Here is a 144179-nt window from a genome sequence, read left to right on the forward strand (position 1 = left end):
TTATAATCTATTTCATAAGATCCGAGGAACTGGAGAGCAAATTTTGTAAATGAAAGTGAGTTTCTTCTTTCTACCCCAAACATTTTTGAATTTTGTATCTGCCAGATTTTCTATTCTCCCATTTAAATTTGGAAATTGATGAAAACTGTTCCCCACCAGGCGCATTTCTGGAGCCCTGCTCCGGGTCTCACGTTGCCTGACAGCCTGTGAGTCTACATTCCAGAATGCCCTGCGGGAAAAAGAAATTGTGTCCAGACGCAGCCATGGGAATGGAATTTCCCATACCTTGAGGGTGACCTCCAATTTGACCTTAAAATTAAAAACTTGTTTGTGAACTCCTGAGAGGGGAAAAAAAAAGTATATAACAGTAGCTGCTGTTTAAAAATATAATTGGCAAGTATAGGAACAACACATGAGTCAGGCATGGGCTCCCTTAGATCCTAACTACTCACAGCCCAGATTTCCTGTGTTTTGCTGCTCATGAATGGACCAACCACCAGTGTAAACATCCAGGAGGGAAAAGAACTATTCCTTTCTAATCCCAATTTGCACTGGTAACTTTTCCCCAGTGTTGGTTTAAGGCCTGGCATCTCTCACTCATTCAGTCACAGTCTAAGAATTTCTCATCAAACTTGTTTGTGCTAAAGTACACAGATTGGAGCTTTGGCACACACTAGAGAAAGGCTTGGGTCCTACCCTGATCACTTGCCAGCTGTGTGACCTCAGTTTCCTGATCTGTAAAATGGTGATAAACAATGGTACGTATTTGAAATAATTGTTATGAGAAGGAAAGGGCACAGGCTAGACTTAGCTTTTCAATAATATTCTATATCATACATTTTTTCCCCTTCTGAAAATTGCTAAGTGATCGTTCCTCATAATCAAGAGAGCTTCGAGATGGCAGCATACATTGCTGCCTATGAGTAAAAGATAAACACAATTATATGTTACTGATGTTGTCAATGGTATATCACATTTCACACTTTACAAATTTAGTCACATTATGTTATTTAATCCTCACAACTATCCTGATATTAATCTTTGAATGATTACTATAGCTTATATTGTCAGGTGATACATTATTACTTCTGCTTATATTGGAGAAGTAAGGTATACATGTTGTAAGTGACACGTTTAAGATCAGATGCCATTTGGGCCACTGGACCACAGATCTGAGCATGGACTTGCCTCAGGAAGTTCTCCGCCAATCTAGTACAGCAGGTAAATAAAGCAACTGTCCTTGCTGGGAATTCTAAATTGATTCTCTATCACTGATAATCAAATAAAAGACCTGTGTCATGCAGGGTCTATCCTGCTGATGGTTGGTAGACATTTCCATGACAACCAAGAAAACACATTTAGTGTCAGTGTGCTTTTGCTTGTTTGCAGTTCTTATAAGCTGCCACAATTTAAGAGATGGTATGTTAGATGACAAAGAGACACCCACAAGCCCGTGCTTATTGCTGCACTCTTCTCATTAGCCAAGATGTGAAATCAATCTACATGCCCATCAACTGGTGAGTAAAGAAGATGTGCTACACACACACACACACACACACACACACACACACACACACACACACACACCATGGAATATTATTCAGCCATTAAAAAGAATGCTATCCTTTTTTTCCCATTTTTTCAGCAAAATGGATAGAACTAGAGAATATTCTGTTCAGTGAAATATGTCAGGCATGGAAAGACAAATAACCTCATGTTCTCTCTCATATGTAATGCTAAAAAGCAATCAATCTGAATGTAGAATAGGGATGACAAGAGGCTGGGAAGAGTGGTGGGAGGGAGCTGAGGGAGGCTGAATGAGGGGTACCAAAACAGAGAGATGTTAATAAGTTCTAGTGCTCTATAGTGCAGCGGGGTGACTATGGTTCACAATAACTTATTATACATTTTATTAATAACTAAAAGAAATGCAAAGGTTCCAAACACCAAGTAATGTTAAGGAGATGGTGACGAAATTACCCTGATTTGGTCAGTATGTGCGTATACTGAGATGCCATACTGTACCCCTTAGATTTGTACACTTATTACATGTTAATAAATCTTTTGAGTGTTTGAAGAGATGGAAATGCCAACTACTCTGATGTGACCATCACATGCTGTGTGCATGTATTGAATTTTCACACTCTGCCCCATAAATAGGCACCATTGAAATAATAGCAATCATGATAAAAGAGATGGCATGCTAGAAATTGAGTTTACTTTTTTGTTATTTTCATTTGCTTTGGGTTTTTTCCCCTAAATAAAGAACCACTGGTGGACTCAACTCTTCACAAGTTGATATATTACCACATAGCAAAAGGCCAAGTTGTCCTGGGTTGTCTAAGTTATGAAAAAAAAAAAAATTTGTTTGGCATACAAAGTGACAGACATAAGAGTTTTCAGAAGGTTGAAAGAGACGTTTTTATGCATATTTCATGCTGCTTAATAACTGCTTTAACCTGCTGATGGAGAGCTGAATTTCCCTAATATCCTATTTAATTGAGGACCAGCTCTGCGTTCAGAACTCGGCAAGAAACCATGGAGCATATTTTCTTCTTTAAATGACACGACATGGTTTCTGCTACAAGGTGCTAAAAACTCACAGACATTAAATGTCTCCCAGACACTTTCAAGAACAATACAAGACAAAATATAATTAAATGTTATATTGTGTTTTGTAACTGTCAAACACTGCAGTAGCTGAGGGAGATGAATCGGCCGCAGCAGCCAGGGAGGGAGGGAAGAAGCCTCCCCTGGTTTAACAGGTCCCCTCCACACTCCGTCCAGAGAGGGAACTCCCTGTTGCTAGGAAGGGACCCTTAGGAAAATCCCCCCAAGGGACTTCAGGGTCTCCAAAAATACTGGTAGGGAACGAAGTTTTCTTCTTCTAAGAATACCCAGGTGATCATTGTTCTTTGACAGTTCAAGGTGGCTGCCTTCCTTCCTGATGCACATCTACTGTTCTGTTCTAAGGGACAAAGAGTAACATATGAAAATCCCTTCTCCCAGCCTGTTTTTCTTTTCTTTCTTTCTTTTTGTCTATGATTCTTTAATGTGATTAGAGAGAAACTCGTCCCTTTACATTCCAAATAAAGAAAAAGAATATTGTAGTGGGATTTCACCATGAGGGGAGATTGTAATTAAATTTTACACCATCCAAGAATCTGGCCCTTACGAGGATAATATAAAGAATAACACCATTCTCCTTCTTTTTAGTGGAATGGGAGTAGCCCCGTGTGAATGCAGAAACTCGCCTCTAATGCTGAAGTCACATTGGAGGCTTTCTCCCAATCATTGAGCAAGCTAGAGTGCCCAGGTCCAAGGACCAGTGAACATTTGCACCGGGGACAGAGTGAAGCTCAGTAGGGGATATCTAGATAGCACTTGCAGGTTGTAATTCATAGAGAACACAGGGACATGTGATTACTGGACTTGTTTGTTGCTGTACTGAAATTTCCATCTTATTGGGATTATAGGAATCTAAGTCTCCAGTGGGAGTGGGCTTCCCTAATTTATCAGATCCCCAAACACCTATTTCTTAAATCCCATCTGGCCAACCATAGCTGATGGGCCAGGTTGGATACCCCATTGCATGATGCTTTCCAGAACTTAAACTAATAATGCAGGCACTAAAAAGTTGGATGCTGGACCAAGTAATCAAGGAGAAGAAATGAAAGTCCCAAGGACTCCTGCCCACGCGAACCTAGAACCAGACCTGCCTCTTAAGTATCTTATAATAAATGTCTTTTACTTAAACTAGCTGGTTTGCAATAAAACCACCTCTGAATCAAGGCTTGGGGCAGTTGCTAAAGGAATTCAGATGGGAGAGACACCGTGGACAGTGCAGAGTACATTTCATAAGGGGCAAAACAGGGTTCCAATCAAAGATTCCTACTGTGTTATTTTTTCATTTAATCACGTTTTCATTTTGTATTAAAATGGTAATATATGTTCACTATAGAATCCATAAAAGCACGGAGAAGAAAATAAAGTCTATTCCAAGTACTAAGCACCATTAATATTTTGCTATAAATACACCTAGATACATTGCTTTTCATGAAAGTGTGATTATGATATACATTCTAGTTTACTTTTTACCCCACTTAATTTCACTTGAGTAAATAATAAATAGTTGTATGGTATTTTATTGTATTTCTTAGTTTCCCTTTTGTTGGGCATTTAGACTGTCTAAATATTTTATTATTAGAAGATATCCTAGAATGAACATTCTTGTAACATTATGAAAACATTTAGGTACACCTCTGATTATTTATTCCATAGAATAACGTATTAAAGTACATTTCCTATTAGATCAAAGGTAGACTTTAAGGCAATTCTAAATATAAAGCTAAGAAGGAAAGCATAATAAAAATTATCAATGGGTTTGGGCTTACAAAAATGAAAACTCGGCTCTTCATCTCCATTTTTGCCTATAGCTAAGAACACCTTCGGTCCAGTTACAGATTTGGTAAGTGGATAGGAAACTTGGTCACTCTTGCATTTATTTTGCAGTAGTGTGGGGAGTGAAGGGCTTATTTGTCATCAAATTCCAAAGGTACCAACCAATATGGAAGCCACCTATACAAATTCGGCTACAACGACCTAGAAGGTTCACACAGTTCTCCTCAGAGGTCTGCTTTGGATTTGGGCTCCCTCTTCATGTTACCAACATGCTCAACTCCAACCCAGAGGTGGAATTAGGCTTCAAAAGAATAAGAGAGAATAAGAGAGATGATCAAATATGCCTTTAAAAGAGTCTCTCAATCTTTTCATTTTATTTAGGTAAGAAAAATTTTAAAGACTGAATGCCATTTAAGTCTATTAAGAAGCTTATTTGTTCTAACATAACACACAAAAACACATTGGTGAATTATCAAGCTGACGATGCACTTAGTAATGAGTGAGGATTAATGTCTTTGCAGAAATGTGATTCATGAATAGAAACTGGTACAAAATTAAACTCTGGATATACACAGTCATTTGTAATCTTTAAAAAGATGACTGTGCTGAGTTGTGAATTATTTTGCATGGGACTGAGGTAAGAGTTGTGGGAATCTGAGGTGAGATGAGGTGTTAGGGGTTAGTCTCATCTGCCTTTTGGGCCACATTTAAAGTTTCTCAGCCGGCTGCTCTCTGCCCTGTCCCTAGCCTCTGAGTCAAACCAACACAACCACATAGAGGTCAACAACAAGTCCTCCAGATCATCGGCACCTAGACCTTTCTTCCATACATCCAACTTACTTCTCCAACACTGTTTGCACCAGATTCCACATTTTAGTAATTGTTATGAGTTGCTTCTGTCCTCTTCAAAAGACGTTAATGTCCTAACCCTTACTGCTTATGCATGGGAACTTATTTAGAAACAGGGTGTTTGCAGATGATCAAGTTGAGATGAAGTTATTAGAGGGGGGTCCTAATCTAACAGGGTTGGGCATTTACTCCTTAGCCACAGGCAGAATTTGGAAGGATGCACCTACAAGTCAAGAAATGCCAAAGCAACTTTTCAGATTCTCAGAAAGGAAGCACATGCAACAGAGTGTCCCTCAGAGTCCTCGGATGGAACCAACCCTGGCCAATACCTTGATCTTGGATCTCTATCCTCCTAAGACAGTACATCTCTGGAGATTTCATTAGTTTGGTTTTTGACTTGGGTTTTTATTATTTGTTTTGTTTTTGTTTTTTAAGTACTGGGATTAAAACCAGGACCTTATACATGGTAAGCAAGGTAGGCAAGAATGCCACCACCAAGCTATACCCTGCCCTTTTACTTTTTCTTTTTTAATAATTTTGAGGCAGGTTCTCACTAAATTGCCTAGGTTGGTCTAGAACTTGGGATCCTCCTCCCTCAGTCTCTGGAGTAGTTGGGATTTCAGGTGTCTAAGACACTGATTATGGTACCTTGTTATGACAGTCCTTGAAAAATAACAGAGTGATCTTCCTGACCCTGTGCCTGATTTTGTCTTTATACTTGTTCTCTCCAGGGTTTAATCCCTGCTGCTAAGAGACTCTGCTTTCCAAGGTACCACTCCTCTGTCCTGGTTCTGCTCCCAGACACCCATTCCCAGCCTGGTCACTCGTCCTTGTACTTTGGCCCAACCATATCTTACTCTCATGTACTTTCCTTTCCCATCCTGAGCATGTATTTGTGGGTAAGGGGCAGGGAATGGGACTGTCAGAAGAGCTGGAGTCAGCCTAAACTTAGCTGATGAGTCTTTACTGCCTCCACAGGCTGCAGGAAAGAGAGGAGATAAGAGCTGATTCTGCTACTAGAAGATTCCAGGAGGCAGTTGTTCCTATACTTTCCCCAGCGAAACCCCATGTCCAGCACAGGCTTGGGGCAAAGAACATGGACTCTCTAGTCAGATGGCCTAAATTTAAAGTCAAATACAGGCCTGGGGGTGTAGGGGTAACTTAGTGGTAGAGTGCTTATACATGAAGTTCTGGGGTTTATACTCAGAACTGGAAAAAAAAAAAGTGAAATATGTGTAATTTGTATGAGACAATGCCTGTGCATGATAAATGGCATGCAAATATTTTCTTTCATGTTTTTGTTTTTTTTTTAATATCTTAGGAGAATATATATCCCAGTTTTATAGAAAGACCAGTTTATACTTGTAGTTTGGGTTTAATTATAGCACCACCACCAAGTTCCCCTTACCTGTTCCACCTTTACTGTCCAACAGCTCAGGAAGCTGAGTCAGGAGGCTCACAAGTTGAGGCCAGCTTGGACAATTTGGTGAGACCCTGTCTCAAAATTATAAAGAGGGCTGGGCATGTAGCTCAGTGGTAATGTGTTTACTTCTCATGTGGGAAACCCTGGGTTTGCCCTAGTACTGTCTGAAAAAAGTGATCCATGGTCATTGTAAAAGTCAACACCTTACATGATCCTGAAAGATGAGGTTTATTTCCATGGCTACCCCAAACCCTGCTTCAGTATCTGGAAAAATTTTTGCTTAAAGTAGGCATATCCTGAGATGGCTTGATTTGTGGGTCTCCCCATCCCAATGCCAGAGAAACCTGTGCCCTCTCCTCCTTTCCAGTCACCACAACTACAGTTCAGTCTCAGGAAAGTTCTCTTAAGCAGTAACTGCTCTGCTATCAACTACTGGGAATTAGGACCTCCCAAACTCCATACAGGTTGGTGATTATATAGAAACGTTGTTCAGTTTAATGAACACGATTTCCATTCCTTACTAGAAGACACTCGCTTAAATCCACTTTCTTCCCAGGGGTTTCTTTGATGGCTCCTCAAAAATCCTGTATTTTGGGGGGCCAGGGTTGTGGCTCAGTGGTAGAGTGCTTGCCTGGCATGTCTGAGGCACTGAGTTTAAGTCTTGGCACCACATATAAATAAATAAAATAAAGGTCCATTGACAAAAAAGAAAAAAAAAACTTGTATTTTCTTTCATTTCCAATCTGCTTTTATTTTGAGTTGAGGCCTTGCTCAATTAGCTACACATTCTATGCTGGTCCCTTCTGATTCTTCTTCCTTCCCGCCCTGCCTCCTTTTTCCTTCCTTCCTTTCTCACTTCTTTCTTTCTTTGCATCTTTCCTTCCTTCCAGTAAGTGTTTATCAGTCTATCTATTATGTGGCAGGCATAGTTCTAAGCACTGGAGACACTGTGGTGAACAAGACAGAAAAAGTCTGTGCCTTATGGAATTTATATTCTCATGGGGAGAAAGAGACATTAGACACACCAACAAGATTTTTAAATAGCATACTCAGAAGTTGGCAAAATTTTTCTTTAAAGAGGCAGAAAGCAAATATTTCTGGCACCATGGGACCCTATAATAATTCAACTCTGTCATTGTGGTGGGAGATCAGCTATAGACAGTACAATGGGCATGGCTATTATGGTTTGGATCTAGAATATCCACCCTAAAGCTCATGTGTTGAAGACTTGATCCCCAATGCAGCAATGTCCAGAGGTGGAGCTTTTGGAAAGTGAGTGAATCATGAAGGATGTAACCCCACAAATGGGTTCATCCATTTGATGGATTAGTAATTTGAATGGACTAGGGAGAAGGTGGTAACTACAGGCAGGTGGGGCATGGTTGGAGGAAGTAGGTCACTGGATGGCATGCCAGTGGGGACTATATTTTGCCCCCGCCATCCCCACTTCATGGTTGCCAAGAGCTGAGCAGCTTCCCCGCCGCCCCCTGTATCTTTCCTCCATGATGTTCTGCCTTAACCCCAGGCTCAGAGGAATAGAACTGACTAACTATGGACTCGAACTTTTAAAACCATGAGCCAAAATAAAATTTTCCTCCTTTAAGTTGCTCGTGTCAGGTATTTTGGTCACAGTGACAAAAAGCTGAGTAATAAAACTGTGTTCCAATAAAGCTTTATTTATAAAAATGGGCAACAGGGTGAGATAGATCTCTGGTTCATAGTGTGACATCTATGTTTTAAAAAGTGATAAGTTCCATAAAGAAAATAAATTGGGGTAAATTGTAACTGATAGAAAGAATACCTTAGATAGGATGGGTCATTGGAAGCTCCTCTACAGAGCAGATTTTATAGTATACCCTGAAAAATAAGGAGGGAGCTCAGAGTAGTCCAGGGAAATTGGTTTGTTGGAATAAAAACATTAACAGAAAAATGAGTTTAGAATAACCTAGAAGGTGAAAGGAAGCAAGTAGGGTTTGAGCCTATTAAGGAGAGAGACTGGAAAGGTTTAAAGAGTGAAAGCCAGAGCCAAGATAAGGCCTTTGGATTTCATTCTAAACAAAATGGGCAGCTTTCAAGAATTTTAAGCAAAAGCAATATAATCTCATTTATGTTTTTAAACATTCACTCTGGTTGTTATGCAAAGGAGAAATGATAGAAATGACCAGAGAGACCTGTTAGTAGCCAGTTAAGAGTATTCCCAATGGGAGATCCAGTTTTTATTATGAGTCTAAAATGAAAATCCAGCAGAACTTGCTCAGAACCCCCCAACACACACACACACACACACACACACACACACACACACACACACACACACACCCTCCTTTACTGAGGGTTTTTGAATGCAAGCAACACAAACCAGTTCTGAATGACTTCAGTGAAAAAGGGTAGGGAAGGGAAAAGATGGGGAATAGGTATCTACATATCAACCTGTGAAAGAACTGGGGTCTTAGAAGAAGAAATGTCCCAATAGTCGTGAAAGGGCCCCATAAATAAGAGTGAGCTCCAGGCTTGAAGAAACAAATCCTTGTATCTGCTTAGAATTGCTCTGAGTCCAGCCTGCCGAGCTTTTGCCACAAGCCCATCTTGGTGAGGGAAGGACATGGCATCTCAGCTGGAGAGCACGCCATGCGCCAGGTGTGATTTTCCCCACTAGGAAGCATGTGCTCTTGCCAACAAGGACAGGGGACACTGGGGTGGCCCCAACAAGCAAAGATCCTCAAGACACTTTCTGCTGGTGCTCAGTCTCTACCCAGGGGAAACCTCCTTTCTTCCTTCAATTGTTCTCATCATTAAGTTCAGTTTCCCTTTAAAAAATAAAAATAAAAAGACATGTGCTGGGCCAGAAAAGCACGTCCTGTTTGTCCACTCCCACTGCACACCACCTAGAGGCCCACGTTCCTGAAAGTGCTGCTTTGATCTAATCCAAGTAGTTTAGAATGCTGTCATCTAGAAGTCAAGCTCACCCTGACCCTTCTGCAGCTCACACACCCGGATGGATACTGTGGACGGGCTGAGTGGCTGGCTTGCTGCTTCCCGAATACAGAAACCTGCTCCTCTGCACCTCTGGGATTTTGCTCAGGCTTTTCTCCCTTCCTAAAACTCATTCAAATATCCTTACACTGTTTATTGAGTGCCACTATGTGCAAGGTACTACACTCAGCACAGAATAATCTGCCACTTTAAAGGACTGCTTCCCCAATTTTAATGTGTATTCAAACCACCCAGGGATCTTGTTAAAATGAAGATCCTTATTCCCTGTGTCAGGGGTGAGGCCCGATACTCTGCATTTCCCCCGAGCTCCCCATATTTGCTGATGCTTCAGCTCTGCTGGCGGTGCTTTCTGTAGCAATTCTTTAAAGTAGAGGTTCTTGATGATGACAATCTCACATAATAATAATTTACCATTTGCATAATGTTTCAAATTTTAAAAAGTGGTTCTCAAACATTAATTATCTTATTTAACTCAGAACAGTTCTAAATAGAAGTTAGTACATCCATTCTTTAAAACATTCCACCCCAACTCTTGACACATCACATAGAGAGAGACATACAGACATTCATCTGCACATGCATTATGTCTCTGAATCATTTTAAAGTAAGTTGCAGACACCTTTATCCCTAAATATCCCAACACTTTATTCCTAAATATTCTAACAAATATCTCTTGAGAAAAAATATTCTCCGACTTAATCTCAACACCATCATCAGCCCCAGGAAATTTTAACATTGACATTCTAAGAACTAAGCTTTAGCCCTAGTCAGTTTCCTCTGATCCTGAGATGTCCTTTACAGTTGGGATTTTCTTTTTTGGATTCAGGATCTAATCAACCATCACCTTGCATTTCACCAGTAGGTGCTTTAGTCTTCCATGATTTTTAATGTTATATGATAATGATATATTTGAAGCTCTCAAAAAACTTGTCATTTGAAGCTCTCAGAAAAGTTGTCATGCAAGGTGTCTTATAATCTAGATTTCTCTGATTATTATCTCAAGTTAGACACAGGTTAAACATTTTTGACAAAGGTGCCTCAGAGATGATGCTCTATATCTCCACTGCAGTCTATCAGGGGACTAATAACATCTGCTTGCTTCACAATGAGTGGGGCTAAGTTTCAAATCACTTGGTTAAGGTGGCATCGAGTACACCTTTCAATTGTGAAGATGCTTTATCTCCTTTGTGATCAATAAATAGTATGTTGGTGATACTTTAATTTTGAGGTTTTTTTTTTCCATCAGATTTCACATCCTTGTAAAAACTGCTTGCTTTTAATTAATTATAGATACATAATATTTCACAGGATAAAGTGTACAGGGAGTTCCTGCACACCCTTTGCCCACCTACCCCAGAGTTAGCATCCTGGATGACTACAGTGTAACACCCAAACCACAAACTTGACATTGGTTCCATCTCATATCTTATTCAGCTTTCATCTGTTTTGTAAGAACTCATTGGTGTGAATGTGTGTGTGTGTGTGTGTCTGTAGTTCTATGCAATTGTATCAATGCATAGCTTTATGTAACCTCCACTATAATGAAGAACCAGAACTGTTCCATCATAACAGGACTCGTTTGTACTTCTCCTTTGTAACAACCATCACCACCCACCACCTTTAACCCGTGGTGACAAAAATGTGTTCTTCATTCTACAACTTTATTATTTCAACAGTGTAATATAAATTAAATCATATGGTATATAACACTTGAAATTCACTTTTTTTTTTTTTTTACTCAGTACAATTCACTTTCAATCCATTCAAGTTGTGTGCATGGTTTTTTGCATTTCATGGCTGACTAGGATTCCATGTTAGAAATGTACCACCAATGAATCGTTTTTATCAAGCAATAATAATCTTTGCCAAAACCAATTGTTACCTTGGAATTTGCAAATTTGTATCTACCAATACATATGAAAAAGAATACATCATGACCAAGCGACTTTTATTCTAGGAATTCAAGGTTGGTTTGCAATTTAAACATCAATCAACATAATGTAACATATTAGTAGCCCAAAAGTGAAAAATATTTTTACCACTCCTATAGATGCTAAAAGTATTTTAAAAATCATATACCTATTTAGGATAAAAAATTATATCAAAGTAGTAGGAATAGAAAGGAAGTTCCTGAAGTTGATATGAAACCTCTGAAAATATACCTGCAGCTAACATCTTTAGTAATGGCAGAGATTGAAATGTTTCCCCTACAATTAGGCATAAAGTAAGATGTCCATTCATACCATTTCTATTTAACATTGTACTGCCCTTAACCTCCGAAAGAAGACATGGAAAAGAAATAAAAGGAATACTAAGTGGAAAGGAGGAAATAAGGAAATAAAACTCTTTATTAACAGAAAATATGTTCTTCTATGTAGAAAATCCTGAGGAAACTATCACGAAACTACAGTATTAGAATTAATAAGTGAGTTTATCATGCTCTCAGGACATGGAGTTAAGTATACAAGAATATATAAGGCATATTTACAACTCGATACTAATAAAAAAAAAACAACCTAACAAAGAAACAGGAGGGACTGGAGTTGTGGCTCAGTGGTAGAGAACTTGCCTGGCATGTTTGAGGCCCTGGGTTTGAATCTCAGCAGTGCATATCAATAAATAAATAAATAAAAAGATCCATTGACAACTAAAATTTATTTTTAAAAAAAAGGTAAAAAATTTGATTAATACATTGATTAAAAAATGACATATGTTGGTAAACAAGCCCATGGAAACATGTTTAACATAATTAACCAACAGGGAAATGCATATTAAAACCTCAAAGACACAGTACCACACATCCCTACTATAATGGTGAAAATAGAAAACCCTGACAATACCTCATGTTGATCAGATGTCAGAGAAACCAGAAGTCTCCTACAGTGTTCAGGGGATTGCAAAATGACATAGTTACCTTGGGAAACTAGCAAATTTCTTATAATACCAAACCCACAGCATTTGCCTGAGAAGTTCTACTCTCGGGTATTTAGTTACCTAAAAGAAAAGAAAACATGCCCAAAGACATGTATACAGATGTTCATAACAACTTTATTTATAATAGCAAAAAACCTAAGTAACTCAAATGTCCATTAACTAGTATATGAATAAATATTTCATCAATAAAACGAAGGGGACCTAATTGTAACAATTATACAACTGCCTACATTTTTCCAAAGTCATCAAAGAATGCACTTAAAATTGGTGATTTAGGGGTAATATTTACCTCAATAAAGCCAAGGTATGTAAATGTAGATATATAAAATATATATGTAATAATGTAAATGTAAATATATTTGGTACTAAGGAATGAATTCAAAGCAAACGTTGTGGATTTGTAAGTCCAAAGCAAGGGCAATATTTGAAACTCTGAGTTCTGCAGGTATCCTGAAAGGAAGTCAAGGCCTGGAACACCATCGCCTCTTACAGATAAGGAGACAAGCCCACATGTATTAGTAATTTAAAAGGGCAAAATAAGAATCCCATTATCCTATGATGAAGATGATGATGATGATGATAACGATGATGTGCGTGTGTGTGCATGTGTATGATCTGTACATACAATGGAATTGTAATGGGATTATTGAGCTCCATCTATTAAAAAGTTGAACCTGCAACCACTTACTTTTGTAACCCATTCAACCCTTTTATAGGCAGGAAGTATTTAATAAAAATCATTTTTCTCCTTCAATGTTCATTTCCTATAGATACCCTTCTCACCCATGCAGACCTATGCAAAACATAGAAACAATACCCATATGCTTGCCATCCTTAAGTGAATAACTTATTAGATAGATGTGAGTACTGATTGGTGGATAGGGACAGGGAGATGAGTGGATAAATGAAGTAATAATCAAAGAGAGAATCCAGAGGCACAAGAAAGATTGAGGGTGAGCAATATGACCAAGACAACCCAGAATCTCTGTGATCCTTAATCGTCTATTATTTTGTCTTTTGATAGAGTTAAATTTGCAGTCTCAAAGCCATTTTAATTATTAACTTTGGGAGCTACATTTGCATTTACAGATATTAATAAATTCCTTGTGCTAATTATCCAAAAATTAACACAGATTAAAAATATAAACATTAACTCTCTTTGACCAAAACAATTATCAGAGCTCAGGAAAAGAACCTACTTAAAAGCATCAGCTTAGCAAGACAAAAGCGTTTCTGCTGCTGCAGATTTAGAAGAAGCATTCAGCATGGATTAAAATGAGGCAAAAGGAACACACACTAAGAATGTGACAAATTTTTATGTAAGTATAATTTTATTCCAGATAGGCAACAATTCTTTTTGAAAATGAAATGACTTTAAAAATCTAGCAAAGGAGCTAGTAATGACTACAGAGTTTCTCATATTTCTTTTAAGAAATTAAATTAAACCATTTTTCATTTTGATGGGGGAAAAAGTAAAATACTCTGAAAACAAGAGTTTTTTGAGTTTTGAGACAGTAAGCAAGGTCCCTCTCATTTTCCACAAAGATTCCCTTCCCCAGGGATGCTTTGTCATTAGGGAACACACTTTATTTTTATGTCTGTTATAAACCCATGAATTCTAGGACTTATGACAGAGAGTCTAAACTGCCTTTAACGATGGTGGCATGAACAGTAACTTGTGCTAGTATATGCAACACTACCCAGAATAGAACATAATATTGTCAAATTGGATATTAGAACTGAAATCTCTGCATATGTAAATGTTAACAAAAATGTAGGCTTTTGAACAAAGCATAATGATTGCTGAAAAAAATCAACTTAGGAACAATATTACGATTTTAAGCACAGATGATCACAAGGCTTTAAATCCTCATGGGATTTGGGGTAGGGTATGGGTGGGGGAGAAGAGGGAGGCTGGATAAGAAAGGGCAGCCACATAACTGACTTCATGAAAGATACCTGTATCTTCTTGTGGTTCCTGTTGTTCTGGTCTGGTATATATCATTCTATAGAAGCAACTCAGGCAATCAGCTTGTTTGGAGTGCAGAGACTGCAGAGACGTATTTATGAAATCCTAACTGAAACATACAAGTGATTCTCCTGGAGAAAAATTTAAAATATATATATATATATATATATATATATGTCTCTATGTATGTATGTATATATGTATATATACATATGTGTATATATGTATATGTATGTGTGTGTGTGTGTGTGTGTATATATATATATATATATATCAGGGCTGGGGAGGCAGGGTGGGGAACAAAATGGAAGACTGAGGAGCAGACCGAAGGGGAAAAATTTCAAGATTTCCTACTTCATGCGGCGGCTGTCTTGCTCCATTACTTCCTATGATGAGCAAGAGTGTTTTAGGGGCTATTTTTTTCTGCATCAGGTCAATGTTCTCTGTAAAGAGAAGCAACAGGAAGAGGGCAATGGTTTTGTGCTATGAAGGAAAAATACGGACACCAGTTAAAGGGAAAGGCACTGAGAATAATATTCCTCAGGATCTCTTCCCCCCTGTAGCTTTTTTGTACTTGCCAAACATTATTTCAAGGACAAATAGTTGTCATTTTTTGTGGCAGGTAACTAGCACAGCATGGTATTTGGGGTGGAGGGATGGGGGAGAGGTTTAATTTATTTTACTCTTGTAGATATAAAAAGTGCATTTGGTTTAACAAATAATTACTTGTTGCTTATTATTTTTATATGGGACACAAATCATTCAAATATTTTCTCACAAGGGTTTAGAGACAAAGCTATTGAAGAACAACCTGTGACTAGTTACTAGGATGGGCATAGGAGAAAGCAAAATAGAAATTCAATCTCAGGGAAGATTCAATGCAATGAAATAAACTTGGTTGGTAAACAGAAACATTGAAAGGAGGGAAGAGTTGACTGATGTATCCAGAGTCTGGAAGAGCTGAATAATACTAACAGGTTTGAACTTGGAGAAAAATCTCTAAGATAGTAAAAGCATTGGTCTTCACATTGCAAGATTCCTCTCATGATCTCAAAACACCTCACATATACATTGAAAGATAGGAAGTTCCTAAAAAGTGTAACTGCTAAATATCTGAACCAGTTGTCAATTGAACTTGAAGCATATGTTTTGGAAGCCCTTAAAATATTGTGTCTAGTTAGTGGGCATTTGAGTTACTTTAGTTTTTTGCTATTATCAATAAAGTTGTTATGAATATTTGTATATATGCCTTTGGGCATGCTTTTTTTTTTTTTTTTTTTTTTTTCTTGTAGGTAACAAAAGTCCTGGGAGTAGGACTTCTCAGTCAAATGCTAAGTATATGCTTGATTTTTTAAGAAATTGTCCAAGAGTTTTCGAGAGTAACAATGCCATTTTACATTCCCAGAAGCATTGGTTTTCAACCTTTGCTTATGTCAGAATCACCTGGAGACCTCAGTTAAAACATGGATTCCTGGGTGCAATCAGAGTTTCTGATTCAGAACATCTGGGTGGTGGGGTTGGCTGGAGAGTTTGCATTCCTAACAAGTTTTGAATGAGACTGATGTTGTAGATCTGGGGACTATACATTGAGGGTCACTGGCTTAGGCACAGCTCTATCTAATAAGAACCACCATTATATTGAGTTCCAACTATAAGCAGTACACATGTACTTTGCTAGGTGGGTACCACCTTCGTCTTCGTCATCCCAAGGATCAAACTGAAAGTGAGAGATAACAAACTATTACTTAATCCCAAGCAAGCAAGGGGAAACACTGGTGTTCCAACATAAGTTGCTGGAATTTGAGTCCCTCAGTGTACTACATTATGTTGCTTAGGGATGCAAGGATGCATAGCCTGTTAAAAATTGTGAGTTTCAGACTGAAAATCACACAGATGCAAGCAAAAAAAGTACAAGTTCAAAACTTAAAGAAAGTAAATGATTCTCAGAGGAGCTGTAATTTTTAGGTCGCATCGTTTTGATCTGTAAGGCTACACCTCTACTCTGGTATTAGTGATGACTGTATCAAAGATATTGTAGTTATTGGAATATCAACTATGACAGGTTTCTCCTTTCCAAACTTCTCCCTGTTCTTGGCATCTTCAGAATTAAAAACCACTTGATACAAAGTCATGTTGGAGTGCTGTATGTTTCATAAAGGATGGAGGGAAGGGTTCATCAATCACACCCTGACCTTGCTCCACGGTATGCTCAGTTCTACTTACTCGTCTCTTCTAGATTCATTCTTTTTTCTTCCCTCCAGTACACAAATTTCCCCCTTTTAATATGCAGAGTTTCTTTGCTTCCTGAAAACTGCACACCACCCAAGTATCCCCAGGTACAGGATACTGCTTTTATTTCATGCCAAGACTGTGAAAACGTTCTCTTCCATAATGGTCTCCCTTCAGAGAAATTTTCAGATCAGCTCTTTGAGATCAAATGTTTCCATGTTATTACATAGAGAACTTAAAATTTGTTCCTAGTGATTTCATATGGAGGGTTTAAACATCCTAAATCTGCACTATCTACATGCAGCTATTGAGTACTTAAAAAGCACTCAACTAGAGATGTGTTGGAATTAGAAAATGCATACTAGCTTTTGAAGATTTAGTATGACAAAAGGAATAGAAAATATCTCATTAATTTTTTATATTGATTATATATTGAAACCATAATATTTTGTATATACTGGTTTAAATAAGATATGTTATTGAAATAAATTTCACCTCTTTCTATTTCATTATTGCAACTACTAGTAAATTTAAAATTACATGCGTGGCTAGCAGTATATTTTTATGGACCCGTGTTGTTGTAGATCCTAAAAAGAACTAAGCAAACTGACAACTGGACGGTGTAAAAGATTGACTTTTGTTGAAAGTTAGTGGATTGAAAAGTCATTCTTCACCTACTTAAGAATCAGAGAAGATCTGCTATGTGCTTATCTCTACGCGACAAACGTCAGGAACTTGGGTCTTGAATACCTAAGTCTTTTACAAACCAGGAGCCCTTGATACCAGGGCCAACAGACAAAACTGTAACTTTCAGAGAATTTTTGATACATCTGATATTGTACTTATGCTGTCTTACACTGTATAGCATTTGATGAATGACAGGATGAATGAATGAATGAATGAATGAATGAAAATGTATGAATGTAGACTATCTTCCTTAGATCATTTGCATTTTGGCGATAAGATTTACATTTTTTTTTTTCATTGTTCAGTGTCTCAGCACAGCAAGGGCTCAGTAAGGATTTGTTGAAGGAAGGGAAGCAGAGAATATCAAGGAGAAAGAGAGTGTGCGAAGAGGAAAAGGTCCATACCCCCTGGGAATATTTGGTTAGACAAAACAAAGAGAACAGATCAACCAACCAACTAAAGAGGGCCCAGCCTTATCATTAAAGCCACAAGTTGGGGCTTTGGTTATATCTTAATTATGAAATATGTGCTTCAGCTTTTTAATGCCTGTGGCTCATTCTCCAGGTTTCAATTGGCATAATGAGAAATGAATCCAAGGTGCATGTTTTCATGAGGGATTTCAGCAACAGAAGAGACCCGAAACCTAGAATATCTGTGATTCCCTTGTGGCTAACGGCAAAGAAAGAAAATCCAGGCATTTAGGAATTTAATGAACATCTACCAGTGAAGTGGACAATCTAGTCCAGGTGAAACGGAGGGTCTCCATAGATGTTTAAATGCTTCACACTTTTTTCACCTGTTTTATCTTCACCCTACCCAGACTTAAAAAATAAACTCCATTCGAAAATAGTAAAGAGACAGGTTAAAAAAAAAAAAAAAAAACTCAGATTTTTATTCAGCAAAGCAAAAACATAAGCATTTTACAAGAATAGGAAACTCAGGAAGAAAAAAAAAATAGTTCCAGTTTCTAGAGCAGGCAGGTCAGAGATGTGCTTTCACTATCAGCAAATGCATGACAAGAGCAAACTGGCATTGGTTGGTTTGTTTGTTTTGAAGGGTATTGGTTTCAGATAGGAAAAGGAAAATTATTCAGGTAATTATCGAGGGACAAATTGAAAAACTGATCAGACATCATTCTACAGCTTAGTTTGAATTTTGAATTAAATATGGGGATGGACTTAATAGCATTTAGATCTTAATGTGGCCCTGAGAGGGTTCAATTATCATCTGATTTATTAGCCACGCTTGAAAATACTGGGGGTCAATTCAGACTCTCCATGCTTTAACTTTTTGCACCAAAATTGAACAGAACATGGTTATCATAACACAAAATCCCCTAAAATGTGTTCTAGGCATGTTAAGCCTAGACCCACGGTCAGGGAGGCCCTTAAAAATCATGGTTAGCTTTGTTACACACGTGCCTTGTTACCAGCGTTTCTGAACTTCTTACTTTGATATAGCTGTGGAAAAGAGATCTGTTAAGTCAGTTCTTGAGACTATTAAAAAAATCTGTACTGGGGATTTTTAGGGCATTGAATCTGCTCTGTATGACACTGTAATGGCACCCACACACACACACACACACACATAATTTTGGTTGGTAATGATGAGTGAATATTTGTTCATTGATTATAGCAAACATATTATGCTAAAGAGAACTGTCGACGGTGAGGGGAGGCTGTGTGTGTGATGGGTGCAGAGTGAGCATTCAGGAACGCTGTACTTATCACTTGATTTTCCTGTGAACATAAAAAATGAAGTCTATTAATTAAATATATCATATGCATTCATAATACTACTCATACTACACATATCCATCCATGCTTGTGCATATATATACATATATACTCAGCCCCCACTACACACACACCCCAGGTCAAAAGACACTTTCTGCTTAGTGGGAGTTTTCTGTACTAAAAGTGGTGACTGAAACTCGGGGATAGCAATATTGATAGCCTGTCCATCAACCCAAGAAGGGAAGAAAGAAATCTCACCTTACAGACTAGGGCATTTAAAAAAAAACCTAAAAATGGAAAAAAGGAGAAAGAGAGACAGGGAAGACAGGAAGGAGGGAGGAGAGTCCTCTTGAAATAATTTCTTGGGAAGCAGCCGTCCTGGGGTTCTGCCTGCTCAGTCAGCATATATGGCAGGGGATCCAGGAGTGGGAGGCAGGGATTGCTAGCAAGTGTGAGATCCAGGGTAACAAGCTTAATCATAGTGTGGTCACTCAGAGGATATCCTCAGACTAGCAGAACATGACATAATAAACAAGACATTTAAAAATCATTAAAAAATCAAAGGCATCTAGAACTGTTTACCCCTGGGGGGAGAGGACAGAGTAAAAGTGCAAACAAATAAAATAATAATATTAATAATAGTATTAATTAGTATTAATGAGGAGTGGGATCCCAGACACCAATAACAAAAATCTTTATGAATCCATTATTAAGAAAAAAAAGTGCTGAAATACTACTGCAGGGGATAATTGTTTTAACCAGCTGCTGCTGGGTTTTGTGTTTTGGTTTTTTTTTGTTTTATGTGGCTTTTAAAAAATTGTTGTTGTTTCTTTTTTTCTTTTTGGCATAATGAGGTGATCTCAGGTAAGGGGAAATTTGAGGCTGAATGTCAAGCAAAAAGTTCCTGACTGAGGACTATTAGATGATAAAGTGGTCTCTCAAGGGAAGGCGTAGAGACTCCATCTGCGCTGCTCTGGGAATAGGTTTGTTAGTTAAATTGTACTCCTTTTCTTAGTTGACTGCCTGACATTTCAGCAACAGAGTCAAATAATTCATGGGTCAACTAAGAAGAGTGCTTATTATAATCATCTTTAAAATCTCCACCAACAGCAGTAAATTAGAAAAAATATAGTTATTATTTTATTCTATGTGATAAAGCCTGTCGAGTTTTCAGAGTATGAAATCTCTTCTTCAATACCCTTAGATTGCATTTTAAATGATTGTTGATATCCATGAAAAGAATGCCCCGGCAGTGCTCAGAAAAATAGCATTTGAGAATTGACTAGAAATAATGAAGAGAGATGGTGTCCACTATTTGTACAAAAACTGCTGGTGGAATCTTAGCATCCCTTAGACTTCAAATAATAATCTTGCTAATAAGAAACCATATTAAAGCCAACAACACACCAAATGACTTTTAATTCTCATGGAAGCAGAAAGGGAGAAACAACAGTTAAAGTAAAAGAAGGCTTGCAGAGAATCAATAAATTAAGAACTGCGGATTGTGACATTATTATCCTGTAAATACTCCTTAGTGATTCTTCCAGGATCTCTTCAAACAAAGAAATAGAAAATTAACACCATTCCATCCAATATTAGCACAGAACGAATGTAATAAAGGTGAGATACTAGTGCGCTCAGGGCCTGGGGTAAATCACTATGTGTTCCCATCCCCTAATATTTTTAATAGAGTTATAAATGGTCATGGAGGACAGCCTTAAAAAGTAAAAGAAGGCAAAGAGAGTCCAGAATGGACAGTGTAATTTGAACACTGTAAAGACAAGACAGTCCCAACTCTCCCACAGATAACCCCTTCACCACTGCCTTACATTGTCTGGGCACCTTCTTTGCCTTACCTGCCTCCTATCTGTAACTCAGCCTTTGGAATTTCAGATTCTCAGTGATGTACAGGGTATTGAAAACATTTCTTCACCAGGCATGATGGCACACACCTGTAAACCCAGTGCCTTGGGAGGCTGAGGCAGGAGGATCTCAAGTTCAAAGCCAGTCTCAGCAAAAGCAAGGCACTAAGCAACTCAGTGAAACGCTGTCTCCTCAATAAAATACAAAATAGGGTGGGGATGTGGCTCAGTGGTTGAATGCCCCTGAGTTCAATTCCTGGTATGCACCCCCCTCAAAAAAAAATTTCTTCCTGGGAAAAGAAGAGAATTAGCCAATTTTTTTTCCACTTGAGGTAGTAACGCCCATCTAAAAGAACACACCAGCTTGGATTTTAGATACCCATAATTCTGACTCCCTTGGATGAAGGCAGAGGTGGAGTTGAATCCATGTGTGCATGGAGGTGGCTGCTAAGATTGTGTTCCACACTGACTGCTGGAATCCCAAGGTTGGGCACCTAAGAAGAGTTTGATGCTTCACTTTGCTTCCTATTGGAGAGATCATATCATGAGAGAAGGAAAATATTAACTTACTTGTCAATCATCCACTCTCTCATTCATTCATTCTTTTAGTAATTATTTATAGGGACTTCAGAGGTAACCAAAAGCCAAATAGTCTTTGCTCTTTGGGGGCCTAGAGTCTAGTTCCATGAACTTTAGAATCCCTGCTTTATTATCCACTACATAGGAAGGTATGACCAAATTATCTTTCTGAAAGTCAGTTTTCTCACCAAGAAAATGGGGATGTTAACACCTATCTTAGAGTGCGACTTTGAGAATAAGTTAAGAAAATACATGCATAGATAATACCAGAGCACACAATAAGTATTCAGTAAATGTTTTCACACTAGCATCTATGAAATAAGTTACTATCTGTATCACCATGCTCTTTAGATTCCAGCAGTATCTGTGTTCAGTATTGTGTAAAGGGTGCACACCTTCCAGAAAAAACTAGTAGCAGATACATCACAATTAATGGGAAAAAAGATACTCAAGAAGGAACACGGCTGACAATTGCAGATGTCAATACACTTATAGGCTAACTGTAAGAACAAATCTTCATATTAGTGTGATGTCCTTCAACACTGAGCAACTTTAGAACAGGGAGCAGAGACACAATCTGTATGAATGTGTCTAAAATTAAATTATGGCTAACTATCTTCTAAAAAGTCAAATGGACAGAGATGAGAGTCAGTTAAAACAAAAGGTATCCATGACATAGAAACCATAATGAAATAATTATTCAGACATATTGCTATTGGATTCTATAGACCATATCCGAAAGTATAAAGGCATATAAAAGCACTAATAAAGCTAGAGCTGAAAGAGATACCTGGCATCATCAAAGTCAACTTCTTGACAGATGAAACCTTAGCTGTATTGACTAAGTAAGGGTAGCACTGGTTGAAGGGACTGAGACTGGACCAGAAACGTCCTCTTACAATTTCTTATAATGCTCTTTCTCTTTAAAATATATACAAATATATCTGAATCCTTCTAGCTAGTCAATTATATTCTCAGACACTATTTTAGGGATGGGGAATAGAGTGATAAAGCAAGATACAATTGTTTTTACAGAGTCTGTATTTTGGCTGAGAAGACATAAATAAAAATGAAATGTGTCATTACAGCATGAGGCTGAAACATAACATAGAAAGGATCCCTGGTTTAACTTGCAGATCATAGAAGAACCCAGGGGAATGACAAGTTGAAGCCTCAAGTATAAGGTAGACAAATGAAATAAGAGCATGGAGACAGGGCAGGTGTCCTACATGGCAGCAAAGGATTGTGGGCAAGAGAGATGGGCTGCCCAGTTGGAAGACAGAGGACTGTGAGTGAAGCATGGGGGAAAGAAAGTCAGAGTTGGGGGTGGTGAGAAATGACTCCAAAGAGGTGAGTAGGAAGGGCTGGGAAATCCAGGTTGGGACTTGAATGATTCCCAAAGGGAAGTGGGAAGCCGTTGAAAAGTTTCAGTAGGGGAATAAAAATGATTCTACGTGCATTTTGGTGACTGGTCTGGCTGTCTGGTGGAGAAGGAGTTGAAGGGAGAAAAGATCTGAGGCAAGAGGCCTGTTAGGAATGAGAAGAGGTTGTGGAAGCAAAGGTGAGCACGGTGGAAGATACCAGAGGCTTCGGCGGTGAACCCAGGGGAAAGGGCTTGTTGACTGACGAGATGGGACAGCGAGCAAATGGGGAAAAGCAAGATTTTATTCTGATTGACACATGGGAAAAAGATCAACAGAAGATAAGACTCCCAAGGACTGAGTATGGTCATGGTGTGTATGCACTGAATTCAAGATGCTAGAAGATAAATGATAATCTTGTCCCCAAAATGACAAGGGATTTTCAACCCAGAGCCCATTAAACAATACTATCATCATGTGGGAAAAATAATAGAAAATGAAGACTGAAAACATTTTACCAGACTTTTGAAGGAAATGCAAATTTCCTAGAAAGATATTTGCATTCTGAAGCAAATTCTTGGGCCCATAGAACTAGGAGAACTGGAAGAACATTCCCCAAGCAAAACTTCTGTAGTAGTAAACACTCTACTCTGGTGTGCAAGGACTATGTCTGAAGGTCGTGAATGATGTGCTTGCAGTTGCACCCAGAGAGTGGAGAGAACCCAAAGTGGAACTAGGCACATCCGTGCAATGCATAAAGTGTTTCAAACAAAAAGGTGATGTCTCCTGTCAACAGAAGGGAAACACATGACAAATGAAAGCTTCAAATTTGTCCCAAAGCCTGAACATTTGCACAAAGACTGGTATGAATGGCACAAATAACTTTTTCCTTTCTCCAGCTTCTGGTCACATACCATCTGTTGCTGAGATCAACCTCATTAGTCATTTTTGCTGACTAGGTTTGTGCTTCTAACTCCCATGTCACCACTGTTTCCTTAGATGAGAAACCTTAAACTCTGCTCTACCAACTCTTTTTTTTTTTAATGTAAACAAATGGGATACATGTTGTTTCTCTGTTTGTACATGGCGTAAAGGCATACCATTTGTGTAATCATAAATTTACATAGAGTAATGTTGTTTGATTCATTCTGTTATTTTTTCCCTTCCCCCCAACCCTCCCACCCCTCTTTACCCTCTATACAGTACTTCCTTCCTCCATACTTGCCCCCCTCCCTAACCCTAACTCTAACCCTAACACTAACCCTTCCCTCCCCCCCCATTATGTGTCATCCTCCACTTATTAGCGATATCATTCGTCCTTTGGCTTTTTGAGATTGGCTTATCTCACTTAGCATGATATTCTCCAATTTCATCCATTTGCCTGCAAATGCCATAATTTTATCATTCTTTATGGCTGAGTAATATTCCATTGTATATATATACCACAGTTTCTTTATCCACTCATCAATTGAAGGGCATCTAGGTTGGTTCCACAGTCTGGCTATTGTGAATTGAGCAGCTATGAACATTGATGTGGCTGTATCTCTGTAGTATGCTGATTTTAAGTCCTTTGGGTATAGGCCAAGGAGTGGGATAGCTGGGTCAAATGGAGGGTCCATTCCAAGTTTTCTAAGGAATCTCCACACTGCTTTCCAGAGTGGCTGCACTAATTTGCAGCCCCACCAGCAATGTATGAGTGTACCTTTCTCCCCACATCCTCGCCAACACCTGTTGTTGCTTGTATTCTTGATAAAATGTATTCTTGATAATCGCCATTCTAATTGGGGTGAGATGGAATCTTAGGGTGGTTTTGATTTGCATTTCTCTTATTACTAGAGATGTTGAACATTTTTCCATATGTTTGTTGATTGCTTGTAGATCTTCTTCTGTGAACTGTCTATTCATTTCCTTAACCCATTTGTCGATTGGATTATTTGCATTCGTGGTGTAGAGTTTTTTGAGTTCTTTATAGATTCTGAGATTAATGCTCTATCTGAAGTATGATTGGCAAAGATTTTCTCCCACTCTGTAGGCTCTTTCTTCGCATTGATGATAGTTTCCTTTGCTGAGAGAAAGCTTTTTAGTTTGAATCTATCCCACTTATTGATTCTTGCTTTTATTTCTTGTGCTATGGGAGTCCTGTTAAGGAAGTCTGGTCCTAAGCCGACATGTTGAAGATCTAGACCTACTTTTTCTTCTATAATCTGCAGGGTCTCTGGTCTGATTCCAAGGTCCTTAATCCATTTTGAGTTTAGTTTCATGCATGGTGAGAGATATGGGTTTAGTTTCATTCTGTTGCATATGGATTTCCAATTCTCCCAGCACCATTTGTTGAAGAGGCTATCTTTTCTCCATTGCATATTTTTGGCACCTTTGTCTAGTATGAGAAAATTGTATTTATTTGGGTTTGTGTCTGTGTCCTCTATTCTGTACCATTGATCTACCTTTCTATTTTGGTACCAATACCATGCCGTTTTTGTTACTATTGCTTTGTAGTAGAGTTGAAGATCTGGTATTGCAATACCCCCTGTTTCACTCTTCCTGCTAAGGATTGCTTTAGCTATTCTGGGTTTCTTATTCTTCCAGATGAATTTCATAATTGCTTGCTCTATTTCTGTAAGGTACATCATTGGGATTTTAATTGGAATTGCATTGAATTTGTATAGCACTTTAGGTAGTATGGCCATTTTGACAATATTAATTCTTCCTATCCAAGAACATGGAAGATCTTTCCATCTTCTAAGGTGTTCTTTAATTTCTTTCTTTAGTGTTGTATACTTCTCATTGTAGAGGTCTTTCACCTCTTTTGTGAGATTGATTCCCAAGTATTTTATTTTTTTCGAGGCTATTGTGAATGGGGTAGTTTTCCTAATTTCTCTTTCTGAAGATTCATCACTTATGTATAAAAATGAGTTGGATTTATGGGCATTGACCTTGTAAACTGCTACTTTACTGAATTCACTTATGAGTTGTAAGAGTTTTCTGGTGGAATTTCCAGGTTCCTCTAAATATATAATCATGTCATCTGCGAACAGGGATAGTTTGAGTTCTTCTTTTCCAATTTGTATCCCTTTAATTTCTTTGGTTTGTCTAATTGCTCTGGCCAGAGTCTCAAGAACGATGTTGAATAGAAGTGGTGAAAGAGGGCATCCCTGCCTTGTTCCAGTTTTTAGGGGGAATGCTTTCAGTTTTTCACCATTTAGAATGATATTAGCCATGGGCTTAGCATAAATGGCCTTTACAATGTTAAGGAATGTTCCCACTATCCCTATTTTTTCTAGTGTTTTGAGCATGAAGGGGTGCTGTATTTTATCAAATGCTTTTTCTGCATCTATTGAAATAATCATGTGATTCTTGACTTTAAGTCTATTAATATGGTGAATTACGTTTATTGATTTCCTGATGTTGAACCAACCTTGCATCCCTGGGATGAAACCCACTTGATCATGGTGCACTATCTTTTTAATATGTTTTTGTATGCGATTTGCTAAAATTTTGTTGAGAATTTTGGCGTCGATGTTCATTAAGGATATTGGTCTGAAATTTTCTTTCCTTGATGAGTCTCTGTCTGGTTTAGGTATCAGTGTGATATTGGCTTCATAGAATGAGTTTGGGAGGGTTCCCGCCTCTTCTATTTTATGGAATACTTTGAGAAGTATTGGAATGAGCTCTTCTTTAAAGGTTTTGTAGAACTCGGCTGAGAACCCATCTGGTCCCGGACTTTTCTTTGTTGATAGGCTTTTGATGACTTCTTCTATTTCAGTACTTGAAATTGGTCTATTTAAATTGTTTATGTCCTCCTCGTTCAGTTTAGGCAATTCATATGTCTCTAGAAACCTGTTGATGTCTTCGAAATTTTCTATTTTGTTGGAGTATAGATTTTCAATATAGCTTCTAATTATGTTTTGTATTTCAATCGTGTCTGTTGTGATATTTCCTTGTTCATTCTGAATTTTAGTGATTTGGGTTTTCTCTCATCTTCTCTTTGTTAGTGTGGCTAAAGGTTTATCAATTTTGTTTATTTTTTCGAAGAACCAACTATTTATTTTGTCAATTTTTTGTATTGTTTTTTTTGTTTCAATTTCATTGATTTCAGCTCTGAGTTTAACTATTTCCTGTCTTCTACTACTTTTGGTGCTGTTCCGTTCTTCTTTTTCTATGGCTTTGAGCTGTAGTGTTAGGTCGTTTATTTGTTGAGTTTTACTTCTTTTATTAAATGCGCTCCATGAAATAAATTTCCCTCTAAGTACTGCTTTCATAGTGTCCCAGAGATTTTGATATGATGTTTCTTTGTTCTCATTTACCTCTAAGAATTTTTTAATTTCCTTCCTAATATCTTCTGTTATCCATTCATCATATAATAGCATATTGTTTAATCTCCAGATGTTGGAATAGTTTCTGTGTTTTACTCTTTCATTTATTTCTAACTTCAATCCATTATGATCTGATAGAATACATGCTAGTGTCTCTATCTTCTTGTATTTGCTAACATTAGCTTTGTGGCATAATATATGGTCTATTTTAGAGAAGGATCCATGTGCTGCTGAGAAGAAAGTATATTCGCTCTTGATTGGATGGTATATTCTATAAATGTCCGTTAAGTCTAAATTATTGATTGTGTTATTGAGATCTATGGTTTCTTTGTTCAATTTTTGTCTGGAAGATCTGTCCAGTGGTGAGAGAGGCGTGTTAAAATCACCTAGTATTATTGTGTTATGGTCTATTTGGTTTCTGAAATTGAGAAGAATTTGTTTGACAAACATGGATGAGCCACTGTTTGGGGCATAGATGTTTATGATTGTTATATCTTGCTGATTTATGCTTCCCTTAAGCAGTATGAAATGACCTTCTTTATCCCTTCTGACTAACTTTGGCTTGAAGTCCACATTATCGGAAATGAGGATGGATACTCCAGCTTTTTTGCTGAGTCCATGTGCATGGTATGTTTTTCCCCATTCTTTCACCTTTAGTCTATGGGTATCTTTTTCTATGAGGTGAGTCTCTTGCAGGCAACATATTGTTGGATCTTTCTTTTTAATCCAGTCTGCCAGTCTATGTCTTTTGATTGATGAATTCAGGCCATTAACGTTCAGGGTTATTATAGAGAAATGATTTGGTTTCCCGGTCATTTGATTCATTTTTTAAATTTTATTTATTTATTTGTTTGACACAACTTGTTTCCTCCTTTATTTGACAATTCCTTTAGGATAATTCCTCCCTTTGCTGATTTGTTTCTTTGTTTTTCATCTCTTCCTCGTGGAATATTTTGCTGAGAATGTTCTCTAATGCTGGCTTTCTTTTTGTAAATTCTTTTAGCTTTTGTTTATCATGGAAGGATGTTATTTCATCGTCAAATTTGAAGGTAAGTTTTGCTGGGTATAAGATTCTTGGTTGGCATCCATTTTCTTTCAGGGCTTGAAAAATGTTGTTCCAGGCCCTTCTAGCTTTTAGGGTCTGGATTGAAAAATCTGCTGATATCCGTATTGGTTTCCCCCTGAATGTAATTTGGTTCTTTTCTCTCACAGCCTTTAAAATTCTGTCTTTATTTTGTATGTTAGGTATTTTCATTATAATGTGCCTTGGTGTGGGTCTGTTGTAATTTTGTGTATTTGGAGTCCTATAAGCCTCTTGAACTTGATTTTCCATTTCATTCTTCAGATTTCGGAAATTTTCTGATATTATTTCATTGAATAAATTGTTCATTCCTTTGGCTTGTTTCTCTAGTCCTTCCTCAATCCCAATAATTCTTAAATTTGGCCTTTTCATGATATCCCATAGTTCTTGGAGATTCTGTTCATGATTTCTTACCATCTTCTCTGTTTGTTCAACTTTGTTTTCAAGGTTAAATATTTTGTCTTCAGTGTCTGAGGTTCTGTCTTCCAGGTGTTCTATCCTATTGGATATGCTTTCTATGGAGTTCTTAATTTGGTTTATTGTTTCCTTCATGTCAAGGATTTCTGTTTGGTTTTTTTTCAATATCTCTAACTCTTTATTGAAATGATCTTTTGCTTCCTGTATTTGCTCTTTTAACTGTCGATTGGTGCGATCATTCAATGCTTGCATTTGCTCTTTCATCTCATCATTTGCTTCTCTGATCATTTTAATTATGTACATTCTGAACTCCTTTTCTGTCATTTCTTCTGCCATGCTGTCATTGGGTTTTATTGATGTAACATCTAGATTTGTTTGCAGCATTTTCTTTCCTTGCTTTCTCATATTGTTCAGGTATCAGAGGACCGCTGAGATATTGCAGATTTCCTCTATTGACTTACAATGTCCCTGAAGATTTCTATATATATCCCCCCTTAGCCTTCAGTAGGCTGAAGTCTTGGAGGAAGTTGTTAATGCGGTGCTGCACAAGGAAGCTGCCTCTCTAGGAGTGGTGGCCTTCAGGTGGGGTATAATCCCTGCTAGTGGGCAGAGGTGCCTCCACTTGTTGACCAATGGTCATCCAAAGGGGACCTAGGCTGCGGGCTGAGGCAAGGCCTGTTTGGGCCTGAGTCTCTGGTTTTACCGTCCTTGTGGGGAAACCTCACCCAGCAGGGAAGACTCACTCGGTGGGGAGGTCTCGCTGGTCAGTTCCCTCCTAGAGGTTCCCCTCAATTTAAAGCTACTGCCTGGGCTGGGCCGCCTTCCTCTGCAAAGTTCCCAGGGGCCCGGCCCTACCTCCTGGGCCTGGGAGCCTCACCCTCCGCAGATGAATCTCCTTAGTCTGCCCCTCCTCAGAGAATCTGCCCGCAGGCCTGGAACCTTCGCTCCACCCTAAGCCTGTCTCTGTTGGCTGTTCCACCAAGAAGCCTCCTAGATCCTGGGACCCTGCTCTGCACCTAATCGCCTGGCTATGCGGCCCCTCCTCTGAGCAGCCACCTGGGGCCCTGTACAATCGCTCTGAGTCCCAGAGACCCGCCACAGGCCTCTTCCTCCAGACAGCCGCCCAGTATTCCGGTGCGGTCACTAGGAGTCCAAGAAACTCACTTCGTGCCTCCACCTCCCACTAACCACCCGTAGCCCTGGGCAATCAATCACTCCGAGTCGAAGTGACCCTCCCCATTCCTCCTCCTTCTCCAGATAACCCCCTGTGTGTTCAGGAGCTGTCGCTCTGACTGGCTCTGAATCCACGTGACCCGCTGCACGGGTCCTCTGGGCAACCGCCCGGAGCTCTGGTGCGGTCACTCAAGACCAAGCGACCCACCACGCTTCTCCTCCAGGCAGCCCCCCTGTGTTCAGGCACTGTCACTTTAAGTCCAAACAACTCACCACTCGCCTTCTCCTCTGAGCAGCCGCCTGGAGCACTAATGCAGTCACTGCGAGTCCAAAGGACCCGCCGCGCTCCTCCTCCTCCTCCTTCTACTCCTCCGGGCAGGCCCCGGGGTTCAGAAGTGGTCTGAGTCCAAACAGCTCGCCACACAGCCCCTCCTCTGGCACCCGCCTGTAGCTCTGGTGTAGTCACTCCGAATCCAAGTGGCCGCGCTCCTCTTCCTCCTCCTCGTCCTCAGGGCAGGCCCCGGTGTTCAGAAGCAGTCGCCCTGAGTCCAAACAGATCGCCGCGGAGCTTCTCCTCTGGCAACTGCCTGTAGCTCTGGTGCAGTCACTCCGAATCCAAGTGGCCACGTTCCTCCTCCTCCTCCTCAGGGCAGGCCCCGGTGTCCTGAGTCCACACAGCTCTCCTCGCCACTCCTCCCCTGGGCAGCCGCCGGAGCCCCAGTGGTTGCTCCGAGTCCCAGCGCTGTGCTGAGCAGCCTCCTTTACGGGGCTCCCAGTTGTCCGAGTTCACTGCTCCAGCGGGGGGAGGGGCGTCTCGCTGGCAGCTCTACTTCACAAAGTTTCCTGCGTTCCGGGACCACCGTCCCATCCGGGACGCCTTCCCAACGAGTGAGAGTCACCCGGCTGCTTTGAGTTGGTCCCAAGTGTCTCAATATCTCCTCTTTTGAATCCTGAGTCCTGGAGCAACATGAAATGCAGCCACCCTCTAGGCCGCCATCTTGAAACTCCAACTCTTTCAAATACAAATCTTGGACAGAATTTCCCAGTACCAACTTGTCAGCTCATGTGTTTGACTGGTGTCTTCGGGTTCTTCCAAGAGCAGACCCCCAGAGAAGGAGGGAGCAAGCAGTACGTTGGGGAGACTAAGGGACACATCCAGGAGAAAGGAAGTGAGAGGAGGAAAGGCAGGGAGCCAGTAAAAGGGTGTAGCTGACTGCAAATTAACTAACCAGTTACCTCACTCAAGAGGTGAAGGAACCAGGTGGGGTGAGTGTTGGATTATATGAAGGTTATTACTTGGCCCTGTGACTCACTTTGGCCAATGAAATATGAATGCAAAAAAAAAAAAAATCCACATCCCTTTTTTGGGGGGAAGCTTCAAAAGCCATTGAATATTCTGCTCTCACTCTTTTTCTCTCTGCTGTTGCAACTGGCGATATTTCCATTAGCAGCTATGCTATTGCTTCTCCATTGATCCCAGAGAAAAGATAGTGGCCCAACTCATCCATGATGGGCATTAGAAAAAATGAAACTTTGTTACCTTTGCCAGTGAGATTTGGGGATTGCTGTTCCTATAGCATAACTTAGCCCATCCTGGTTGATGTGACTGGTTTTTGTGTTAGTGCTGCTTCTCTGAAATGTTGATTTTGACATGAAGGAAATGTTTATTTCAATGTCACATTCTGGTCTCTGCCTCTCCCTTTGCAATTGAATCATTATTTCTACAAGGAAATTATTGCATAAGATACTTGGGGATTATCCTCATTAACAATTAACTAAATGCTTAATTTGTGCCAAAAGATAGAGAGCAACTCAGTGGCTTTCTTATGACTTTGCAACAATGTAGGTTTTCATTTTAGAAGTTTGACTACAGCTTTTCTTTGTTGTCAAATTCATTAATAGTCCTAAAATTTACACACGGAACAGATGGTAGATGCTTTTTTTGTGCTGCATCTAGTATCATCCTGTAGGATGCCCATTACTAAGCAGATGAATATGAATGCACTCCGGTTAAAGGACGTGCCAGTCAACTATGCCGTATTTTAAACCTTCTTTTTATATTCATCTGAAGGTACAAATTTCTTGTCACAAGGAATTCAAGCCAGGTCTTAATCTAGAATATGGGAACACTGCATTCGGACAAAGCACCCGTGTTTGAATTGCTGTAAAATACCTGCTACTAAATTGACAGGAACTCCCAGTCCCTTCACCTGGACTCCATATCCCATCTTTTTATACATGTATGCAATGCAGGTGGAATATCTTAGCATTTCTAGTTCAGACTCAGCGATTGATTTCAGTTCCTTGATGGATGGAAAAGAAGGAAAAAGAAAGGAACCTAAGATGCATCGAGCAGCTAGAGATGTTTGGACAAACGGCTGGCACAGCAGGTGCCGTGGCGCACGGGACAGCCTGGCTCCTCCACCCAGAGACAGGCAACAGAGCGATCCAGACAGACTCGCGTCGCACCAAGGCAACAAGAACCTCTCATAGGACATTCCTAAATAAATGAGACACTTTCAGACTGCCATAAGAGCAAATGGAAGGCACCAACAAGGCATTTAGATTAGGACCAAAGCCAATTAAAGCCATCAAAGAGAGTAAAGTGATCCGATGCAGGTTTGTATAACCATGTAACAACTACCCCTAAAACCAGTAGGACCTTCCCCTTCCGCCGCAGGCTCCCTGCCCCCCATAGCCAACACCGGCCCCTTTCATCTCGCCTCACATTGATCCCAGTTCTATCATCATGGCTATTCCTGGACTTACATAAATAGAACCATGCACTGTGTACTTCTTCAGTCTGGCTTCTTTTAATCCGCACAGCATTTCGGGGACCCACCCATGTCGTTGTACGTGTCCATAGGCCAGTCCTTGTTAGTGCGGAGGAAGATTCTGTTGCATGCATCTGTCCCAACAGGACAATCCATTCAACTATCGATGGGCATTGGTATTGCTTCCAGTCTGTCTGCTATAAATAAAGTTGCTGGCAACATTCTCATGCACGTGTTTGGCCTTTGCCTTCTCTTCTCTTGGGTAACCATAAAGTAGACACGTTGGGCCACAGGAAAAGCATATATGTGACTTTATGAGGAACTTCTAGTTCCCCCCCAAATAGTTTTAATATTTTACATTCCTACAAACCAAGTATGAAAGTCTTTCTTAGCTACACATCTTCTTTAGCAAGGTCAGTCTTTACATTTTAGCCGTTCTAGTGAAAGGGAAATAGTATCTCGTGCCTCTACTTTGCATTTTTTAAAAAAATTTCTAGCATTTTTAATTTTTTTATTTGTTCTCATCTATTTTTAATTTGACAATAGATTTTTAATTTGTTCTTTTCGGTTATACATGACAGAAAGGTATGTTTTAACATATTTATACAAACATGAAGTACATCTTATTTTAATTAGGATCCCAGTCTTGTGGTTGTACATGATATGTGGAAATTCACTGTGGTGTATTCATATATGTGTATAGGAAAGTTTGTCAGATTCATTTCATTGTCTTTCCTGTTCCTGTTCCTCTTTCCTTTGTTCCCTTTTGTCTAATCTACTAAACTTCTATTTTCCTCTCCCTGCATTGTTGTGTGTAAGCAGCCACATATCAGAGAGAACATTTAACCTTTGGTTTTGGGGGTAATTGGTTTGTTTCGCTTAGCATAATAGTCTCCAGATGCATCCATTTACTGGCAAAAGTCATATAGTCTTTCTTCTTTATGGCTGAGTAATATTCCATTGTGTGTATATACCACATTTTCTTTATCCATTCATCTGTTGAAGGGCAACCATGTTGGAATCCAATTTAATTTTTATTATGACCAATGATGCTGAACTTCTTTTCCTGTGCATTTTGGACATTGCTATATCCTTTTCTTTCTAAGTATTTTGCTAATGTTTGTATTAGGTTGATGAATATTAGAGTTGTTTACATGTATGGAAGTGAAAACTTTATCAGATAAATATTTTACAAATATGTTTTCCCAGATTCCCTGTACTGCATTACAGAGCACTCTTCCATGTTTTCATTATTTTTCCAGCTTTAACTTTTTAAATTACATATTCCTGTACATACGAAAACATAAATTTTATGTGTGTGTAGAGGTTAGTTTTTTCTTTTTTCTTTATATGGATATCAAATTGTTCCAGTAATATTTGTAAAGTCTTTCCTTTCCTTATTGAATTGACTTCAGGCCTTGGAAAAATCAATCAACCATATTTTGTGGTCTATTTCTAGACTCTGTATTCTGCTCCATTGATCTATTTGTCTATCCTTATGCCAGCACTACACTATCTTGATTATAGTGGCTTTAGTTTAAGTCTAAAACAGGTATTATAAATTTCCAAATTTGTTCTTCTTTTTCAAACTCATTAAAGCTATCAAGAGTCTTTGCACTTTCACAAAAATTGTAAATCAACCTCTTGGGATTTTGATTGGGATTGTGTTGAATCTCAAGGTCAACATGGAGAGAACAGACATCTTGATAATATTGAGTTTTTCAATCCAACCACCAGGTACTTCTTTATTTTTCTTAGCACTATGTTCTTGTTTTCAGTGCAAAGGTTTTGTACTGTCTCTGACACTTGCTATCTTGTTAGATTTGTTCCCAGATTCCCTGTATTAGATTTTTTGCTGTTATAAATGTTTTTATTTTATTTTACTTTTTTTGCTAGTTATATATTAACCATGCATTCTGTAACCACACTTAATCTACTTATTAGTTTTAGTAGTTTTTTGTTTTCTAATTCCCAGAAGGCTTTCTCTGTACACAGTCATGTCATCTGCAAACAATGAAGTTTTACTTCTTCCTTGCCACAACACAGATGTCTTTTTCTTATATATTTTCCTTGTCTTGTTTTACTGGACAAGAGTTCCAATAAAGTTTAAAAAATGGCATGCCAGTTATTTTTGCTGCATATAAACCAAAATGGTATCTTAGTATAATAATAATTTTGTTTCTCATGAATTCAAGGTTTAGGAATTCATACAGAGCTCAATAAGATGGCTTCATTGTGCCACTGTCTTGCATGTAGGAGATTAGCCGTGCTTCTTGGGGACTATGGTTCTTGAAAGGTCTCTTACCCTGTCCCCAGCCATCAGCATATTACCCTTGTGCATCAACCAAAGGCTCATGGGGAAGAGCTGGCAAACTGGTGCAGATTGGTTCTGTTCTGGACTCTTCCAAACTGTAATTCTTTGTATCAGTCCATATGTGACTATAAATCATTTGTTTAAAGTTTGCTTTCAAACAGATAACCATTTAAAATAAAACAAACAAAATTTTATTAAGGATTTCTTTGAAATAGCAAATAATTGGGTTAAACAGACTGACTTATCTGTAGAAATACAGTATACATAAATGTTGTAGCCCATGAAATTTTTATGTCTAAATATTGCTTGCTTGCTTTCTTGCTTCCTCCCTCCCTCCCTCCCTTCCTTCCTGCTTTCCTTTCCTTTCCTTTCCCCTCCCTCCCTCCCTCCCTCTCTTCCTTCCTTCCTTCCTTCCTTCCTTCCTTCCTTCCTTCCTTCCTCCTCCTCCCTCCCTCCCTCCCTCCCTCCCTCCCTCCCTCCCTCCCTCCCTCCTTCCTTCCTTCCTTCCTTCCTTCCTTCCTTCCTTCCTTCCTTCCTTCCTTCTTTCTTTCCTTCCTTCTTCTTTCCTTCCTATCTTCTTTTTGGTAGTGGGGATTGAATCTGGAGGTTCTTAACCACTGAGTCACATCCCTAGCTCTATTAATCTTCTATTTCAAGGCGGGGTCTCATTAAGTTACTTAGGACCTTGCTAAGTTGCTGAGACTGGCTTTGAACTTGGAATCCTCCTGCATCAGCCTCCCGAACTGCTGGGATTATAGGTGTGCAGCACCTGTTTTCTTCATTCTTAACAGTGTTGAGACCATGGGATATCTCCTTAGAAAAAGTAAGATGAGATCCATTCCTTATAGAAACACAAAATAAACTCCAAACCAATCAGAGATCTAAATGTAAAAATAAAACTATGAAAGTACTAGAAGAAAACACGGGCAATTCCTCTCCATCTGAATGTAGGGAAGATTTCAAACCATGAATTAAAGTCCATATATAATATATAAGAAAGTAGTGATAAATTTACTACCAAAAATTAAACAATCTTCAATATGAATAACATTCTGAGAGAAAATATTTGCAATACATCTCACAGGTAAAGGGCTAGTATCATTAATATACAAATACTATTTAAATATTGAAGAATGAAAGACAAAAAAATCATGTGGAAAAATAGACATAAAACATGAACAGAAAATTGACCAGAAAAAAAGTGGTCTTAAATGTAATATGTGCAACTTTATATATGAAAGCAAAGTAAGTTAAACCACACTCATTCTTTAGATTGGCAAAATTCAAAAGCTTGACAACACGTTTTGCTGGTGACGTTGTGAGGAACAGGCATCCTCGCACAGTGTTGAATGGAATGGAAAATGGCACACGTATGGAGGGACAAGTCCTCATGTCTCACCAAACCACAGTTGCATGTATTCTTTGACCCAGCAAGCCTGCTTCTGGGAACTTCCACTGAAGATACACTTCCAATAATATGTGCAAATTTATCCAAGGCAGCCTCATGTGTGGTTGAAAATATTGTGAGCTCCCTAAGTGGCCAAACTATAAACTACGTATAGAACCAATGGTGTCAAACATACTATGGGATGTGGAAGAGCCCTAGGAGAGGGTTTGGAGTGATTTCCAGGAGATACTCTTCTTCAGTGGAAAAAAATCAAAGTACAAAGAGCATGAATAATATGCTGCCTTTTGTGTAAGAAAGAAGGGAGAGTAATAAATCAAAGATCTACTTATCTTTCCATAAGGAACACAGGAAAAACAAATCAGAAACATGAAGTTTGTTCCTCACGAGGTGGGAGAAACAAAAGAGATGGGGGTGGGGAACATTTCTTCCAGTATAATTTTGGCCTTTGGAATTATGCTAAAGTTCTAAATATTCAAAATATAAAATTAATCCAATAAAGTTGGAAAAGGGAGATCTTAAAGAGGAAAGTAAAATAAAACAAATGTACTGAATGTTATTTCAAAAAACACCATAGTCACACCAGAGAAGGAAAAAAAAGAAAGAACAATCAGATAACTTAGAAACACATGATTTGACCACAAAGCCCTGAATGTTGGGCAGGGTGAATGTGGTGAGAGAACTACAAACAAAGTTTGAATTTCCTTTGGTTGGTTTGGATTTTTGAAGAGGTATGAATGAAACAATTCTGGGAAAAAAAAGTTTTAAATGTACTGAAGGATTGAGCAAATAAGTACATGGATTGGTACTGTCAGAGGCCAGGGTTCTCACTCTGTAAGAAAGGACTTGCCAATATTAAATAGAAATGAGTGAACCCTGTAGGGATAAACTAAATTGGAGGCATAATATGAATTCACTATATCTAAAGTATGAATGTGCATGTGTTCATACATGGAAATGTGCACATGTGTGTGTGTGCGTGTATGTTTGTATGAGTATATTCATATGTGTAATGCATATGTATATATGCATGTGCCTGCATCTTTACTAGCCCTGCCCTCTCAAAAGACCCAGAAGCAATGCTACTTTAGGGGTAATGAGCACACCTGGCACCCAGATCTTTCCTGTAATTCTATTGCTCAATGAAAGGAAGCAGGAGAAGAGTCGATTCCAGACTTAGGGTGGGTAGAACAGAGAGCCTGGGGAGTCTCATTAGGGCCAGAGAGAGGAAGTGCTTAAAAAGTAGTGGGGCAAGTCACTAAGAGGTAAGAGTCAGAGGGCAATGCTGTCCATGGTCAAATATGGGGTAATTTGAGTTCCAAGACAATCAGGCAAAACAATAAATTGTAAACCACTGAAAAATAGGAATTCATGAATTTTTACATCTTATTCAGAACTGAAGTTCCCAGCATCCCAGCAGGATGTAAAAGTACTGTCACTACTGAGTGGAGGGTGGAGGAGGGTTAAGAGTCAGAGTGGTGAAAGCAGTCAGGAGTGGTCACCGTTTTCTAGTTGAGAGTTGTCTAAATTATGGGTGGAGGCGATGAAGACGCAGAAAAACAGCTCCATTGGAGATGGATTTTCAGAACAAGACCAACAGGAGTTGCTGTTGAATTATATGAAAAAGAAGGATCTTGAGTGGGACAGTGATGCCGTTTATTGAGAGAGAGAAGTTGCATGCAACTTGTGTGTAGCCAGGACCTCAGCAGAGGTGGACAGGACAAGGATGAAGCCTGTGGGCACATCTGGTTTGTAATCCTATTAGATTGTATCTGAGCCGCCATAGCAAGTAGACTGTTGAATAGACAGGTTTAGAGCCCAGAGAGGAGACCTGAGCTGGAAATTCCAACCCTGCAAGACAGTCACTTTTAACCTCATTTAATAGTAAGTTCCCAGAACGTAACTGCCTTTGTTCAAGGTCAACAACCTAGTAAGTTGATGAGCTGGGATTCAGACCCAGGTCCGTTGGGCTTCAAGTCATCTCCTTGTACTTTGTAGGAGGACTCGAACTCCATTTCAGATGTCTCCCATCTCCCAGAGCACTTAGCAGAAGACGGAAAGCACAGCAGAGACTCAGTAAGTATTTGTTGATTGATTAATACGCCTCAGGGTATTAGGAAACTCACCAAACTCCAAACCTTGTATTCTATTTACACAGCTACATTTGAAGTGCAGACTTGATTAATTGCTTGCTGGCAGCCAGTAGCATACCAACTTGGGCAGAAAGTGAGCAGAAATAGGGAAAGCCAACCAGCCTATTTGAATCCTAGTCAATATTGGTCTTGAATGATTAGACCTGGCCATTTGAAGTCTCTGTTTAATCAAATGAAGGCATAACATGCTCTTTCACCGTAGATACCTTGGCCTACTGTCACCTGCCCATGAGTTCTAAAAAGGTTCTGGCTGCCATGTTAAGACCATCAAAACTCAGGGTCTTCTTACATCATTGCAGGACCCAGGACTACTGTACCTGTGACCCCATTTCTACCAAGAAAAGAAAAAATAAATAAATAAAAAGACTAGCATGCTCTGCTTGAATGACACAATGAATCATCCAAGGTATCTTTTCTTGCTAGTTTTTATCCACTTTTCCCCTACAAGTCTCTCTCATTTGGCTTTTTGTTATATATTTAGCATCCTTGGTGAACCTATCAGCTGGGACATAAGAGGCAAGTAAGGCAAGAGCAAAAGTTTATCTTAGCATTTTAAAGGTAGCAGTTCACTGTGTTTGGAAAGAGCTATATTTTCCACCAAACATGATTACCACAGAAAGAGTTGTATTAAACTGCTGATATGTCACAAGTCCCTCGCTTCGGAACAGTATTAGGATTAGCAACCCTGAGGTTGTCATGCGGTAATTAAGGGACTGTGAAATGTTATATAAAGGCTCACAGCTGGCTGTTCGAGACAGCAAAATTGAAAGGCAGATTGCTATCACCAGGGGAGATCAACTCGTCTAGGTCTGAAATATTAAGCCCTGATGCTTGCTGGAAAAGCTGCAAGTATGTCAAGAGTTAATTTCTGGCCATTGTGTGACCCTCCTGGTTTTCCTGTGGTGGGTCACAGTTCTGAAAGAATACCATTATCACCTTGGACGGGGATGGTGCGCACGTTTCTGCCAAGATATGAAATAAATTTGTACTGCTGGTTCGAGTTCTTTTGTACTCACACCTTCTCAATCACTGGCTCTTATGGAGGAAATAAGACAGCATTCAGAAGACAAAAGTTCTCTGTCCCCCAGTCCACTGGCTTACCGCAGCCCTTGGAGAAATGGGAAGTCGCGCTGCTTAGGAAGCTATTACCATTCTACTTGGGGTTTCCTGCTGTTCTCATTGTCATTGAATCCCTGATAGTGTTATTCAGAAATAAGGGATAATCACTATCGGTATATTGTGTATGAGGCAGAAAACGGTTTCTGAGATAGACTAATAGTCAAAGCAAAACGAAATCGTTTAATCCATCTCCAAAGCTGTTTGTTGAGAGTCTACTACAATGCTATAAAGATCATTACTATTATAGAGCACATCATAAACGAGAAGTTTCTTCCCTGGAGAGGGCACGAACTTATTCCATTATGCTAACTCCATCTAGCACTTTCTGGGTATACGGCAACAGGCATCAGAATAAGATGAATATTGGTTAGCTTACGAGTAAATATGATCATTTTCACTGAGTAACACTTCCCTGCCAGAAAACCTCTAAAGTGTAGAATTTTCCTGACTTTTGATCATTAGTTTTCCCAGCAGCCAAACACCAACCCAACACTTTTTCTGAAATGGTGGAGGTCTAGGGTGCAATTGGGCAGTTGATTGAAAGGCTTGACTTCTAAGTCCTACAGTATCTGGAGCAAAGGAAGGGATATGTATCCAAGATGATAAAAAAAAAAAAAAAAAAAAAAAAAAAAAAAAAAATTTAAAAGCAAAAAAAAAAAAAAAAAAAACAGAAAAGACTTCATTGGAGAAGCATAAACTTAACCACTGAAAATCACTTTTCTGTTTGAATTCTTGACATATACATCTTAAAATAATGACAACTTATAAACAATGTTTTGAGTTCTAAATAAGCCTTCATAAATTCTGTAGACATAGGAGTAAAATTCATTATGTCTATGAACTCCAAAACCAACTCAAAACAATCCACCTTATGCAATGTTTAGTGTAGAACTTTCGACAATTAGGCACCCAGTCAGTGCTTTTTAAGGAGAAAAAGGGTAAAAATCCATTGCTATTATGAATTCCACCAGCATATCAGAAACCACCTTAAAACTACTGTGTCTAAACCAGTAGCTTTTGTTCAAATATATTTTTAAGCTATTAGAGAATATTTGTGTTTTAACCCCTTTTTCAAAGTCTATCTAAAAATATGAGTTTAGTTATGAAAGACTAAACTCAATTCTTTCCCTAAAATCAATTCCATTCCATTCTAATGTCTTTAGCATTGTGAGGAAGAGTTAGATGATGATATATAATGGAGGTGGGGGGGTGGGGATAAGAGAAGAATGGAGGAACTTTAGATTACGTAGAGGGAAATGAGAGGGAGGGAGGGGCAGGGGTATGAAAAGTGATGGACTGAGACAGACATCATTACCTCATATACATGTGTGGTTACATGAGTAGTATGAATCTACATCATGCACAGCCTTAGAAATGAAAAGATGTACCCCATTTGTGTACAATGAATCAAAATGAGTCTGTAAAAATAAAAAAAATTAGAAAAAGAAAAAGTATAACAATATACTGTACTAAAAGTTATGTGAATGCAAAAATTAAAAAAAAAGAAGAAGAAAGCATTAGCATAAAAGAGGGGTGGCAGATAAGCTTCTTCTCACATGTCAGGTCTGTTTCGTCAACAATATCTGCAGGCTGGGGTGAAGAAACAGCCTCAGTGTCTGGATTATTTAATGATGTCTACTTATGGGTATAGGAAGGAGCAAGGGGGTCTATTTATATGAGGTTTCACAGAAAGTATTCAGTTTGGGGAATCCTTGCCAAAATGGAAGGAGATGATGTGATCTAGTCATTCAGAAACATGTTTATTTTTATTTATTTATCATAAGAAAGAGATCAACATAGGCACTCCAAGGGTTAAGTTTGACTCAATCTAGTTTACAGAATGTAATGAAAGATCTAGCATCTCCTAAAAAACACCTCATAGACAGTTTTCTGGGAACCAAGTTTACACGTATTTGTATGGGCGTGCACACACACCAGCACACACAGCTTTAATTTAGTAATGTGATTAAAGACTCTGATATGCCATTGATTGAGGGATAGGATCTGCGTGTACTGCTCTTAAATCTGGGTGTGTCCTTGAAGTTCAAAACAGAGATACAGAAAACTGCAGTAGTATGATAGTTAAGGCTTCAGGTTCTGGATTCCGGTCTCTGATCTGACACTAGCTGTTTTACTTTGGGCAAGTTTTTAAACATCTCAGTGCTTCTATTTTCTCACCTGTAACGTGAGTATCTTGATAGCATTGACATAAGACTTTACTGGGAGATTTAAATGAGATACTATGTGTGTAGTGCTTAAAATAGGATCTGGCACTTAGCAAATGCTCAATATACCCATTCATACTATTATCACAAAAGGATTAAGCACAGGTGCTTTGGAAGGAGCAAAGGGAGGGATATGTATCCAAGATGATAAAAAGAAAGAAAAAAAACAGAAACGACTTCATGGGAGAAGCAACTTTTAATCTGAGACAAACAAGAGAAGGAGGAGTTCTTAGGAAGCACTCCTTTGGGGAGAAGGGAGCGTGAAGGAGAGGTCAAGGATTTCCAAGAAGAGGGAACAGTTTGCCCTGAGTCCCTGGAGGCAAGAGAGAGCCTGGTACCGTGCTGGACTTGACTGCAAAGCTTATGGTGTCATTTAGTCATTATTCAATTCCTCGTGCATCAAGATGTCATTGACTTTCTAAATTCTAGTTCCTACGTCCCAGGCTTTCAATCATTTTTCATCATTTACTCTAACTCTTCTCCAAATGTCAACTACTCCCTTCCCTAGACAAGAGACTCAGCTGTTCCCAGCATCCTAATACAAGTCCAGCGAGTCTCCTCTTACCTCGTGGTCTGCTCTGGCCTCTGGAACTTCAGGACCTGGCTCACTCTCTGGGCTTTTGCATTAGTATTTTGAAGTCATTTAACCTTGCTAGCCTGGTAGGGGTCAGTCCTTGGCAAGTGATGACCTCATCTTGACACTATGCAAACATTTGGGAATAGAAACAGAATAGTTCATTTAATAGCTTAAAAGTCCTGCCGAGGCCTGCATGCATGAAAACAGCTCAAAACAAGGTAATATTCAGCCTGAGGGGCTGGATCACTTCCTCAAATCAACAAATGCTTTTTATAGAATGGCTACCAGCCAGATTCTCTGATACTGCTCCTAAGAGGACCAAAGATGAGGAGGAGGGAATTGCAAGTGATAGGGATGCTGTGAGGGCAAAAGCCACACATTTCGGCCCGAATCACCAAACATGAGCTTTCAGAAATAAATCTTTCCTCAGCATGCAGAAGGAGGTAAGAGACTTTGCAATGATGTGCAATGAGGACTTTTGGTCCGCTTACCACACCCATGGCACAAAAGGGTGAGCTCTGGGGTGAGGTCCCAAGGCCTTCCTAGTGCACGGGGAATAGAACCCAGGCAAGAATTTCACATCTGAGCCAAATGGGTGGAGCCAGTGCTGGAATGCCCCACATAGGGAAAAAGCTTCTCAAGACAGAATTAAATGCAGGTCACCCAGGGAGTCTGGAGCTGTGCAGACTTGAGTGAATCACAATCAGAAACAAGGATTAAGTTGTTTAATTTTGAATAGTTCTCTCCTAATTTTCTCAAATAAATGTCATTTTTAGTGATCCCTGCTCTGAACGTTAATATAATAAGCATGCTGGCTAATAGAATTCAGAGTAGTAATGGAATATTTCAGCAGCAAGTGTATCTAAATATCCATTTCAGAAAATAACATTTGTTAAAATGTAAAAATGGATAAGAAGAACAAAAGAAAAATATTGCTTTTTGGTTCTATGTGATGGGTTTTTTCATTAAGCCTGCTACTTATAATGATAAAATGGTCCTTGGGAATTAACAGTCTCAGAATTTGTGAAGCGTTCTTCCAGAGTCTAAAATCTGCCACCTTCCTGGTGTTTCCTCAGGAAGTAGGGCAGCTACAGGGCTTTTTACAAGGGGAATGACTCTCCGATGTCCTAAAGTAGACAGGTTCCAAGGTACCTAGGGGGAATGAATGGAATGTAGGAGCAGGACCCACTTCCTTGCTTGTGACAAAATTCATTTTATTCAGTGATTGCAGGCAAGTGCATATTGCTGCCCGTTTCCCTGTTGAGAGAGGAGACATGTGAGACCAGCACAGCATTCTAAACCTGCACCATTTATTAAAAGGGCATCACTATGAAATTTCTGTTTTTCTTTTCAAAAATATTTATTCTTAAGACCAGTAACAGAAATGAGGTGAAAAATCATAAAGAAAATACTATCCACATGAACATAATGAATCATCAGAGATTGATAAATTCTTTAGTGCCCATTGCATGCAAGCTCTTGTGCAGGTTTAGGAGAAGTAAAAATTAATAAGACAAGAGCCCTGCCCTGTTTTATTCAATGCAAAGGTTTAGTTTGTGTGCTGGTGGTATACAGTGCGGGTGGGGGTCTGGAATAGGATGACTGACCATCTCCGGGTGCTCAGGACTGGGAGATTCCCATTGCCCAACTCTTTATGATCAAGACACATAGGCAATCTTGCCTGATTCCATCACGGATTTTTCCCACAATCCATTAGTGCAGAGGGGACAGACTTCCTTCCCCAGGCATATCAGGATGAGTTGGTCAACCTCGGGGAAGAAGTTAAACTAAGATCAGGATGAGGTAAATAAAGGTTTTGTATGCTGTGCAAGGGAGCTTGGGTTGTGACACCCAAAGTTTTAAAACGGTAACTAGGTCCTGGAGTTCAGCCAAACATCATTTCAGAACATCATTTCAGTCTCACTGCAGAGAGGGGGGCTTGTAGTAGAAGGTGGCAAGACAGGAGATCTCATGTCCTCCCACCTGACATCTCACCCCACTCTGAGTGATCAAGACACCTGGGCAATCTTTCCCCGATTCCGTAACTTTGGTTTTTCCCATGATCCATTAGTACAGAAAGGATAGGCTTCCATCCCATTCCTCTTCCTTTCTGTCTGGGAGAGCATCCAGCCACCTTCTCTTTCCCAAAGCGGCATTCATGATTTGTCCTTCTCTGGATATGAGCTTAGGGTGGCTGCTCAGAATCATGTTTCATAGAGAACTGGAAACTTAAAGAAATCCTACATTTAATATTGTCACAATGGTATCTCTTACAAGCAAAATTGAACTACAAAGATCATCAGAACAGTGGTTGCTTCTGGGGGAGATGACTGGGAAGGGGTACTAATGAATGTTCTGGGGTGATAAAAATATGCTATATCTTATAGGCATGTGGGTTACATGGGGTGTGTTCATTCATTATAGCCCACTGAACTGTACACTTAGGATTTGTGCTTTTTACTATAAATAAATTATACCCTACTAAGAAATATTTATAAAAAAGGGGAAAATTAACTCTGTCACCCTTATAAACTTTCTTTAATGAAACCATTGAAATATATTCATGATAATTGTGTTAGGGTATATTATTAGAGTAGAATTTGTACATCACACACACACACACACACACACACACACACACACACACACACACACATTTTTAAGGATTTTGATCCATTTTAAAAGTTGTCTTCCAAAAAGGTAACCTTCCCCTTTTATACTTCAACTAAAATTATTTGAAAATAAATGTTAAGATCTTACCTCATAGTTTCGTCTGCTGTTTATACAAATACAAAGGGGACAACTAACAATCCTCAGAAATACATAAAGATAACAGATTATTTGTGAATGGCTAATCCTTTGTTTTTTTTTTTGTTTGTTTTAGTTTTGTTTTTTTTTTTTTTTGGTTTGGGGAGATTGTGTATTTATTAAATAACTAATACAAGGGTAGTAAAGATGAATTTGAGCCATAAAATCAGGTGTACAGGAAAGAATCTTTCTGTGCCTGAGTCCCTGTTCTTGCCCACTGACAGGCTTCCTTGGCGAGGAGTGCTGGGTGTCCTCCTTACTTCTCTGCGTGCGTTCTTCACAGCTGGCGTCCATCCCAACACACATGGCTTGCTTGAGGTCCAGTTGCCCTAGTTCTTCAGCGCCATGCTTGGGGCTTATGTTCTCTTGCCAAGACTCACGGCACAGCCACTTCCTCAGGGATCCCACAATGTCTTGAGTGTAGGTCCTTCACTGTTTTTCTTATCCGCCATGCCCACAAATCTTCTCAGAGGTGAGGCTTTGAATCTCATAAGCCAAAAAGAAACTTTGAGATTTTTTTTTTCCATCCATCCCAATCGTGGGTCCACCACCAAAGTAGGAATGAGTGCTGAGCTGGCAGAAGTCACAGACAGCCTCAAGACGTAAGGACCAGAGTTCTAATGGCCAGGAAGTAGTGGGTGTGAATTTTAACGCAGGTCTGCATCCTCACATTGGAGCGATGGTGTCTGTGAATTTCCACAGGTGACCACCTTCTTTCTGGCAGCAGCTTAGACCCCAAAAGACTCAGGACTGATCCAAGGAGAGATGGAACCCACGCCACTCCACCAGGCACAGCACATGGTGGGTAGATGGGACATGAAGATTCTGCTCATGTGAATCCCAGTTATTTCTGCAAATGGTGTCAGGAGAACTCTGGCACTAGGGTGAGCATGAACCTGAAGACTCTAATCTTTTCTGTCCAGGAACCTATACACAGAGCTGCTAAACTAAGAGGGGCTGATTGGAGCATGGCCTCCTCTGCTGTCCCTTCCCCAGTCTCTGGTGGAAGTGCTAATGACAGGGAAATGGACAGCAGCAGGAGGGACAGGGGGAAGGCAAGAAAAAGCCAGGGATGGTGTGAAAGGCAATAATTAACTCCTGGATAATCACAAATCGAAATAACTCGAATCTGAGTAATTTTAAGAGGTGGCTCTCTTGCGGGGTAGTTTTCTGAACAGGAAGCAGGGAGACGACAGCAACCAGGGCTGAAAGTCAATGTGGGGACCACCTGCAGCCAGGATCCCACATCAGTTGTTATCACTGAGTTCATCTTTCTTTTCCCTCCTCTCCTGAGCATTAGCGACACTGTGGATCCTGCAGTCACATAATTACTGGATATTATTTCTCTAAAACCAGGGAGAGATCAGTGTCATCTTGTACCTCTGATTTCTTTAGGAGAAGCTGGCATGGAGCAGCACCCCCAGTAGGCAGCAGCCTACATCTTGGCATAAAGCTGCAGTCCAATGCTCCTGCTTCTCCCTGACCGGTTCACACCGCTTCTCTCGTTCCAGCAGGAATTAGCCCTGCTCTGGCTAGGTGCTATGCTGTTCCATATGGACCACCTCACAAAGGATACAAAAAAATGTCACGCTCAGCATTAAAGCGGGGGCTCACACTGCTATCTCGTGACCTTGGCAACCTCAATCTGAAATGAAGCTTCCTTATTCTGTATACAGTGCTGTTGGCGTATTGCGAAAGCCGGTAGATCAGATTTTCCTCCTCTGTCCGTCTCTTTTTAGTTTCAAAACCCTTCCTAAATAGAATTGAGTTAAAAGAAAATGCTGGTTTGCTCTTTTTCTTGGAGGGGAGAGGATGAAGGTCTTTGGGAACCAGTTCAGACAAGTTTGAATACAATTAAACAGGTGCCTTCTATCTGCCTGACAGCCACAATTTTCAGATTTTCTTTCTAAGCCTAATGTTGCTTTGTGCCTACCAATGTGAATAGAGTGGAAGAGAGATGGAAAGCCAGTAAGATCCCTTACTTTCTGGTAATGCCCAGGCAATTCTAAGAAAAACCACTCTACAGGAGTACAGTACTCTCAATTAATATGTATTGACTTTGAAAACCATTTTAAAAATCTATACTTACCAGCAATAATATTGATGCCTGCATCTATTTAAAAAAAATTTTATCTGATTAGCTATAGAAAAAGTATGTGACTTTAAATTCTTTCTCCGACTTCACAAGGTCAAGCTCACAAGGTACAGGGAATAGAAAGAAGCCTGATGCTAAAGCTCACTGACCCATGTAGGGATTAGCTTCCAGAAAGTCCCCTGGCACTGTTGCTTCCCTGAATAGAGCAAGCAAATTAAGGCGCCTGCCTTCACCAATATGACGGGGTCCTACCATCGAACAGATTTTAAAAATCTATCGGATACCAACTGTGTTCAAGTGGCTAGACTGACCATTCCACAGGTATAGACTGATTATTTTGTGTCTAAAGGTGGCGTTTCCAGGTATTATTTATTCATATCATGTGACAGTTTATGCAAACAGAATGATCATTTGTCCAAAAATGTGATAAAAGCACAAACACCATTGAAACCCGCCTAGGTTTGAGCACCAATCTATTCTCTGATTAGCACCACAGGCCTGGGTCAGAGCCTTAGTTTCCCTGCCTGTGACTGGAGAGTAAAACCCATTTATAGGTGGATCCTAAAATTGGAGTAATAAAAATTGTCAGAAATCATTTTTCACTGGCTTTATCTTCCCACTTTAAAAAGCTGGCTTCCTCAATTTTCTCCAGACACAGTTCTGAATCCCCTCAGGCAAAGGGACTCATATGGGTCTTGGTCTCTTGGATTCTCCATGACACACACCACCATCTGCCTCTTCTGTTGCTGCCACTTCAAAGGCAAAATGCTGTGCTGCTGATTCTTACCAGTTCCTGCTGGAGACATCAGCACGGCTGTCCCCACCACCACCCCACCATGGTGCTGGAGTATCATGGTGCTCATTAAAATGGTACCAACATGCTTGATGTCAAGGGTTCTGACACTGGGTCAAGGACAAAGTTTCTGCTACTGTCAAAACTTTGGGGACCAATGCTGAAGACCTCCTGTACCGGAGCTGTCTTTGGTTTGCCTGCCTTCATTGACTAAGCAGGAAGATGACTGCCCTCGGGCTTGGCTCTCCATATTGTGTTTGACCTCAGTATGGACCTCCATTCTCTCCTCCTCTACAGGAAGAGGAGACTCCATTCTATAGACCAACCCATCCACCCTGGGATCCGTGTCAGCTGAGCCTTGTCTTTTCCATTTGCTTCTGTTTCCCAAGGGCTTGGAACAAATGGCAGGCCCATAGTAGGTGTCCTATAAATATCTGTGGAAGAGATTCTTATCCTTGCATCATAAAGTGCAAGGATAAGAATGGAATATTGAGGGCCTTGCTGAACTCACCCCATGTTGTTGGGTTCAAGTCACAACCAAGCCATACCCGGATTTTAGGAAAGCTTCTCATGTCTTACTTTGTTCTTGAGGTTAAAAAGCAATAGAAATGGTAAGGTTCGGGCGTGTTTGTTGGTTTGCCTTTTGCTCTCCTAGATCCTTGCTTCATTTCTGATCCTTGTTACTTTTGGATCTGACCTCCTGACCCAACCCTTCCCACCTCCTGACAACTACCCCAGAACAGAAAGCCACAGGTCTCCACGTGTGTGGCAAAGTGGCCACTTCAGAGTGACACCTGAGTTTCGCCTCATCTTTACAAAGCAACTTTGTCCCACTTTTATCCCAAGTGAAATCTCATTCATCTTTCAAATGCCCACCTCAGTGGAAGGTTCTCCAACACCCTTTTGCAGTCCACTCCCGTTAGGACAATCAGCTGTTCCCTCTGTGTGCCCAGAGTTGTTAGTTCACTTGGCCACTGTACTGCTAGTTATGTTAATTATTTATGGGTTTGTCTCATTTGCCAGAGTGTAAGTTCCTCAAGGGGCATGGAGACATTTTTTGCACTACGCTCGCCTGACTTAACCCTGGTACTTTCTATAGCTAAGTGTCATAAGGATATTTTTGAAAAAAGGAAAATTAAGAAGCAATATGAACATATCTGATTCATGCTCATCCCCTCCTCCCGCCCTCCAGCTTGTACACTCACTCACACCCAAGCCGCACTCACATACTAGTGAGCATTCCTTTAAAAGCCTAATGTGTTTATGGGTTTACTCTGGCCATTGCACGTACCCAGAATGATACAGTTCCAGTGGGAAAATCCTTCCCTCTACTCTCAGGTGAGCATTTTGCATCTCCTTATTGTGGAGTGGCTCTGTTTTTATCTCTGCTTTTACAATTAGAACAGCTGCATCTTCATTTCTCGAAATCCCATTTCTCCCTTTTCAAATTTGTTGTAGAAGAAATCGACAAAGAGTAGTGCAAATTAAGGGAATGCATTTGGCACCTGCTATAGATTGAATGCCTGTGTCTCCCCAGGATTCATAGGCTGAAATGCCAATTCCCAATGTGATGTTTTTAGGAGGTGGGGCCTTTGGCAGAGTCCTCATGAATGGGATTGTGCCCTTATAAAAGGGACCTGTGCAAGCTCCCCTACCCTTTCTGCCATGTAAGAGGGACAGTGAGAAGATGGCTGTCTATGATCCAGAAAGGGACACTCAGCAGACTTAAATCTCCTGTCACCATAATATCCCAGCTTCCAGAACTGCAAGAAATATATTTCTGTTGTTTAAAAGTCACCCTTCTGTTATTGCAGTTCAAAAGGACTTGGTACCATATAGGGAATAAATGAAAAGATTTCAGAAGTTCAGACCAATCAATGTCCAACTATCAGAGTAGATCACTCTAGGTAATCCAGAGATAAAAGAGAAAGTTGGAGGCTACTGACTTTTCACAGGTGAGCTCCAAGTTCTCTAACACAGGTGTTTCTGTAGCAATGACATCTTCATGTGCATATTCAGTGGCCTTAAACACCTCCCTTGTCACTGTGCATTCATATGTTGGGTTTTAATACAAAGCTGAGTGGTGTTTTGGCTGCAATAAAAATTATTTTTATTGTGATTGTTTTTTCACCCTCATGACACACAAGTCATTATCCTTCAGGTAAATTACCTACTGTTCTTAATCATGGTTGACAAATTATTTTACCATTCAAGAACAATGAACTTTTGCTAGGAGTCTTAATACACCGCTAAGAATATGTTCTCTTATTCAAGGTTCATCTGATTATACCTAATTCTAGCTCAAGAAGAGGAGAGTTCTTAAAATAAGAAAAATAAATAAATAAAGAATCTGACACACAATTGCATATAAGAAGTGAAGTGTAACCCTGACTTCAAAGGGACAAAACCAAAGAACTACAAAAGCAAGAACCCGGTCTTCTCTTCCTTTCAGACCTCATGTGGCCTTTCACACTGCAAATGGTTTCTATCTGGGCTATACTTAGGATGTTTTTTTTCCCTTTGTCTTCTAGCTAACTGCCTCTATAAATTCAGTCTGCACACAACTTAAGCCTGAAATTGCTGTTTGGTTATAGCTGTAGTGTCCACAATCCATTTCAACAGTTTGCTGGTTTCCCAACACAAAGTTCCCCCAGGAGGAATCTGACTGCTACCTAAGTTGTAGAACACAAACTAGCTTGTGGATGACCAGTCCTAGGACTAAGTTTCCTCCTTGCATCCAATCAGTCATGACCTAAGGAAAGGAAACAGAACCTGGGTAAACCTACTCAGAAGGGGCCGTGGATGAAAACAGATTCCTCAAGAAGCTGGTAGAAGCAGGGCTGTGCAGGCAGCCCAAGTAAAAGTAGCCACAAGCAATATGGGAAGAAATGAGCAAGACTGTGTTCAAATAAAACTTTATTTAAAAAAAAAAAAAAACAGGTGGCAACTAGATCTGGTCCATAGTTCATCTAGTAAGGATTTGTAGAAGGATTCTTATCAGGATATTTGAGCACAGCAAAACAAAACAAACAAACAAAAAACCAGTCAAGAACATCAATTGTTCCTTCAAACAAAATCTTTTTCTTATAAAGATATCATGTGTCCCAAGTAGAATATTTAAATATGTTCAAGTAAGAAAATAAATCTATTTGATCTAGCCAATCAGAAAATAAAACATAGCTCATAGTTGAGTCTTTTCTCTGTATTTTTAGAGTAATTGGAGTTATGGATAAGGTTTTAGATGCTGCAATCACCACATAGCAAAAAAAAAAAAATCGTAAACATTGTCTCTCGTCACTTAATATTATACAAATACCATTAATAATAGATGTAAGAGAGTAATGTTTGTAGATGTTTATCAACCAGCTCTCTGAGGGATAAAACCAGCCTGGATTTATAGCATTTTCTGATTTCCATGGTGTAAACATTCCCACCATGGTTGATTTCAAGCTACCAATAGCTCAACAAATGCCTTGTAAAATTCAGATTTTAACAACGACAATTGCAAGCCAGTATGAGCCAGCTCCAGCAAATCACTGAACATATTCCGTGTGTGCACAATAAATTATTCAACCATCCTACCTTTTCTGAGCATGTAGGTTATTTCTACATTTTTGCTTCTAGTAACAATAATGTAATGAATTTAGGGAAGTCTTTCCTCAGATTTTTTTTTTTTTCCTCTCGATAGTTTCCTAAAACTCGAGTTTCCGGGTCAAAATTATGCAGCATTTAAGGCTTTAAAATTGCATTTGCAAGTGCTCAACTTTTACCAAGTTTTGCTGTCTCTGTAGAGGAATGAGGATGCTATTTTGCCAGAGTCCTTGCCACATTTAGGTCTTTGATATTGTTATTCGCCAACTTGGTAAGCTACAAAGGGCATTTGTGATTTCTAAATTTTCATTTATTGGATGGTTTTATTTCAAGGCAATCTTTTCATGTGCTGATTGGTGGATTAGAGTCTTTTGTGAAAATTTTGCTCTGGGATCTTTTTCCATTTTTTTTTTTTTCTTACTGAGTGGTTTATTGTCTTGTTGGACACTTTTCTATTAACTTAGGAAAGTTTTATTTACAGCAGTTTTATGTTTTACATGTTGTTGATATTATTGATTTTTTTTTTCTTTTCAATTCAGCCTTTGATGTCCTACTTAGGCCTTCTCATTTCCAGAGGCTACATATGTTTATACTTTTATTTTATAATATATCATAAATATACTTATCAATAATTTTTCTAGCCCCTTTTTGGGATAGTTGGATATTTAACTTTTTTTTTTTTGAAGTTATTTGATATGTGAGGTAGTGATCAAACTGGTCAGAATAAACACAGAACAATTACTTTTTCACAGAGTATTTGGGAAAATTGCCTTTATTAAATTTTAATTTCTTACATATTATAAAGTATTATTTTTCATTCAAGATTACAGTACTTTTATTTATGTACTTGAGGGTGTGAGATACATATTAAATTTTATGCTCAGAAGTTCTCTTTAATTAAAAGTAGTATAAAATGATTGAATACCAGGTATTTATTAGAATAGTTTCACAAAAATGAGAAAATATGGATAACACTTCAGCCTCATGAAATCAATTTTAATTAAGCATTTCTAACTTTCCCTATTTTGACATTGAGTTCTCTCTTCCTTTTGTAAGAAAATGATGCTTCTTTCCTTGATGTGCCTTTTTAATGCTAGTCTAGAATTGCCAAAAAAAAAAAAAAAAAAGACATTTCTAAACATCCAAACACTCCCAAGAGCAAATCATGAGGGATAAACTTTGTAACTCTTGCAAATCCTAATCCAACACTACTTTTTTTCACTTATGAATATGTAAGTGAAAATTTTTAAAAAGTTAATAAATGATATTTAATGTCAAGTATAAAGAGCAATAATCAATCAGTAAATAAAATAAAATTAAAGTCATCAAGGAAAAATAAACAAGACTTATGGATACTAAGTATTCCTACATGCCATGTATTCCATGTATTCAATATTTAAATTTTCACATCTTTCTAAAAATTATTTGTAAGTGTTTTGGTTTTGATATTATTGTCACTAGAATTAGTTCCTTATTTTCAAGCTTGGATTGTTGTTTTCTTGTGTATATAAACACAACTGTTCAATTGAAACACAAAAAAAGGAGCAACATACAATAGAATTCCTATTGCCTACAATCTTCCATTTTGGAAATGCTTGACCCAGCGCAGATTCTACAACTCCCTGAGAAAGGAAAAATGACAGCAGACAAGAGCAACATCTGGTTTTCTTCATTCCATTTATATGTATGCAGCAGTGGTACCAACTAATAAAGGAAGAAAGGTACGACAATCTTCATGAGAAATCCGTATTCTGCTTGCTAGTGGTGGAACTTCAAATAAATGATTCAACCTCTCTCTGCCTTAGTTTCTTTTAGGTTCATGGTGAGAAATGAATCAGTAAACCTATATTTTTTAAGTGTCTAGCAAAATGCTTGATATTTTAAAAAAAAACTGAATAATGTCATTTCTTTTCCCTTGAGCTTTCTCCTCAGATATAGCTATGCATGTTGTTGAGTTATTAGGGTAAGTTACCCCTTTTCTTTCTTTTTCTTAGGGGGAGTGTGGGGGGTTGAACTCAAGGCCACTCAACCACTGAGCCATATCCCCAGCCCAATTTTGTATTTTATTTAGAGACAGGGTCTCACTGAGTTGCTTAGGGCCTCACTTTTGCTGAGGCTGGAATTGAACTCTCGATCCTCCTGCCTTAGCCTCCTGAGTTGCTGGGATTACAGATGTGCCCTACTGTACCCAGCCTCCTTTTATTATCAGAACATTGAAGGGTAAATTGTTCCCCTCTTCCCTTGATAATTCTATTTAATATCCTGCCATTGCAAAAGTTGCTAAAGCAAATTTATGCACTCTAGATACAGTCATGCACTTATTAGGAGGTTTATCACAATTCATTTTTTAAAAAATTTACACCATCTTTGAAACCACTGATTTGCTCTCTGTCCCTACAGTTTTTCTTTTTCCACACTGTCATATAAATGGAAACGTAAGTTATCTAAACATTTAGGTCTGGCTTCTCTCATGTGACTAGTTATTTAAGATCTTCAATGCAGTCATGCATATCAATATTTTAGTCTTTTTATTAGTAGAGTAGTATTCCATTGTATGGATGTACTGTGGTTTATCCACTCACCATATGAAGGATGTCAGCATTTTCTCCTGTTTTCACTGATTGGTTGTGAATAAAATCGCTGTAAACATTTAAATACAGGTTTTTGTGAGGCCACATGTTTTCATTTCCAATGGGTAAATACCTAAAAGTAGCATTACGTATCACAAACCAATTACAAGTATATTTTACTTTATAAGAAAATACCAATTTATTTTCCAAAATGATATACACTTCTGCATTCATGTTAGCCTTATGTGAGAGTTCTACTTGTTCTTTATCTTTGCCAGGACTTGGTGTTATATCTATCAGAATTTTGCTTGGTTTATTTTGTTTACCATTCTAATACATATATTAATAATTTATAGTAATTAATAATATTAGTATTAATTATTAATGTTTGTTTATTATTAATTAATTGTAATATATAAGTAATATTAATATAATAGTATCTCCCAGTGATTTTAATTTGCCTTTACCTAGTGGTTAATAATGTTGAATTTTACTATGTGCTTATTTGTCATCTTTGGGGGGCGAGTGTCATTCAAATCTTTTGTCCATTGTTATTGGGTTGTGTAACTTCTTGAGTTTTAAAAATACATTCTGGACACATCTTTTTGTAAGGGAGACATGATCTGCAAAAAGAAAAGAAAACCTAGTATGTCATTTTCATTTTCTTTTTTAAGAAATATTTACCAGCGTATTCAAATTATATGTAATTGTGGGTTTTGTTTTCTTAACATGGTTCTTTGTAGAGCAGCAAATTTTAAACTTGATAAAATCCAATCCGTCACCTTTTTGCTTCTGGATCAGGCTTTTGCCATCTTATCTAAGAACTTTTTGTTTAAACAAAGGTCACAGAGATAGTTTTATGTTTTATTTCAGAATTTGAGAATTTTTAAATGATATGATAAATTTTCAATTAATTTTTCCTGATCAAGCACCATTTATTGAAATTCTTTTTCCATTGAATTGCCTTTTATCTTTGTCCAAACTCAGTTGATTTGAGAATTTTTTTATTTTCTAATATAATCACTTAATGTTATAAATTGTGATTTAAAACTGCTATAGCTGATTGCCACAAATTTTGATGTCACATTGTTTTAGTCAGCTTTTTCACTGCTGTGACTAAAAAATCTGACAACAATTATAGAGGAGGAAAAGTATATTTGGGGGCTCACGGTTTCAGAGGTCTTAGTCTGTAGAAGGCTGGCTCCATTCCTCAGGGCTTGAGGTGAGGCTGAACATCATGGAGGAAGAGGGTGCAGAGGGAAGCAGCTCATAATGTTGATCAGGAAGAAAGACTCCACTTGCCAGATACAAATATATACCCAAAGCCACTCCCCACTCCTACAGCCCTACTACCTTAATTACCACTCAGTTAATCCCTACCAGGGGATTAAATCACTGGATTGGATTAAGACTTTTACAACCTAATCATTTTTCCTCTCGACTTTCTTGCATTGTCTCACACATGAGTTTTGGGGGGACACCTCACATCCAAACCATAACACCCATTTTTCTTTCACTCAAAAATGTACATATATTTTGTTTTGACCTTTAAGTCACTTAAAAGCTTAAAAGAATTCTATTAATTTTTTTCTTTCTTTCTTTTTTTTTTTTTTTTTTTTTTTTTTGTTGTACCAGGGACACTTAACCTCTGAGTCACATCCCCAATCCTTTTTTAACTATTTTATTTAGAGACAGGCAGGGTCTTGCTGAGTTGCTTAGGGCCTCACTAAGGTGATCCTCCTGCCTCAACCTCCTAAGCTGCTGGGATTACAGGTGTGCACCCCTGTTCCCAGCAATTCTGTTTAACTTTGAAATAGTTAGATATTTAACGTGCCTTTCTGTCATTCGTTTCTAATTTAGCACGGTTATAATCATAAAATGTGATTTGCATGATTTCTATTCTTTTCACTTTGCTAATGTTTGTTTTATAACCTAAAGTGTAGTTTATCTTGGTGAATGTTCCAAGTGCAATTGAAGTAAATGTGAATTTTCCTGTTATTGGTGGCCTGGTCTATAAATGTCGTTTAGGTCAAGGTGTTTGAATTATTTGATAATCTTGTTGTGGTCTTCTGTATTCTTACTAATTTTCAGTCTAGTTTTTATTATTTTTCAACAATTAATGAGAAAGGAGTCTTGAAGTTTCTAATAGTGAATTTGTCTATTTTTTCTTATAGATTAATCAGTTTTTCATTATGTATTTTGAAGTTCTGCTGTGAGGTATGTGTAGCGTTAGGAATTTTATGACTTCTTGGAAAATGTGCCCTTTTATTTTAAAAATAATAATGTAAATTATTATTTAAAATATAAATAATGTTATGATAATTTCATTAATTTATCCTAATGTTTCTTAATATGAAGTCCACTATATTTGACACTAATTGGCAGATACATCTTTTGGTAAGAGTTGGCATGGTACACTTTTTGCATTCTTTCACTGTTTAGTCAATGTCTTTTACATTCGAAGTAAATTTCTTACAGATAGCGTATAGTTGGGTCTTGCTTTTTAAAGCAATCTGGCAGACTCAGTTGGTGTATTTCGACTGTTAACATTTAATGTAATTACCAACATGATGGATTACAATCTACCAACTTGATACCTGTTTTTGATTTGTTTCATTTGATCTTCCTTTTTTCCCTCCTTTTCTACCTCATTTTTGCTTAATTGATCATTTTATGATTCTATTTTATTTCTACCATTGACTTCCTATTGCTCTAGAGTTCACAATTTACATGTTCAACTTATCAGTTTATTTTCAAATATCATAATAATGCTTCACATTTGTGTATGAACCTTAAAATAATATATTTCAAATTCCTCCCAAACTTTGTGCTATTTTATCATGTTTTGCTTTTAAATATACTATAAACACAAAATGCATTATTATGAGAAATTATAATTCATTTAAGTACAAAATATATTACAATGTTTAGAGTGCTTTAAAGAAGTAAAATTAATTTTATTCTTATCTTCATTTAATCTATTTATAGCATTATTTCCTTGTGTAGATTCAAATTTCTGCCTCACATCACTCTTTTTCCCTAAAATTTTTGTTTGTTTTTGTTTTCCTGAGAAAATCTTTATTTCTGCTGTACTTTTGAGAGATACTTTTTCTGAGTATAGAATTGTAGATTGGTATTTTTCCTTTCAGAATTTCAAGATGCAACTCTATTCCCAGATGATTTGAACACTCTGATAAGAAGTCTGCTGTAATTTGTATTCTTAATTCCTCTCTAAGAAATGTTTCTTGTTGTGTTTTGAAGTTTTAATATGAAATATTAGATTGTGATTGTGATTTTTTTTTTTTTTTACTCTGCTTTGGGATTTTTCACATTGATGGTTTGATGTCTGATATTAATTTTGAAAAATCCTCAGTCACTACCTTTTTTTTCTCTTTGTTTTTCAGTAATTTCTGTTGGCCTATCCTCAAATTCCCTGGTACTTTCTTTGTCTGTGTCTACTAATGAACTCATCAAAAGCAATCTTCATCTCTGCTGCTGTATTTTTTTTTTTATTTCCAACATTTCTCTTTGACTCTTCCTCAGTTTCCAGCTCCCTGCTTAACTTCCCTTCTGATCTTGTACTTTTCCTGCTTTCTCCATTATGACCTTTAACATATTCATCATAATTATTTAAAATTTCTGGCCTTATAGTTGCAATTTTTATATCACACCTGAGCCTGGTTTGAATGATTGCTTTGTATAATGGTAATGTGTTGTTTTCTCTCTGCCTTTTCATATGCAAGAGTTTTCATTGAAAGCCTTGTATCTTCTGAGGGCAGTAAATATTGAAGAGAGATAAATAGCACCTTTTGCATGGAGATGAGCACATCTTTTTCCCCTATGAGTCTCTTAGTGTGGTAGTTTGAATCCGTCTAGTTAGTATTTGAGCTTATTTGGGCGTTGATGATAGTTGTGGTTACTCTCAGTGTACCATATGCTTCAAATTTCTGTCTTGGTACTTTGCATTTATGGTGGGGACAGGTTTCTCAGAGGTTCTGCAGGTATCTACTCCATCCTCTGTTTTGGGTCTTTGTGTTGTTTCAGAGAGGATCTCTCCCAGCAGTGCTCCACTGGGACTTGTACTCAAAGTGTGTTAGCCTGTTGGTGGAGCAGGCCTGTGTTAGTCAGGGCTCTCTAGAGGAATGGAACCAACAGGAGGGATGATTATAAAAGGGGATTTATTAGATTGGTTTACACGACCAGAAGCTGGATAGTTCACAATGACCGTCTGCAACTGGAGAGCTGGAAGAACCAGCAGCTGCACAGTCCAAGAGTCAGAAGCCCCAGAACAAGAGGATCAACAGTGCTACCCTAGTCCAAGACCAAGGCTTCTAGAAACTACCTGGAGAATCACTGGCAGAGTCTGCTTTGGAAGAGTGAAGAAGCAAGAGTCCAATATCCTCAGATGATCAAAGTAGCGATCAAGAACCCATTCAAGAAGATTGAGCTTGCATCTGCATCTGCTTCCTTGTTCTTCCAGCTTTTATTCTACCCAAGCTACCATCCTATTGGGTGGTGCTGTCCATGCTTAGGGAGAGTTGCACTTCCATTCACTATCCCACATTCCAAGCATTCCTAGACAGGCCCTGGGTGTGGGACACACCCAGAAGCCTCTTGATCATCGGCATCTCTTAATCCAATCAAGTTGAGAATTCAAATTAACTATTACAAGGCCTCAGGGAGTACTCTGTTGTGCTAACTAAGCTGCAGTTGTAGGTAGGTATTGTGCCTCTGGGTCTCAGGAGTGTGGCTTCTCAGTGCCCTGCCCCCGCCAGGAGAAGCTGGAGGTTTTCTATTTCCCTGCATTGGCCCCGTGCTCTAGGTGCTGCAGTGTTCCTGTCCTTTCTCCCTATAGTTCTGGGCTTTGTTTTGTGCCTGTCAAGTAGAGGCTGCTATCCTCCTCCCTCAGACTTGTCTCACAGGGATGGTTTCCTGGAACTTTTTCCAATCTATTTTTGTAGTATTCATAGAGAAGAGCCTAAAAATTGGTGCAAACTTCCCTGATCTTATCTGTGGCCCCAAAGAATTACCTATTCCCTCACCAGCCCACCTCCTCCACACTCAGTCTCTACCAATTCATTAACAATTTAGAAGAAATTTCTTATTTGTTTCTGGTTGTATCTGTCTCTGGTAAACTAATGTTCAGGTTCCACCTTTCTCAAAGGCACTTATATCCCCTTAACTTTGGAGCTAGTTGGTTACCAAATGACCTCAGCTCTCTGACAATATTTTTATTAAATTGTGGACTTGAAAATTGTCCAGACTTTGTATTTTTGTTACAGGTACAAGTGATACCCTTTCTAACTCTCTGAATGCTAAGCAAAAACTGGGTGTAAAAGGTTTTTAATTTTGTCTTTTCCCCAGTGAAAAAAATTTTAGCTTCTGACTACAAATATTTTAGAATTATTTCCCTATTATCTTTCTAGTAGTAGTATGCTCCTTTATCTTTTTCCACCAATGTTTTTCTTGCCATAGGTAGAATTGTATTGCCATTAGTCAGAATTTTCTATCACTGAGCACTTGAAAATACGTTAGAATCATTTAAATAGTTTTCTCTGTAATAATCGCATGGGGCAAATGAGCAGCATCTGCCCTTCTTTGGATGAGGGAATTGAAGCACAGAGAGATAAAGTCATTTATCTAGGATCAGGGCAAAGCCATCTTAAAACTTTGAAAGCTAATGTGTTAGTTATTTTAGGCACCTGCTCTAACATTTCATTGGGGCAAAACTGCTAGAACATTCCTCCCCAGAACCACAGGGAGAAATCATGCCTCATTAGAGTAGTTGCAATAGTAAATTTTTATGTATTTTGAACATTAAATTTAAACTCAGCCTAGATAAATGACCTTTGTGATTTCTGAAGAACTTTGCCAAGTCTTTACTATGCTATCGTCCTGAGAGCAGGCCGGGCTGTGATAGAGAAAGAATAGCTTTAATTCCCTTATTACTTTAGATCCTAGTAGGTAACAGATAAAGCAAGAATGCCAGGAGGGGCCAGAATGGAAGAAATATCGTTTCTTACTGGATCAACAACTACTTCATTTTACCTGGGGGAGTCTCTTGCTTCAAAGAGTACCCCTCCCTACAATCAGGGTACCTGTGTTCTTGCAGTCCTCTTGTAACCACCTTTAGGTTCCAAGCCCTGAAATTACCAACTGTTGGTCTTACTTTGAGCTTCTTTATCTCCCATTTATCAGTGTCCTCTGACAGCACATTCAGACCAATCAGGTTCATCACAGAACTAGTACTGGCTCTTAGAGCTTGATAAAAACAGAACTAGGAAAAAATATTTTTCAGCAAACCAAGATTAACCATTGTCCTGTCTTCCATTAAACAGAAGAAAAAGAACACTGAAACAGAGTCAAGTCCACACTCCCTTTCCAGTAAACTTGTAGTGCCTATGCTATAAGCCAATCAGTAATGATTGTTGAGCACATAAATCTGAGCAAAACACACAGTAGGAGATACAACATCAATGGTCACAGGTAGGGGCGGGGACACAGGTGACACAGAGCTGAATCTGAGCCCAGATGTTGGAAGCCACACTTCCTTATGTCAAAATGCCTGTAAGAGCAAAGAGGACTGTTGGGCCACCAGAGTAGTCCATATGAAACCATCTTTATTTTAAATAAACAGATTTGAGTTGCCATAAAGAGAAAAAGAACAAGGTACAAAGAAATGAATATGATTTTCCCATAGGAAATAATGCTCAGTGTAATAAGTGTACATTCCAGACTCAGATTGATGACATCCTAACTTTGATGAAACTTTTGGGAAATTGTTTACTAAAATGTAAGGGTTCCATGCTTACAAGTTGACTTTTGTTGACCTACTGTGCTTCTTTATCCTGTAGTTGCCTTGGGACTTGCAATAATGTCTAATCGTTATTTTATTTACCGGTCATTATTTTATGGATGGGTCAAAGACCATGAATCAAATAATGGGTCAAAGGACCTCATCTATCATAAGGAAATATCAACATGTCAGAAAACTAAACAACTGGAAGAACCCAATCTGAGTTTGTAATGATAAGTTTTGAGGGTAGCCAGGTGAGGAAGCGGGTGGGAAATGCAGTAGAGGGGCCAGGCAGGAAGACAGGGCAGTTCCAGATGAGAGGGAGCAAACACTAACCCAGCTTTCCCACTGAATTCAACTATAACACCCAAACCAAAGGCATGAAGCTTGTATGTGAGGTCCCTGGGAAGTAAGTGGAAGCAGGCTAATCAGGGAAGAATACCAGATTGAAGTAGCATTGGACCAGTGGTAAGTTTCCTATTTATTCCTCTCAAGATGCCCTCATCCTGAACCAAATGCAGATGAAATTCAGGAAGGAGCACTTGACACCAAGGGAGGTCTTTCAGGAACCCTCTCGTTCTGACACAAGGAGTCAAAAAGGGACTCCTGAAACTCAGCATTTTTTCCCTCTTCTCTTTTTCCTCCATTCTCTCATGCACTATCTCCAAAACAAGCCACCGAGGTGGTGGTTGTGGCCAATCATGCCCTGTAATCATGCCTCCATATGAAAAAAATAAACCTCCCCCCAAACCTCAGCTCTTACAAAAACACGAACTCAAAATGGATCATGTCTCTAAATGTAAACGAACTGTGCATTCCTGGGAGAAAATACAGAAGGAAATCTTCCTGAGTTGGAATTAGGCAACAAGATATGAGACATCACCAAAACACAATTCTTATTCAAAACTTTCATAATTTAGAAACTTTGATCTGAGAAGATCAATGTTAAGAGAATGAAATGACACCCTACACTTGTGAACCATGGACCCAAAAGAGAACGTGTTTCCAGAATATAGAAAGTACTCTCAAAACAACAAATAAGAAAAAATACATTAAAAATGGACAAAAGACTTGAGCAGACCCTTCACAAAGGAGGAAATAAGAATAGCAAATAAGCATGTAAAAAGATGTTCAATATCATCAGCCAATAGGGAAATAGAAATTAATATCATGATGAGATACTACTACACATACTAGGACTCAAATAAAAAAAAATACAGTGTGAAGCAATGAAGTTCTGCATTGCCACAGGAATGCAAAATGGATCCTTTAAACTTTTTTTTTTAACCTATGATCCAGCAATACCATTCTGGAATATCTACTCTAGAAAAATGAGCAGACACATTTGTAAAACAACTTATTCATGTATGTTTATAGTAGCACTATTTATCATTGCAAAAAAACTAGAAACAACACCAGATCCTTCAATAGTTGAATCAACTGTGGTATATCCATATAAAGGAATACTAGTCAACAATAAAAAGAAACAAACTTTTGATAAATGTAGAAACATGTATGATTGGCAAAGCTTTATTCTACATAAAAGGAGCCAGTTTCAAAAGGTTGTATGCCATTTAATTATATTTATATGACATTCTCAATAAGAATAAACTGTAGCAATGGAGAACATATCAACAGTTGCTAGGGGATGGTAGTGAGGGATATAAAAGAGAATATAAGGAGATTTTTGTTGGGAAGGGATATTCTGCATTATGATTGTCATGGAATTTTGCCAATGTGCTAAAATTCTAAAACTGTACACCTGAAAAAATAAAATTTAGTCGGCTTGTTTTTGGAGTGATTTTTAAAAGAAATGTGAACTCAAACCCAAAGAGGGGAATAAAAGGAAGTTTTAGCTTCAACCTCATTTGGCAGTATTCATTTCAAGTCCAGGAACTAGAGGGATGTAATGACCGCAGACTGGTGTCTTCATTTGCTAAATTGTGGCACCAGGAAAAAAGTTTCCTGGACCTTAGAGAGCAGCATTAAGTAAGGCACTTGCAGTTCTTTAGGTGAGTGGCCAGCAGTCAATGGCCAGTCTATAAAGTCTTGGTGCCCCAGAGATACTTGTCTCTTTATTATTCAAACTGGCCCTAAAATTCCCAGGGAAAGGCCAGGGCATCAACATTTCTTAGTATTATGGAGATTGATTATTGGCCAATGTGTTCTCTTCTCTACCTTAAGAAGTTCATGCTTTTCTTGGTCTCTCTTACCCATGCACACCTCCTAAAACTGGAAACATACATTTTATGTCACCTTCCTTAACTTTCTTATCCTTCCTGAGATCTCTTGCAGACCATGCTCTCTGAGTGGGTGAGTGTCATGTAAGATGGTTGGTTACCTGGTGTTGGCTTAGGTCAAGAGAGGATGGTGCTCTATTTCCTGATGAAATTCTCCCATCACCAAGGTTAGATAAATCCACTCAATGCCAGAATGTTCCAGCAACCCATCCCCTTTCCCCTGGCTCCAAGAGCAGGTGGTTAGATCACATGGGCCACCACAACCCTCCCCCACCTTCATATCATTTCCTGCTGTCTCCTAATTTCTAATAACATGACTGTTAGCCAGAACTGCCTAGAATAAATCAATGAATACCCTATCAGAAGTATTTTATAGGACAGCACCCTTTACACCCTTTACCCAGCTTGCTACTTATAATCAGAGTTTCTGGACAAAGTATTCCTGTCTTGTGGATTCAGATTCCAATTTAGCTGGCTTTGTAAGTAAATGCCTTTTACATGACAGGTGCATTCATAGTACATCATCTCACTTAACCTCCTGAATTTCCATCGTTTTGAAAGCGTTTATTAAGCATGAATTTGCATTAGGTGATATTTTAAACTCAGGACAAAGGCCATTTAAGATCCTCCTAGGGACTTGCAACACAATGGCACATCATATCTATGTAAGCGCACACATTTTTTAGAGTATTTGGTAGAAGGATTTCAAGTTCAAAGCCAACCTCAGCAACTTAGTGAGACCCTAAGCAACTTAGTAAGACCCTGTCTCTAAATAAAATTTTAAATTTTACTGGGGATGAAGCTCAGTGGTTAAGTACCCCTAGATTCCATCCCCAGTACCAAAATAATAATAATAATAATAATAAAGTATTTACTTAAGTGTTAGCATAGTGTGTATTTAAGAGGGAACATCCTCAAATGTGGACACCATGACAGTTAGCAGGGAAATGGAACTGATCCACCTCAGAGGGTGGCATGGATTACTACATACACAAGCAAGCCCTTCTTAATCATTAAAAAGTAAAGCAATACCCACGGGAACATAATTCTTGGTGGCTACTTGGTGACTGTTGTCTTCCACAAATATAAACTAATCAGTGATGATGATGGATATTTTGGAGTATGATGTGCAAATCCATCTCCATCCGGAAGCTTTGAACAAGTTTGTACCACAGTCTTTGGCTAAGCAAAGTTTGAGCACTTGGCTGGAAGACTAAGCTATATCTAGTCTTTTTCCCTTGTCATGTTAAAGCATAACAATAGCTAAGCAAAAGCAAAAGAGGGAGTCATGGTTGCTAATTCTTTCACTTAAACCAGTGCCAAAATCAATTTTGAAGCATTATCTCCAAGTTGCTTTCAACTCTATCTGGATGTTTCCCTTCAGCTAGAATATCACCCCCCACACTGGAATCTTTATTACATCACACTAATCTAATTTAAATGCATTTTTACTGTACTTGGTTTAATGAATGTGGAATGTGTCACTATGAAATTGCACCATTAATTTGATAAATAGGACTTGAAGGTATAATTTTTTCCAGCATTGCAGACTAATGAAGCTAAAATACATATATAATAAGAAGTGTAAATAATAAATTATTCTTAGGAGCAAAAAAATTAATTAGATCTTACCACAAATTGCATCTCAAAGTCAATTTTTTTCTCAAAACAACTGACTTTCAAACTATTTGGAACACCATTGTAAACCTCGGAAAGTTTCTCAAGTGGTTACCTTCCATCCTGGGAATCTGCTTTAAGAAACTGCTATTGTTCAAAAAGTCCTTTCAAGATGCCAGTACAGATCCCCTGTTGTCATTTCTACTGGGCATTTAGAGAATCTAGATGAATTAATCTTCTTCTTTAAGTTGTACAGTTTTATTTATTCATAAAGACTTTTGAAATCCTTTCAGACCGTATGCTGTGGAAATCGAAAAAAAGAAAGAGAGAGACCTTATATGCAAATATGCATGTAAAGGTGACAGTACTCCATTTCTAGTGCTTTGGGGGAAGTGGCTCTTGCAAACTTGCTTGTTACCAGGAGCTAGGTCTGGTTCATCCGGAGGCTGACGGACATGATAACAGAGTCATGGATCACACCCCAATTACTGTTCAGATGCACATTCTGTGGGTAGATAAGCTGGAAATTAGCTGGTTAATATGCACACTAAAACCAGAGACCAGATAATGCTCCAAATGAGATTCTATTCCTTGGGTGGAGAAGAAATTGTGGTTATGACTGGTGTAAGTGCGTTTGGGTTCGGGTTCAACCTAGGAGCAGTTGCCTTTGTGTTTGTACATATTAGCTGGTAATTCCTAGAACTCTCATTAATGAAATCTTTGCAGAGGACATTAGCTACTGCTTGTCCTTCTGCTTAGAAATACAAAGACTACAAAAGCCAAAATGCCCAGCAAGAGGTTGCCCATTTGGAGACTTGGGGCTTTGTTTTCAGTCTCTAGATTAATTTTAAAAGCCAAGCATTCATCATACACAATAATCAAGTTTAAAATTTTTACTTCTCAGACATGAGGATATTTTTAAACCTCCCTGTCAAGATGAGACTCGATTTGTCCTCATAGAAAGGTTCCAAGGAAAAGGGGAAAGAGGCTGTTGGAATTGGAATGAGCTGAGTGGGGTCTGGCCAGCCCTCCTGATTGTCTCCAAGCCACAGGTCCATGTAATTACAGACTACTTAACCTTACTCTGTCCTTCCTGGACTGAAGCAGGACCCTGGGTCAAACGCTGTCCTTTGCCTTATTTTCCATTCTTCATGTGTAGTTTAACAAACAACGTTTTCATTCCTTGTTATTTGATTCGAAGCCAAAATTCTGATGTGGCATCAGTTTTGTTGCCAGATAATGCATTAAACCTTACTGAGGGGTAAACATAATGATCTTCATTAAACCCTTTCAATGAACCCACCTCCTGCTTCTGCAGGTTGAGAAAAGCGTTGACAAGGAACATTGTGGAAGCGTCTCAGAGCTATTTTCTTCTTGGAACAGGGGGAGGGAGAGATGAGTGGCAGCTTTTAGGAGGCGAAAGAAAGTTAGGTAAACATAAAAGGTTTTGTAGGATTTCCTTTCCTAATGGCAAAGTTTTAGAGCAATAAATCACAATTCAGTCAATACCATTAGTTTTGGGGCATTATATACCCTCATTAAAGTGCATAAACAATTATATTTATTGAAGGTAATGTACTGTGCAGTGCATTATAACGACACTCATTAACATATGTAATCATCATTTGAATGGGCTTTACTACAATGTAAACTGATAATGGCATGATTACACACTGGGTTATTAACTTTTCAGTTTTAAGATAATAAAAGGTGATGCAAGAAACCAAAAGCACATATGCACTGCCCTTCATTTGTGAGTTATGAATTTCATACCGAATTCTAAACGCAGGTATTCGTGCTCAGGAGCTGCCTCTTTATTGTCTCTTGTCTTGACAGAATACTAAATTCCATGTACTGCTTTCAGGACTGGGGAGGGGATGTGGCAGGAACCATCTCAGACCCAATTATGAAGTGAATTCTGTAGGTGATCCTTTTTCTATTGAGGTTTGATCTGTCCGCATTCTGTATTCGATCCCTCTCTACACTAGACCCAGACAATACCATGTGCTCTAAGAAAATGAGAATTTCCTCCAAAGCTTTCTTTTGCAAATTTAAGAGGCATTTGGCTAATGGAGAAATATTGGGGAAACCCAGATTAAGAGACATTGTACAAGTGACAAGGCCATGAATGGAAGAATAAGGAACTGTTCTAAAAAAAACTAAAGAGACAAAATAACTAAGTGCAACATGTGGTCTCAGACCAGATCCTGGAACAGAATTTTTTTTTTTTTTTTTTTGTCCTTTGTGCTAAAGATATTTTTATTAGGACAATTGGAAAAATTTGAGTAAGGTCTATAAGGCAAATAATAGCACTGTATAAATGTTAATTTCTTGATTTTGATCATCTTACCATGTTTACATGAGAGTGTGTTCCTTATGCACATAGGAGTATTTAGAGTAAAGGCTCTTTCCATCTACAATTCACTCTCAAATAAATAAAAAATAGCATGAGATAAGCCTAAAATAACAATACATTTGCAAAGAGATAATTATATAAAATGTGGTGCAATGTTGACATAATCTGGATGAAGGATATTCAAGAATTCTTTTTTTTTAACTGTTTTTAATTTTTATAAGACTGCATTTTGATTCATTGTACACAAATGGCATACAACATTTTCATTTCTATGATTGTACACAATGTAGATTCACACCATTCATGTCATCATGTATGTAGATAGGGAAATAATGTCTGTCTCAGTTCACTATCTTCCTTTCCCCCACCCCTCACCCATTTTCCTCTACACAATTCAAAGTTCCTTCATTCTTCTCTTGCCCACCCATCCCACCCCCTCATTATGTATCATCATCCACTTATCAAAAAAATATTCAGCCTTTGGTTTTTGGGCTTGGCTTATTTCACTTAGCATGATATTCTCCAACTCCATCCATTTACCAGCAAATGCCATGATTTTAAACTTCTTTATGACTCAGTAATGTTTCATTGTTTATATATACCACAGTTTCTTTATCCATTCATCAATTGAAGGGCATGTAGGTTGGTTCCACAATCTAGCTATTGTGAATTGAGCAGCTATGAACACTGATGTGGCTGCATCACTGTAGTATGCTGATTTTAAGTCCTTTGGGTATAAACTGAAGACTGGAATGACTGGGTCAAAAGGTGACCCAGTTCCCAGTTTTCTGAGGAATCTCCATACTGCTTTCCAATTGTACCAATTTGCAACTCCACCAGTAATGTACCAGTGTGCCTTTTTTATTCAGGAATTCTTTGCACTAGCCTTACAACATTCTCTAAATCTAAAATTATTTGAAATAAGAAGAGAGACATTTAGAACGTAAGAGCTGACCACTGAAGGCCATAACTTTCATGATGCCCTCTCCCAACTAGCTTGCCCATATGCACCTTCAACGCTCCTCTTTCTGAGCCTGGCTCTCTTTGCTTAGCACAATGCTCTCCAGTTCCATCTTTTGTCGGCAAATGACAATTTCATTCTTCTTTATGGCTGGATAGAACCTGATGTATGTAGACCACATTTTCTTTATCCATTTACCTGTTGATGGATACCTAGGCTAAGGGAGAAAGAGACCAAGAGATTAGAAGAATGGGAAGAGGGAGAGGGAGGAGAAGAAGGCCAAGGGAGGTATTGGGGAATGAATCTGATCAAGTTTTGTTATATGCATATGCCAATATGTCACAATGAAACTCATCATTTTGTATAATTAATATTCACCAAAAAGCAAGGCTGGGGTGGGGGTCTGATTGTAACTGAGAAGGTCTGCTGACTGGTGTGGTCAGCCACGTGTTAGAATGATGATCAGAAGCTTGGTACTTGTTCACATCCTTTATCTGCCCTACCAGTGAAAGCCCCAGATTTGAGGGGACAGTTCTCAATTCCTTTCCTCCCAGTCAATATTTATTCTCCATACTTCAGAGTCAGGATGACAAAACATTGGTGTTGTGGAAGGTGAAAATTTTCTCTAATCACCTACGTTAAAGTCATAGCAGTAACCACTTAAAACTCCTTCCTCACCAGGACTTCACAACCAAGTCTGGATCAGTCCAAGAGCTGATCTCGAAAGGAGGATTGACTTGCATCTCCTGCTTTCTTCTGCAGCATGCAGCTGCTTTTCACCCTTAAATATCACTGGAACTTTAACCAGTGGTTCGTGTTTACCAACCAGCCATACTTCTCTACGGAGAGAAGGAAGTAAATAGAAGCAAAAGGAATTATTTTTAACTCTTAAGGAAGAACAAAGATAAAACTAATCTCAAAATAGTTTCTGGTGTTAGTCCTCTAGATGACAATTCAATGAAAGCCGGAATATTAACGTATTTTAAAATTTGCCTTAGAACATATTCTCTTGGTTGTCCAGTATTCACAGAATATCACAGAAATTAAATTAAGGGGTTCCATAGCTGAAAGCTACTCATTTTAAAATATAGCTATAAAAGCAGAGTTTCCTGTCTTCCCAAACTACTAAGCAAAATTAATCAATAGTTCTCTAAAAATAAAAGGAAATGCAAAGGACATATATACTTCTATAGAGGTAAGTAGACTTGAAGACTACATCTACTGGGTTAATGTTTTTATTAAATCATATTCATGTTGGCACAATCGTCTTTTGTCATTATAAACACCGAGCACTTTTATTTGCTACAGGGTGTAGCTTTAAGAAATTTTCAATTGACTGACAGCTGCCTGTCAACTTCTGACTCTGGAGAAATCCAGGAACTCAGCTTGCAAAGCCCAAGGGAATTCTAGGGAGCTCCAAGATGGTTAATGGCTGTCCATTAGTGTAAGGCCCAGTGGAGCCCTGGAATCTGTTAAGTGGGAAGTTCTTGCTGTAGAAGGTCATATAATTCCCTAATGCCATCTCAGAGAACTGGGAAAATTCAACCTGAAGCAAAGACTGGGGTGCTATAAGTTTATGTACTAAGGGAAATCATTTCATGCAGTTTGGTATTACCGTACACCATGTTTTATTTATACTCTATACTGGATGAGGAATTGAATACTCTGCTCTTTTCTGGCAATGGAAACCTGCCTTATTCTCCTGAACTGGGCACAGCATCAATATAGCAGCTTGAGCCTTTTTGACTATGTATTATAGAGTGGCTTCTGTGCATTATATATTAAATCCGATATGCACTGTGAGTTTATATGCCACACACACTACATTTTTCTACATTACGTCCTGCAATGTATCATATTAAGTGAAAGGGGTGATGGAGTGGGCCTCAGGTGATGTAAAGAAGATTGCTAACAGCTTGCCTGCTGCGTTGAGAGTAGGTAGGTATTTCTGCAGTGTACTCTGTATATATTTTGAGTGAACACCCGGCAAACTGACCGTTGATAGTTCGACATACCTGGCAATGGAATTAACCATCCATATACTACTAAAATTACCTACTAGCTCCAAACAACATGCCTGCTCCCTTAACAAAGCCCAGTAAAATTGCATGTAAGCCAAATAGTCCTTCCCAGAAATGGGAACAAAAAGAGGTCTGACCCATTAGAAGAAAAGCAGACCACCTCCACAATCAGTCGATTTAGGCTAACAAAAGGTCTCTTAATCTGGAAAGACTCAGAATTTTGTTACCTGCCTCATCACTGTCCCTAAATTTGTCTTTTGTGGAAATTTCCAGAATGAGGAAAGACCCTGTAAATGGAACCGCTGTCTTTTTAGCATTATATCTATGACATATTAGGAGTTTTGATGGTCATTTTTTTTCTCCTGTGAAAATTTCTTGGTTCTGCCTCTTCCTGACTTAAAGGTAACCCGTTTTCCCGTTACCTGAGAGCCTGGTATGTGACTGTCCAATTAAGTCCTTGACCTTGTATTCAGCCACTATGAGTTCCCCTGATCCTCACTGTCTGAGATTCTGCAGTTACTTTAATCTATAGTTACTAATCTTGGAATTACACTTAGAAAAGAAGATAAAGCCTGCTATTAGACACTCATGACTGGCCGCAGGGCAGTCCTGTCTTCTCATTGTCACCGAAGAGTCAGTGTCTGAGATCATTGCAAGCAGTCACGAGGATGACGAATCTTGGCTACCAGTATTAGTGAAAAGAGGCATCATTTAAGGTGCTGGATGATCACTCATTATTTCTATTCTTCTAAGGCTGATACTCTGAGCTTGATGAAGGGATTGTAGCTTTTGTGGAAAGAGACACTCGGCCTTGAGTATCAAACTTTACAATACTTCTCTGGTGCAATATTATCAGGTGACACCAATTCATCCCAGAGCATTTTACAGCTTAACAGAAGGTTTTGATTTCCTGGTGGAGTCTTAATTGATTCTGAATCCTTTAGCATTCAACTTTCCTCGTGATGACTATTATAAGATTTAATACAGGAAATATTAAGTTTAAACAAAGGTGGCCCAGAAGGGATACTTTTGTGGACTGTCAAAGATATTTTTTCATTATTAAGTGGAAATGGCAAGCTAACCAAGCAGACTTGGGTTTTGTGTTAGACCTTATTTCTCTAGCAATCCCTAAGGCACAGAATCCAAACTGCTCTGTGATCCTCCATCTCAACAGCTAGATGATGTGCAGAGTGACAAGGACAACCAGCAGGAACTACTTCCAGCTTTCTTCCATCAAAGAAAAGGCTGCCAAGATTCAAACCTGCAAAGAGGCTGGGAAACAGGGAAGTAGCATCAGGATAGTGCTCTACCAGGAGAAGCCCCCAGGCTGCACGTGGAGGAAAGTGGATACGTTGTTCTGCTGCAAAATTTGCTCCAAGTTTCTTGTCTGTGCTACTTGGCAGTCTGTGGCTAACATTTCCTCATAATTTTTAGGAGGGCCACATCTAATTAGGGAAACCATGAGTATTTAATATCAATAACAAAACGCCAATGACAGCAAGGTGGGGGAGGAACTGACAACCACTGGGCAGATTAAAGCCTGTAGGGTGTCCCTGTGAGCCATGTCTGGACTGTAAAGATGGTGGGTTCCCTGCCCCTCCTCTTGAGCAGGATTCACATGGTTTCCCACCCGAACATGAGGGTAGGTGAAAACAGTCTTCCAGTCACTCGGAGGAAGAAATTGCCTGAATGAATGTTCTTCATTCATTTGTTAGTTATTAAAATAAAAGATTCTTGAGGACCTACTATGTGCTGCCACTCTACCGTATTTCCAGAATATGTTGGTGGGAGGATCTTCATCCTACCCTGGAAACCCGGAAGTGATGACAGGAGGCAGGGTGGGCACGAAGGTGGTCTTCCAGGCACGGGCTCAGCTGACCCTCATTTCATGTTCCCTACGCTATGCACATGCAGTTTCCTGGTGCACAACCTGACCGTCGTACGTACATGTATAGCATCATTCTGCAGCTGTCGGAAGTGCCTGGAGAAGCCCAAGAGTTCAGTATGAAAGGTGCCATCAGGCTGGGGGAACACCGCAGCTGCCACAGATGGCTCATTTTCACAATAGGCCTGAGGTTTTTATTTTTTTTAAACGTAGTTGTTTTGCCTGCAGCATAAACAAGACATGTTCTCCTTGAGCAAGTGGCACTAGCTCTGCAGAGAGGAGGCTCCAATCTGTCTTGCTAAATTCTGACTCTAAACATACACACACATGCACATCTGCAAATGCACCCATGACAAAGTGCGAGTTGGAGGTAGTGTCCTCCAAAGTTTGACTTCCCAACATTGTTTCTTGTGGTAGTGCGAGTAGTGCTTTAAAAATTAATGATAGAATTTTACTGTATAACATAGTGAACATAGTGATTCCTTTTTTTTACTTATTTTTTATTTTTTTATTTGTTCTAATTAGTTGTACATGACAGTAGAATGCATTTATACATGGTGATAGATCATACATAAATGGAGTAATCTCATTTTTCTGATTACATATTGTAGGATCCCTTTGGTCATGCAATCATATATGTACATGAGGTAATAATGTCTGTTTCACTCTACTATCATTCCTTCCCCCATACCCCTTCCCCTCCCTTCTCTCCCTTCTACCCAATATAAAGTAACTCTATTCTTCCCTATCCCCCCATTCCTGAAATTTTGAAAAAAATACACCCACAACTTCTTCATCCAAGGTTATTTACATATTTAGAAATGATACTCGACATCATACTGTATTTATAAACTAAATTATTCAAAATAAAATATTTATTAATAAAATAAATCATATTGCTATAAATATAGTAATATGAGGAGTAAGCTATTTATTGCATATATATATCTTTACATAGACACATATATTCTGTGAATGCACTTACATTATAATTGTGTGTGTCACTTGTATATATCTATTATAAACATATTTTTACAAAATTGAGCAGTACTATATAACCTTATACATTTATATATGTGTATGTGCACACTTCTGTGTCTTTTTAAAACCTGATAGAATAATTATATACCAGGGACAATTTCTCATGTCTTTAATCATTTATTTTACTCACAAAACATTTTTAATGACTACATACTATTCCATCATGTGCATGTATAATAAGTTTTTCAACAAGTCATCTACTGTTACAAATCTCAATAAAAATGTTTACAGGGTTAACAGGGTTATTTTTTTCCCTGTAGACAATGTTCCATCAGACATCCTTGTATTCAAATATTGGCCACATCTCCAATTACTTAAAAGATTGGTTACAGAGTGTAAACATTTTTAAGATCTGTAATACGTATTGTCAAATTCTCTCCCTCAAAACAACCTTGGTTCATAGAAGGTAAGAAATGTTCCTGATTAGATGTCAAGGCTCACTGCAATGGGGCCAATTTGGTACAAAGAGTATAATTTTTTAACTTCATAACTTGCTGGGGTATGTCTGGCCTCTAAAGATCAACAAAACAGAGCTATTTTCTTTTCTTTTTCCTATTTTTTTTATTAGAGCTTTATGGCAATACATAGTAGTGGGTTCATCCCGACAAACTCATACATGCATGGAAATCAATTTAAGTTCATGGCCCCCCTTTTCCTTCCCGTCCCCTCCCTCCCCTCTCCCATTCTCCTTCCTCTACTCTACTAGACTTCCTTTCTATTAATTTGTATTTGATTGGGTTCTTATGTAAATCCTATCCTTCCCTCCCCCACCTTCATTTTACTCTAGCTTCCACGTATGAATTTCTGAATTTGGCCAATTTCATTTAGTGTGATATTCTCCATTTCCATCCATTTACTGGTAAATACCATAATTTCATTCTTCTGAATGGCTGAATAGAACTCCGGTGTGTGTGTGTGTGTGTGTGTGTGTGTGTGTGTGTGTACATAGATCCCATTTTCTTCATTCATCTATTATGGAGCATCTGGGTTGATTCCATGATTTAGCTCTTGTGAATTGTGCTGCTGTATATCTTGATGTAGCTATGTCACTGTAATATGACAATTTTAGATCTTTGGGGAAAATATCCAGGAGTAGGATCAAGTGGAGGTTCCATCCCTAGTTCTTGGAGGAATCTCCACACTGCTTTTCAGAGTGGTTGTACTAGTCTGTAGCCTCACCAACAATGTACAAAGGTTCCTTTCTCCCCACAACCTCACCAGCATTAATGGTTGTTTGTGTTCTTGATCATTGCCATTCTGACTGGAGGGAGCTGAAAGGCATAGTACAAACACAGAACGATTTTCATGCTGATAATTATTAATTCTACTATGAGCACCCACCTTACCTAGATGACTGCTCAATCACAACCTCAACCCCTCAAAAATGTCATTAGTATTTGACATTACATTTGTAGTCATTATCTGTCCCTTAGAAATACATCTCTGCTAATGCCCTCTGAGTGCTGTAATGTCCTGAATTTCCTCTGTCAGGACCTTCCACAAGGGCGAGCAGTTTTATTAGAAGGTCATGGGAAAGCTTCTTCATCTTGGTGTATGAAGTATTCTGGTCCGACCTGAAGAATCCATGGCTTACCCACTGGCCCTCAAGCCTTCTTTGAGATGCAAAGTAATCTGAAAATCAGGAAAAACTATTTGCATGTGTGTGTGTGTGTTTAATGACTGTAGTGGGGTGTCATTTTGTCCCTTGCTTTTAATTCCTTAAGAATCCATCTTTGGTGTAAATACTCTGCTGGGCATTCCCTCTGTGATCAATAATATCTTTATCAAGGACACTAAAGCAGTGGCCAGATGGCTGCTTGAGGCCCCACGTGGACCTGCGTGGCAGTGGACAGGAACCCACAGTCCCCACATTCGACTCCAGCGCCCGGCAGTGGATCCGCTGTCCCCCTCCAGGATGGTCTATGCCCTTTTGTGGAAAGTTTGATGGATAGAGACAGCTCAAGCACTAAACTGGAACCCAAATCAATAAACGTATTAGGACTGGGTGCTCACAGATTGGTAGCCATTTAATTCCCCTGCTATTAATTTTTTTTCCCTCCCAGACATGAGCTGGGGTGCCGTGTGTGAACTTGTTAAACCACAGCTGCCGTTTGCCCTTGAAGGTGCCCTAGCAGGCTGAGGGAGCCACCTTCCTCAGGTAGAGCTTTGAGCAATCTGCTTAGCAGGTATTTACTTCAAAGATCAAGAAGAGGCTCTGTTTCCCTCATTGGTCTGTAATGTCTGAAAGAAAGACGTCATGCCATTTTATTTTTTAAAGTGAAACTTTTATTATGGAGATTTTCAAATATTTACAAATACTGAGATAAGAATATAATACATGTCCCTATGTCTGTCCCCCTTGGTTGATTTTTTTTTTTTTCCACCTATTTGGAACATTGTGGGTTGTTGTTGTTTTTATGTGGTTTTTGGTTTCTGTGAAGGCCTTCGGTTTTGAGAATCCTGGTTGGTCTTCTGGAAACAATGGGCCTTTCTTGGCAGTAGTGGGTGGTACCAGAGGCCACAACCTTAAGCGCGGTCACCATGGGGTTTTCTTCATTTTAGTGTGAGACACAACCAGCTGATAGTTGGCTGAAATAAAACACTCTGGAGTCCCCACTGACTTCCGATGCCCAGTCCTTCAGTGGAGCCACCTGTGGGGCACTCCCCACCATCCCCACATCTGTCCACCTCACCCCCCATTTGCTTTGTCTCTCCACAGTGTAAATCTTCATCTTTCTGGCTCTGTGTTTTAGTCGGCTTTTTCACTGCTGTGACTAAAAGACCCAACCAGAACAACTGTAGAAAAGGGAAGGTTTATTGGGGGACTCATGGTTTCAGAGGTCTCAGTCCATATACAGCCAGCTCCATTCCCCAGGGGCCAGAGGTGAGTCTGAACATCATGGCGGAAGAGTGTGGCAGAGGGAATTGGCTCATATGATGATCAGAAAGCAGAGAGAGAGAGAGAGAGAGAGAGAGAGAGAGAGCGCACTCCACTTGCCAAACACAATATATACCCCAATGCCTCACCTCCTCCATTTAACACTCCGTTAATCCCACCAGGAGATTAATTCACTGCCTGAGTTGGGGCTCTCACCACCCAATCATTTCTCCTCTGAACTTTCTTGCATTGTGTCACATGTGAGCTTTTGGAGGACACCTCACATCCAGACCCTAACACCCTGGTTATTATCGTTTCTTCCTAACTGTCCTCCCTGCTTCTGCTCTGGTTTCCCAGCTCCTCCACAATCCAGTCCCACCATGTCATCCCCTGCTGACAAGATTCTAGCAACTTCCACATCTGTCACTCACCACCGCACTCCGTGGTGGCCAGCATCATCTTTTACAAACACAAATAGGCCACATTGCTTCTTTTCTGAAAACGCTCCAGTGTCTTCTGACTGTACCTCAGGTTCAGGCTCCCTGGCTTGCTATCCTTGACTACCTATCAGGAGCAGATGTCCTGAGTCTTGTCTTGCTCCTAGACTCCAGACAAGTGGCTTTCCCTCAGCTCCTTGAGCAGGTTGGGCTACACTCCTTCCCACTTGCTGGCTTTTGTTCTTACTGCCTACTCCACACAGCCTCCTCCCTCAAATACAATTTCTTTGAGAACCCTTCCCTTTCTACCTGAATGGAGCCTGTTCCGCAGCTTCCAAACCTCGTTACTGAGGAGTATACCTTATATTGCCTGCTTATTATCTTTCCATCCCATTATACCAACAACTCTGTGACAGAAGAGACCTTTTCTGTCTTGTTCACTTCTTTATCCTGAGTTTCTGGGACAGGGTATGTAAGGGGAACTCTATAAAAAAATTGTCAAAAGAAAGAATGAATGAATATATAACAAAAGGAACTTTAGAGTCTTATTTTAAGAATCTTGCAAGTAGCAGTTCTTTTTCAGAATGGTAAAGGTAAATCTAATAATAGAGAAAGCAAATTATAAAAGCTCCTGGGGGCTTAGGTGGGTTGTGGAGAACCCTGAAAAATTCTAGGAAGGGACTACCTCATGCAGAGACAAAGTCAATGGCAAAGTTAGCACAGACTGTGGAAAGTAAAAAAAAAAAAAAAAAAAAAAAACCAATACCCAGAAGATGTCCTCTCTGTCTGTTGCTCTGCCTAATATCCCGACCATCAGGTTAATAATTTGAAACATGAGCCACTGAGTATAGAGGTCCTGTCTACTCCCTTCTAGAAACTTCCTAAGTTCTGAAGGCAATGCTATTCTCTCATCCCCTTCTCGGTCCCTAACACCTGGCAATATTACCTCTACTCCCCATTGTCTGCCGGCATTGAACTCTATATTCACACTGGTGTCCTCATCTTCAATCCCACTTCCAATGCTCAGTCTTCACTCTCTCTGGCCTCTGAGCATCGTTCCCTATTGTCTAACCCATTCTTCTTGCAGAAACTCTTTGCTCCTGAGGGCTTTCATGGCCCTGAACTTCTGGCTCTCTTTCTGCTGTTATAGATAAATTGCTTTTGTGTGCTGAATCTGTGTCCTTGACATTCTCCAAGGCTTACATCTTAGCCCTCTGCCTAATTCTGTATATTCTATTTTATGCACTTGCTAATTACAGTGTGGAGTCATTTGTCTGGGTAGCCTCCTATCAAGTCCAAATCTTCAAATCAAAATCGAGTCCACCTTTTCTTCAGAACCAGTGTCTCTTCCAGATTTACCTATCGCCATCATTAAATTTATTCTTTTACTTAAAAACAAAACCAACCATAAAAATCATCTTAGATTTCTCCCTCTTTGACTTCTACCACCAGAAATATTCCATTTTTATTTTCTTGTATGTTTCACTTTAGTCCCTTTCTATTATGCTTTCCATTTTTTTAACCTATTCCAGTATATCCAAATAAGTTAATCTTATAACAGTGCTTTCTTCACATCAATGCATTCATGGACACCATCTTTGATTCCCATTGGTAATTCAATAAAATCTGAACTTGTTTTGGAATAATGGCTGCCTAAAATTTGAACTTGTACCCTTCCCAAGTGTCCTTTCCTATGGCTCCTATTGTAAAATTTCCTCTTCAACTGGACTCTTTGCCTTCCAACTACTATTCCTCCTGAATACAACTTTCCTTCTTTCTAAAATGACACAATAAAAGTAAAAAGCTTTTTATTACTCTAAAGTATTGACAATCCAAATCTGTGCTGTCCAATATGGTAGCCAGTGACCATTGTGTCTACTGAGCACTGGAAATGTGGATAGTGAGACTATGGAATTAAATTCTTAATTTTATTTAAATTTAATTTCATTTAAATAATCCCATTATTAGGAGACTTTTAAGCATTTTAGAAAAAGTTGGATTTGAATCTACCTTTCTAACTAGAGATCAAATATTTCTGATAAGATTTTAGCATTTTATTGAACTATGCTGTAAGTGCAAAATACACACCAGAGTCTGAAGACTTAATTTGAAAAAAGGAATGTAGAACATCTCATTGAATTTTTTAAATATTAATTACACACTGAAATCGTACTATACTGAATATATTGGATTAAATAAAGTGCATTATTGATATTAATTTACCTATTTTGTTTTACATCTAAAAATATGTCTACTAGAAAAATTTAAATGATGCATGTGGCTCACATTGTATATTTTGGGGACAGCGCTCTTCTGAATATCACCTGCATAAAAATGTCCTCATAGCCATAAAGATGTTGATTATAGTTCCCATGGCCTGGACCCAGATTGAGTAAATCATCGTCTCAAGGAGAAGATTCTGGAGTTGCTGTTTTTATTAAGGGTCCCAAGAGATTCCATTCTGGAGATCAGTTTGGGAAACCAGCCCTTATTAATGATCCCTTCCTCCAACCTAGCATTTACAGTCTTCATCTCTCCTTGATTACATTCATTTAAGACAAACTTTCCCACATGCTATCATTCTATGTTGTACACGTATAGTTCCAACTAGCCTGAAAGCACCCAGAAAGGAATAGTTTGAATCATTACACCTAACATGGATTGAGTGTCATATGCTAATAAAGTGCCAAGCACCCTGCAGGTCCTCTCTGTTTACTGTCTCACTTAGTTGAAAGTAGCCCCTACAGACCACTGAGGCCAGTGCTACTCTACTGCCATTTCACAGAGGAAATGGGGATTGGGGTCAGACTGATGGACGGGGGCCAGACCTGCTCCATCCTCACCTGAGCAGCTCCTATGTGACACTGCCTAGGTGCCCGAGGCACTCCCTGCCTATCTGTACACAGTGTTTAATAAATGCAAATTTATTTTCACCTACCAAAGAAAGACAGCAAGTGGGCACTATGTGCTGGTGGCGATTTCAGGAGCAGGGCAGCGTGTGGAGACAGGACTGTATGTGCCTTATTTGTGCTGGAGTCCAACGCACGTCCTGTCAGCCGAGCAACTGCTGTGGCTTCAAAGGCACTGGTTTCTGAGGAAGAATTCCCGCCTCCAGAACTCTGCAATAGGAGCACCTGTTCCGGACCCCCGAGGGGATGGCTGGAGCTCTCTGCATTCAGGGGATTGTTTGGGGGAGTGTGGTATTAGAGCTGAGCAGAGCAGTTGTCAGCAGGCCAAGGAGCAGACCAGCTGAAGCCACCATGCCAAGGAACATTCTGTTCAGGCTGCATGGATGTTAAGATTCCCAGAAAGAGAAAGAAACATTGGATTGGAAGCCGAAGCAAGATTCACTAGGCTTGTACAAGGCATTTAGCTTTTAGTTGTTATAAAAATGAAAATAATTGTGAAAGCAGAGAGAGAGATCTGCAGCTGCTCGGGGCTATTCATACCGTAAGAGATCCCACCAGGCCCTCTTTATTGTTGCAGTTTTGGCAAATTATTTTCTTATCACACACAACCTCCTCACTTCTGTTCCTGGATAAGCACTTAGGCCCATAAAGCTGTGGGTCAGCCACAGTTGAGCATCCAGCACACGGAACAGGCAGCCATGGGGAGCTCTGGAGCCCGCCCCTTCAAAATGCAGCAACTGGAGTCCATAAAAAGCTGGCCTGGCCTGTCCATTAGTTGACCAGGGTCTGGGACTCTGGCTTGGATCACCTGCCCCCTCTACAGAGCCTCACCTGCTGGAATGTCCACCTTGCAAGGACTACCTGGTGGGTTGGAGCCCACCTTCCCTGGGTGCTGAGCCCCCTGGTGGCCTCAAGGGCAAGGGGCAGGTGCAGAAGCTACATTCCACTGCCAGGCACTGGCCCCACCATGGACAGAAGGGGCTGGGTGCCCGCCACACATGTGCGCTGGACAAATGCGCTGGCATCTCCAGCGTGGGCAGAGAGCATGCCGCTCCCATTATCCCGGCCCATTAGGGAAGCAATTGGAAAAAAAACATTTAGCAATTTGGACAGGAGCGAGGCTGCAGAATGGCTCGTTTCTCTGTGACAGCCTGCCACATACAGATGAAAGGGAAGGCTTATAACAAATTTTCATTACCCCCAAATAAAAAAGCAACAGCAGGCAAAGCAAGGGCTTTGAGGCTGAGAGGTGGGGCCAGAAATCCACCCAGAAGCCCACAAAGGAGCCTCAGCAAAACAAATCAATCAATCTCTCAGTCACTTCCACTTGCCTAGCGCTGTGCATGCAAATGGCAATCAGGCCTGTCAGCCTGTCAGGCTTTGGCCTTCAGCTCCCGGCCTCACGTTATTCATGAAGTGCACCAAAACACAAGCCACGGGCTCTGCTCTGGTTCAACTCTCTCGCTCACCTCTCTGCTCACTTTCCCTCAACAACCTATGCTCTGCAGGAAAACCCACCCCAACCTGGGAGACAGCCACAGCAGGATTTTGGTGAGGGGAACGCAGAGCTTTGCAAATAGCACTAAGGGTTTTTGCATTTTGCTTTGTTTCCAGCTTTAGTGAGCGCAGGGTGGAAATCAAACCTTAGATTCAGAAGGGCAAAGGGGCCCTGCAGGGCTCTCAGATGCTCTGGGCTGTGCTTCTTCAGTGCTCTTCCCACCTCCAGTTCCTGTTCTGCTGGAAGAGTCCAGGACACCCACTAGGCACAGACCCCAAATGAAACCCCGCTTCTGAATCTCCCACGCAGGTCCCACAACCCACTCCCGCTCTAATGAGCCTGGCTGCCCGCAGAGCTGCATAATGCATTGTGCCTTTGACCTTATTAGAAGACAACTGCACAAACACTGCCTTTTCCTGGCCTGGGTGTCTGTCCACAGGTATCCTCAGCACGTTTACTGTTGTAGATAGAAAGGAACCGTGGCAGGGGCTGCAGGCAGGATGTGGAATAAGACCAGGGCTGGAATAGAAAGGGTTTCCCTTCCGTGGTTTCTCAAAAGCCCCATCTCTCATAAGGAAGGGTTTCAAAAACAGAAGTTATCAAACATCAGGGTTTTCGTGGCATCCAAGGAGATTTGTGGGATCTCAGTATGCTTCCCCTTTGAGACGGTCTGATCAGGAATCCCAAAGCAGGGACTATTGTTCCCATTTTCTCTCTGTGTGAGATTCCATGAAATGGTTTGCAAAGTAGCAACATGCACTATATGGAAATGTATAAAGGAGTTGTAGGCTTCGTAATACCACGTGTTAAAGACCAGGGTTTGTGATGCTTGTGGTGCGCACACACAGGTGACTACTGAAAACTAGGAGAGGTCAGAGAAGGAGCGCCCCTTCACAGCTGGTGATCAGAAAAGCATTCGCTAAGGACAGGGATGGGGTTTGCTGAGCCCCTTCTTGGGTGCCAAGCCCCTTAGATAAATTATCTTTTCACATGGTAAACTGAGACCCTCAACAGGAGGTACAGAGCCAGGGAGCAGTCCAGTTTGACTAGGAGGGTTGACTCAGGACAACCAGAAGCTCAAGGCACCAAAACAGGAAATCCAAATCCACAATGAAGCATCTATTCTGTCCTGGGCACTGCCCCAGACGCAAGGGGAAACCCAGATACACGAGGTATGAAGTTTTCCTTCAGGGGATTCAGACTAAGGCACCTTCAGGAGTCTCACTGCCCTAAAGCAACATGACAAACTATTGGGGGTGTCATGGAACCCTGGGACCATAACCTGGATGATTTTGTTTGGGAGGCACAGCAGGCTGGCTTGGCAGAGACGCTTCTCAGAAATTTCTCTCTTTACACCCAAGGACCTCAAGCTAGTGTCAAGGGAATTAAATATGAAACTTTTTAGTTTCCTTTAATTTTCCTGTTTCTCCAAAATACAGGCACAGGTCATGAGAGGAAGGAAATGGGAGGTAGGGTTAGGGTAAGAATCGCTTTCCAGCTGGTGCTACATCTTCTCTAGGGACAGTGTACCACTTCCTGCTTGTTTTTCCAGAGGTTTATGCTTTCCAAGGACAAATGAGAAGTCACTAGGACGTCTGTGGGCACATAAGTGAAGCGTTAGGAGTTTGCATTTTGCAGGGTGTTTATTACATGATGGGAAATTTCAGAACTAAAGACACCTTTGATACATTCACATAGACCTAGTTTGCTTTTTTCATGAGCCCTGGCTTTGGCCATCAGGGAGGGGAGATAGGGGCTGGTATTAATGATACATTTTGTTCATCCAGAAACATACCCTGACTTTCTTACAGATAATCTGTAGGCTGTTGATTTTAGAATAAACCATTCACTCAGTCTGTTTTTGTGACACATACCTTCCTATTTTGAAGAATGCTGAAGAGATTAAAAAATTCCAGTTCACTTTAAAGAACCTAAAGGAAGAGAGCCCAGGAATACTCTATGGCTAAAATTATGTACAAAAGAATGAATTGTCTATAATCTAATTTTTAATTTCTTAGATATATTTGTAAGTAATTATAAAGGGCAAGTAATAGCACTCTTTTTTTTAAATAGCGAGGACTTTACTATTCACAGAAAGAGAATCAATCCGAGTGACTGTTATTTTAGATTTATCTACGAATCACAAGGTTCTGGTTTCTTTTCTTTTCCCTGATTATGGAATATAAAATGCTTAATCAGATGGTTTGTAAAGCACCTCCACACATATTATCTCATTGGCTCTTCTTTACTACTGAACTAGATGAGCACTGTTATCTACATATCAGGGTGACATGACTTGTCAATGGCCATATAAGTTGATGATTTTTTATGAATTTAAAAATAATTGCCTGTGCAGATAAATATAAGGATGAAAGGAAATAGATATGCAATACTTAGTGAATACTAGACATTCAGAAAACAGAATAATTATTTTATTTTTTAGACTTTCAGGTTTGGATTCACCCACAAGAGTTGAAAAATTATGTTCACATGAAAACTCATACGTGTGGTGTTCTTCAGCAGGTGAATGGATAAACTGATACATACCAACCGTGTAATATCACTCAGTGCTGGAAAGAAATGAGCAAGCAAGGCATGAAATGCATGGAGGATCTTAAATGCATACCACTAAGTAAAAGAAGCCAGTTTGAAAAGTTTACATGATAAATTACTCAACCGTACTTCATTCCAGAAAAGGCAAAACTACAAAGACAGTGAAAAGATCAGTGGTTGCCAGAGATTGGAATGGTGAAGAGATGAATAGGCAGAGCCCAGAGGATGTGGGGGGCAGGGAAAATATTCTGTATGATATTTCATGTCACTATGCATTTCTCCAAACCCATCGAACATATAATATCAAAAGTGAACCCTAAAATAAACTATGGACTCTGTGTGATTAAACTATCAATGTGGGTTCCTCAATTGCAACTAATGTACCCTCTGGTGGGGATGTTGATAAGGGTGGAAGTCATGTATTAGTGGAGACACAGGATATTTTGGGAAAGCTTTGTACCATGACTGCTATAAAAAAATAAAGAATTTTTTAAAAATGATATGGTATTGGTGAAGAAAGAAAGAAAGAAAGAAAGAAAGAAAGAAAGAATATATAAACCAATAGAATAGAGAACCCAGAAGTAAATCCAGATGTATAGTCAAATGATCGTCAACAAAGCTGACAAGAACACACAATGGAAAAAGGGTTGCCCCTTCAATAGGTGCTGTAGGAAAACTGGATATCCACATGCAAAAAAATGGAATTGTACATTTATCTTATGTCCCACATAATGGAAAAAATCCATTCACATTGGATTAAATGCTCAATGTAAGACTTGAAACCAAAAGAAATTCTTGAATAAAACACGGGGAAAAGCTCACTGATGTTGGCCTTAGCAATTTTTCATATATGAAACTCAAAACACAAGCAACAAAAGCAAGAATACACCAATAGAATACTTCCAATTTTAAAACTTCTACATGTTAAAGGGAAAATAAATCAACACCATGAAAAGACAACCTATAGCATCAACATAAATGCTTCTAAATCTAGGAGTTAATAAAGGAGTTAATATCCAAAAAATACAAGGAACTCCTACAGCTAAACAGACAAATAGCCCAACTTAAAAATAAGCCAGGGACCTGAATAGATATTTCTCCAAAGAGAAATGCTAAGTGAAATAAAACTCAAAGGCCAAATGTTCTTTCTGATATGCAGATGATAACACACAACAAGAGGGGGAGGGAAGAATAGAAGTTCAGTGGATTAGACAAGGGGGAATGAGGGGTGGGGGGAGGAAAGACAGTGAATCTTTCCTTTGTGCACACATGAATGTATAAACTCCACAGTGTGTGCAATCACAAGAATGGGTCCTAATTAGAATAAGTTATACTCCATACATGTATTATAGGCCAAAATACACTCTACTGTCATGTATATCTAAAACGAACGAACCAAAAAAAAAAAAAAAGAATCTAACAGAATTTTCCTTAAAAAGTAAAATAAAAATGTCTTCTGTTCCAAAAATATGTCTAAAATTATATAGATATATATAATATATATAATATATAATATATAATATAATATATAATATAATCTATTATATAATAAATATAATATATATTATATAATAATATATAATATATATAATATAATTATATGTATATCTATCTATATATATATATATTTAGAAAAAGGAAAAGATGCTCAAGTCACTAATCATCAGGGGAATACAAACCAAAACCACAATGAGACATCACCTCGTACCTGTTAAGATTTCCATTGTCAAAAACCCAAACCCAAAAACCCAAAAGATAGCAAATGTCAGCAACGATAATGGAGAATAAAACCCTCTTGTACCTTATCGGTAAAAGTGGAAATTGCTGCAGTCACTACTGAAAAAATAGATTGAGGTTCCTCAAAAAAAATTGTTAAAGAACACCATATGATCCAGCAATTACACTTCTGGGTATATATTCAAAGGAACTGAGATCAGAATCTCCAAGTAATAACTGTATTCTTGTGTTCATTGCAGATTTAGTCACAATATTCAGCATATAGAAACAACCTGACAACCACTGACAGACGAATGGGTAAAGAAAACATGGTTTATATATATATATATATATATATATTTATATATATATATATATATACACATACATACACACAGTAGAATATTATTCACTCTTAAGAAAGAAGGAAATAATGTCATTTGCTAAAACATGAGTGAACTCAGAGAACATTATGAAAAAAGACAGGAGGTTAGACACTACATGATACCACTTATATAATGAATCTAAAAAGGTCAAAGTCATAGAAACAGAGAGTAAAATGGTGTTTGCAGGGATTGGGGCGGGGAAAGAGATGAGGTATAAATCAGAGAGTACAAATTTTTGGTGATATGACATAAATAAATCCTAGAGATCTACTGTAGAGAGAATAGTGTCTATGGTTAAAAAAACTGTATTGTTCACTTAAAATTTTGCTAAGCAAGTAGAGCTTAAATATTCTTAATCACCAAGAATCATAGTAACAATAATGATAAAAAGGTGAGAATAACATTAATAATAATGATAAAAGATAAATTTGAACATAATAGATGGGTTTATAACAGACTATAGTCAGCATTTCATTAATTCTCCAAACTCATCAATTGCATGCATTAAATATGTAATGTTTTTGTATGTCAATTATATCTCAAAAGTAGTTGTTCGTCAATGCTATCTTCTAGATTTTTTTAAAAAAAGAAATCCCTTTCTCTACTAAAACATTTGCAAGCATTCTGATTTATTTTACCTGTGTGTAACAATTAAACAGAATTTCAATATCAAAGAAACAAGAAGAGAGAAGACTATCACTTGAGTAATTTGGATCAAAAAACAAAGAAAAAAGAAAAAGAATCACATCCAGTAATGGGGGGGAAACCATTCTAAATCTTTCAAGATATCACTCCACATTTCTTCTTGCCATTGCTGAGGGACCTCATGTTGGAAAAGAGGTCACATGCCAGGAAAAAAACCTACATCTGAGCTGAAGGCTTCAATGGCCAGATAAGTTGCTGGAACATTCTGACTTCGGGGTGAGAGAAGGGGCGGGGGTACCCGCAGACTCAACACTTACTTGTTTTCATTGCAATGTTATACAGCATTTCCCTGTGACATCTCTCAGTAAGGGCTGTACTGAGAACACCATCGTTCTGCCAGCTTACACTAGGGAGTAGCGAGAAAAATTTAACTCTATAAATGGATTTCTGGTCAGAAGAGTAGTCTTTCTTCCCCAAGATCATCCTGATTTATAATTCACAAACCAGAGTTTTCTCAAGTATGTTCTGTACATCATTTGACAGGCATCACTTGGGCCATCAGCGAAAAACACAGATCCCCTGGAACCATTTTGGTTCAACCAAAATCAGAACCTGTACACTGGGGTTCCAGAATCTGCATTGGAGCAAACTCTCCAGGAGACCCGGATGCACACTGAAGTCTGTGAGCCACCAGCCTAAACAAAACAAACCACTCCTGTAGTCGCAATGCCCCCTTTAAACAAGGGCTCTGGCCAGCTAAAATAATAAAATAAAATTTGTACTTATCCCGGGACACAGAATTGCTCCCCAAGGAAAGCAGTTGGCAGATATTCCTGCTGACGGGTGGCGGCTGTGGCTACAGCAGTTATTTCCAGGCATTGGACAATTCTTCCAGCCCAAATAAAACTTAAGCTTAACATAACAACGATGGTTTTTGTGCAACAACAGGGATGAACCTTTCAATTTATCATTCCCCAAAATCAGATGGACTGCTAATGCCATCAGACCTAACAGTGCTATCTATCCATGAGCAGTCTGGACTTCGATTCAACCTCAAATACCAGGTCTATGCAAGTCAAAATACTGCCACATGGCTGGCTTCCTGTTTGCTCCTTCTGAGAACTTTCCAGGGCTCACTTTATTTCTAAGCGTAGATGCTATGCAGCTGATCTCCACTTTTTTTTTTTTTTTTTTTTCTTTTTCTAGGTCCTTCTCCATTAAGTGCTTTTCCGAATTTATTCCTGATGAGTGTGCAAGGATCTGAAAACCTGCATCCCCTCAGAGCCTAATGGGAGATGCCTAACACAACTAAGAAAAAAACAATAATTCATGTTTCCAAATTCCAGAGGAGGGAAAAGCAGCAAAGTAAACAGATTTGTAAATAAGCATAATGAAGATGTCAACATTTATCAATGTGATTCAGAACAAAGCAGGATATTAAGTATTTCTATTGATTGCCGGGCTTTGGTGGATTCTGGCTTCTCCTGAGTTAGGACATGGGGGAGACCCTGTCCCGTCAGTTCACCCTTCATTTTCTGCCTGACCCACAAAGGGCCAGAAGCACATTTCTCCACATAGGAGGAAGACCTACTGGGGTATTTCTTCTTTACAACCAAATGCAGAGCTGCCTGCTGTGTAAATAGATGGAACTAAGAGACTAAGTGACACCATTCTCAATGCAAAAGACGTTAACCCTAAGTTTTCACAGCAATGCACTGGAATTCTCAGAGGCTACAAAGAGGCCCTCAAAGCCCTCTGCAAAAGTAGAACAACCTTTTCTATCAGTGAGCTCCAATTCCGTACCCTTCAGTTCAACCACTGACTCGGAGAGCTCTTGGTGTCAGCGGGAAAGCAAGGCTCCAGGTGGAAAAAGCCCTAATGGTGTTGGGTCAGGTGAATTTGATTTACCAAGAGAAATTGGTCAAATATGCTTGTGGTTCTAATTGTGATGCTCTTCTTCCTTGTCGAATGTTAATAGCAAGAGACTCCCCCCTTCAAGGTAATTGCTACAGTTTGTCACTTGTTCATGTGGCTTGCACAGTTTGATATGGATGACTCTCCCATTTTTCATACAAACTGAAGTCTGCTCTCAGAGGCTTCTCCTATCAGCCCTTCCTACATTTTCTTCCTCAATGACTGTTTACTGCCTTTGCAATAAAAAAAAATGGTCTCAATTATCTGGAAAAGATCAAGCTATAACCTGTTGTTTTCCAGTTTTTCTAACTGTATTGACCCTACCAACAACCTTTGCATTTTTTTCTGCTGAAAAAAAGAAAGCTTGATAAATATTAAGGGAGCAAGAAAAATAGTGGGTTCTATCCTCTTAGCAGAGAGGAGCATTCCAGCAAAGCCTGAAGATGAGGAGGCTGAGGGAATCCATTTCTCTCTGTATTTCTCCCTCCAGGAAAGCTTCCCAAGTATATTTACATAGGTTCTCTTCTGACAGCCTGCTCACCTCAAACACTGGGCAGAATTGGGTTCAGTGTACAAAAATGCTAATGAATCCACTGAGGTGTTATACAGAATGGTCCCCAAGTGGCAGGAAAGAGTTAATGTGTCTCCCAAAGTGCCCAATCTGGGAAGGACTTTACCCTGGGGAAACTGGGCTCCACAAACCCAAACTTTGATAAGAGATGTCAGCAAGACAGAAAAGTAGAAAAAAGGAGGGTAATTATTTTTTTAATCATGCATGACTACTTCACTCTGGTGGGTATTAACTCAGTCATTTCTAGTAAGGCCAGAAGATAAAAAAGGCAGAGGATGAAAGAAGAGAGACCCAAAGAAGAGAAAAGAGACACAGAGGAAAAGACCCTAAAAGAAGAAAGTGCAAGTGACATGTATAGTATTTTTTTATTTGTCCTGACTGCATTTGAAATTTCTGAGTTGCAAAAATTGAATCCCCTATGTCTCAAAGCCCCTCCAGGTAGTTGAAAACAGTCACCATCTACCTCCCAGAGGAAGCTGATTCCTGGCTTTTATCAGCTACAGTAAACTCTATTTTAGAATGTATTTGTTACAGGTATCAGAATTCCCTCCCTGGATTTATATTTTAAGGATCTATATATCTCTATCTTGTGTAAAGATACAATAAAAGACCATGTTAAAAAAAAAAAAAAAACTTGTAGATTAAACTTTTTTACCTCCTAAATTTGACTGCCTAGGTCCACCTAAGGTTGTTAAAAACTGGAAGCTCTTTGAGGGCAATCGTTTTCAGTGACAGCACAGTAATCGTCTTTTTTGAAGAAATTTATTACAATATTTGCTTGATGATAGATGTTACATTTTATAAATAGTAAATAAAAAGGAATAAAATATTGTTTGATAAGAATCTGTATCCTTTTTTTTTTTTACATCTATAGTATAATTAAATGACCATTTCTATTCTAAATTTTTTTGAAAATTCTTACATAATTCCATCCAACAGACATAATAACTATTTTTAACATTTTAAGTCTATACACTTCATATGTATGTGTGTGTGTGTGTGTGTGTGTGTGTGTGTGTGTGTGTTATGATCAGCTTTTTTGCTCCTGTGTCTGACTGAAATATCCAACAAGAGCAATTTTAGGAGAGGAAAAGTTTGAGGGCTCAGAGTTTCAGAGATCTCAATCCACAGACAGCAGGCTCCATCCCTCCAGGCTTTCCCGAAAACCATTTCAATATACTGCAGACTTTAAACAATTTATGACAACGTAGTTGTCAATGGATCTAATTCCATTACATGAAATCCCAAGAATCACTTTTAATGGATGCTTTATTATGTGGGACATCAAGTTAGTTATCTGATTTAGCCAATTTACAATCAAACATATATATTTGTTAGACTTATTTGTGTTTGAAATAATGCTGAGATGAACATTCTCAGAGTTAAATGTTTGCATACATTCATGATAATTTTCTAATTGTATGAAATAGAATTATAAAATCAAAGAATTCAGCCTTTTAAAATTGGCTATTTTATATGGGCTATTTTTGTATTGTCAACTAATATCTCAAAAGCTTTTTCACCAGTAGCAGGCATATATATGTATCTTTAAAGCAAGAGGGAGTCTCAGTAAATCCTATCCAAAAAGGTAATTTGATTTTTCTGATCCTAACACAAATTTGTGGTGGATAGCAATAATCCTAACAATAAAATTGCAAAGATTTTCATTAGGTTGTGATGGAGATAGATTTAACATCCTTCATTAACCAAAAAGGTTTCCTTTTAAAATACAGGTTAATTGACACGTAGAAATTGTACATATTTATGGGACACAATGTGACATTCCAGTGTGTATATACAAGGAGTAATGATCAGATCTGAGTGATTAGCCTATCTATCACCAAAGACACAGGAAATTTCTTTGTGTTGTGAACATCCAGAATCCTCCTACCCTCCTGCACCCATTACCCATTATCCATCCTGTTTCCATCTCTCCCCCCTCAGACTCCTCCCAAACTCTGGTAACTACTATTCTACTCTCTGCTTCTTTGAGATCAACTTTTAAGTTTCTACATCTAAGTGACACCACACAGTATTTGTCTTTATACATCTGACTTATTTCACTTAAAGAAATCAATTTTTTTTCCTGTACACACAAATTTTGGTTCTGGATCTGAGAGTAGCTATAATTACAAAATTAAAACAGAAGGAAAAAATTATATCATTTTTAGATTTTTTTTTTTAAATTTTGGTACTGGGAATTGAACCCAGAGGGGCTAAACCACCAAGCCACATCCTCAGCCCTTTTTAAAAAAATATTTTATTTAGAGCCAGGGTCTCACTGAGTCACTTAGGACCTCACTAAGTTGCTGAGGCTGGCTTTGAACTCGCAATCCTCCTGTCTCAGCCTCCCAAGCCACTGGAATTACAGGTGTGCACCACCACACCCTGCTTAGATGGATTTTTGAGCCTATAACAAAGAGGTCTTACATATAAGATGACCTAAGGAGCAGACCAAAAATGAAAAACCAAACTGTTTCAAATTCACTCACTTACTAGACTTTCTTTTAACATTGATTGACTGTCCAGTTTCACCATACTGTACAAGGTTCTATGGAAGCTCAAAACTAAATGGAACTTAAAATCTCATTCTTGAAATAGACCACAGATTTCACAGAAAGCTCTTCAAAAGTTTTGAAGCTTCTAATAGTCCAGAAGGATAAATTGATTGCTTTACAAAAACAAATCAGCAAAGCATACAATTGATCAATGAATCCACAGATTTATTGAGTACCCCTATATTTGAGACCTACCAAATCCTGAGCGTTGTTCTCCACCCTTTGCAGCTTCAAGTCTCATTGCAAAAGACTTGACAATAAACACACATAAAAATTTCGATGGTCATCGATGGCCTAGAAAGCAAGTGTCACTGAGAGATTCAGGTGGGTGCAAAGTTTGGTTTTGTTCTGGTTGCAAGACTCTCTCCAGCCTGAACAGCAGATGCAGAACTCGGGCTCAGCCTTGTGGGATGGTGGAAATGTATGTGAATGAAGCGAGCACACAAGAAGGAAGTCTGCACCGGAAGCCAGAGTGTGCGAAGCGAGGCAATTTGGGGTTTTGTTTTGTTTTGGATGGTGGGTGGAAGGCTTAATGGCAACCCACAGAAAACCTGGCTGGAGTGGAGAAGTCAGTCTGAAGAAAAAGGAGGAAAAGGCCAGGAGAGCTGTAAAACCCAGATTGCCACACCCGAGGAAAACCGAGACTGGGGAATTAGAATTTCCTTCTAAGCCAATGGGTCATCAGAAAGGACTTTGGAAGAAGGAGGGGCAGGATGAGGACAGAATTTCAGGAAGATCAGACTCCAGGGAGAGCAAGTTGGGTTGGTGGTAGAGAAGGGGGAAGATTAACATCGAGAGGCCAAGTTTGGAAACTTGTGACAATCAGGGTATGAGGGGATTCGGAGGTGGGGCCAGGTATTCACAGCGAGAGGGGAAACAGGAGGAATTCCAAAGATTAGAACAGCAGTTTGGGGGATTCTTGAGGGTCCTTGTCCTCCACCCTATCTTCATACGATCAATTTAAAATGCATTAATTAACAGGTGCAGATTGCCTCTCTGGTTCTCCCAGTATTTCAACTCTGGCTGTGCCCTGACTTGGGGGCGACACTTAAATTAGCACCTATAAAACCAAATGTGGATTTCAGTAACCATTGTTGGAGAGATTCTTAACATAACTATGCAAGCTACGCAAAGACTTCCGTATCTTTTAAGGCCATTCTTTGCCTTCATGAATGCATGCATTCCATATAAATTTACACATCACACATTTTGTTATTATGATTCACATGTTATACATCTAACTTTAGGGGAAGGAAAGATCTTATTAAATAGCCCATGCCTGAAAATGTTAGGATAATTTACAGAAAATATTTCAAATCTTCCCTAAATGGCTCAGAAGCATTTACAACAAGAAAAACTACATCTTGCTGAAAAGCATGAATTGTCTACTGCCTTTTTTTTTTATAATGAGAATTTAAGAATGTTTATTAAAAAAGAAATAAATTTTCCATTTCAGCTCATTTGGCTTCATCTGCTATTAAGTCCTACATATACCCAGGAGTTGCACTGATGTACTTAAATATTGTTTCTGCGTTGAGATTGCCTAATGAGGCAATTAGCGGAACTCCTCAGATAGCTGGACCAAACACTTTTCGGCAAATAGAAGAGGTCTACTCAAGCAACAAGACAAAGTGCTTAAGTTCCCCGCACACTCCTATTTCACAGTGCGTCTCAGATGAGACGAGCGGTGATTTTGGAAGGCAGACAAAACCATGCACTTTGCCCAGATGGATGAAGGAGGAGCGTGAGGCTGTTGTCTCCGAAAACCAGGCAAAAGCCACAACATCCAAGAGTAGAACATTCTCCTCCTTTGCTCTCTGAATTACTAGCTTTGTGCCTTTGTTCTAATCCACCACTTTCCAAATTTCAGTCTTTCAAGAAATCACCTCTTTTGGTATTGAAATCTATTTGCTCATTTGCTGTCTTTATAAATAAGCCTTTAAGTCAATTTTTCAAAACTTCTGCTAAAATTGATTTTAAAAGACACTAAATATAACTACCATTTGTGGAATACCAGGGTCGTTGGATACAACTGGAAGGTAACTATAAAATACTAAAATGACAGTGAAACTGTGTTCTTGGTGCCGTTTCAATATGACCTTCTATCAAAACCTGAAGCCCAAAAGTTCTCCTTTTCTTTCAGGGGAGGCTGAGGAAGCCATACAGGCATTAACGTCATGCTAACATCAGAGACTCTCTCCTCCACTTCATCACAGGCACTGAAAAGGAACTGAGAAGTAAACTGTGTGCTCCCATTTATTCTTTTTTAATTTTTAATTTCTTCTTTTTACATGTACATGACATAGAATGTATTTTGACATATCATACATACCTGGAGTAAAGCTTCCCATTCTTGTGGTTATACATGATGTGGCGTTACGCTGGTCGGCTATTCTTACATGAACACAGGAAAGTCATGTTTAATTCATTCTACTGACTTTCGCATTCCTATCCCACTCCCTTCCCTTCATTTTCCTTGTCTAATCCAGCAAACTTCTATTCTTCTCTAGCTACCCCGCTCATTGTGAGTCAGCATCCACATATCAGAGAGAACATTCAACCTTTGGTTTGGGGGGATTGGCTTATTTCTCTTAGCATAATATTCTCCTGTTCCATCCTTTTAACCAGCAAATGCCATAATCCCATTCTTCTTTATGGCTGAGTAATTTTCCATTGTGTATATATACCACATTTTATTTATCCATTCATCTGTTGAAGGGCACCTAAATTGGTTTCATAGCTTAGTTATTGTGAATTGAGCTGCTATAAGCATTGGTGTTAGCCATCTATTTTTATTTAACAAACACATGCATAGTGTTCCTCAGGGCCTAGCTTGTGCTAAGTAATGTACAGCTATTAACTTATCTAATTCTCATCATGATCTCATGAAGTAATACGACTATTATCTTCCCCACTTTACAGATGAGAAAAATAAAGCACAAAGAATTTAAGTCATTTGTTTAAAGACACGCAGCTAAATGTGACAGAACCAGAATTCAAACACAGGTGTTGTCACTGGAGTCTGTTCTCTTTGCACCACTGGACACTGCTTCTGTGGGAGGAAACTGAGTGCTCTGTAAAGTCACATTACCGAAGATCATTGCACCTCATGCCTAAAGCCATAAGCCACATGTGGGACAGCTGCCTCTTGGAATCTTTGGGGCACATGTTCCAGAACCCCTAAGAAGTACCAAAATCCACGAATGCTTAAGTCCTTTAGGTAAAATGGCAACATATTTGCATATAGCCTGGCACAGACTTCAGATCACCTCTAGATGACTTATAAAACCTAACAAAATGCAAATGCCATGACGATAGTTGTCATGCTTTATTGCTTAGGGAACAATGACAAGAACATCATTCCCACGTGTTCAGAACAGATGCAACTTTGTTTTGAAATTACAGTGCGTTAGTGGTTGAATCTGAGGATGTGTAACTGAGGATATGGGGGTGACACTGGATGTCCTGCATGGTAAGGAACACCACTCATCTGCTGCCTTTTCAAATCCCAGGTCTGCGGCCAATCCTGAGACTCATCTTGTGACCCAGCCTCAATGACTGCTTTGTCCCCAGACCCACTGACCTACCTACTGTCTGTGGCTCTCCTTAGATTGTTAGCATTGATGAACTTGAATGGTTTCTTGAATTTTTAATATTAATATGGTAATATTGGATAATAATATTTGTAAATAATATTAATATAGTCTTCTGGCTGATTTTTAAGCTCTTTTTAAAAAGAAAGAAAATGCTTTGGAAGTCTTTAAATCAATCATCAAACATATTAGGTGTTTTATAGATGATTTAATGATAATAATTGCACCCATCTATAGACCAGTGTTTCCAAAGAAGTAATAATACACACACATACTCACACATATGCAAAAAGTAGGAATAAATTCTCACACACATGTTAAAAATTTCAGTTTCCAGAGGCGGAGTTGGTAAAGGCAAAGGGTCATGCAGTACCTGCAGATGTTGGCTCTTACATGTAACTTGGTAATGAGATAAAGTTATAAACCAGCTGCTGTCGAGAACTGCCTGCAGGGCAAGTGCCATTATGTAATTTTATAAAAGATATAGCTGAACATTAGAAAAGCTAATTTGTTCAACATTTCATCGTCCCAGATTTGAGATCCACCTGAATCTGGGGCCTATGTTTCTTAAGTACACCATCACACAAGTGGCAAATTGTGAATTTACCTGTGAGAAAAATCTAAAAGTGGCATTGCGTGTGCTTTTCTCATAAAATGTGTGTGTGTGTGTGTGTGTGTGTGTGTGTGTGTGTGTGTGTGTATAGTGGTTGAAAACACATTACTTGCAAACTATCTGCTCAATACAATTTTAAGTTTATGATACAATGTTATCAACTATAAGTGCAGCGTGGTATAGTAGAACTTTTTAGATACCATGCAACTGAAACTCTGTATCCACTGCTTAGCAGCTCCCCATTTTGACTCCCCCAGCCCCTGACCAATGACATTCCACTGCTGTTTCTATGAGTCTGACCACTTTAGGTACCTATGAAAACACAATCATGAACTATTTGTCCTTATGTGACCAGATGATTTGACTTACAAAATGTCCTCAAGACATTGTACTGTAGTATATGACAGGATTTCTTTTCTGTGGTTGAATGATAGTCCTTGATATGCGTGTGTGAATGTGTGTGTGCATGCGCGTGTATACTGTATTTTCTTTATTCACCCATCCATGAACATTGAGGTTGTTTTTACCTCTTGACTCTTATGAATAATGCTGCAACATATGTGGAAGTGCGTCTCTTCAGTATCTTGATTTTGCTTTATTGGAATAAGATTTAGATTCCTTTGACTAAATAGACATAAGTGAGATCACATGATCATACAGCAATTCTATTTTTAATTTTTGAAGAAACCTCTATTATATCATTGTCAATAAAAGTTCCACCATTTTACCTTCCTTCTGATAGTTGTGCAAATGTTCCCTTTTCTCTACAGTCTAGCCACAAGACTTCGTCTTTTTCCTATTTTTTTTATGATGCTTAGTCTACTAGGGGTGAGGTAAAAGCTCATTACAGTTTTGATTTGTATTTCTATGATGAATACTTTTTCACATATCTGTTGACTATTTGTATGTCTTCATTGGAGAAATATCTTTTCAGATCCTTTGCCCATTTTTTAATCAAGTCCTTTACTGTATTGCTATTTAGTTACAGGAGTTCCTTACATATTCAGATATCAACTTTTTTATTATTTTTCCATCTATCTATTTTTGGTACCAGGGATTGAACCCAGGGATGCTTAACCACTGAACTATATCCCTGACCCCCCCCCCCTTTTTTTTAATTGAGATAGTCTTACTAAGTTGCTTAGGGACTTGCTATGTTGTTGAGGCTGGCTTTGAACTTGTGATCCTCCTGCCTCAGCCTCCCACGCCACTAGAATTACAGGCATGTGCCACCATGCCTGGCAGAATGGCATTACTTCTCATTAATTTTTTGATGGAATTCATCACTATTGACATTTCACCCAAGTCTTTTTGTTTTTGGGAGGCCTTTGAATAGTGATTCATTTTCCTACTAGATACAGCTCAGGTCAAGTTCTCTATTTCTTTGTGATTCAGTCTTGGTCAGTTGTGTGTTTCTAGGAACTTATCCAATTCTCCTAGGTTAGCTAGTCTGTTAGTGTAAAATTGTTTATAGTAGTCTGATGAGTCTCTTTATTTCTGTGATATCAATTATAATATTTCCTCTTTCAATTACAATTTTTGTTATTTAGGTCTTCTCTTTTTTCTTCTTACATAGGATAGCTAAAAATGTGTTGATTTTGTACCAACTCTTAGTGTCATTAATTTTTTCCATTGTTTTTCCATTCTCTATTTCATCTATTTCTCCTCTAATTATTTCCTTCCTTCTGTTAACCTTGGGCTCAGTTTGTTCTTTTTCTAATTCCCAAGATGCAATTAAATTGTTCATTGGAGGTGGTTCTTATTTTTCAATGTGGGAATTTATTATTGTAAGCATTCCTCTTAGCACTGCTTTTGTTGAATCCTAGAAGTTTTGGTACATTATGTTTTCATTTTAATTTGTCTCAAGATATATTTTCATTTACCTTTTGATTAATTCTTTGGCTTATTGGTGCTTTGAGGTATGCTCATGAATTGACACATTTTTGTGAACTTTCTAGTTTGCCTGCCATTAGCTTTTAGTTTTATACCATTGTAGTCAGAAAATACACTTAATTTTAATCACTTCAAATTTATTAGAAGTTATTTTGTGACCTCACATGTGCTCTGTCACTAGGAACAGTATGGATGCACTTAAGAAGGATATATATTCTGCTGCTGCTCAGTAGAATGTTCTACATGTCTTTTAGGTCTATTTGGTTTACAGTTTTATTCAAGTCTTCTGTTTTCTTGTTGATATTCTTCTTGGATGTTCTACTCACTAGGGAAAGTGGAGAATTGGAGTCTACCGTGATTGTATTACTGCCTATTTCTTCTTTCAGTTCCATCAATGTTAACTTCTTGTGTTTAGGTATTCTAATATTGACTGAATACATATTTAGAATTATTATATCTTCCTGCTGAATTGGCACTTTTATTATGAAATAATGTCCATCTTTGTCTCTTTGGACAGTTTTTGACTAAAAGTCTGTTTTGTCTGACATCTATATGGCTACCTCTGCTCTCTTTTGGTTACCATTTCATGGAATATCTTTTTCTTCCCTTCACTTTCAACCTATGTGTATCCTTAGATCTAAATTGGGTGTCCTATGGATATTCCATAGTCAAATCCTACTACTTTATCCATTGATCTACTCTGTGTCTTTTGATTAAGGAGTTTAGTCCATTTACATTTAAAATAATTATTGCTTGAGGAAAACCTATTCTTGCCATTTTGCACTTGTTTTCTATCTGCTTGTAGCTTTGGTCACTCTTTCCTTGCTGTCCTACTTTGTGTTTCAACAAATTTTTGTAGTGATGTGCTTTCATTCTTTTCTTAGTTTATTCTATATATCTTCTATAGACATTTGCTTTGCAATTACCGTGAGGAGTTACATAAAGCATCTTACAATCTATCTAAAACTGATAACAACTTAGTTTAAGTCACATACAAACACTCTTCTTTTCCTTATTCACATTTTGTTGTTTCTTTCACAAGTTACATTTTTTATGTCGTGTATGCATTAACATATTTTTATGGTTTGTAGTTATATTTTTTACTCTCGTCTTTTGGTTCTATACCTGAATTAAAAGTGATTTGATGCCACCATTACACTATTATAATACAAACTGTCCTCAACTTATAATGGCTCAACCTAAGATTTTTTTTGAATTTATAATGATGCAAAGATATGATATGCATTATTTAGAAACCATACTTTGATTTTGAATTTTGATCTTTTCCTGGACTAACTATATGCAGTTCAATACCTTATCATGATATTGGGGAGATCCCAATGGACCATGTGATGCAGGGGTCAACAATCCATACACCACAGCATGAACTGGAAGAAGAGCAAGGATGATTTCACCCTGTTGCCATTTTCTAACCTGGCTTTCCCATTGATTCCCCTTTAATTATTTTGTCTCAAAATTAGACCAGTGGGCAAGAGAAAGGTAAGAGGTACTAGAAGGTAAGAAGCACTAAAAGGTTTTACCTTCAGAATTTGGAGTTGGTGAGGTGCTTTGGGGATTCTCTGACAACCTTCCACCATCCCTAGGATCACCCACTTCAGTTCTCTTTGTAAAGTCAGTACCTCTTTCAGGAGTCTGCTCTGATCCCCTTTCCACCTCTGACTGCCAGTAGTTGCACAGGTACCCCACTGCTGTTGGGGGTTAACGGCCCTCTAAATTCCTACTTATGTGCTCTATGACACCACTCATAAAATATCCTCAAAGAGAAAATCATAATGATGAAGACAAGATTAGAGGTTTCCAAGGTTAGAAATGGTAGAAGAGTGTGACTATCAAGAGAAAATACCAAGGAGCAATTCTATATCCTGATTGTGATATTGGTTCCTCAAACCTACTGTTCATCTAAAAACCAGTGAAATCTAAATCACTAAGGTCTATTCCCAAGCTAATTATTTTATACCGATGACAATTTCCTAGTTTTTTTTTTTTTTTTTTTTTTTTTTTTAATTGTAAACAAATGGGATACATGTTGTTTCTCTGTTTGTACATGGCACAAAGGCATACCATTTGTGTAATCATAAATTTACATAGAGTAATGTTGTTTGATTCATTCTGTTATTTTTTCCCTTCCCCCCACCCCTCCCACCCCTCTTTACCCTCTATACAGTCCTTCCTTCCTCCATACTTGCCCCCCTCCCTAACCCTAACTCTAACCCTAACACTAACCCTTCCCTCCCCCCCATTATGTGTCATCCTCCACTTATTAGCGATATCATTCTTCCTTTGGCTTTTTGAGATTGGCTTATCTCACTTAGCATGATATTCTCCAATTTCATCCATTTGCCGGCAAATGCCATAATTTTATCATTCTTTATGGCTGAGTAATATTCCATTGTATATATATACCACAGTTTCTTTATCCACTCATCAATTGAAGGGCATCTAGGTTGGTTCCACAGTCTGGCTATTGTGAATTGAGCAGCTATGAACATTGATGTGGCTGTATCTCTGTAGTATGCTGATTTTAAGTCCTTTGGGTATAGGCCAAGGAGTGGGATAGCTGGGTCAAATGGAGGGTCCATTCCGAGTTTTCTAAGGAATCTCCACACTGCTTTCCAGAGTGGCTGCACTAATTTGCAGCCCCAACAGCAATGTAAGAGTGTACCTTTCTCCCCGCATCCTCGCCAACACCTGTTGTTGCTTGTATTCTTGATAATCGCCATTCTAATTGGGGTGAGATGGAATCTTAGGGTAGTTTTGATTTGCATTTCTCTTATTACTAGAGATGTTGAACATTTTTCCTTATGTTTGTTGATTGCCTGTAGATCTTCTTCTGTGAAGTGTCTATTCATTTCCTTAGCCCATTTGTTGATTGGGTTATTTGTATTCTTCGTGTAGAGTTTTTTGAGTTCTTTGTAGATTCTGGAGATTAGCGCTCTATCTGAAGTATGATTGGCAAAGATATTCTCCCTCTCTGTAGGCTCTTTCTTCGCATTGCTGATAGTTTCCTTTGCTGAGAGAAAGCTTTTTAGTTTGAATCTATCCCAGTGGTTGATTCTAGCTTTTATTTCTTGTGCTATGGGAGTCCTGTTAAGGAAGTCTGATCCTAGACCAACAAGGTGAAGATTTGGACCTACTTTTTCTTCTATAAGATGCAGGGTCTCTGGTCTGATTCCGAGGTCCTTGTCCATTTTGAGTTTAGTTTCGTGCATGGTGAGAGATATGGGTTTAGTTTCATTCTGTTGCATATGGATTTCCAATTCTCCCAGCACCATTTGTTGAAGAGGCTATCTTTTCTCCATTGCATATTTTTGGCACCTTTGTCTAGTATGAGAAAATTGTATTTATTTGGGTTTGTGTCCGTGTCCTCTATTCTGTACCATTGATCTACCTTTCTATTTTGGTACCAATACCATGCCGTTTTTGTTACTATTGCTTTGTAGTAGAGTTGAAGATCTGGTATTGCAATACCCCCTGTTTCACTCTTCCTGCTAAGGATTGCTTTAGCTATTCTGGGTTTCTTATTCTTCCAGATGAATTTCATGATTGCTTGCTCTATTTCTGTAAGGTACGTCATTGGGATTTTAATTGGAATTGCATTGAATTTGTATAGCACTTTAGGTAGTATTGCCATTTTGACAATATTAATTCTTCCTATCCAAGAACATGGAAGATCTTTCCATCTTCTAAGGTGTTCTTTAATTTCTTTCTTTAGTGTTGTATAGTTCTCATTGTAGAGGTCTTTCACCTCTTTTGTGAGATTGATTCCCAAGTATTTTATTTTTTTCGAGTCTATAGTGAATGGGGTAGTTTTCCTAATTTCTCTTTCCGAAGATTCATCACTTATGTATAAAAATGCGTTGGATTTATGGGCATTGATCTTGTAACCTGCTACTTTACTGAATTCACTTATGAGTTCTAAGAGTTTTCTGGTGGCATTTCCAGGTTCCTCTAAATATATAATCATGTCATCAGCGAACAGGGATAGTTTGAGTTCTTCTTTTCCAATTCGTATCCCTTTAATTTCTTTGGTTTGTCTAATTGCTCTGGCCAGAGTCTCAAGAACGATGTTGAATAGAAGTGGTGAAAGAGGGCATCCCTGCCTTGTTCCAGTTTTTAGGGGGAATGCTTTCAGTTTTTCACCATTTAGAATGATATTAGCCATGGGCTTAGCATAGATGGCCTTTACAATGTTAAGGAATGTTCCCACTATCCCTATTTTTTCTAGTGTTTTGAGCATGAAGGGGTGCTGTATTTTATCAAATGCTTTTTCTGCATCTATTGAAATAATCATGTGATTCTTGACTTTAAGTCTATTAATATGGTGAATTACGTTTATTGATTTCCTGATGTTGAACCAACCTTGCATCCCTGGGATGAAACCCACTTGATCATGGTGCACTATCTTTTTAATATGTTTTTGTAGGCGATTTGCTAAAATTTTGTTGAGAATTTTTGCGTCGATGTTCATTAAGGATATTGGTCTGAAATTTTCTTTCCTTGATGAGTCTCTGTCTGGTTTAGGTATCAGGGTGATATTGGCTTCATAGAATGAGTTTGGGAGGGTTCCCTCCTCTTCTATTTTATGGAATACTTTGAGAAGTATTGGAATGAGCTCTTCTTTAAAGGTTTTGTAGAACTCGGCTGAGAACCCATCTGGTCCCGGACTTTTCTTTGTTGGAAGGCTTTTGATGACTTCTTCTATTTCAGTACTTGAAATTGGTCTATTTAAATTGTTTATGTCCTCCTCGTTCAGTTTAGGCAATTCATATGTCTCTAGAAACCTGTTGATGTCTTCGAAATTTTCTATTTTGTTGGAGTATAAATTTTCAAAATAGCTTCTAATTATGTTTTGTATTTCAATCCTGTCTGTTGTGATATTTCCTTGTTCATTCCGAATTTTAGTGATTTGGGTTTTCTCTCGTCTTCTCTTTGTTAGTGTGGCTAAAGGTTTATCAATTTTGTTTATTTTTTCGAAGAACCAACTATTTATTTTGTCAATTTTTTGTATTGTTTCTTTTGTTTCAATTTCGTTGATTTCGGCTCTGAGTTTAACTATTTCCTGTCTTCTACTACTTTTGGTGTTGGTCTGTTCTTCTTTTTCTAGGGCTTTGAGCTGTAGCGTTAGGTCGTTTATTTGTTGAGTTTTACTTCTTTTATTAAATGCGCTCCATGAAATAAATTTCCCTCTAAGTACTGCTTTCATAGTGTCCCAGAGATTTTGATATGATGTTTCTTTGTTCTCATTTACCTCTAAGAATTTTTTAATTTCCTTCCTAATATCTTCTGTTATCCATTCATCATATAATAGCATATTGTTTAATCTCCAGATGTTGGAATAGTTTCTGTGTTTTACTCTTTCATTTATTTCTAACTTCAATCCATTATGATCTGATAGAATACATGCTAGTGTCTCTATCTTCTTGTATTTGCTAACATTAGCTTTGTGGCATAATATATGGTCTATTTTAGAGAAGGATCCATGTGCTGCTGAGAAGAAAGTGTATTCGCTCTTGGTTGGATGGTATATTCTATAAATGTCCGTTAAGTCTAAATTATTGATTGTGTTATTGAGATCTATGGTTTCTTTGTTCAATTTTTGTCTGGAAGATCTGTCCAGTGGTGAGAGAGGCGTGTTAAAATCACCTAGTATTATTGTGTTATGGTCTATTTGGTTTCTGAAATTGAGAAGGATTTGTTTGACATACATGGATGAGCCACTGTTTGGGGCATAGATGTTTATGATTGTTATATCTTGCTGATTTATGCTTCCCTTAAGCAGTATGAAATGACCTTCTTTATCCCTTCTGACTAACTTTGGCTTGAAGTCCACACTATCGGAAATGAGGATGGATACTCCAGCTTTTTTGCTGAGTCCATGCGCATGGTATGTTTTTCCCCATCCTTTCACCTTTAGTCTATGGGTATCTTTTTCTATGAGGTGAGTCTCTTGCAGGCAACATATTGTTGGATCTTTCTTTTTAATCCAATCTGCCAGTCTATGTCTTTTGATTGATGAATTCAGGCCATTAACATTCAGGGTTATTATAGAGATATGATTTGGTTTCCCGGTCATTTGGTTCATTTTTTAAATTCTATTTATTTATTTCTTTGACACAACTTGTTTCCTCCTTTATTTGACAATTCCTTTAGGATAATTCCTCCCTTTGCTGATTTGCTGCTTTGTTTTTCATCTCTTCCTCATGGAATATTTTGCTGAGAATGTTTTGTAATGCTGGCTTTCTTTTTGTAAATTCTTTTAGCTTTTGTTTATCATGGAAGGATTTTATTTCATCGTCAAATTTGAAGGTAAGTTTTGCTGGGTATAAGATTCTTGGTTGGCATCCATTTTCTTTCAGGGCTTGAAAAATGTTGTTCCAGGCCCTTCTAGCTTTTAGGGTCTGGATTGAAAAGTCTGCTGATATCCGTATTGGTTTCCCCCTGAATGTAATTTGGTTCTTTTCTCTCACAGCTTTTAAAATTCTGTCTTTATTTTGTATGTTAGGTATTTTCATTATAATGTGCCTTGGTGTGGGTCTGTTGTAATTTTGTGTATTTGGAGTCCTATAAGCCTCTTGAACTTGATTTTCCATTTCATTCTTCAGATTTGGGAAATTTTCTGATATTATTTCATTGAATAAATTGTTCATTCCTTTGGCTTGTTTCTCTAGGCCTTCCTCAATCCCAATAATTCTTAAATTTGGCCTTTTCATGATATCCCATAGTTCTTGTAGATTCTGTTCATGATTTCTTACCATCTTCTCTGTTTGTTCAACTTTGTTTTCAAGGTTAAATATTTTGTCTTCAATGTCTGAGGTTCTGTCTTCCAGGTGTTCTATCCTATTGGATATGCTTTCTATGGAGTTCTTAATTTGGTTTATTGTTTCTTTCATGTCAAGGATTTCTGTTTGGTTTTTTTTCAATATCTCTAACTCTTTATTGAAATGATCTTTTGCTTCCTGTATGTGCTCTTTTAACTGTCGATTGGTGCGATCATTCAATGCTTGCATTTGCTCTTTCATCTCATCGTTTGCTTCTCTGATCATTTTAATTATGTACATTCTGAACTCCTTTTCTGTCATTTCTTCTGCCATGCTGTCATTGGGTTTTATTGATGTAACATCTAGATTTGTTTGCAGCATTTTCTTTCCTTGTTTTCTCATATTGTTCAGGTATCAGTTGACCGCTGAGATATTGCAGATTTCCTCTATTGACTTACAATGTCCCTGAAGATTTCTATATATATCCCCCCTTAGCCTTCAGTAGGCTGAAGTCTTGGAGGAAGTTGATAATGCGGAGCTCCACAAGGAAGCTGCCTCTCTAGGAGTGGTGGCCTTCAGGAGGGGTATAATCCCTGCTAGTGGGCAGAGGTGCCTCCACTTGTTGACCAATGGTCATCCAAAGGGGACCTAGGCTGCGGGCTGAGGCAAGGCCTGTTTGGGCCTGAGTCTCTAGTTTTACCGTCCTTGTGGGGAAACCTCACCCGGCAGGGAAGACTCACCCGGTGGGGAGGTCTCGCTGGTCATTACCCTCCTAGAGGTTCCCCTCAATTACAGCTACCACCTGGGCTGGGCTGCCTTCCTCTGCAAAGTTCTCAGGGGCCCGGCCCTACCTCCTGGGCCTGGGAGCCTCACCCTTCGCAGATGAATCTCCTTAGGCTGCCCCTCCTCAGAGAATATGCCCTCAGGCCTGGAACCTTTGCTCCGCCCTAAGCCTGTCTCTGTGCGGCTCTTCCACCCAGAAGCCTCCTAGATCCTGGGACCCTGCTCTGCCCCTAATTGCCTGGCTATGCGGCCCCTCCTCTGAGCAGCCACCTGGGGCCCTGTACTATCTCTCTGAGTCCCAGAGACCGGCCACACGCCTCTTCCTCCAGACAGCTGCCCAGTATTCCGGTGCGGTCACTAGGAGTCCAAGAAACTCACTGCGTGCCTCCACCTCCCACCAACCACCCTTAACCCTGGGCAATCAATCACTCCGAGTCGAAGTGACCCTCCCCGTTCCTCCTCCTCCTCCAGATAACCCCCCGAGTGTTCAGGAGTGGTCGCTCTGGGTGGCTCTGAATCCACGTGACCCGCTGCACGGGTCCTATGGGCAACCGCCCGGAGCTCTTGGTGCGGCCACTCAAGACCAAGCGACCCACCACGCTTCCTCTCCAGGCAGCCCCCCTGTGTTCAGGCGCTGTCCCTTTAAGTCCAAACAACTCACCACTCGCCTTCTCCTCTGAGCAGCCGCCTGGAGCGCCAATGCAGTCACTGCGAGTCCAAAGGACCCGCCGCGCTTCTCCTCCTCCTCCGAGCAGGCCCCGGGGTTCAGAAGTGGTCCGAGTCCAAACAGCCCGCCACGCAGCCTCTCCTCTGGCAACCGCCTGAAGCTCTGGTGTAGTCACCCCGAATCCAAGCGGCCGCGTTCCTCTTCCTCCTCCTCGTCCTCAGGGCAGGCCCCGGGGTTCAGAAGCGTCGTTCTGAGTCCAAACAGCTCGCCGCGGAGTTTCTCTTCTGGCAACCGCCTGTAGCTCTGGTGCAGTCTCTCCGAATCCAAGTGGCCACGCTCCTCCTCCTCCTCCTCAGGGCAGGCCCCGGTGTCCTGAGTCCACACAGCTCTCCTCGCCACTCCTCCCCTGGGCAGCCGCCGGATCCCCAGTGGTTGCTCCGAGTCCCAGCGCTGTGCCGAGTGGCCTCCTTTTCGGCGCTCCTAGTTGTCCGAGTTCACTGCTCCAGCGGGGGGAGGGGCGTCTCACTGGCAGCTCTACTTCACAAAGTTTCCTGCGTTCCGGGACCACTGTCCCATCCGGGACGCCTCCCCAATGGGAGAGACTCACCCGGCTGCTTTGAGTTGGTCCCAAGTGTCTCAATATCTCCTCTTTTGAATCCTGAGTCCTGGAGCAACATGAAATGCAGCCACCCTCTAGGCCGCCATCTTGAAACCTCCCCCAATTTCCTAGTTTTGACGACATGTCATGGTTAGATCAGATACTGTCATTAGAAGACTCTGGGTAAAATATGTGCAGGACCTCTCTACAAAATTTTTGCAACATCTTGTAGGTCTTAAGCTACCGCAAAATAAAAAGTTATTACACAAATACATAAATGCGAGGGGGTCCTTTCCCTGTAATAACTTCACTTTGCCAATAGAATTAAGTCTATGCTACTTCGTTTGACATTCAAACAGAATGGGTTCCATCCCTACATTCTCTGTCCCATCCTGTAAAATTTCTCTTCCATTCTCCCTGAGTAATAAGAACTGCTCTTTCACAAATGCCCTCTGCATGGATTATCCCCTCCCTTCCACTTCTGGCAAACCACTACCCATCCTTCACATGTACAAAGAAGAATCTTCCTCTGGTCCTCACTTTCCTTCATCTCCCTACAGAGAAGTAAATACCCAACACTCTGCTCCAGACATCTTTGGGCAATGCTGCACCTTCTTTTCATTCCTGACTTTGACCTCCTCAAAGATGAAAAGGGAAGCAGCTGCTAATCTGAGCAGGGGGAGTCAAGGGTCCCCCAGGGTCCTCTTAGTTAGTGGATGGGGCTAATTTGTGTAAAATGAAACTTCTCTCATTTCATTATCTCCCTTCCTTTTTCACACATTGTGTACTAAGACAAACTTTTGTGACATTTAATTAATTTTTTGTGAGCAAACTTAAGCAGCCAGAATCTCAGGAAGCAAAAGGTTTGAGTATGACCATCAAGCCACGACTTGAGTTTGTACCAGAGACTCTGTTCAAAGTCTCCCTCCATGCTGAAGCCTTCTTAACCTCCCCAGGTTGTTGGTCACTCTATCTTTACATCACTAGAGTTCAGTCATATCACATGTGATAACAACAACTTCTATAAAACAATATCTTCTACTGAACTGTGAACTCAAGGGCAAGAACCCTCAGTTTCATTCATATATACAGTAAGTAAAAGAAAATACGACCTATAGGTACTATCTTAGCCCATTTTCTGCCGCTACAACAGAACACCACAGACTAGGTAATTTATAAAAAAAAAAAAGTTTGTGAGTTTATGAATATGGAGACTCAGAAGTCCAAGATACTCAGGTATCTGGTAATATTCTGGAAGGTGAAAGGTGAGAACAAATCAATAAGAGAAGGAAGGACTGAGAGTAGAAAACTTTAATAACATCCTCTTCTGGCAACAACTAACCTATTTCCTCAACAGTGACATTAAGCCATTCATAAAGGTACCACCCGATCACTTTTCATTTAGGTCCCACTTCCCAATGTCAAAGCATAAGAGATCAAACGTTCAACACATGAATTTGAGAGACACGGCCACACCATAGTACTTAAAGAGTGATCCATCTAGGAATTTGAAGAGCAAACCTAAGGCACTGTAAAGAGTCCTGGGGCCAACAATCCTTTGCTACAGATCATCTCAGATAGTGTGTTGTGTGTGCAATAAGGGAGGAGGAAAGAACTCCTGAGGGCATTCAAGATAATGGGCACATCTTACAACAGCAGAACTCAACATCAATAAGACCTTCCATCAAGAGGAAAAAATGGAGAAAAAGACTCTTTGACAGATTGCTAGTGAACAGGGCCAGAGGTGATTGAATTGGACCATTAAGCACTGGTAATTTTGCTTAGAAAACTCTTCCATTGAGCATGCAAAAGAGAGTCTTCAGCCCCATTTTCCAGCAAGATCTTTTTTCCTACAACCTAACCACTTCTATTTCTTTGTTTAAGATATTCTTTTCTATAGTCTTAGGATATTTTTTCCTATAGTCTTGCCCTGTCTACTACACATTTGTGTATCCGAAACCGCAAAATAATAGATAAAGCATTACCAGCAGTACACTAGGCTGAATTCAGGACTAACTGAATTTGCATCCATAATACCAAGCAGATCTGTCTTTAATACAGCAGCCAAAATGCATTAATTTTCCAATATGCCACTAAGATTTCTTTAGAATCAAGCAATTCAGTATGTTAAAGTCTCTCTCTCTCTCTCTCTCTCTCTCTCTCTCTCTCTCTCTCTCTCTCTCTCTCTCTCTCTCTGTTCTGGATGGAAACAGCCAGCTAACATTGAATTTATGGCATTGCAGAATTCCCTGAGAATAGGTGAAGTGAAAAATCGTACCCATGTTGTTAACAAATTCCAAGAATAACGTTCCTGTCTATCCATCCATACAAGGAAGTTTACATGCCATAAACATATGGATGAAAACAGTAATTCACTAGTATCATAAGAAGGTGTTTTTTAAAGTATGGAGAAAACACAGTAAATTTAAAAACCTACTAAAAAAGCAGAATATAATCTTCCTGCCCCATAATTTTGCATCTTATTCCTCACTCAGGTGAAATATGTTTGGAAAACCCAGTGTAAAATGTACATTCTTAAGGTTTGAACTCAGGCAAAAATTGTTAGTCTTATAAAGAGTACAGCTCATCAATGCATTCATTTTAGTATAAGGAACATATTACATATGTATAAACTTCAGTATTTCTTTATGCTCATTCTGCTTTCTCATCAGCGAGTATCCATGAAAGTTTTTAAGGAGAAACTTTTTACCTAACTTTTTACCTTTTAACTTATGCATGTATGGAACATGAAATTGCAGCTGGATAGGCTGCCCTAACATTATCTTCTAATTGAGGCTTCTCAGGGCATATTCACCCCTAAAAATTCTAGTTCTAAGACTCTCATAAGTTTCCATGCTAATCATTTTCTGTGCCTGCACACTTGCAAAATCGAACTAAACATCGTTCATAAATATAACTCAAAGATTGATGAGCACCTTAAAAATGAACTCTGCTTTCTTTCTAGTTTAAAAAAAAATCCCTATGCTGCTCCCAACTCAGAGCCATGAAAAGAATAGGTAGCCGAGAAATATTAATTGTGGTTGTTTTTAGTTAGCTTTTTCGTCACAGTGACCAAAAGACCCAACAAGAACAACGTGGAGGAGGAACAGTTTATTTTGGCTCATGGTTTCAGAGGTTCAGTCCATGGGCAGCTGACTCCATAGCTCTAGTCCTGAAGTGAGGCAGGACATCATGGCAGAAGGATGTGGTAGGAAAAGCAGCTCAGGACACAGCAATCAGGAAGATGAGAGGGAGCTCTGCTCACCAAGGATAAAACAGAAACCCCAAACGCACAACCTCAGGAACCTACTTCCTCCAGCCACACCCTACCTGCCCATAGTTACCACCCAGTTAATCCACGTCAGTGGATTAATCTTGGTTTATACCTCTCATAATCATTTCGCCCCTGAAAATTCTTGCATTGTCTCACATGTGAGCTTCTGGGGGACACCTCATATCTAAACCATAGCAGTGGTTAATAACTATATCCTTGTTCAGTGATTTCTGCTCCTCTATGTTCTGAAAGGAAGGGGTAGCAATTATTTTTGACCCCACCTCAGAGAAAGAGAAAGAGAAGAGGCACATTTATTGAAGTCATCACCTTCAATCACAAGCAGATTCTGGGGTGAGATGGGGAGTCATCTTTCCCAAGCATAACAAATCCCAATTTTTCCTGCTCTTATACTGGCTGGGGAGGTAACAGCTATTTAGCAATATTAAATAAAATAATAATAATAATAATAATCCACTTTATTTACAAGGCACTTACCCGCCATTGGCATGCAAGGTGTCTGCCTGGAAGCACAGCAGTAAAACAATTAAACTTTATTGAGCTGTCTAACGCCATCCCGGTGGATGTTGGCCTATTGTAAGACCTCACTCAGGGTTCTTTGTATAAGACTTGGGTTTTCACTATAACCACCGTTGATTCTTTGTGTATCTCTAATTTCTTTCCATAACATCAATAAAAGAGAATATTGAGAGGAGAAAGGTCTCTTCCAAACAGGGGGTCTGACTCTCGGCTGTGATTTGCTTGGCAATTGGAGATTTTGTGTACAATCTCTTACAGCAAAAGGTGAGAAATGCAGAAGCAATGGCTTTTAAAAAAACACGGAGAGCCGCAGGAAGCCCTCTCTGCCCAATTACAAGGTGATCCCAGTTCATTTTTACGGTTTGTTTCTTTTTTTTTTTTTTTATCACATATGTTTCCCAACACAGTCTTGATATCCTGTGGGGCTGCTTTTGTAAAAAGCCATAGCTTCTGATTTAAGGAGCTTCAAAAATAGCTCTCTGCTTCTTCAGTCTGAAAGAGAGCAGTCAAGTAACAGCACATTTATTCTCTTTGAAAAATAGAAAGATGTCAAAAGCAAAGTTCACGGCAAAATTAGGCTGATTTGTTTTGTGCGTCTGTGATTCTGGCTGTAGAAGTAAACAGGAGAAAAAAAAAACCATCGTGGTTTGTTTAATAAGCGAAAACTGCTATTAAAATGAATTTTGCGCTCAAAAACTTATCCTAGCAGGAAGAATCATCAATTATACAAGCTTTGGGAGAGGCGGAAAAAAAAAAAAAAAAAAACAACACTTGATATCTAAAGTCAGCACACTATTCAGGCATCACGTTCAGAAAAAGGACAAGCTCATTAGTTTGATATAAATGATCAGTGGTTTGCAGAGATGCTCAGTGCCGGCTGAGACACACACCAAGCGGAGCCTGCCGTGAGAGCTTCCATAGTAAAAGAATTTTTGGCTGACAGCGAGGTGAGAGTGGGCCCAGTGTGGAGAACTAGGGAGAGGCCCAGGCAAGAGTGGCTGGGAACAGGCCTTGAAGTCTACGGGAGTCAGCCTCCTTCTCGGGCACGCTTTGACACGTGGTGGTCCAGGGGTGACTGTGCTGCTGTCCTGACCTCACACAGCTCTCGGGACTGGTTGGGTCCCAGCCCGGGTTCTTCTTGATGTGCATACATGGGGGTCTAGGGTGGGAGTCAGATCTAGCTCTAATCCCCAGGAAAGTAGCCTTGAGATGTCTTGCTCCAGTGCTGGCTAGGTAAAGGTTCCCCAGGTTCAAAATGATTAGAAGTCCAAAACCAGTTTTTAGAATTGGGGAGAAAACATCAGTCCTGTTTGCAAGAGAAATATTCTATTCTATATTGAACTAGACTACTGTGTATGGTAACCCTAAGGTTTGGGGTTTTGTGTATCATCCCCAATGAGAGGGATTGGGGAAAAGGTATACTGTATTTTATTAATTTGGTCTTTGTGATATTATTAGCAATGTCATCCCAGTGACCATTTTGAACTTCTTTTTCTTTTTTAAAATGAATATTAAATTGGCCAAGGTATCTGAAAAAGAAAATTAGTACTCTACATTGATATCATGATTTTCCAGGAGCAGAAATACTTCCTGGAACCCATAGAACTTAGCTTCATGTTTCTCAAGTACACTAAGCTCCCACATACCACAGGGCCATTGCACATGCTATTCCTTCTTCCTAGAACATTCTTATACCCTCAACTTTGTCCAATTAACTTCTGCTCTTCCAGCAGATTCCAGGACAGGGACCACTTCCTCAGGGAAACTCTCCCTGGTGATTCCTTATCATATATGATTAGTAGCATGTATCTCTCCTTGCTACCACATCTCACAGGTATAATTTTACAGTCTGAGTAATTCATCCTTTGATTACTGTCTTAATACACAGGGACTACTGTAACAAATGCCAGTGTGTTGTGCACGTAGCTAATTTTCAATCACTCAGTGATGTAGCAGCTCACAATTACATCAATCAACATGTAGGGTACACAACTCAATAAATCCAGAAATCATTTAAAGACCACCTTTCAAGAGTTTCAGTCCTCTCTGCATTTTATCTCTCATCAACATACAAGGTTAAAAAAAAAAAAGGACCAAATAGAACTCACCCATGTTACCTCTCTGTTCCCAATTCATTGTGTCAATTCTAATGAACACTGAAATTATCACCAGCAGCACCAAATAGAAAACTAGGATCCATCCTCCACCTGGGAAATGGAAAATAAATCCCAAAGGCCAGCAATGCCGCGTAATCAAAGAGAGCTCCTAAAATTTCAGATCACAGCTTTTGATAGTATAGAGTGGAAGGAAACTTTGCACTGTTTTCTGACTCCAGCTCTCCTCTTTCAATAAAGCACATGGATAATCTAGAGATAGATAGATAGATAAGGAGACAGACAATAGACTGAAAGGGAAGTTGTCCCACATTGCCCTATGCTGTATTCAGTTTTGCCCAAGAGTACAAATGATGTGGCATGAAATATTGAGATATTTTCAATTATTGTGCCATGGCTTCTTAAAGCTCTCACTTTTTCTCTTTTAACTTGACTGATCTATTCCACTTGACCATGGAATACGTCTTTAGACACACTGATGTCTGACATTCCCACCTGGGACCAACAAATTGCTTTCCTGAGTACAGTTCTTGGTCCTACTATTATGAGGCTGGAAACTGATAGAGAAACATTAGCCTGCCAATGAGATGGGCAGTATCCCATAGACCACTCCAGTGATCTGTGTGGAACTTGCTCAGCTTCTTGAGAAGCTGCAATGGTAACAGACCTGTTCTGAGATTAGAGTTGCAAACCGCAAAGTACTGCAGAGACTGACCAGAGCTCCAGGATGCAAAAGGTTTTCCATGAGAAGCAAACCCATTCCATTTGTGGCTTTTGCTAGTTTTGCACTATCAAGAAATGTATTTTTAAAAAACCTTTTCTGCAAAGCTGGCAAAAGCCACAAATTCGATACCTTTGGTTTATATGCAAAACGTGAGGCCCAATTCTGGTTAGGTTTCACACTGCATTAGCTAATGTAAGAGAACTTCTTCCAAGAAGTTCCCAGGTCAACCAACTTAACCTCCACATTTCAAATACACTTTGACTTGAGACCTCAGCGAAACGTTCACCAAGTGCTGAGTGGCGATGTAATTGTTGAATTTCAACCTTAAAATATTAAAATGATGCTTTACCCCTATCTCAACACTCTTGATAAACTCTCATAAAAATCATGGGCTTGACAGTTGGTTCCATTAGCGCAATAGAGGCAAGTTCCTATCACAGGAACGAGAAAAATGCAGGTTAGAATCGTTCACTCAGATGTGACATGGACAAGAGACAGAGGAACTCCTAGAAGAAATAGTACATTTAGAAATAGTTGAATATTTAGAAATATTTCTAAATATTACATTTAGAAATAGTTGAATTGGGGTGAAGGAGGCAAGTGTAAGTCCCATTAATAGGAAAACTTGCCAACAGGCCTTTATAGGCTGTTCTATGACCCATTCGATTCTGATTTCCATGCGTGGTGGTCCTCTGTGTTGCACTTGTGTGGTCAGTTTTGCTGTTTAAAAATTGGGTTCAGTTGGATTTTCTATCTCACTTTCTTTTCCATGGAGATTGGGGCTGACATGGCTGCCATTCTGCAGCTTTGGAGGAGACTGCATTTGTGGGGTAAGTAGAACTATTCCCATTATCTTATATGCAATGTGTGAAGTCTGAGTTGAATTATTTGGTATGAAAGGTTTAAGTTGTTATTTTGAACAGCAGAACATGCCTTAGGAAAGTAAGAGAAACATCTTAGAATTTACTGGTCTTTCCCTATTACTGTTACTTGTGATGCTGCAATTAAAAAAAAAAAAATCTTGGAAAGAGTAATAGTAGAGGAATTTTTAAAATCTCTCTCCTTTATCTCCCAAAATATAATTAAGCTTTGGATTCACAGAAGCAAAATGGCCTTAGATGATAAAGATATAGATTATGGACTGAGGGCTACATAATTAAACATGTAAGATATCAAGGTAAAGTACCAGAATACATAAAGAGGATAATTTCTTTAGTCAGCAAATGGGCAATAACTGGAAAAGAATTTTTGTCTTGGGATAGTGAGCAGTTGTATAAACATATGATGCAAAGGCTTTTTCAAATAGACATAACATTGCCATATGTTCCATCCGAAAACTGCAGAGGGACTTGGGAAAATCAGAATGATTTAAGATCGCCTATACACATCTCTGCCACCACTTGGTTAGCTGAGCCCAAGCAGCTAAAAGTAAGGAGTGTAGTTAAATAGGGACACGTTGAGAGACCATAGTGTGCCCCAGAGATGGTTGTGTTGAGATAAAGAAAGCCATCAAACATCACCGACAAACTGCTGCTTCCCTTAAGATATGGCCAAGCCCGTGCGCTATCTCTGTCTCTGCGCTCTGCGGTGCTCATGGGATACCTCCTCCAGGTTCAGGCAGGAGCTGCTTAACATGGCAAAAGAAGTTCAGACTGTGGGGAGCATATGGATTTGCCCTTCTTCAGTACTTAGCTATGAGAAAGAGATAGTGCTGCCAGGGTGTCTAAAGACCACTAAAGTAAATAGATCCTAAAGGGAAAGCGGCCTATGAAGCAGGCACAATGGAGAAAACAGAACCTCAATGCCAAGTACAGGCTGTGTCTGCACAATATTAAATCAACCAATCGAAGGGTGAAAAACTTCACACACACAAACGTTTTGTCTACATGACTGAGCCCGTGTGTTTTCTTCCTCCTGGGGTAAATAATTGTTTGGAGTACCTTGTAAGCACAGGAACCATGCAAAAAAAAAAAAAAAAAAAAAAAAAAAAAAAAAAAAAAAAAAAAAAAAAAAAACCTGGAAGCTCAAATGAGCTGTTGAATGTCAATGGCATAGACCCCCCACTCTCTACCACCTAGATTGGAGGGAAAGTGGGATTGATATGAGAGGCAAATTATGGTAGCAATGGTGTGGATTGCAGTATCCAGTTTGCCTCCCTGAGCTGGCTTTTTAATCTTGACCTGGTCCAATTAATCAGTAAGACAACCAGTAATGATCCTTCTGAAAGTTGTTTCTCCCCCCTACCCACTCAGAGGATCACATCCATTAATACACAGAGGTTTTTGTTGTCCAATTCTTTAACAAAGAGAACAAACAGAAGGCTTTTCCTGGCCAGAATTAATCAGATCACATGTACTGCTTCCATTTACCTGGTCTTTACTTAAGCATTCACTCCAATTTGCTGTCTGCAGGGTCTTTTTTTCATGGGGAGAAAAATCTGTATCACTCGAAACCACCCAACCATAAGAACATAAACAATACTATACTGAGTCAAGACAAGCTACTCAAAATTATGGCCCTGAAATATGCACCCATACGGGCTCGTGTTTCCTTGCTTATTTTTCGTTCTGCATGGTACTGATGGACTCTGAATTGAAAGTCTTTCTTCAGTTAAGGAAAGCCTTGGAATCATTTCTTCCTGTCTTGACTTGCCTCTACTCTCCCTTATCTCTCTTCCCTGTCCTGTGGAAAGGGACTCACCATGTCCTACAAGGAATGGTGGAGCCCCAGACCTCCTTCTTTGCATCTCTGAAACATCTCCACTCACTCACACACCTGATTCATTCATCAGGTGTACTCAAAGTGCTGCTCAACCCACTTGATGAATTTTTTATTTCAACAATCACATTTTTCATTTTTAAGAAGTTGTAAACTGCTAGATCTTGTTTCCTGAGTACCTCTTGGAGTTTAATAATCTCCTGTTCGTGTATCAAGTTTATGAAAACTCCCTTTATCTCTCTGATGATATTCTTAAAACCATTATTGGATCATTTCTATCATTTCTCATTCCTGGGGTATGAATGTTTCTACTTGTTAGGTTGGTGGTCTCTCTTTCCTTGTGGTAGCCATTTTCAGATATGGGATTCTTCTTGGATGGCCACTGTCTTAGTTTAGCTTCTTTTAACTCAGAGCCTGGAAAAGAAATTGAAAGGAGTCTATTTGAAAAGAATACCAAGAAGCAAGAGCAAAGAGGTAATAAAGTGGCATAAAGGAGAAGGAAAAGCCAATTTATGGGAACCTTGGAAAGTTGCTCAGTTCCCCCAGGACCTCTGTGAAGTATATAAGATGCCTCCCAGAACTTTGCTAAAGAACTCTCAACATCCCCCACAAGTTGAGGGCTGCTCCTGAGGGTGCTGACTACCTCTCACATTTGACTGTGTCTGCCTGTGGGCCAAGGAGATTTCCTAGGTTTTGAAAAAGTCATAAAGCAGAAAAGACATGCATTTAAGGGAGGACCTGGTCAGTTGAGTCTAAACATGCATCAAACTGTACCTGGCTGCTGCAGATGTGACTCCAGGTCGAAGGTAGGATCTTCTGCACGCACTCATAGGTGGAACAGTTCTCTAGCGGCTGTCCTGGCTTGTGATAGTTCCTGATGGAGAGACCTTTCTACAGAAGTATTTTTTGGGGAGTGATCACAACCCCAGCCTTTTAGCAGAAGTATCCAATTTGGCCTGGCAATGAGGGCTGCCCATCTGCAGGCTTCTTTTCAGAGTGCCTCTTTTGTCTAGAGAGTGCTTCTTGTTTTGAGGAATGACTATGAATATTTTTAAAAAATATTTTCTATAATACCTTGCAGGCAAGATTTCCACCTGTACTCAGCTGGCTGCCTAATGTGTAAATTAGTCTCTTTTACTCTCCATCTTAAAGCATCTCTCCCAAGATCACAGAAATTCCCCTACTTGTGAGACTTCACGGACACGCACACACTTACAACATCCATCTCTATCCGGTTGCTCAAACATTGACCTCTCTGCTATCATCCTACTTGAATTCAAAGTGCTAATTAGTGGAGATGACCTCCCGAAATTTTGATAAAGTTCACAAAGACTGTCTAGTTCAGTTCATTAGAAGTATTCCAAACCCGGACCCCTTGAAAATGTCATTCAATGTTTGATGGCATCCCTCTTTTTCTATTATGTGAGATTGCTCTAAGTTATTGTCTTGTTATGATAGTTTGCTAGGACTTCCATAACAAAGCACCAGAGACTGGGTGGCTTAAACAGAGATGCAGAAGTTTAGAAGTTCAAGATCAAAGTGTGGTGTGCTGCTTTCCTCTGAGACCTCTCCTTGTCTCATGGATGGCTGTCTTTTCCCTGTTCCTTCATACACCCTTCTCTCTATGGGTATCTCTGTCCAGATCACTTCTTTTTGCAAGGATAATGGTCCTAATGGATTAGGACCCAACTATATGACTGCATTTTAACTATGACCCTATTTCCAAATTCAACCACATTCTGAGGCTTGAGGGTTAGGAATTCAACCTATGAACTGGGGGAGGGGGCAAATTCAGCCCATAACACACATCGATTAAGAATTCTCCTGATTTCACTTCAGTATTTTTCTCATGCAATGAAACATTATTCCAATGCTCATTTCACTTTAAATAGGAGTTACCATTGCCATAGGCTTGAAAACCATGGTGTTTTTTTTCTCTGACTTTTAGTAGAAAAATATTTCTTCTCATAATCCCTTTGAGTGTGCAGAAAGGAACACAAGAACGTATAATAAACCGAGAGGATAAAGTCTTCAGGTCAAATCTAAATACAGTAAAAACCTCCTTAATATGGGATCATATTCTACAACTTACGTGAGAGGAAGAAACTAAGTTTTGGAAGAGTTTTTAATTTATTTTTAAAAATAATATATACATATTGTTAAAAAATTAATCAAACAGTTCAAAGAGATATAGAGTATAAAGAACATCTTCTCCCACCTCAAACCTCAGTTCCCAGCTGTCCTTCCCAGAGGCAACCACTATTATCTTATTTTTAATTATCACTCCAGAGATATTCTATGGGAATGCAAACATGTATATTAATGCATCCTTTTTGCTTTATACAGCCGGGGTATACTTTACTTACATTTTGCATCGTACTTTTTCCACTTAACAGTCTTTGAGATGACTCCATATCACAGGAAGAGGCTATTTCTAATTATTTTCAAAGGCTGCATAATATTCTCTTGTATGGATGTACAAATAATTTTTTTAGCTGTATCCTACCAATGGATTTTTAAGTCCTTCCAGTCTTTTACTCATCAATAATGTTGTGACCAATAGCCTTCTTTATACAACTTTGCACAGATGTGTAAGTATCCTTTAAGGATAATTTCTACTGGTGGAACAGTGAATTCAAATGTTATGCATATTTTAAATTTTTGAAATGCATTGAGAAATTTCCCATCAAAGACTTTGCATCCATTCAGAATCCTTCCAACAACATATGTGAGTACTTGCTTGCCACACCTTGTTAATACATACCCTCGCTGGGCGTCGTGGTGCATGCCTGTCATCCCAGCCGCTCGAGAGGCTGAGGCAGGAGGATCTCGAGTTCAAAGCCAGCCTCAGCAATGGTGAGGCACTAAGCAACTCAGTGAGACCCTGTCTCTAAATAAAATACAAAAGAGGGCTGGGGATGTGGTTCAGTGGTCGAGTACCCCTAAGTTCAATCCCTGGTACCCCCTCCCCAAATACAGACTCTTATCAAACTTCTGAAACTGTCAATTTCACAGGCAAATGATGGCATATGATTATTTTTCCAACTTGCATTTCTCTAATTATGGGTGCAAGTTGAGCATCTTTAAGCCATGCTACTTATTTTTTGAAAAGCTATTAAGTAGCTCAGAGTTTTTGTCCACTTAGCATTTTTCTTAATTACAAAATAGATTTTAAGAACTGTGGAGGAATACTTATTTAGCTAGTTATTATTTCTAAAACTAGTATCAGATGAACAATGTAGATTACTAAGTCTGCCTAAGTGTCTTAGGTTTGTCCTGATAACAAAAAATAGGGAATAATGGATGCATTGCTGGATAAGGAGTCTCAGTGCTATCACTATTGAAAAAATATTTTAATAATCTGAATAAATGGAGAGATACACCATGTTCATTGATGGAATGACTTAACAGTGAAAGATTTCAGTTCTCCTTAACAAATCTTCAACACATAATGCAATTCCAATGGAAATTCCCAGTAGAAAGTTTTTAGAAATTACAAACTTATTCTGTAACGTTTATGGAAGAATAAAAGTATACACATAGACAAGTCAATTTTGAAAAAGATTTTCAAAAAGTTTCAGGAAAAAGTGACAGTAAAAGAAATTTAACCAACAGAACATAAAAGGAAAACAGGAAAAAATGAAAAACAGGAAAATGTCCTAATTAGAAAAGAATATAAGGAAACCTCTTTCACTCTGTAGGAAAAAAAAAAATCTTGAATTTCTACCTATATTATCTTCAAAGTGCCAAATGGAATAAATTAAAAAGATAAAATTGTGAAGATAATTGAATAAAATGTTCGGAACATGCTAGAAACTTTGAGGTTGGAAGACACTGCCTGAAACAGATCCATAAAGCACCAAATGTCTAGATATCTGTATATTAAAGAGCACTATAGACAAAGCCATTGGACAGATGATGGTTTGGGAGAAGATATTTGCAACTTCAAAATTTGAAACAAGAAGGTTATTTAGAATATGCTAAAAACTCCCACAAATGAATAAGAAATGCAGTAGATAAATGAGCAAAAGCCATTATTATGCAGTTCCCAGCAGGGTGAACCTAAATGGCTCTCAGGTTGTTGCAGGTCAGGTTACCTGGAAGGCAGGCCAGGCCATGAGGACTATAATGAAGAAGTTTATTAGGTAGTGCTCTCAGATCAACACCTGTGGAGGAAGGGAAAGAAGAAGGAACAGGTCATCAGGTGATTGATGGGTGATACAGTCTCAGCAAAGGACTCAGCCCTCCAAAGGGCTTCCAGAGCTGTAACACTGCGGCAGGTTTGCTTTCCAAACACAGTCACGGTAACATCTCTTATGCCACAGGCTCTCCACATAGTGTGCTTGCAACCCTCCTCCCGTGGAAAAGAAGGCTCTGCCTCTTCTTTCCTTGGAACCCGGTGTTTTTTTGCTCTGCTCAACCAGCAGAGGTAATGAAAGTGAAATTCATGGATTGGAAGGCCATACAAGGTGATCAGTGTCCAGGTTGTTTGCTTCAATCCTTTGTTCTTCAAGTATTTAGCTAGCATATAAGGGGTCAGAAAACCGTGCTGGGAGAAAGCCCAAACCAACCCCTGAGGAGAAAGCACGTGGTGAGGCTGGGAGATGATGTGAAGAGAAAGACTCTCAGACTCCCCAGCTGCTTTCCCTTCTGCCATTTCAGCTCCACCACTCTGATAGAGACCATGGAAAGATCCTAAGCCATTTTCCTTTTGACCTTTCCCAAATTCATGACCCACAGAAAACTTTAAAAAAACGAAAGTGATTCTTGTTCTTTTAACTCACTCAGTTTTGGGGTGATTGAACATGTAGGAATAGAACTGGAACAGACAGCTCTTCAGACTTGTCCTGAATCGGGGTATTAAATGCCTGCATCTATCAATCCTTGAACAATGACTGAGCTGGAAACCACCAGTGACTTTGGATAAGGTGGCTTTCTTTGGCCAAGGGCAATTCCTAAAAAAGGCTGATAGCTAAAGACTGTTAACCAGTAGTGTATCCGAAACTTGAGGAATAAGTCCTCAGTTTTGAAGCAAGATCTGGAGACTGTATCATAGCACCCATTTCAGTCCACCATCTATAACACTTAGATCTGCTTCTTTTTATAAATTCTGCATGCACCCCAGGATGCTGATGGAGTCCTTTCATGAAAGAGACTTAGCAGAAGGTTAGAAGGAAGACCCACACCTTCTCCTGCTGCAGGAGGTCTTAAGGCCCCGACTGATTCTCATCTTTCCCCTTCTCTACTGTCCATTCTAGATTCCTCTCTCTCTGAGAACCTCTCCAAGTCTATGTGAACACTATGATTTCAGCATGCTTCCCAAAAATCCATGTGCTGGAAACCTAAAACTCAAATTCATATATCAATGGTATTTAAAGGTGGGGCCTTTAGAAGATAATTAGGATTAGATAAGGTCACGATGCTGTGCCTCCCCCCCACAAGACAGCACTAGGGGCTTTATAAGAAGAAAAGAGACTTGAGCTAACATACTTGGTCTGACTCACCGCTTAATGACCCCCTCCATGTTATGGTGCAACAAGACAGCCCTCACCAGATGGCTAGAGGATGTTGGCACTAAGTCCTTGGAATTCCCAGCCTCCAGAATCATGAGCTAAGTAAAACTCTCTTCTTTATAAGTCACCTAGGCTCAGGAGTTTTGTTGTAATAGAAAACAGACTATGATAGTGACATACCTAAGGGTGACTCAGACCCACATCACTGCAGTGGAGTTCAACTCTTGGTTACTGTTAGAGCTATAATTATCCACTGATATCAAAACTGGACAAGGGAGTATCAGGATACCTAAGTTGAACTTCTGGATGCTAAGTACATTCTTCTATACTCTATTCTGTACTCGAAACCCTGTCTTCTTTCTAATCACATTCAGTTGGTCTGATGTGATAGTATGTGCAATCCCATGTTGGTAAGTCAAACCCTCTATAAACCCTCAAATATTGTGACTGGTAAAGGCTGTAAGAGAAGAAAAGTATATGTGTCTAGTTTAGTGAAAATAAGTTGATGGCCCTTTCAGGGTGGAGGGTTCTAAGATACTCAACTTGTTATCAAGTAGCTCCTCAAGAAATGGGTGCCAAATTAGAAGATACCAATTTGGTTTCTGTTAGTGGAAACCTTTGGTAGTGATAGAAGGTAGGTCAGTCTTGATAAGTAGAAAACCAGACGGCTGGGCCCACGCATAGCTTCCTTGCCTGTTCACCAGGCTATTTCATCCGCATGTCCTTTATGTTAGCAGGGGAATAGCCAAGGGCAGATGCTAGTTCATATCACCTGATGGCTGTTGTGTGAACTTGGTAGTTTAGTGCTTTTTCCATGGTGGATGCTCTCTGGTGATCATTATCATATTGTGCCTTTCAAATTTCATGTTTATTTCCATATGTCAATGCTTATGCCTCTGGCCCAGACCATGTTGTTCTAGATCTCTTTAAGGTTCCTGATGAACCAACCAAGTCATACATATATATATACATATATGTATATATATATATATTTTTTTTTTTTTCAAACCTTGACCCACTTCTCCTAAGTAAAGAATCTGACCTGATATACCACCTCATACTCAGCCCATTCATAAGATTTTCCCTTGATGCTACATTTTAAGGCCATCTATGATTGGGCTGTGTTGTAGCTTCTGTTCCTTTTAGCTATTGCTATGTAACTCAAATGAAGTGGCTTAAAATAACACTTGTCTATTAAGTTTAAGGAAGGTTTGGTGGGAACAGTTTGCCTCTGCTCCTAGTAACAGGTGGGGCAACTGACAGCTGAGGATGGAATCATGAGTCTTGCTCACTCATGTGTCTGCTGGCTGAGGCTGACTGGCACCTCAGCTGTTGCTATGGCTGAAATACCTACACACAACCTTTGAATAGGGCTATTTAGCTTCTCAAAGCAAGGTGGCTTTGTTCCAAGAACAAGCACCTCAGGAACAAGTACAGAAGGTAAATTCAGCACCTTTTATGATCTAGCCTTGGAAATCACTCAGTGTCACTTCTGCCTCCTTCTATTGGTTAGAAGCAAGTCACTATAGGCAGCCCATGCTCAAGGGGAAGGGAATTAGTGTAACAATATGAATGACATGGCAGTCTGAGCCACTTGTGCATGCAACTCATTTTTGCCCATTAGCATGTCTTGAGCTGGAACCCTGTTGTACCATCTGCATCTTACAATGGGTAACTTCTGGGCTTGTCCAAACTTAATGACTAAGTAAGCCTGATCAAATCTTACAGTGGGAGTTCTGACCACTCAGTCACTTAATGAGCCATGGTCAGGTACTCTGTCTCTACCAAGGCCAAGTAGCTGGCCAGAAGTTCATTTTTGAATTAATATGATAGTTGATAATATAATAATTGTGCATATTAATGGGGTACAGTATGATAACTCAATATATGTATACAATGTGTTGTGTTCAAATTAGGATACTTAGCAATTCCCTCTCCTTAAACATTTATCATTTCTTTGTGTGTGAAAACTTTATTCTCCTCTGTCTGAAATCTTTATCAAATATAAAATAAGCTGTTGTGAACCATAATATAACTTCTGTAAAATATCAGAATTTAGTACACCCATGTAACTGTGTTTTGGTCCCCATTATCCAACCTCCCTCAAGCCCTTTTTCCCTTCTCTTCCTAGCCTCTAGTGACCACTATTTTACTTTCTACCTCTAGGACATCAAATTATTAGCCTTCTACACTTGAGAAAGACCATGCACTATTCGTCTTTCTATCCCTGGCTTATTTCATTTAACATATCCTCCAGTTCTATCCATATTACTCAAATGACAGAATTTCATTCTTTTTATGTCTGAATAATATTCTACTGTATATACATTTATATATATGATATATATAATATATATATATACCACATTTCCACTATTTATCTACTGATAAACACCTCAGTTGATTCCATATCTTGGCTATTGCAAATAGTGCTGCAATAAACGCTCTGAAGTACAGGTATCTCTTTGATACACTGAATTCATTTCCTTTAGATATATACTCAGTAGTGGGATACTTGGATCAGATGATAGTTCTATTTTAAGAAACCTCCATACTGTCTTCCATAATGGCTGTACTGATTTACATTCCTACCAACAAGATCTCCTTTCTTTGCATTCTGAAGAATGACTATGTTCATTATAGATAGCATACCCTTGTTCCGGAACTCCAGGGCTTGCCAGAAAATTCACACAGCATACTTTCCTACCTCAGATAACCTCTAATGTTACAGAATTTTCTGAGTCATCTATTCTAACTGGTAGGACTTCTAGTATCCTGAAAATTCCAGAGACTCTTCCTACTTAGGCCCCCTCTAAAACTGACAGTCTATCATGTAGAATATACTTCCATCAAAACCCAAAGAAAGACCTCCACACTTCTTTCTTTGTAGTGGGAGTTCTAAGATACAATAATTTGTTGTCCTTGTTGCTATCACTCTGGAAGGAAAAATCCTGATGTGCACCAGATCCCTGGATTTTTAAATATTCATTAATTCCTGAATCTTCATAGCATTCATCTCCCTTTCTCTTAAGCACGTGTGTTTTATGAGGTCTTCCAGCATAGGTATTTCTTCTTGCTACATCTAATCCAATAAGCGTAATACCGCTGGACTACACTTGGTTGCATCTGAAGTAGCCTCATGTCATCCTTCAGGTTGTTTCTGGCTTTTGGAGGCACCAGACTTCTGAATGAAATGGATACATGACAGGGACATCTCAGAATTATTTAGGCCCTTAAGGGAGGCCCTGTTTTCTGCTATCCCATGCCTCCCAAAGTCACGACTTCTCTTTAATCACTATGTTGATGGAGTGGGAACAGTTTTAGCTTGGCTTTCCCCACTCCAACAGTTCTCACCTCATAGACAAAGAAATCAATATGGAGTTCTGCCAACTCCCATTTACATGGGGAAATGACCACAAGGTGGATTTGTGGACCCCCTGGACCCTCTATGAGCCCAACCTGGGCCAAAATTCCATTTCTTTTTAAATTTCCATATGCCCATTCAACAAAAAGGCCAGGATGATTCTTCAGATCTCCTAAGGAAGTCCTAGGGAAACCACCCTACTCACACTCTATAGTGTTACAGGGTTCTTCCTCCTGGGAATCTGGCATTCCCTTCCTTCTGGCTGTCCTAGCTATTCTGTTCAATGTGATGAGTACTGATTGAATCTCAGACATTCTTCAGTCGAAGTCAGCTACAAAAGGTTGTTATTTGCCTGTGAAGTATACTCTAAGAGAAGCCCTAATTATCTTTATTTCTTAGAGAAAAAAAAAAGGAACATGAGCACTTCACTCCTCTCCTCCCCCACACAAGAGGAAGATTCTTTGCTTCCATGACACGTATTTTTTATGAGAACACACTTGTGTTCCCTACACAATCACTTCAAACCCCTCTGTATGGATTAGATATGAGATGTCCTCCAAAAGCTCCTGAGTTGATGTAAGAACAGAGATATAACCTAATCAGTCCATCCAGGTTTGAATGGACTGAATGGTAACTGTAGGTCATGACCTTCCTCTGCCATGACCTTCTACCATAATATTCTTCCTCACCTTGGGTCCAGGGAATGGACCCAAGTGACCATGGACTGAACCTCTGAAACTATGAGCCATAGTAAACTTTCCATCCTCTTAGTTGTTCTTGTCATGTATTTTGGTTATAGAGACACAAAGCTGACAAAAACACCTCTTTTTCATATTTATTCTAACACGTACCATTTATAGGCTTGCCCTCCCTGGTAAATAACCCATCCTTGATAATTCCCCCCAAAAAGGGCATATTCAATTCATCTGCTCAGCTGAACAAAATCCTCTGAACCCTAAAAAAAAAAAAAAAAACAGGAATTGGAAATATAAATTACTGTCACCTTTTCAAGGACCTTGCCCAGCAGGGATTCCCCTGAAAGTTCCCAAGGGCTTCCAGAGCACTTCCTGATTTGGTCTTTCTGCATCCTAGGTGGGTGGCCTCCAAGATAACCCACTGGGATGCAAGAAGAACATAGAAATTAGTTTTACATTTAGTTTATGTCTTTTTTTTAAAAAAAGAAAAAGATCTATATTTGCATATATTTTATATTTTGCATACTCTTATTACCGTGGTACAGACATATAACTTATAAGTAGATAAATATACATATATTAGCTAAGCACAAACACCATTACTGATGGAGCAAGATTCAAAGGGTCTGAAACCTCTGCCCTTGGTTCTCCAGGATCAAGGATCTTCTGAGTTGCTCCTGATAGTTCTGTGTTTTAGGCTTTTTATTGTTCCTCTTTGTCTTGTTGTATTTCTGTAAAGTTCTTCCTTTGCCTGGTACATGGTCTTTACCCATTTTATTATAGCTCCTGTCTATTGCCCCAACTGAAAGGATTTTGATTTCAGTGTTCCTCCTGAGCCTACCATGAACCTGCCCCACCTCTTTTAGGTTCTGGTCTCAGATCACCATCTGTGGCTTGGTAGAAGGGAGAAACAGAATGAAGGAAAACCCAGCACTCTTTTTCCTGGGTCCCTGCAAGATGCCTCTTATCTCCTCCACTTATTTTGTTGTTGATGATGTTTTGGTCGACTCATTGCTCCCAAGGTGTTGCAAGAAAAATACTACAACAACTTTCTAAGGGGAATGTCCCTCCTACTATTCTGGAGTCTCTCCTTTCTAGAGCTTACAGATGCACACATCTGTCTGACAATGTGTCATGGACCTGATACCAACTAATCTTCTGCAAGGTAGCATAAATAGAATCTAAGTAGACTACCAATGCACATATATAAAAAGGAAGATTCTATTTCTAATATTTAAAAGACAGAAGGTGAAGAACATTTAAATAATATAAAGGCCAATAAAAATCAGGACCAACTATTGCAGACTGGATCAGAGTACTAAAAATAAGTGTTAGAATGAGTAAGAAACTAGAGAATCTGAACACGGTGCCTTATCATAATAGGTGTTCAATAATGTTGATTATTTCTGATTGAACATTATTCATCCAAAGCAGAAAAATAATCTTTTCCTTCATACATTGCTTCTGACTGTGTTTTCATTTTTTAAAAAATCCATAAATATGTCTCCTATGATTTTCTTATAATTAGCCATGGAGCATATTGCAAAATCAGGTTATATGAATTGAACACCTTCCCACCTAAGCAGTGAGAGATGAATTTGGGGAAGAAGTAGAGGCAGTGCATCCATGGTTCATAGAAAAGATTTTATTTAATGTCCAAATTGAGACTCTTTTGAGAGTAAAAGGAGATAATAATAAATACAGGTGTTCTGGAGTTGTAGCTCAGTGGTAGAGCACTTGCTTAGCACACACGAAGTCACAGGTTCAATCCCCAGCACTTCAAAATACATAAATAAATTTTAAAAACAGGTATGAATGGATTATCCTCGGAAAACCAGACATCATATGGTCATTATGTCTATGACCTCCAAACAAAAGACAATGGTGATTTAGATCCAAACGTACAGTGATTGGATCTCGTTACGTAACTCATTGTCACTCAGTCAATGATAGATTCAGTACATAAGGATTAGAAATACCAAATGGAAAAAAGAAACATTTTAACTTGAATAAATCACTGAAGTCTACTATAACAATGTCTTTATTAATCTGTATTTATAATTAGGTTCTAACAAATCTCTGAGTCAGTCACCCACTTTATTACCTGATTCTATTACTAAACTGCTTGGCAGTCTATTTTCTTTAGAAACTAGTGACCATTCAAAATTTTTCAAACCACTATATTTTTGTGGTTTTTGAATACTAAATTCCTACCCTGACCCTGCTCCAGTTTTTTTTCCTTGCTCCTTGGACCCCACTATTATTTATTTTTTCTCCAACTGTTTCTCCTTTTCTCACATTTTACACCCACCACCCAGGTAGTCGTATTGGCTCTCCTAGCCTCATTTGTCCTCTACTGATAGCTAACTCAAATCTTCACCCCCTGTCGAGACTTCAATTGTTTTCCAAGCTCCAGACCTGTATAATTGACTGCCATTGTACTTTTCACTGTCTCCCAAGAACCCCCCAAAATTGAACAAAACTCAGTATGTTCAAATCTGTATTCATCATCTCAACAACACCCAATATCCCTATCTCCATAAATATCACCGCCATGCACCCAGAAGCCCATGTTCCTTGCATTGCTTTCCTCATCTATTGGGTCACCAAGACCTGTCCATTCTACCACTCTATCTCCAGAACTTTCCATAGCCATCATCATCATTTTTTTTTTTTATTTTTTTTTTTTTGGTACCTGGGATGGGACTCAGAGGTGATCTACTGATCTACACTGAGCTATATCCCCAGCTCTTTTTATTTTATTATTTTTGAGGCAGGCTCTTCCTAATTGCCCAAACTGGCCTCAAACTTGTAATCCTCCAGCCTCACCTCTGCTCCCCAGATTACTGGGATTACAGGTGAGCACCACCATCACCAATCTTGACTCAACCAGCACCAGGTTCTTCAACATTCAGTTGGTATCCAGACTTGCCTCTCTCTTAACCCTTTTGTATTTCGCATCAAGAGTGATTTCCAACTATGCAAACCAGATTACTTTGCTTTTCTGCTTAAAACCATCACCTGGCTTTTAGATCCTGTCTGTCCCTGCCTACTTCTCTGGACACCTCTCAGATCTCAGTTTTCCAACACAACTGGGTTCTCATTTGCTTCTGAGCTTTAACTCCTATTTGTGCTGCTTACTTTCTGCTTCATCTAGTTACTGCTTCATCCTGCTCTGCCTGGCTCAACCATCATTTCTTCCAGGATCATATTAGGGTTCTTCCCATGTGCCCCTATAACACACTTTCTTTATATTAAGTTGAAACACATGAAATTGCCTTGCTGTAAGTCAATAAAAGCCAAATAAAAGAAAATTCATATAGTTCAAGCTCATGCTTGGACCTGATAGACTGTAAATTCCCTGAGGGCAGGAATTTGGTCTATCTTGTACACTGCCTTACACAATTACTGTCACATGGTCAATAGTTAACGGGGGTCTAGCAAATCAATGAATGAACTGTATTTTCTTGAATCATCATTTTAATTGGTCTAATTCAAAGCTATTGAAATTTTCTTTGAAAGATTGATGTATTTTTTCTGCTGTGCAAGTACTTACCTACTTTATCTCATTTAATTAGATCATGAATAAAGATATTCTGAGTTCTTAGTAGATCACAAATAGGCAAACAGATCAGCGACAAATCAGTCTATAGGGAACAACCAGACATTATCTTATAAAGGTTACCACTCTTGATGAACATGAGAGAAGGCAAAGAATCCAGAGCAAACTGGACTCACAAACTCCAACGCACTCTGAAATTGTGTGGCCCATAGAGAAAGTCTTACAGTGACACCTTTGAAAATGTGACTCCTGAGATTCTGCTTTGAACTAAAACCCTGAAGAGCAGGGTGCTTTGAGTAAGTGTCATTCAACAAGCCTGTCACTTTGAATACAAGATAGCCTCTCAAAAGATGCATGTGGGCATGCTAGCACTTGGCTAATTCCCATTAACTACGGCAATCCTTAGTGAGTCGCTGCATTAATGAGGAAGTCATCACCCATCCAGTGCCTGCAAATAGAGGAGTACGTCTTTGCCTCAGCTCTTCTGACAAGCACAGTTCTGCTTTCATTATTTATGATCACATGCCACAGCATAGGAGCGCTCACGAATATTTTGTATGAGTAATGAAGTTTTAGTAATAATAGCCTTCACTCCATCTAGCTGCTGTTAAAGCTTACAGAGGAGTGGGGTGAGAATTTAAGGTTTCTGTGGATTCGTCAACTGGGAATTAGTAGGATTCCCTAGGATAGAGTTCTAAATAATACAATGAAAATAAATATCTACAAGTACAGTTCTTATTCTTTCGAGCTCTTTAACAGCCCTCGGAAGACCTCAGATGAACCACAAGGAAAATGATAAGAAATGAAGCAGCTAATGATAACAATAATTACGATAATAATATTGCTTATATAATAACTCTTTATGGATATGTCTACACAAGCATGTGAGATCGATATTGAGACAATTTCTAAATAATTTAGAACAAATAGCTTGCAAGTATGGGCAGAGAGAGGCTGAGAAAGAAGAGAGTTCATTTGGTCAGAATTCTCCAGCCGATACTGGTCAAATTTGCTGAATGATTTATCATATCTCTTCTTAAAATTCCAACTCTACTATTTAATCCCAATTCTGAACATAACATACTTTTGACTGAGGCCAAATTCTTTAATATCTCTGAGAATAAATCTCTTTACGTTCAGCAGAACGAGAACCTGTTCAGACTATCTGAACATCTTCTTCTAGTCCTGTTCTTTTGGTTTTGGTGACATTTGATGATTATAGATGCATTTCTGCTAATTCTTTCAGTAATAATTTATTAAGCAGCATCTACCATAAAATAATGACCAAAACGACATTCATTCATGAAGTTGTCTGAAGACAACGTACGTGTTTGCGATGAAGTCCGTCTCCATCTTACTTTCTTCTGCTCCTCTACTTCGGCACATGTGAATACACACACACACACCCCTAAAACCATTCATGTTTTGTTTTATCATTTGTTTTCATGAGGATCACAGAGAAATCTGAAGGGATTTATAGTGTGTTTTCAGGTTCAGAGAAGCATAAGATGTGATCCTCCCTTTATCTTTTTTATTCAGCTTTATTGAGATAGTATTGGCCAAAAGTGTGTTTATCAAAGTCGGCACAATTTGATGTTTTGATATATGCAAACATTGTGAGATGATCACCACAATCAAGCTAATTAACATATCCAACACCTCACATAATTACCATTTTCTTTTTTCTTTACTTTTTCTTTTTCTGCATCTTCTTTCTTTCTTTTTCCTGTATGTGATGAGGATGCTTAAGATCTACCCTCTTAGAAAATTTCAAGTATACGATCCAGTCACCATGTCGCACATAAGACTGCAGGTGCTTATTCATCTGACATAACAGGACTTTGTACCTTCTACCCAACATCTCCCCATTTCCACTTCCCACAGTCGCTGATAACTACAGTCCACTCTCTGCTTCTCTAATTTCGACTTCTTGTAACTTCTACTTATCAGTGAGAGCTGGTAGTATTTGTCTTTCTGTTTCTGGCTTATTTCACTAAGTATAGGATACTCCGGGTCCAGTCATCTTGTCACAAATGACAGCAATCCCTTCTCTTTTCAGGCTAAATAGTATCCCATTGTGTGTATATGCCACATTTTCTTCATCCATTCATCCATCGATTGACAGGTTGTTTGTATATCTTGGCAGTTGTGAATTATGCTGTAATGGGTATAGAGTACAGATGTGTCTTTGAGATACTGATTTAATTTTCTTTGGCTATATTCCCAGTAGTGGAATTGCTGGAAATTCTATTGTGCTTATTCCTTCTTCCTCTGTCCTCATAGGAAGCCTAAGTGGTGTTGGGCTCAGAATGACCATGGGTTTCTAAACCATTACCAGGCCCAGAGGCAGCTTCCTGTAGTCACTCAGCTAAATAAAGAGCATCTGAGAGCAAAGGGGCTCCTATTACTCAACAAGTACAATGGAGAAGAAACCACAGCCAAGGCTATGGGCATTCCATGCCCAAGCACTACTTACCAACTCTGAAGAATGAAAAGTGAACCAGAGACTCACAGGGTAATAAGAGGGCATCAAATGGCTACATTAAGTAATCTTCAGAACCAAGTAAGAATGGCCATTCTGAACTGCCCAAACAAAAGAACAAATAACAGTTCAGCATGGGCAAGAAAATGAATGGAACATACGGAGTAGGAAAAAGACATTGTAAATTACTGGATCTGCCAGATTGAGTTTTTCAGTTATATCACAGCTTTATCCAACCAAACAAAAGGAGAGGGAAAAGCTTATCTGAGAAAAATCCCCTGCCTTAAGAATATGCTTTCAACCTTCACCCAGATAAGTAATTATATATTACAAAAAATGTTTTATTTTTTATTTTTTGTTTTACTGGAAAAATGTATGGAAGAGTCCTTGATGTTAGGTATAGAGGAATTTAGGACTTGAATCAAAATTTGAATTTTTGGATTTTCTTGTACTTTCAAATACTTTCATTAATAGTTATGAAATATTGGCAATTTTAAAAAACAATTATAGTTTATTATTCAAGAAATACTTATTGAATGCCTAGTATGTGGCAAACCCCATTCTGAAGTGTATAATATACCAGCAGGGACTGTATAGAAATGGCCTTTGATGTAATGGAGCTCATAGTCTATGGGGAACATAGAGAAGAAATAAATAAACACAAAATTAAATATATCATTGCAATTTTTTTTTAAATTTGGGTTTTTCAAAAAGCATAACAGGGCTAGGGGTAGGGGTAGGGAGTATTTAATTAAAGAATGACTTCCTGAGGAAGTGACAGTTGATCTGAGACCTAGAAGGTAAGAACTTAGTAGGGGAGGTCTAATTAGGGCACTTGTGAACTGCCAACTACTGCTGGCACTGGAGTGGGCTCGGAATGTGGAGAGAAGGACCCATGTGTGCAAAGAGAGATTTACATTTTTCAAAAAGTTGGTGTGGCTTTGTTTATCAAAATAAAATGCATGCTTGGTAACTTCACACATATATTGAACCCAAAGAGTCTGGTTCATTGTCAAGGTCAAAAAACTCCTAAGTCATGAAATAGCTGCTTTCATCTAGGTATTTGTCTTCTTTTCATGCTTGACTTTAAAATCATGACTAAAAAATAAATAAAATAAAGTGATAACTAAATGTCTCCATAGACTTTCTACATCCTTCTTTACCACTGACTCTGATGCTGAGCTACCTGCAGTGCCTATAAGGCTCCTTCATGCCACACCGTGTTTCCTTTTTGTGTGTCTCTTCAATAAGCATACACCCATATGTGTGTCTATACATATATTTACATGGTAGGATATGAGCGTCACTATAAATGGGAACGTTAAAAGACTACTGAAAATTTTGAAACCCGTTAGCAAATTTTCCTTCTCTCTTCTCTAGACATGTTATAGTTCATCATGAGTGTAGACAGTTTTTCTGAAGTATTTTCCCAGTTCCATTTCAGTTTTTTCATTTTTAGAAAATAAGCATTTTATATACACACACACACGCACATTATATATGCACCCACATACACATAGGTAGCAACAGGTCCCAAAAATAAGACAATGAAGTTGTTAATAAGCAATAAGCTCACAGTTTGACCTGTGAAATGGGAACAAATCAATTGCCATCTACAAAATATGACAGAGCCCCCTAGCACTGGGAAGCCTAACTGCTTCTCCATGACCCTTTCCCTGGCTCTTCTCTCTTCTTGCTGGTCCCTTCCCCACTGCCACCCAGTGCCACACATTGCACTTCCAACGTTTTCTCTCTTCTTAGGAATTACCACATGTTCTCAACATTCACATTTTCCTCTGCATTTATTCATTTCTCCCTTTGAAGTCTCGCCAATTTAAAACCAAATCCTTGACCCAAAAAACAGTAAGCAGAGCAGAGGTGTTATTGAAATGCAATGTGGCTTTGATATGATTATATAATTGTTATGTATATTGTGTTTGTAATTTTTCTGTATTTATGTGACTATTCAATTTCCATCTTGTTTCTCTATTACCTTCTCTATGCAACACGCTCATAAAAGCTGTCAAAACAACACGACATATAAACTCAGAACAGGTTCAATGAACTGTTTCAGCTGCTTTTTCTTCTCATTTCCTTCCACTCGCTTCAGGAATCCTTGGGCTTTGACAGTGGGAATTGCAAAACCCTCAGGGCAAGTCCCTTTGTGGCTCATTCTGCATCTTATTTAGTGTTGGTATCCAGAGGCTGTAAGTAATTCTGAACAGGCCAGTGTCACAGCTAGCTCAGGTGACTCGCGACATCATTCAGATTTGTCAATATTCTCCCCAACTTCACCAGAATAAGGTGTCAGCCATCACAGACGCACGGGGCAGCACCAGGGGTCTGCAGCACCAGGGTTCAGTCCCACGCACAGGCATGGGGATGGTGTAATGAGACCGAATTTGGGGCTCAGTCAACTATTCTCCATTCTTCACTCAGCAGACAAGAAAAGACTTCAAGTGCAGTGGAGTAGACTCAGCTGAGATGCAGAGATAAATCCCCTGAGAGCGTGGGTTGGTAAACACTGGAATAAGTTACCAAAGGCAGCAGAAGACGGTGTTTTCCCCAGTGGGTGTTCATTTATTTTTCCTAAGTACATTTTCTCCAGCGTCCAGACTTGCAGACAGATGGTCCTACTTGAATCCAGGAAAACAGTCTTGATGACCTTTGATGTATACCTGGCTTGCTCAGGTCTCTCCTTACTTGTCACTTTGTTCAAGAGGACTTTCCTTCCCACGCCTTCTAATTAGATTTCCCCTCTGTCTTCCTCTTATCCCCGTCATTTTCCTTTCCTTCTCTTATAGCATTTGTAAATCTACATTTATTTACTTGTGTTTCTTTTTCTTCGCAGAGCCAGTTGTTAAACCTCTGCCAGCACCCACTGCTCCTCATTGTCCTCTGCTTCCTCTTTTGCTCCCACATAGCAGCCAAATTGATCCTTTCAACACTTGAATCCCACTCAAGCCAGTCCACTGCTCAGAACTTTCGGTGGTTTCTCAGCTCCCCCAGTTACAAACCAAGGTTCTTACCATGGCTGTTCAAGCCCTCTTAGCCTCTGCCAAGCCCCGCCCTCCTCCCCAGGGCGCGCTTTACCCCAGTTGCACCGCAGCGCTGCTGTTCCTCCATCTTGTGTCCCCTGATCAGAGCCACCCCCTCTGACTTTTCTATTCAAAATATCACCCACTACCACCACTCTCTTTAACTTGCCTTTTTTCAATTGACAGATAACATTATGTGTGTGTGTGTGTGTGTGTGTGTACATACATGTTTATATATATACATATGTGCACACATAAATATCATACATATACATTGTGGACTGATTAAATCTAGATTACAAGTTCATTACTGCACAGTCCTCATTATCATTTTTGTGGCATTAGCCCACAGCATTCACTCTCTTTGCAGTTTTCAAAAACATAATACTTCAACTGTAGTTACCTTGCTGTACAATAGATCTTGGAATTTCTCCACCCTATCTGACTGTACTCCTGTATCCTCTGACTGACATCTCTCCATTCCCCCTAACCACCTCAGCCCCTGAGAACCACCATTCCATACTCTCCTTTTCTAAAATCTTTTTTAAGTTCCACGTGTGAATGGGTCCACATGGGTCTTTGTCTTTCTGTGTCTGTCTTGTATCCTTTGACATAATATGGTTTTCATATTGTACAGTGACTAGAGTTTTTGTCTTTTCCTCTCAGATCCACTTGCCACCTCTACTCCTCTCTGATAACTACAATTGCTGGGTTCCCATTGCCAATTGACTGGCTGTCAGTAAGGTATGGCCGCGGGAGGCAGGACATGCTAAAGATCAGAGGGAAGAAAGAAGAGGCCAGGATAGTGCATGCCCTCTCTCCTTCCCTCTTCTCCTTCTCCTTCTTCCTATCCTCTCTCTCTCTCTCATCCTCTCTGTCTCTCCTCTTCAACTCCTACTTTTCTTCCTCCTCCTCTTTCCTCTTTTCTCTCTCTTCTTCCTTTTTCTTCTCTTTTCTCTCCTTCCTCTTGCTCTCTGCTCTCAGGCAGCATTGCCAGCAGCAACCCAGTCTCCCCATGACTTCGGACTCCCTCTGGATAACCTCCCCTCAATGGTGCCAGCAGCCCAGAAACACCTTTGCTCCTGGACTCGGCTAACAGTGCTTCTTCCAGTTATTCCCCAGTCCTAGAGATGGTGGCAGCTAATCTTGGGGTGGATGCCCAGTTACCTCTAAGGTTTTAAATACTTCTAAAATACTCAAAACACACTTATTAAATTCCCTGTTTGGAAACACCTGGAGTGGACTCAGTTTTCCCGATTAGCACTTAATGAAACATTCATGTATTTCTCCCACCACAGCAAAGGGAGGCAGTAACCAGTGACTCATCTCCACCAGAAACACCATTGTTCCCACTTTTAACAGGATTGTTCTAGATCCTTCCTTCAATATCACTTCCTTCCAGAGATCTTTCCCTCCCACCTGTTCTAATTAGATCCCCCTTCTTTCTCTTATTACTTTGCTGATTTCATTGCCTCCTCTTCTAACAACTTGTAGTTATGCATTTGTTTACTTGTCTGTGAAATGCCATCCTCCCCCACCTGCCTAGACATAAGGATCTCATCTCTCTCTTTTTTTATTTATTTTTTATTTTTTACAGACTGCATTTTGATTCATTGTACACAAATGGGGTACATCATTTCATTTCTATGGTGGTGCACGATGTAGACTCATCTCTTTTATTCAACACCTTCCCCAGCTCCAATGGATGATCTATAAGTATTTTTGTCCAGTCCACACTGGATGATCTATAAGTATTTTTGCATTAAGTAGTGAATAGATTTAGACTGAACCTCTCACAGAAATCATTCTAATACTTCAGACCTAATAAGTGCTCAATACACATTGTAATGTTGAGGAGTATGTAAGATTTTTCTCTAAGAAATTCACAGGAACTGCCACTATACTAAGGTTTTCCATAAATCCTAGAGGATGTATCTCTCATGGTCTCATTTTCCATATAAGGACATATGAGTTCACACTATTACATGCTACTGTAAAGAGCCTTCATTCCCAATATGTAACATGAAAGCAAATGAAGCAAGTGTATTTGTAAGATTTAAGCATGTTTAACTGTGTATGGTGGCAAAAATAGATCTTCCTCTCAGAGTTTTCCACTTTTGTCTTTTTGCATGGTTTTGGATTTTGGGAAGGTAGGTTGGTAATTTCATATTTCCCCCTGTAATCATAAGTGGACTAAGCTATCAAAGTATAATATCAAATTTGTGCTTGACATTTTCCTTCTGCTTTAAACAGTTACCACGTTTAGGTCGTGCTACAGATTTTCTGCGTGAGCTTCAATTGGTCTTTGTAATGCTCTATGCTCCATTCTTGTTTCTAAAGTAAAGAGAAAGCCTCAAACGAACCCAGGGAAGTCTATCATGCATCACTTTTTTTAACTTTCCAATTTCTATTTGCTCCTTTATTCTCCATACTTCTCTGTCCTCTCTTTTGTTTAAAATCTCATTTAGCATTCTCTGGAGGGGAGAACACAAGATTACAATCTAACGATTGTAATGAGAATGGGTTAAGTTGGTGCCGTTTCCCATTTTCATTACAATCTTGGTGGCAAGAATAATGTAACAGAATTTTTAATGCCTCATATATTACATGAACATTTTCCCGTGAGCTCCTGCTCCTTTTCCACGGACAGCACTGTGGCTGTGTGCTGCAGGACTTTGATCTTTTTATATTCTGCATTATAATCAATTGGCCATTTCACCCCTTCCCCATAGATTACAGTCAAACAAGTGAAAAATATTTTGATGTATAGCATACCACTGCATCTCATGACTATAAAATCCTGTCATCTGCAGACCAGTACCTGCAAATCCATGGAGCCGGTGATTCAAATCGGACAGAAGGCACAATCCAGGTGTCCTTGTGGCCCAGCACTTCTCAGAAAGGCACTCTGGGAATTGTAGTTTTGTCATTTAGAGTACAAATATACAGAGTTTTTAAATATTAGGAGTCCTTGTGGAATTGGACTTTGAACTCTAAGATGCTCATACCTTTTAAATAGGAAACATCACACATGCTTGTTACTCCACGGGTGGCCCTCTGACCAGCAGTATGGGTCTCACCTGGTAGGATGTGAAAAATGCAGAAACTCACCTCAGCCAGCCCAGGCTTCCTGAATTAGAATCTGCATTTTTAACAAGACCCTGGTCTGCACTGCAGGGTTTGAGAAGGGTTGCTCTAGAGTTTATTAGAGGGCTACACTGTGTACAAATAGTCAGAAAGTAGCTCCCTTCTCCCCGAGTGACCCCTGGAGCTTGCTGTGGGAGCCCAATGCAAGGCTGGGCACCAACCACAGAGCCCACTCACCTGCCTTCTCAGAATCTCCCTGTGAGGCCATCTCAATCTTTGCCTGTTTCTGGCTCTTCATTTTTCATTACCAGCCTTTCTGGGGCCCACTTTCTAGCAGATTCAAACCTTTTGACAAACTAATTCTCAAATGGCCTTTTGAACAAAACATCTCAGTGCAAAGATTCTCTCTCGTTACTGCTGTGGAGGAAGTCTATCCTCCCTGTTTCAGCTTCCTTGTTTATAAACCAGACATAACAATATTTTCTGTATTAGTTAAGAGATCAAGAACAAAAGGCAAGCGCACAAGAGACCTCAGCGCTCGCCCAAGTTCATAAAAGGAAAAGAAGCATGTGCGGTTCTCCACCTGCCACGATTCTTTGAACGCAAGTGCATGACCATCCGCAGACTTGTCACAGAGCTCCATCAGCTGATCAAGCAAACCCAGGAAGAGCGTTCGAGGAGCGGACACAACCTAGTGAATATCCAGAAGACCCATGAGCGATGCAGACAGAGAACAAGATTTCTCCTTATTACCGGGCAAAGCTACGAGGCCTCCACACCACCGCCAAGGCCGATGTGGAGGCTGAGGGCAACATCCTCGGCAAAGCCCTGGGTAAGATTGCTAAGATCAAGTTGCTGTTGGCAGAGAGGTGGATTGCGGCCAAGATTGGGTCTGTACAGTGATTCAAAGCCGCCTCGGAAGACCATGCACAGAGGGATGCTGATGACCTTGCTGCAGCAGTGGGCTATGACCCTGCCCCTATGGATCAGGAAACCTGGTGACAAGCCCCCACCTCTCTGTGGAGCCATTCTAGCCTCAGGGAACTATGTGGCCAAGCCTGGAGACAAGGTGGCTGCATGGGTCAAGGCCATGGATGGGATGAACAGTGGATCCTGGTGGAGGTGGTCAGTTACAGCCATGCCACCAACAAGTGTGAGGTAGATGACATTGATGAAGAAGGCAAAGAGAGACACACCCTGAGCCGCCGGCGTATCATCCCACTGTCTCAGTGGAAAGCCAACCCTGAGACTGACCCCGAGGACTTATTCCAGAAGGAGCAGCAGGTGTTGGCCCTGTATCCCCAGACCACCTGCTTCTATCGTGCCCTGATCCACACACCCCCACAGCGGCCTCAAGATGACTACTCAGTTCTCTTTGAAGATACCTCCTGTGCAGATGGCTACTCCCCTCCCCTCAATATGAACCAGAGGTACGTGGTGGCTTGTAAGGAGCCCAAGAAAAAGTGAAGCTGACTAGCAGACTGGAGGTCTGCTGCTGCCGTCCTCTTGGGAGAAGGCGAGAGAGGATTTCCCGGGATCAAATACATATTCTTCCCCCTCAAAAAAAAAAAAAAAAAAAAGGGAAAGAAAGAAAGAAAGAAAGAAAGAAAGAAAGAAAGAAAGAAAGAAAGAAAGAAAGAAAGAAAGAAAGAAAGAAAGAAAGAAAGAAAGAAAGGAAGAAAGAGAAAGAAAGGAGGAAGGAAGGAAGGAAGAAAAAGAACAAACCTCTATAATGAAGTGAACCCTCCCACCCAAAACACAGTGCTCAAATCAGAAAGCAAGGTCCTCATCTTGCACAGTAGGCCACACTGCAGGTCATCTCTGGTTCCCCTGCTCCTCAGAGAGCTTCTCCCCAGCACAGTCCTTGACTCCTAAGGGCACATCTCCATCTGCACAGCTGAAGCTTCATTACTGTAGGCAGAAAGGAATGAGGGTCCAGATAGGACCTGCCAGCTGGAAGGAGTCAGGAAGCCCCACTCCAATTCCATAACTGTGGAAGCAGCCTGGGCATTTGGGTGGACACCAGCAGTCCCCACCACACTCACCAAGCTGGGCTTATTTGGAGTTAAAAGAATTATAGAGATACATTGTATAGCACACTGCCTGGCACATGTACACGTTAGATATTTAATATTGGTAACTGTTGTTCTTCTCATCTTATCTTAAGCCCTACCAGTAACACAGAGACTATTTATCAAGCCTATTCAAAACTTTCATCTCACAGAATGAAAAGTGAACGAATTTCAGCCCACCTTCTGAAGGGACCTACAGATGCCTGAGATCAAACCACAGTTGCTTAACATCAGGTTTGTGTGAATTTGACACCAATTTAGACTTGGCCTGATGTCCAGAGAGGGTAATGAGCAGCTCTTCCAACTGCACTACTTCTATCCTTTGTACCTGTGTGACCCTCAGTGTAAAAAGCCCTGGATGCAGGCATGTGAGTGCTCATGGTTCACCCAGGGAGAGAGGAATCTTCAGAGAAGGGGTGTGAGGAGGTCTGACTCCAAAGGGAAACTGAACAGGAATTGCACTACATAATCGGTCTCACCTTGAATCCTGGGTACTCCTGTACCATTCAGGCCATGCCTGCAGGCTGTGTGGAGGTGAGGAGGCAGCTCAGCATCCTTGGCAGTCAACTCTGCAGTGGCCTAGGGTATGGAGGCACCAGCCACTATCAGGGATGCAGACAGGGCCAACAATAATTGTTTTCTGTGCATATTTGCTGCTTCCTCCCACATATTCAGAAGCTGGACTAAATCAGAGTAGGAAAAAGCCTATCTAGGTGTTTGGGTCAGAAAGGATTTTGATCTCATGGCCTCAGACTAAACCTATAACTCCAGCCAGCACTTGACCACAAGGGGATCATAAGAAATATGACTCACTCAATGTCATTTTTCACTATTACTGGAAAAATGATTCCTACCACATCAACATCAAGAAACAAAATGTTTTCTGCAAACAGGCATCTAAGGCACTGGTTATTTAACCTGTTAATGCAATGCAACTTTTTAGATGCAGCCTAGGCACTTAAATCTCAAGACCTCAAACAAGAATATGGGTTGATCCAAATCACCACCTGTAAGAGGTCTTCAGACAAACCATTCTGAGTCTTTGGCTTATAAGTAGAAAAATAAACACAAAAATAAAAGCAAAATTGGCGACTGTAAGGAATTCTTTGGGGATAATTCAAAGTACTCTTAATTCACAACATGTTGCCCAACTTCCATTGTAATATCTTTTTTATCCAAATATTCTTCTCCTTTCCCAGATCACTCTCCAAGTCCTTTATCACATCACACCTAGATCACAGTGTCCAATATAGTCTCCACTGACCCTGAGCTGGGACCTATTCCAAGCAGCAGCTCTCCCTCAAGTCAGCCTGACCTTGGACCAGGGTCCCAGATCCTGGGTTGTATCTCATCCTTTGTGTACAATTTCACCACGTGCCCTGGTTCCAGTAATGACATCAATACCGTCTCCACCGCCTGACTTTCTGCTTCAGTCTCCCCGGCCTGATGCAATAGGTCCCTCAGGACTGGGTCCTTGAATCCCTGAGTCTATTCGGAGATTTGCCTGATCACCAGTCCTGTGGTTCCTGCTGCTCGGTGACAGATTCCCTGGGCCACCTGCCGCCTGCCTACCCACCTGCCTGCCTGCATCTGCACCTATTGTCGACCGCCAGACAGCTCTCCTCCCCGTGGAGAGGAAAGAACAGATGGAATATTCTTAACAAAGTGGTGTAAAGAGAGAAAATGCCAGCTAAACAGCTAGGGGAAAAAACTGAGAGTTAAACTCTTTTATTAGGAAAAGGAGGTTGGTTAAGATGAAGGCCAAGGAAACAGGGAGGCTGTTTTCACACAGTCTTGGAAAGCTGCTGTCTGTCGACAGAGCTAGGAGGTCAAGCGTTGTATCCTGGAGTTGGACCTGCTGAGCATCCCAGCCCACCCTCACTAACAGGCAAGAGAGGATGATCACTTCATCCCTAACAGGCTCAGAGCCCCATCTGTAAAACAGGAGCGACACCTCCCTTGTGGACTGCTATTGTTCTTGCTGAGGTTAAAAGAGACATTATATCTAAAGTCTCTTATCATGGTTTCTTCAGCATAGGTCGGGTCTGCAGCAAATCTCCATCGGTGTTATGGTGCATCAGTTCTAGAGGAAGAGATACATACTGGGGTGGACCTCGTTTGGACAGAAGGAATACTATGTATTTAGAATAAAAGCCGAGGCTAGATGAGTCACCTTGCAAAAGATCGATAAATGCAGAAAATGTGGAAGCGACAGGAATCAGTGAGGTGAAAACCAGAGCAGAAATTTCAGTTCAGGGCAGAAAGAAGAGCAGGAGAATGGCCACCGAGGGATTGGGAGTGTTCGGAAAAGCGAATGAGCAGGTTGTGGTGGAGAACTGGGATTGAACCAGGAAGGTCGGAGAGGGAGTGGGACCCTGGTGGCCTCTAGTGAGCACACACACCACAACAGGCCCCAGGGCAACGGAGAGCCCGGAGAGAGGGAATCGGAGAACGGGGTGCATTTTATTGGAAGGGCAGGGAATGGAGGAACAACAAAGTATTTGGAGCGACTCCGAGAGGGAGAACAGGAGGGAAGTCCGTAGAGGGAGAGGTAAACAAGCAGTCAGCTGTGACAGAGAGAAGAGGCAATGAAGAAACATAATAATATATAATGCTATTTCAAAACAACAGCTGGGAATAGGGATTTGATAGCAAAGCAATAAATACCAGCAATGAGGGAACTAAATACCATTAAAATGCACAATAGTTAATAACAATGAAGCTGAAGTCGGGTAGCAATTAATAAATTAATAAACAATAACATAAAGTTTAAAATGAATAAAGAAAAAACATGAGGTGATCAGCATGACCATTTAGTGAGAGAAGGGCAAGGATTCCTCTGAAAAGAGGCAAGGAATGGCTCAGCTGTATTGCAAAAGGATATGATCCAGGTTTTGAGGGGACCTATTCCACTCCATGTCAGGCAAATGGAGGGAAGAGCAGCCCCATAGCAACATGACTCTCCACTGACCCCAGGGCTAGACACACATGGCCTCAGGGACTGATTGCCTGGATGGTGACACTAATGGCGCGCAAATAAGCAAAGCTTCATACTAAAGGGTGTCTCTAAAAATAACCACTAGGAAATTGTCCTACAAACGTAGGTGTGGGACCAGGCCACAGACCCCATTCTTGGATTCAGCGTCTTCTCATCTCCCAAGCCCCACTGTCAACCTCAGCATCTCTGTTTGAGTGCAATTGGGAGTCAGTAGGAATCCCCAACTCCTGTGGGGTTCCCCAGTGGCTACGTGGAACCCCCTCAGTCATAACCTCAGCCACAGACCTGAAAACTTCGGTCACAGAGAAAGCTCCTGCCGGTGTGTTTTGCCTTCAATATTTCTCAGTTTGTCTAACACAGCGATGGTATTGGGAGGGGGCTACATTTGTTTTTTAAAGCACAGGTCAAGGCTTCTCTGCTCTTGCTTCAGAGATTATTCTCTACTGCAGGGAGCGCCTACAAAGCAAGAAGAAAAAACAATAATAGAAAGTTGAGAACTTATTTTTCTCTCATAGGCAAAAACTTCAACCACGCTGGGGAAATGGATAATGGAAAGGATGAAAGCTGTTAAGTTGGATCCAGTAGGTCAGTCTTCTCTTTTAAGAAATTTATCCCTTCTTCTTCTTCTTCTTCTTTTTTTTTTTTTTTTTTTTTTTTTTTTTTTTTGGTACCAGCGATTAAACTCAGGGGCACTAGGCCACTGACCCACATCCCCAGTCCTATTTTGTATTTCATTTAAAGACAGGGTCTCGCTGAGTTGCTTAGCATCTCACTTTTGCCAAGGCTGGCTTTGAACTTGTGATTTTCCTGCCTCAGCCTCCCCAGGCAGCTGGGATTACAGGCATGCACCACCTCACCCGGCTTCTCCATTTGTTGGGTGATAGCAAGTTGTTATTCTTAGAGGATTTGCCCAGAGATAAATTTCCAGAGGGTTGGGTCCATTTCTTACCCGTCTTTGTCTGCTACACAGCACTTTGGGTTTTGTTGTTATTTGTTTCTCTTTCCTACTCTCCTTCCCTCTAATTCCTACAATCATCTCCTATTTATTCAGGACTTAGGAGCAGAGACTACGATGTTAGCCATACCATGGACTGAGCAACTTAGTTCTCCAAAATGATCCCAATTGATGGGGATCCCTGAGCATCACATTCCCCACTTGCAGTTCAAAAATTAGACATAAGAATAAATAAGAGGACTAGACCAGGAAAGAAGGTGGTGCATGTTACAGGTTACTCCAGGGTTCATGGGGAAAGGATAAGGACTAAGACAGAAGAAATAGAACTTAAAAGAATAATTGGTATGAAAATGAGGGAAAGGGAAGAAAACAAAGCAGAAAGGAAAAGTAGGGAGAGAAGTGGAAGAAGAAGAAAAAGGAAAAAAACAACACATGGAGACTTTCTAAAGAATGGGCTATTAATACCAGAATGATATTATTTTTTACATTTACATATTGATAAGTGGATTATGATATATAATGGGGGTGGGGGTGGGGTGAGAGAAGAATGGAAGAGCTTTACGTAGAGGGAAATGAGTGGGGGGGTATAAAAATGGTGGAATGAGACAGACATCATTACCCTATGTACATGTATGATTACACAAGTGGTATGAATCTACAACGTGCACAACCATAGAAATAAAATGATGTACCCCATTTGTGTACA

General features: G+C 39.5%; 1 pseudogene across 1 annotated transcript; it reads left to right on the top strand.

The window, feature by feature from the left end:
* Positions 1 to 138058: 138058 nt before the first annotated feature.
* On the top strand, positions 138059 to 138998 carry LOC306643121 (SAGA-associated factor 29-like; annotated as a pseudogene). The gene has a single exon. The product of its transcript is annotated as an SAGA-associated factor 29-like (transcript).
* The last annotated feature ends 5181 nt before the right edge of the window (positions 138999 to 144179 follow it).

Source organism: Sciurus vulgaris, assembly GCF_902686455.1.
Source record: "Sciurus vulgaris genome assembly, chromosome: 13".
Taxonomy (NCBI): Eukaryota; Metazoa; Chordata; class Mammalia; order Rodentia; family Sciuridae; genus Sciurus; species Sciurus vulgaris.